General features: G+C 39.8%; 1 protein-coding gene and 1 long non-coding RNA gene across 6 annotated transcripts; one reads left to right on the forward strand and one right to left on the reverse strand.

Moving 5' to 3' along the window:
- Positions 1-6825: 6825 nt before the first annotated feature.
- LOC141737864 (uncharacterized) lies at positions 6826-13026 on the reverse strand. The gene is made up of 3 exons (XR_012585257.1): positions 12850-13026; positions 11754-11908; positions 6826-10264 (listed from the first exon to the last, which is right to left on the reverse strand). It is a non-coding gene; the product is annotated as an uncharacterized LOC141737864 (long non-coding RNA).
- Positions 13027-20733: 7707 nt separating this feature from the next.
- USP25 (ubiquitin specific peptidase 25) lies at positions 20734-117649 on the forward strand. 5 transcript variants are annotated; one of them, XM_074599739.1, is made up of 26 exons: positions 20734-21011; positions 44495-44572; positions 45662-45806; positions 55227-55350; positions 61468-61630; positions 75518-75604; positions 80328-80465; positions 81347-81423; positions 81932-82005; positions 83500-83648; positions 87512-87639; positions 88415-88510; positions 88810-88971; positions 91145-91353; positions 92087-92157; positions 95750-95978; positions 97349-97546; positions 99038-99177; positions 101909-102022; positions 103897-103992; positions 107548-107726; positions 108550-108628; positions 110468-110547; positions 115130-115253; positions 115928-116123; positions 116571-117649. In XM_074599739.1, exons 1-26 carry the CDS (start codon positions 20967-20969, stop codon positions 116741-116743), a joined length of 3354 nt encoding a protein of 1117 aa, XP_074455840.1. In that variant the 5' UTR covers positions 20734-20966; the 3' UTR covers positions 116744-117649. The 5 variants fall into 5 exon arrangements, with proteins under 5 accessions (XP_074455840.1, XP_074455850.1, XP_074455869.1 ...); XM_074599749.1 differs by lacking the exon at positions 103897-103992; XM_074599768.1 differs by lacking the exon at positions 55227-55350.
- Positions 117650-144179: the final 26530 nt, after the last annotated feature.

Genomic DNA, 144179 nt, shown 5'->3' on the forward strand with positions numbered 1-144179 from the left:
AAGTCTGGACTAGTCCTCTTTTTCATTTTAAAAAGAGAGAGAACGTGCAGGAGTTGTCACTGTGAAGATGCATTACCATTTCAAAACCTGTTGTTAAAAAATTATTTAGAAATAATAACCTGGAGTTATCAATCCGTGAACTAGCTTTAATTTAGCAATTGAGGTGTCAGAAGTGGCGATACAAGAGTTTGATATGGAGTAATTGACTCTCCACAGGTGAGCTGGTTAACATTCAGTTCCTTGCTGCCATGGATAGACTTCTAATATAAATTTCTAATACTTGACTAGTCAGCTTAAAATTAACTTGGCTATCTCTTTACAGTGCTGCACTAGCTACGTTGTCTTTGTGTGGTAACTGCTGTGACTTGCTGGCCTAAAGTGGTTTCTGAATCCTTTTTTTTTTTTTCTTTTTCCCTCATTCCAAAATAACAGTAATATGTACCCATTCATACACTAAAATGTATTTGTCTTTTAGGGGTGTAGAATTTAATTTCTGTAGTCCAAGTCGATCTTGTATAGAAGTTCAATTCCCATAAGTTACCTCCCACTTTCCTTTTAGCTGACTGGAAGAGAGATTCAGATGTTTCATATCTGAAAACAGCATATAGATTTCTAACTGTACTAGATGAAACAGAACGAGTTAAGTATGGTGCCAAGGTTGATAATCTGTTTTAAGACATTTCTTTTAAGTCAAATGACCCTTAACATTATACCCAAGTAATATTCATTCTGCAATTATCACTGTTGAGAGTATTACCATACTGCAGTATGTAGTGGTTCCTATTCCATATGCTTAGAAAATAGGTCCAAAGACAGACATTCACATGAAGAACGTCCACATTTTTATTGCTGTGCCATCTGTGCTGAATAATTCTGTAGTTTCTGGTTTACATTGACAGCATTGTGAAAACTGATGGTAAGGAGGGGGGAAGTAATAACAGATTCATTCAAAAATGCTTCCTGCAGTAGCTGAAATCTATAGATTTGACAGATAATACGTAATTAAACATTAGGCTTAAGGGAAGTTAAGATTTTGAGCAATGGTAGGTATGGAAGGGCAGGCCACAGATTTGTCTGAGAAGTGAATGGACCAATCTTAAGCGTATTATTCAGGTAGTATGATACCTGTCATCTTTTCTCAGTGCTTGCCCCTGCTGTTTTGAAATTCTTCGTACATTATTTTCCTTTTCCTTTCTATAGGAGCGAGAGGAGTGAGAGATTTCTACTGTCTTTTCAATGTGATGGGATTTGTAGTCATCCTCTCTTGCAGAAGAGGCTTCCATAGGAAGGTATCCAATTCTTGAAAGTTCTGTTTCCTGTAACAATCCTTCCTCTAGGAAGAATGCCATAATGTATTTGTAGCTTTCTCTGAATTCAAAAAAACAGTTTGCAGAAACAGAATTGCCGTTACTTACAAAGACCTAAAATAATTTTGTATGGGTTTGGGAAGGGAAGGCTAGATCTTAAATAATTTTTAGATACAATGATTACTTTTAGTTTCAGCAAAGTGGAAATAAGGAGTTGCGTAAGCCTTAATTATACCTGTTAACTATATTTCTGAAAATAAGTAACAAAATTGAATTGCTGTTTAAGAAATTCTTGTGGCAATTTGAAATGTCTGCTGTACTCTCTGACGTATTTTTTCTATAGGTGCATTACAGTAGCGGAGAAATTACTTTTAAAAAATAAAACTAACTGGGAAGTTCATATTTTATTCCTTCAACATGTTTATTGAAGTACGTAGGTTGGTATTCTGTTTGTTGAAGATGCTGGTTTAGGTCCCTGACCTGCTCCCCAGTCTTAGACCTGGCAGGTGCTGCCTGTGCTACCTATAACTCTGCAGTCGTCATCCCGGCGAGTGGCATCCATCAGCACAAGCCCTTGGAAATGTACCGCTAAGTGTCTTCCTAGAGCTGGGCGGCTTGGTGTCACCTGCAAGTACAGGACATTATGGGATCAGGGCTGTCTAACCGAGGGTGGTAGGTAGCCCAGCGCAGGGAAAAGACATTCTTGCAGAGAGGCTACTTGGTGTTGTTTAACAACCCGCAGAGTATCTTACTTGGTTGTGGGTCTTTTGCACTCAGAGGTGGGAATTTGGATTTCTAGGTTGTTAGTGATAATGCTAATTATACAAGAAGATACTTAGAATGCTAGGTTTCTTTTTTTTTGATGTTTTTTTTTTCCATAAATACTGAACAGCTATGATGTTATCTTGCTGAAAAAAACTCAGAGCATTTGGGCCATAAATTACTAATGTATTCACTGCTTTAAAGATGAACTTGAACTATCTGGGGATGGATGGCCCAGACTGAATTGTGTGAATCCAGAACCTGCTTCTTCTCTTTTTCTCCTGAAGGCGGGTACTAACTCCAGACAGTTCCAGGCACCTGATTTCAGTGTTGCAAACTAGACTAATCTCTCACAGTTCCTAGTTGTTATGGTTTAACCCCAGCCAGCAACCAAACATCATGCAGCCTCTCACTCCCTCCTCCCCACCTACCCCTGGTGTAAATGGGGAGGAGAATGGGGAAAAAAAAAAAGAAAAAAAACAGGTAAAACTCTTGGGTTGACATAAAGACAGTTTAATAGGACAGCAAAGGAAGAGAAAATAATAACAGCAATAATTAAAGAATATGAAAAATGAGTGATGTGCTTAGCGATATGGTTTAGTGATGGTTTTGTCAGAGTTAGGTTGATGGTTGGACTAGATGATCGGAAAGGTCCCTTCCAACCTAGGCAATTTTATGGTTCTATGAACAATGCAATTGCCCACCATCCGCTGACCGACGCCCAGCCCGTCCCAAGCAGCGATCCTGGATCCCTGCTCCCCGGCCAGCCCCCGTTTATATACTGAGTGTGACATCTATGGTATAGAATATGCCTTTGGCCAGCTTGGGTCAGTTGTTCTGTCTGTGCTCCCTCTCAGCTTCTATGGAAAGCTGAAAAAGTCCTTGACTGAAGGACTAGGAACAACTGAAAACATCAGTGTGCTATCAACAGTATTCTCATCCTAAAGCCCAAACTTATCACTAGTAAGAAAACACAGCTGCTAGTAAGAAATTTAACGCTATCCCTGCCAAAACCAGGACACTAGTAAAGAGCTTGGTGCTCTGGAATAAAAAAAAAAACTTGTGCTCCTGCAGAAGTCTCTCTCTTGTCACTCAGTAGCAATATCTAGCTGGGTAGGCAGCACTTCTGGAGCACAAGTGATGTGCACCCTTCTTAAGAAACCTTGACATAACTCCACAATGAAAAAAACAAGGGGAATGCATTTATAAAAATTTTCAGAACTCTTGCATTTGATGTATTATTCTACACTAAGTTGTATCTTTAAACAAAAAGTTTACAAAGGTAAATACTGTCTTTCTCAATTTTAACACCATGGTTACAGAGGAGCTTGTCAACTGATGTTCTCTGCCCTCTCTCCCTTTCTAATTTTGCAAATGCATTCATCTTGGGAGAGGGAGGGGACAGAAGAAAAAATGACAAAAGAAATATGATATATCAGCAATGTCTGACTGCTGGGAAATAAATATATGCCATTGATTTCTCTATAAGCCATATTTCAGCAAGAAAGTCATACTTTTTAAGTGATTATTTTTTTGCTGTGTAAGGTGTTAATTTAAATAGTTGTTGTTATATAGGCAGCGAAGGCCCAGCTTTGCCATTGCCCTTCGCTCACAGAGGAGTTTATACAGATGGCAGGATTAGACATGGCTAATCTCAAACCTTGTCCTGCCATGGCTCCAAGTCATAACATCACCACCAACTTCAGAGGACAGTGTGTAGGACTAGTGTCATTGGCTGACTTTGACCATGCGAAAGCTGAAAAAATTATCAGCCTGCACAGTTCTTTTCTTCCTTATTTCATCTGTATGGGCTTTATCCACGGTGTTGTGCTATAACCTTGAATCTCACCGTAGTGTTCCAGAAAGCTGTAACATATACTGTATGTTTTATATGAAAATTGTCTAGCTGCATCTAATTACAATAGCTTCTTGTTCTGCTGCCAAGAAAATAGCATCATCAGCTACTTGGATTATAAAGAATAATACAGAATAAAGACAACAACAGAAATACACTGTTATTTTTCCTTCCTTATATCCTGCCTTGTGACAGGAATCCCTCCCCCAGCTAAGTTCATTGGTTAACAATAAACAAAGCTGCTTTCAACAACTGTCTCACTATAGCCTCTGTGGAGCGTAATACAGTAGAGCCATGGCAGTATTAAAAAACTGGCTTACCGTGATAGTTTTGGGTTTTTTAGTAAACTTTATTCGACTTATAACCTCTCCTAAACAGACATGACACCCTCTTCTTGCATCTGCATAGAATGGGGCATCCACAATCCCAAAAATAGAGTAGCATAAATAATTTTCATTAAGTAAGTGTTTTATTAACATCATCAGAGAAAAATGTTCACTGCAAGAGAGACAGTGTCACCACAAAGATTCCAGAAGTGACCAGAGATTGTAGTTTACTCAGCCCAGGGATTCTGGGTTGCTAGTATCTTTCATTTCTATTAACAGAAGGTTTTGTCGCTCAACGTTTTTAAAATTATGTAAAGGTATTTGGCTGAATCTCAAATACTGATTTATCAGAAAACATTTTTTAAAACTTTAGAAATTGTCGACTTTGCCCAAGGGAAATGCCTTGAGGAAAGGATAAGGAGTTCATATTCCCTAACTTTAGGTGACTAATTTTGTTCATCAAAATTAAGACTTTAATTTCCAAGGACTCTCTCTGTAGTCAACAGAGAGAAAGAGGATCTTCCAGGGCATTCCTGACCAAAAGTCTGGTCAGCTAGTCTGTGCTACCCTTCAGAGGAGGATTGTGAGAGACATTAGAAAACTGTCTTGGATACACTTGGCAGTATGTGAGGGGTGGACTTGCATTAGTGGTCCCAATTTTCCAGTGCTGGAGGCTGCCTGCCAGGTCCGGGTCTCTCCTGACAGGGTGCTGTACACAAATGCAGAGGGAGGTACCAGTTTTTACCCGCTGTCATGCCCTGTCTCCTCCAGAACTGCTGCAGAAAAGGTGGTGAGTTAGGACCATCTTGTGTGCCCAGTACCTGACCTGCAGGCAGTCAGTTCAACCACCTATTAGGAATATCAGTCTGCCCTTTCTCTTCCCTTACAGGTTCCCTGTCTTACCTGTGTTTGTTTTTCAAGAATATTGTAGATGATGTATCTGACATCTGGGGGCAAGTTCTTACTGCTCATGCTTACACCAGGCAAATTATATGACATTAAGTTCTGACTAATGCATTGTTCCACTTGTGGTTGTCAGCTGTGGGTGATAAGGTCTGTATTCAGAAAGCACGGACAGTGCCTTTGCACTTGAAGTGTGGTCTCAGGAACATATGCAAGTACCGCAGGCCCGCTGGCCTGCCACATGCTGTCCCGACAGCTGTCTCACAGGCTGACCACGAGGAGCCCGTTAGTTGTATCTATGAGACTGGAGTCACTCAGGGGCTTGAAGTTGCGTGTGCACCATCACCCATATCTAAGATTGTCTTTCCAACTTCACAGTTTTGGATCTACCCAAAACTGGACGCCAGAGAGGTCACCAGCAGACTTCAAAGATAAATTATGCACTGACTGATTTGCTTTAGACAATCCTCTTGGTAGGCACTGACCTCCTGCATCTTTGTGCTGGACAGTCTCTGTTAAGAAGTCCTGTAACTTGCTGTCCTCTTCTGCACTCCACGGCTAGATTCTCTTATTTAGTTAGTAGTAAACGTTTACTTACACAGACTGCTTTACGTATCTGGATCTTGAAATTTGTTGCCAGATTCCTTAGTACTCATCCTTCTCATCTGATAAGATTGCTCAGCTCTCCTACAGCGATTAAGACATAAAAAACTTCCCTGAATGTGAAACTTTGGTGGGTACAAAAGTCTGAAGGCTACCGGCTTTTCTCAGTATAATGATATTTTGTTTGCGGTAATCAGCGTTTCTTTTCATTAACAGATACTGTGGGGTTTTTTCTCATTTAGCCTGGCAGCCTAATGTTTAAAGTAGGTGAGAATCCGATTTTACTTGCAGAACACTTCATTTATTTAAGGCTGTTTGAAATGACTTGTTTAATGAATGTATCACAACTTAGTTGATGACCTCATCCTCTTTCTGCGCAATTACAGTTCTGCATAACAGAGGGGGCCATATGTATCCAGGGGAAACTGAATCACTTAAGCAGAAAATAAAGTCTGTCAAAAGACACTACATAAATGCTGTACATGCACCTTATTTAACTGAGCCTGGTAGACTGAGATATTTCCAGTGTATTCTGAAAGTTTAGTCCCTGGACCAAGTCAAAAAATGATCCGCCACTCTTCAAGGTAAAATGCAAGTCACAAGACAAACACCTAGTCCTTTTGAGGAGTGAATACGTGTACATTGGTGATCATTTTAGAGCTCCTTGCTTCGACTGATCTCATTAATTTAGTTTATCAATTAAGAAATTTGCTGCCCCGAGGACTTCTCTGACACCCTCCTCACAGAGATGGAACATAAGACGCTAAAGTACAGGCGGACAGGAAAAGGGTTTGAAGTTTGCAGTGCTGATCAAGAGGTGTGCCTGATACCCAGGAGTAGCTTGTGCCGTACACTTGGCTCAGCACATGCAAAAGGCCTTCAATATTTCTATTTTGTAATGAGAGCTTTAAAATCGTCCTCTTGTTGGGAAAAGACTTGAAGGGAGGGGAAGAGACTTCTTCACTTAGTGATTCCTTTCAGTGGTTCAGTGCCCTGCAGTGTCTCTCTAAACTGCTATGGATTTTAACATTTACTCGAGCACAGCTGGGCATTATTTTTTTTTTTTTCTGGCATTTTTCATTGAGATATAAATAGGTGCTAGAGCAATATTACCAAGAATATTTTTAAAGAAATGACCATGGAAGCCATAAAAAATGTCCAGAATGACTGCCATCATTTTTATGCTCCTCTTCTGGGTGCACATGAGGCTGTCTAGGAACCGTAAACTTAGGAAAAGGAATAGAAAGGTGTATGCTAAATATAGTAAATGGGATCCTTAGTGTAGCTTGTTCAGAGATTCTTTTTGTTAATGCAGCATTATTTCTGTCAAAAATAAAATACTTAGAAAAATATGTTAAGTTGATATAAATCAGAGGAAAAGAAAAACTGATAAAGCACTAAAAAAAAAAAAAAGTCCAGGAAAGAACATTTTGACCATTTCTGGAAAACTTTAAAGTGTGATTTTTTTTATTTAAAACAATTCAAAGACATTTGAACTCTGTACGAAATGTGTTGCAACTACAGAAAAATAGAATTTATTAGGTTGAAAGGGGAAAAAAATCGTCAGCATGAAGTTTGCTGTGAAACAGAAAATCCAGATCCTGGTCAGGTCTGTTTAGTGACCATTTCCTAAATCTGTAAATACTTTTGATTGACGTTTTTAAAGAGAGAGAATGTTCTTGAATGTCAACTCACAAGTGCAAGCGGATTAAAATCTCCCTGCTTACTGTAGCGGGGATGGCTGGAACCTACTGTGGAAACCCCCATTCCACAGGTTCCTCAGAAAGGTGCCTCAGTACAGAGGCCGTTTCTGCCCTTCTGTGAAATCTGGCTGAAGATTTTTCCCATGCTGTAGATATTAATGGTTTCAGTCTAATTATGCTTTTGCAAAGCCTAAGACTCTCAATTACCTGAAGTGTAGGCTGCTGTTCGTTTGCCGGCTGCTGACAACTTGTGAGTTCAGGTTGACCTCTGTGTATTTTGAATTGGGTTTTACCATTGAAGGAAAAAGAACGTATCAGATGAGCTGTTACCACATCTCTCATGTCACCCCGGGGCGCCATGCCATAGGTGCCGCTGGGAGCTGGACAGTGACAGCGGAAAAAAGCTGGGAAACTGCATCATTTTAAAGAACATCTTTATAAGTGGAAGAAGTATTGGTGGTGACAAAGTGTCAAGGAAGCAGAGCCCATTTGTTAGCTCTTCTTTCTACGTGGGAAATTGAAACATGAAATAAAAAGGACTAGTTGCACTGTGCAACTCATTCCTGAGCAATGAGCATTGCACCGCGCTTTCAATGTAACAACCACCAAATATTAAAACCATCTAGTGGCCAGATTTCTTTTTTTCACCAGGGATTTTGATCTATTTCCTCTAGAAGCAAATTTTCTGTATCACATCCATGCATTTCCCATCACTTTGTAAGCTGAAGAAGAAATCCAGTCTGCCAAATTAATTAGCTAGAATTCTCCTACGTAGGAGACCACGTAGGAGTGTGTAGACCTTAGAGGAGTGTTTGTCACCAAATGAACGTGTCTGTGCTAGTTCAAAATGCCCTTCAAGCTATGCCTGAAATATTTCTCTGTTCAAATGAGTTACTCCTTCTCGTGGGTGGAATGAAGAATCTTGTCCTTCATCTTAATTTGTATACACTAGGCTCATGACAGAGTAACTTAGTCATAGAAAAGAATGCAGATATCACCTCCCTTCTGCACCATACAAAGCTGTTGTGAGCCGAGGAGTTGTACAGCTAACAGACGAGTAAAACCAGGCCTGTGGTGTATACCAAAACAATCAGGTTGCAAACTCTGCACAGTCAAGTTAAAAATCCTATTCGGCTATTTGTATGGGTTCTTAATCATACATGTACAAGTTCGCATTGAAGTTAGACTTAATTACATCTCTCAACTCATCCATCTAAATGAACAATGCTTTGCTGAATGTAGCTTTGTTTTAATAAATATCCTCCCATTATGTAGCAACTGCATGTTCTTATTTTACCTTGGCTTTTGTGTGTGGGAGAGACACTCTGAAAACTAAATATGTCCAGTATTAATTAAACTATGTATCTAGGAAGGACAGCAGGACAATTCTTTATAGTTTTATAATGAGATTTGTCTGTACATGAGAAAACCTCAGCCATTCAACATTTTTACTTCAATATTAGATCTATCTTTACATCTGTGAGAGCGACCAACAATTGGCTACTATATTTTACAGCCTGGTACACGTGAAAAATGAGCTTTTGTGAAGTTGAGTTTTAGAAATACTCAGAAAATGGGAAGAAACAATGCACAGGGAAAAAGGAAATGTGGAACAAAATATGGAGAAAATTATAAAGATTTTTGGCATTTGATGAAAAGCAAGAGAGAAATGCCAACAAAATATGAATCTGAACACAAAAGTCCTGCTGAATCCTAAAACTGATGTGCAGTGTGTTAGACTCTAATTTTCTGTTATGTTTCTCGCCCTATTAATGCCCCTGCATATACCACATTTGATGTGTTCTCTTTCTGCTCATCTTCCTTCCTAATACCGCGTATGTGCTAGCAAACTTATCATGGCTTCCCTTAAGCCCACGAGGCGGGGGGTGTCCACGTTTTGTGCCATGAGCAGTTCGCAGAGGGTTACCATCAGCCCAGCTACGGCAGTGTGGTACAGCCTATGGGCACTGTGCTGTCCTGAGGCCATCATGGTGCCTCCAGTTCCCAGGCCTCTCTGCCCTGTGTAAACATGCCCACCGCCTTGAACGATCTCAGCTGGTGTCTCTGACGCAGAACCACAAAACTCGGAGGCTGCCTTTTGCTCTCAGTTGTCTGCAGTAACCGTGGAAGGGTTTTTACCTCTACTTTGGATTCAGCAGAAGGCCACCAAACCTGAAGGTGTTGTGAACTAAATGCTCTGACCTCAAGGAGACAGAATTTTCCCACTGAAGTCTTCTGCTTGGAAATAGAAGTCCCACTGGAACAGGCTGCCCAGAGAGGTTGTGGAGTCTCCTTCTCTGGAGGTATCCCAAATCCGCCTGGATGTGTTCCTGTCCAGCCTGCTCTGGGTGACCCTGCTTTGGCAGGGGGGTTGGACTAGGTGATCTCTGAAGGTCCCTTCCAACCCCTGCCATTCTGTGATTCTGTGAAGTCGCCGGTTTACTTCACCCGTCACGCAGGTGCCCTGTTCTGCATAACGCTTGCGTTTATTCCTTGAACAAAGTGGTTTACCCACTTCTTCAGCCTGGGGGCGAGGACAGAGACAGCCTGGCAAATTGCGCTGAAGCACAACCCCTCCGAGTTGTCCTGTCTGTCCCGTCCCTGCTGCAGCTGGCCTGGCAGGGTGGAGCACCTGCACGTGTCTCAGCCCAAAGTCTGCTGTCTTAGCACAAACCAGCTTTCATCAGCACTTTAAAGAAAATTGCTGGACTTTGCATCTGAGGCATGTACGCACAGCCCCAGCCGGCTGCTTTTCTGCGGGGCTTTCTTCCCCTGGCAAACAAGCGGTAATGAATTGTGGAGGGCCTAGAAGCAGAAGAAAGAAATAGCGTCTTAAACCACCAGTCATTTCTGTCACGAGTGTCCAAAGACTTTTTTCCATGGTATTGCAGAAATCAATCCTTAGCCCCCTTTAAATAACTACAACAGAAGGCTGTTACAAACATTCTCAACCGAAAGAAAAAATATGTGGTATGCAAGCACCGAAGATTACAAATAAATAGTTTGCAAAACTGCCTGTAATTATGCAAAGTAAATTTTATGCAAGGAGTGGCGCCACCTAAATAGCAACATAACTTATGCATACATTCAGAAAAGAGTCCTTTCAAACAAACTATTGCCACCCTCCTGGAATATTACAATTACAAGTTAATCTCTCCTAGTAAAATGAATTCTTTAATGTTGGGAGTGGTTCTCTCATTTTTTCCTAGTAACTGTATTCTTTCTACTCTTCAGTGTTGAAACAGTAAAGTGGCAGTATAGGAAAAGGTAGAATTACTGCCAATATGAACACCTTATATGGCAACACGACATCAATTCTGATGCAGCTTTCCTCATGGCAAGGTAGGAAATCCACAGTTGGATTGCTCAGATGTTACCAAAAGTGATTTATAGCTAGAGTTTGTTAATTTCTCACTTTAAACTCAGACTCAAGTGGTAAGTTTTGTACTGGCAACAATTCTGATACTCATCATAGAATAATAGAATTGCCTAGGTTGGAAGGGACCTTTAAGATCATTGAGTCCAACCATCAACCTAACACTGCCAAAACCACCACTAAACCATGTCCCTAACACCACGTCTGCCAGTCTTTTAAATAGCTCCAGGGATGGCAATTCCACCGCTTCCCTGGACAGCCTGTTCCAGTGCTTGATCCCTTTCTGTGACGAATTTTTTCCTAATATCCAATCTAAGAATTGGTTTTCTCCCAATTACTGTCTTTTCTATGTTTCCTGATTTATGGAACTGGTTTTATGGCATCAGGCTGCAGCGCTTCACTGCATACCCAGAGGAAACAGGGCTGTTCCAGCCACAGCAGCTGGTATCTGCTGTCTGCTCCTGTGCCATGATGCATGTTCTTTACGCAGCTTCTCCAGGGAGCTCAACTGAAGTTACAGCACGGTGGTTGAAAGTGCAACTGCCTTTTAAAAGGGAAGGAGGACATGAGTTTCTAGGTTGCAAACTCGAAGCTCCCTTACCTAGCTGGTGCAATGAGCCGGCTTCTAACTGCCTGCATTTTGAAAGCTTCCAGGAAGTCCCTGAAAGGGGTATCTGATGTGTTGACGCTGCTGCAGTAATAGCTGTGGAAAAACCAGCAGGTGTTGCAACTTCCTAAGCAGTAATAATAGATAGGTTGATATCATTTACTTCCTTAGTTTGTCTTTTCCTGCTTTGTCATAAGGGTGTCTGTCTGGCAGGGCTAGAAAAGGGAAGACACTTAAGTTTTGAAAGATTTGCAATTGTAAGCATCTGGGAAGGAAATTAGTACTAACTATTGTCAGAGGCAGACTCTTACCCTGCAGGCTCCATTGTGCGCTGGAGCAGGCGGAGTGATGAGCTGTGGGTCCGAGCTCCACTACAGAGGAGAAGGAGTAGTGAGTTTGGAAGGTAAGAGTCTCAGTTGGCCTTTAGTAATTCTCCTGGTCATCTGTGAAAGTCTTGGGTATGTGCCTGTCAATAGAGCCATATCATTCATGAATCTAAGTTTAGGTGATTCTAAAAAGTACATCAGGCTTTAAGAAGAAAATTCTGATGGTCAGAATAAGCAACCTTGATTCTAAGAAAATAGATGCCTTCACGCAAGACCTTTCCAAGATGAGTCCTCAAATTCATGACCACTTGTGCCAAAATTGACTCTAGAGTCTGTACAGCCTGGTCTTTAAGTATGATCCCTAGATACAAAGTTTTTCTCCCATCGAATTTCTCTAGTGAAGATCCAAACTCTTGTCATTGCATTAGTTAATAGGTACACCCTTTGAATCACAGAACCTTACGCAAAGATGTTTGTGTATTATATTGATCCATGGGTCTTCTCCATGGAGAAGAGAGTCCCTTAAACAGAAGACAATTTGAATTCCCTTTTATCATATATATGAAAGAAAAATGAACAAACAGCAACAAAAACCCCATCACACCATATAAGACGTGTTTACCTGAATTTCTCCCCTTATTACAAATGTACATTTGGTAGGATAGGCAATTCTGTGTCTCTTGCTCTGTTTGTCTTGCTCTGTCACCGTGTGCACGGAATTCATATTTCCAGTAAAACGTCATGACTTCTCTTTGACAGGCCATGAAAGTGTGTTTGCAAAGGCTCAGAGAGTGGTGGAGACATTGTGGCGTGGCCACCTCCCACACGCATGCTACAGAACTTCCATGCCAGTCACCTAATGGGTGCAGAGTGCTGGTTGCCCTCATACTCCGGGGGTTTTTTCTCCCCACAGTCCCTCCTTGCTACTGAGTATGTCCTTCTACAGTTAACATTTTGCCGTCCCTTAGCCATACCATCTCCCAGCCTTGGTTAACAAAAATAGAGCAAGCCCTCAGAATTAATAGCTCTGTCCCCGTTTTCTAGATGGAGCACTAAACTAAACGTATGAGACTCCACCTACCTGTAATGCTGACCAGCTACTGTTAAAAATCCTTCTTAATCTGTCTCTGCCTTCGTGTTTAGATAATCAGTCCCTAGCCCATTCATGGGATGAATTATTTTATTGTCTTCATTTTGTCTATTTTTATCACAAATACTTCTCTTAGGTTTTTACCTCTGGAGTTTTTCTTGCTTCGTTGATTCTCTAGAACGTTGAGCTTGTTTTAAATTGCAAAGTTCATGCATGTGTAGCATGCCTCAATAAAACATACGTGAACTGCTGTTCAGAGCGGCTCTCGTCAATTGGTACGTGATGTTTCTGATGAAACCACTGCACCCAAGTTCCCCAAAGGCACTAATGTCATCACCTCAGTCCTGTCTCCATTTTAAGTCCTGGACTCTTCCCTCCCCTCCCCCAGGTTAACTCTTGCTTTAACTGTGCAGCAGTGAGTCCTAGCTAGTGTAGCGCTCCCCCCTTTCTGCACAAATGTTGACTTTCTGCCACCAAGGCTTGCCCCGGGAATGGCTTTCCTTGGTAACCTGGATCAAATGTCTAATAGTGTGACAAGTTGAGTAAAATTTTACTGGTGCAATACTGAAGATCATCAATGAAAGTCCCCACCAAGAAGCAAGTGACACTGGAGATCATTTGTCAAACAATGTGACTAACACAATTTATGACCCCATCTCATCACATCAGGCTCCCGTTTATCTAATGTGTCACCCTTATGTCACCCACCACACAGTCTTATGTTTCACCCCAGCTGTCCATGTTTTAACATTTAAAGACTTTGCGTCTGCTGTGCTGTAGTACTGAAGGTCAGTAAGCTGACTTTACTATTAGGTGGGTTACATTTTTATATACCAAACGTGATGAGGAAGAGTCATAGTGAAGTCTGTCGACAAGATCAGCTTTAAATGTTGCACGTATTAAATGACTTTGCTTTCAGTTGGTCTTCTCAGCACAAGTGGGACTGGAAATCTTGTTAGAATATACAAAGTGACAGATTTTGCAGTGCCAGCTGTACTCTTGGAGCCCAATATTGTCCTTCATGTGAATACACAGAGAGGATAGCCGCATATTTATTTGGAGGTTGTCCTGCAGTTGTGCCTACAGTGCCCACTGATGACAGCCACACACTAACCTCAGTGCTTCTCTGAGTGGGTTAATAGCAATAAGGAGGTCTTAAAGTGCCGTTTTATACTGATTGAAAACTTTCTTTTTCTTTCTTTCTGGTAGGTAACCTCCCCAGTATTAATTATTAAAATATTACATTTTTAGTCACCCAAATGAACAGTATGCTCAGATGAAACAAGTCAAACAAGGCATGTGAAATGGTCTGCACCTGTCAGTGTTCTTCTCTAAAATTTAAGTGAAGCAGGCTTGTTGATTAAAACAATGACAAGAAAAGAAAACATATTTTTTGTTTTCTCAGATGCCTTCTGACTTAGAAAACTGCTATTGTTGCAGTCAGTAGATGTGGTCAAATGCCATGGGTCACTGAAATAACATGGAGAATATATTATTTTCTGCCAAAAAATATTTTAGATATTTTTTCTATGAGTTATGATTTTTTTCTATGAAAACATGAATTATTTTCTTCATACAGGTAAAAAATACAGGATGGCATTAGCCTGACCATGCACATATGTCAGTAATGCTCCACATCGACTTGAATTTTTACATATAATTTCTTATGGTCAGTAATAAGATACAAAACAAACTGACACGTATTCAAGAAAATTAAGGACGCGCGGTCCCGTAACTGGATATAAGAAAACCCTTCAGACAATGTGAAATAAGCAAGTACGCAGTTCATTTTGAAGAAATTACTACACCTACTACTCAGTAGTTTTGTGTGATCCAGACTGAGAAGTACTAATTTTGAAAACCTCTGGGCTGAGGACATGAAAACTTTATGCTATAAAAGTCCTGCAAGATCCTATTAAAATCCTAAAGGTCTGTTTTGTCCTCTTTTTTTTTTTTTTCTTGGAAAAATAGCTGTAATTGAGTCCTGCCATGGAGGCCACGGTCATTTGTGAGGGACTGTCCCACCTTTCCTTAATGTTTCTAACAGCTGAATACAGCGAACCTTGTGCTAATGCCCAGCATGTTCTATCCATCTACCTGTCTACAGCTGGGTTGACTGAAAATCAAGATCTAAAAGCAAAAGACAAATGCAAAGTCCCACCTAAATTCTTAGACAAACGAATTGTCATGGGTAAAGTTTCCTAAGCAGCGGGGAAGCTCTCTTTCTGTGTGTGTGCTTCCACCCTGCCAGGGCTGAGTGCCTAGAAATGTTCCCTAAAAGGGAAGCGGTGGTATTCCCCAGTTCATCTTCCCTGAGACCACTTGATAGCTGTGCTTTGAGCACGCTGACGGGAATGAATCAACATGACGCACAGCAGCCTTGGGTGCTTACATTTAAAAATACAGCCAGCGAGGGAGGCGGTAATGATGTTTGTTACTTATTTAATCGCATCGTGTTTAGAGTACTCTCCCAGGAGATGGAAGATTTGGGTGCTGCGTCCTCCTACACTGTCAGGGCTTTGGTGTCGTCATTCCCCTCATTCCAGAGGAGAGGTCAGAAACGGAGGCTGTTGACCATGCTGTGATAAGGAAGTGGCATGGTTGGACGTGAGCAAGAATCATTAAGCTTCAGTTGTGAAACGTGAAGCCTTATCTAAAGCAGCTTCCCACCTGTTCCAAAGTAGCTTCCCAGTCCATAGTAGGGGTAGGATATTAGGTGTGTGCCTCTTTCAGCAATTTAGCGAGTTGTAGGTTGCTGGATGTTGTGGATCCCAGCTTGCAAAACGAAGCCAAACAAATGTGAATTTTGTACATCAGCTTTGCCTTGTAGTTTTATCTGTGGGTTACGGGATCCTGACGGAGAACAACCTTGTTTATCCACATAGACCATCAGATGAAAGGTCATTGGCTAACAAAGCTATTGCCTATCATTATTTAATTAAGGAAGACTGCATGCATGTACATGATTTCACATATGGGAAACTTGTCCGGGAGGTTTGATAGGCTGTCATCATGGACAAGGAGCATTTGCTGGAACAGAAAGCAAGAGATGACTGAGAAGATGAGTGGAAGACAAGAATGGGACTTTTTACTTTGCAGAATGTTCTGCCATTTAGAAAAATATATTCAAAGCAAAAATGTGGAAAAAAAAAAATTGCATTTTCAGACCATGAATATCTGAGTGTTACGCACTTGTGATGCTAAAAACTATAAATGTTTGAGCTGAAATAGTTTCACAATAAACATTGGAAATAATCATTAGGTGAAGCGTAAAACAGGGGGAGTGTTAATTATTATTTTACCTAAAAAAAAATTCAGTGGAGATAGTGATTTGTTGTGAAACATGGTCCTTTAAATGAGTTACCCTTCCAAAGACAGAAGTACTTGGGGGAAAATTTCTGAAACTTTCTGCTGCTTGATAAATGGTGGGTAATGCCTACTGGAAGGACTAGTATTCATTGCTGAGCTCTAAATTACCTTCAGCCACATAGGAAAAAACCTTATTGCCTCTCAGGAAAGCTGTGTGAAATATATGATCAATGTGCAAGTGTGGTCAAGAAAGTAAATAAAATGTGAGGATGGCTAAGGTTAAATGTAAGGCACTTGAACCAGATTCTCGGAAAATCCATAATTCTCGTGGAATTCAGCTGTAGTTACATGGGCTCAGTACTCTAAATGTCTGGATTTTTATTCTGAATGTAGCATCTGGCTTTAGAAGGTATATGAATAGGCATCTACTGTCAGGAAGCAACTGGAAGGTGAGGGACCTTCAATTTAAGATACATAAATGATGGAATGTGAAATTGTGTTTTGTACTGCAACAAAAACTACATTCCTATCATTTTAGTTTTAGATTTTCAAAAGGCTCTCAGAAAATGATTGCTCTCTTTCCTGAGTTACAGCTTTAGTTAGTTTTTGGTTTTGTTCCCTTGGGGAATAACCAACATAAGATTTTGCAAGTGCAGAAGCATGGTTTGAATGGTTACCAGCAACACAGAGAGTATTTGTCAAACTATCATTTAAAAGGTGTCGTGCTTAAAAAGCAAAGCAAAAAGGCCGAACGGAAAGTGCTCCAAAATGGCTTTTATAAATGTGAATCCAGAGAAACTCTTCTCTAGGGCTAATTACAGAAGCTCTGGGTTTGTAGCGTTTACAGCACTTTTTGAAGCAGTGCTTTCTCCTGGCCAATATAGCAGGTTACACATTTGGGAAACGACAACCAAGAAGTCCTGACTTGTACTTCCCCAGCTGTAACCAATGCAGCCACAGTATAATTAAAGCCCTAAATAAATGATGCGCTTAATTAAAGACAAAAACAAGCCTATTGAAAACGGAGGGAAATAATGAGCTATTTCTTGTTGTACACGATCTTTGTATACAATAAAACATGTGCTAAAGTGTTTTGCGGTTGGCTGGCGTTTCGTTTGCTCTTCCCAAAAATGGGAAGATTAGGAGCCGAGTGAGCGGGAGCGGGGTTTGCATCCAAGCAGGCAGGCTGCAGAGCAGAAAGGCGCCATCACTTACTGATTTAAGAAATAGGTGAAAGGAAAAGCTCAAGGGGTATCATCGCCGAGCCTGTGTCACCCTCTCGTTTGGGCCGGCACAGCTGTTCCTGCAGCCAGTCAGTGAACCATTTTGGGGAACTGATCTAGCGGAAGAAAAACAACTGGTTTAAGGGGGAGGGGAGGCTGTGGCCATGTTTCAGGTGGATGTCTTCTCCAGAACTGCTGGTGAGGAGACCCTGCACACAGGGGGAGCCTTGCCGAGGGGACCAAGCAGCCGAAGGAAAAGGTTGTGCAACGCCTTGCCAAATGTTCAATAAACAAACCCTGTAATATTGTTAAAAGGTGACAAGCAATTAAGCGGAAATATGATAAACTTCCGGGAAAAATACATATAGCTACGCCTTAGACTATTTAAGATATTAAAGGTGCATTAAGATACATTGCCCAGCTTGCAACCAACAACATAAGCAAGAGGAAGGGATAAAAAAAGAGAAAGAAATTTCAGCTCTTGCGACTCATAAGCAAATGTCACGATGCAGCCTCTGATGACTTCTCTTTCTGTGCACTGGTATCATCAGTAAGACTAGCAAGAACATGCTTGTGGCTCTGGAAGTGTGACAGCTAAATGATCACTGCAGACTAGCAACAGGAGCTCAGAAATTTAAGACTGTGGGCTCTTTGTTCAGGTAGCGTGTCTCAGAAACAATACTTTACAGGTACTGCTCTGTAGGAGATTAGACGATGTTACGTAAGTAAAAAAGCAAGTCTCCTACAGGGTTCTTTTTGTGCTGTACCAGTGCAGGTGCGGCAGCTTTTGAATCTTGAGTTAACGTCCTGAATTCCCTGCCCAAAATTCATCTGGGCTCCAGTTAAAGGGATTTGAAGACAGAAAAGGAAGGAAGGGTGAAACCAAGAAATCTGCTTTTTTTAATTTCTACTGAAATGATTGTTCCTTAATATGTTGTAGACACTGAGGAATACTAATATCATCAACTCAAGACCCCTTTCTAAATTGTGGCCCTGACAAAATCGTTAGTGTTTTCTGATGAGGTACGAATTCCACTCTTGTGCTCAATATACTTCCCATAGAGCTTGTGCTGCAAACGGAACATGAAACTCCATTCTGCCTGGTTTCCAGCAACACCATATGTACGACAGAATCCTCATTTGTATGGCTGTGGTTCAGATTATGTCAGTATTTCGATGATAAATCCCTGTCTCAGGAGTGGATTGCTCATGGTTTTTTATTTTTATTTTAAAGAAAGTGAGGAAGGGGAAGATCCCTTTAAAGTGATAATTTTGTTGCTGGGGGTGAGGGGAGGAGCAGGAGAGGAATTCAATGGAAGATTATACTTTGTCACCCTCTCCTGATTTGAGGTGAATTGGACAAAAAGTAAAATTTCCTTGCAGCACTTTCTTTTTGGACACATTCTATCTGTCAGGGAAGCTACTCGTTTGAGTTAAATGAAACAGAGAAAAGACTTGAAAAAATTACTGCAAGACAAATGTATTTAAAAAAAAAAGCAAATATTTTCAAATAATATAAACAATAGCTTTGATGAAAATTATCTGAACGCAAATAGTGCAGCATATATCAAAAACAGTGTAGAAGCTGTAAAATTGCATGAGAAAAAGCATGACTAAATATTGGAAGAGAAGGGCAGAAGAATTGATCTAGCACTCTTGCACAGCATTGTAACAGAAAACTTTTCATAAAAAAAAACCCCAAACTCCTCCTGCTATCTTTCTTACATGTAGACGTCAGTCTGAGCAGAGATAATTTCTGCTCTTATCCCCAGAAAAGTAATTTGCAAGCCATTTCTGATCTCATTATATTATCAGTGTAGTTTCTTGTCTTTTGCACAATAAATTGTCTTTTGCACAATAAATTCTTTGGGAACATTAATTTTAAAAATCGCCTTGTATATTGCAGCACAAAAGGCAAAAAACATTAAAACCGATATCATCTCTGAGCAACAAACCTTAGAAGAGCAAATATTGATCAAATTGCAACACCTCCTGCACAGAAGCTACAGTGAAATGAGGCACTGCTTGCGGGTTGTCACGAGCTGTGCAAAAATTGGTCTTTTACTTAAAGTCCAGGATCTTGCAGTGACGTTATTAGCTGATAATCCCAGTTTTAAAAAGATTCATGCTCTGCTGTGAGGAGAGGGTGGAATTGAGTTACAGAGTCGTAAATGCTGAGGCTCTGTGTGACTGATGAGCAGTAGCCACAGTTCGTGTCGCTGCATGAGGCTCCCAGCTCGTGATTTTTAGACTCTAGGGGCTAGCAGAGCCCTGCTGCCGCTCCTCAGCTTTTCCCACCGGCCGAGCTTCGCCAGCGTGACACACCTCACCGGGACGCAGCCACCGCTTAACGGTGCTGCCATCCCAAACGCGGGGTGGGCTCCTCTGCTGCCCTTCGCCGGCTGCTGATGAAACGCGTTCGGACGAGCCGGCACCCCCGGGACTTTCCAAGCCTGGCTTTCTCCTCCTTGTGCCGATGCCCAAAGCCGAGTCCTTCCCCTCCCTTTCCCTTCGCTCCCCAGAGCGGAGCGACAGAGGGACAACCTTTCCCCACACCGTTGAGCTGCGGTGCCAAAATTCCGAGACCCGACACCCTCCCCACGCCTCTTTAATCAGCAGTGAAATAGTGAAGGACGTTCCCCTTTAATTAGAACGCTGAATACCTCCACCTCACCCAGCTAAACCTAAGCGTGTGTGGGGGGGGTAGATCTGCAACTTTAGGTGCCGTTTGGTGCTAAGGTCTGTTGTCGCCAGGAGCGCTGGAAATGGGTCAGAAATCTCCCGCAAAACCCCTGGAAAGCGCCGGGCTCTCGAACCCGAAAGACGCTGGTGACTCCCGGGCGGCTGGTGACTGTCGCCCGTGGCCCCCCCGCCCCGGGAGAAGCCCCGCGGCCGGCCCACGCCCCGGCGGGACACAGGGGCCCTCGGTGCCTCCGCCAGACCGGGGCTACGCCGCCGCTTTCCCTGGGGCGGTAGCGCGGCGGGGCTGCCCCTGCCAGGGCCGGAGGGGAGGTCTCGGGGTCCCCCTGGCAGAAGGGCCCGGAGGTGGCGGGGCTCGGCCGCTCCCCCTGGGGCCAAGGCCAGCCCGCTGCTGTGCCGCGGGGGCGGGCGCCGCCGCCAAGATGGAGGCGGCGGGTGTAAAAACCGCTGGGAAGGGTAGCGGCGTCCGGCGAGCGGGACCGGGGGCAGCCGCCGCCGCCACCGCGGCGGGGGGCTCCGCCCGGGGCAGGTGCGTGGGGCGGCGCCGCTGCCGGGCCGGGCCAGGCCGGGCCGAGTAGATCCGAGGGCGGGGCCGGCGGCGTGCTGGGCGCTCCTGGCAGGCTGGGCGGGGGCGGCCGCGCTGGGAGTGACAGCGGGGCCTGAGCGGATCCGCGCTGCCCCATGGCGGCCGCCCGCCTCGGCGGCCCGCCCGCCTGGCGGTGAGTCGGGCTCCCCCTCCCGCCCCTCCTCCGCCGCTGCCGCCGCCTCCGCCTCCTGCTCCGCTCGCCCAGCCCGGGCCCGGCCCAGCCGCTGCCGCACGGCGCCGCCGCCGTCGCCCGCCGAGCCCGGGGCGCAGCCGGGAGCCGTGCGGGGGCCATGACGGTGGAGCAGAACGTGCTGCAGCCCGGCGGCGCCGCCAAGGTGAGACACCGGCACGGCATAGCTCGTCCTGGCCCGCCTGCTGCGCCAGGGCCCGGCCTGGCAGCCGGCTGCGCGCCCCTCGCCGCCTCCCTGCCCGCCGGCCTCGCCCGGGCCTGGGCCCCCCCACCCCCGCGGCTGCTCCTTCCCTGCGCGGCCCCCGCGGGCGGCCCCCGCCCCGCCGGCAACTTTTCCACCCTGCAACGGGGGCGCAGCCCCCCTCCCGCCGCCTCCCGGGCCCGTGGGAAGCTTCCCCCGGGCGAGGAAGAGGCGAGGGGGGACCCGGCCTTCCCCGCGGCGCGGCGGCCTCTCCCGGGCCCCCCGCCGCTTCAGCACCGGGCTGGGGCCGGAGCCACCGCCGAGCCGCTGGGGGGGAAGTGCGATGGGGAGTGGGGGGGCCGCCGTAACCCCGGCCCAGCTTCCCCCGGGTCGGGCCGGGTCCCCCCGCCAGCGGCTCGGGGGTGACCCGCCGCTCCCCGGGCTGGGCCGGCGCCGGGGCCCCGGGCGGGCCTGTTGCACTTTGCGGGGAGGGGGGAGCGGCGCGTCGGTGAGGTCCCGCCCGAGCCCCCGGTGCGGTCCCCGGGAAGGGGAGGGGATGCTGCAAATGCACGGCGTGAGCCTCCTCCTGCATGCCCCGGCATCCCTCCTCCTGCCCCGGCATCCCTCCTGCCTGCCGGGGGGCAGCGGCGTTTCCAGCCTGTGACACACGGCTCTCTCCCTGGAGTGCAAAAAAAAAAAAAAAGTGCTGGATTTAGGGAGCCGTATTATAACGTGCAGCGTGAAATGGGGTGAAGCAAACGGCAGCGCTTCTGAATCTTTTGCTGTGCAGCAGGAGTTGCTGGAAAATGTTTCTCTGTCAAAAAAAAAAGGAAACCTTCTAAAGCTCTTCTTTGCTTGAAGTGCACTGGCAGGAGAAAAAGAAACCTTTTTTTTTTTAATTTTTTAAAGGTAACTGTTGTTTGTTAATGCAACTGTTCTGGTTGTGACTGCCTCTTCTTCCTTTTTTTTTTTTTTTAAGGCTTGTGATGCTTTTATAAAAGAATAAAGGTATATTTGCTTTGGTATAGTCAGTGTGGAAATTAAATGGCTCCAGTCGTAAGAGTGGACAGTGGGAAGGTGGTGATTAAAGTATAATTGGTTGAAGTGGTACAACTTAGATTGAAGAAGCTCATTTGGAGGGAGAGGCATGTCTCGTCAGAGACTGCTATCATAGTTGGAAGTACTTAGCGCTGATTTTGGCCGCTTCAGCAGGAAGGCAAGGGCTGACCCGACTAATTTGGTCTGTTGGTTCCTCAGTCAGTGGTGCTTTGAACTGAGGTGTGCTAGCAAGAGTTTTGCTGCCAGGTCCCATGTGATGTGTGTGTCTCCTGTGTTTAACAACTTCATTTCTTGCTGCTGCACACCTGACAGCTTTTGTGAGCGAGGTTATCTTGTACAAAACCTGTTGTTGATGGTTTACTTAAATATTCCTTAATTATTATATCGGATACTCTGTTATGCAATACTTGGTAGGTGCTGGTCAGAGCTGCCTGTTTGCGCTTTCTGTCAGTAATTCTGAAGAAGAAATGTTAGCTTTCAGCTAAACTACTGCTTGCAGCTTGGTAGTTCAGGATTACTTTAGTTTCAAATTGAGCATAGGTTTAAAGGGTGGCTGGAGATTGATTGTGGTAGATCCATACTGCAGTAAAATGAAAAAAAATAATGAGCAATAATTCTAAAGTTGTAGTCGGCACCTACAGATGGTGATTACTTGCCTAAGTATCTAGACAAACTGTATAAAATAACAGATGTTTTTCATGGCAGGGATTTTCTTTTTTTATTTCTGTTGAATCATCTGATTATTATATTATCTGAAACTCCTTGTTACCTACTTTATCCCTAATTGCATGCTGAGGGGAGGGGGGAGGAAGTCCAGTCTTGAGAATGTTTAGCAACAAAGTATTACTTGACTCCAAAGCAAGTATCTCATTGGTTAGTGAGATTAAAGGATAGTTAAATGGATCACAAACTTTAACGTTGTTCAGCTTATTTGCATGTAAGAAGAAAAATAGTGAAGGTACAGTGGCCTGATCCACAGTTAAAAAGCGGAGAGGTTACTATACCAGGAAGTCATCGTCTTCCCTCAAAAGAAGAAAATCCCATGCTCCATGAATAACAAGAGTTTGTTCTGGAGACCTCAAAGTTTGTCATGATTGTTTTCTGTTAGTGTGAAGAAACCACATACAAGCAGAAATATATTGGATTTCCAAGAGATGCCTGAGTCATCAGCATACCTTATTCAGAATTGTGGTTCCCAACATTGTTCATCAGATGTTTTCTTACTGTCATACAGGAAGTATGTGTCAAACTTCAGCAGTACTTGGAGATGTCGGTTTGTATTAATAAATGCTCTAACTACAAACAGCCCATTTCCCACTGAAGCTATCTTTAGTTTATTGTGTACTTAAGGCATCTGGATAGGGTCAAATGAAACTCTTTCTTTCATGTTTACTGGTCATCTTGACTCCTAGTTAAAACTTGTAATTTATCTCCTGAAGCAAATAATTAGTCATGTTACTGTCATTGCTTGCAGCTCTTGTGTGCTTCTCTGTCGTCATTAGGTGTCTATAGGTTATCTGTAACATTCATATTAAGACTAAAGGATATGAATAAAGGTAAATGTCCTGGGAAGTTAAAAAAAAAAAAAAAGTAGCTTCTGGTATTGCCCTATCTGTATTTCCATCCAGTAAAATACTTTTTGTCAGGCGTTTAGCTGCTGAAGAGCTGAGGCATTTTTGTTGCAGGATTCCCAGTACTCCAGGCAGTCCTGCACTGCTGCTGTGGGGACAACTTGCACTGGTGCACATTTACGTTGATTTTTCTCCTGGAGGAACACCATCCCGGGCTTCCTCTCATGCTGCGCAGACCCTTCCCTCATCCAGTGTCCCTTAAACAGCGGGGTCACCAACAGGGGCTGGGGCGAATGGTGATTTCTCTAGTAATTGGAAGAAAAGATGTGGAGAGGTCATACGTGTTTCAGCAGTGTCTCAGCTCTAACAAATAATTCTTGTGACGGTCATCTCAGAACAGCAGATTGAAGAAGCTGGGTTTTAAAGGGTGACACTTAGCTGCCCTTTCAGCAATGTGTATTATCAAGTTCTACTGCTTCTGGAGAGAGACGGAGTGTTGGTTGATACATGGATTTAAAGTCTGTTTTATCTGTCCTTCGGTTTCCCACACCCACTGTTATTTCAGACCTGTGATTCAGCAGCATATTGGCAGTGTAATCACAGGAATAGTAGCATAAAGTTAGGTGTGTCAGCTCAGCTCTTTTGTGCTTCTTTTGAAAAAAAAAAAACAACACAACAAAACCTCCACACCTTTAAGGATATTTACCACTTGAAATAATGCATAGCTAAAAGCAAGGTCTAATACTACTTACTTCCTCTCCTTTGCTTTTGGAGTAGTAAGGAGAAAATTGTGCTAGCTCACCTGTGTGCTTCTGCTCTGCTTGTCTCGTGTATTTGATGTACTTATTGAAAGAGTTAGTTAATAATATGGTACTGACTGCTTTTCTTTCCTGAAAGCAATAGCCACTAACTTCTTAATAACGCTGTAGCTGTTCATACAGAAGATGATACAGTCATATGTCTCCAACAAACGAAATAGGGATGTTGGTGCAGTCCTGAATGGCAGGAGGTGATCACAAGGAATATCTACTGAGGAGTTGGTATGCAAGGCAGGTATTTTGGGAGTTGTGCTCATTTTTTTTTTTTATCATCTTGGTAGGTGACAACCTTCCAAGGATACAGCCTTTATAATCTTTGTGTTTTGATCAGTTGAGTTCAGGGTTTCCTGACCGACTGTTTGCCCTGGTGGATCCAAGAGGCTGCAGGCTCCTGCTGTCATCATGCAGCCAGAGCTGCTCTTGCCTGTGACCAACACGCAGGTGTGCTCCTGTATCTGTGAAATGCACCCTGGGTCGTGTAATGAGGGTGGGTGACACATCTCCCTGCGAACGGGCAGCCTGTGTTCAGACTGTGTGGCAGGCAGGCTCCTTGCGTGGTGGGCTTGAATATTGGGGGGTTATACCTGCTGCTGCTCTTATGAAAAGTGTTTATATACCTCTTTTGGCCAGAATGAGCAGAATAACCAGACTGGTTTACTGAAAGTGTTTGCACCAACTACTAAGTAATTTGCAAAAATTATTTGAAATGCTGTGAAGTTGTGCTTTTAGATATAAGCATCTTGTTATGAATTAAAAAAAGAAGTTAATAAAAGAAAAAGCGCTTGTATTGCTTGTAGTTACACCTTCTACAGAGATTCCTGTTTGTATTTTCTAAAAGCTAGAGCAAGGTGCAAAGGTCAGTGGTTCAGAGTAATTTTGAAAGCCCTTGTCAGGCTGGTATGCTGAATGCCTTCTGGTTTTGTGAATGTTCTGATGAATTTTGGTGGGAGAGGGCGTGTGTGTGTGTGTGGTTAGGGGTGTGTTGTTTTTTTTTTTTAGTAGCTATGCAATCCTGCTGAATCTTGGAATTTTTTTTATTGGTATAGTATGGTATGAACGTACACATTTCTCAAACCTTTAATAGCAGTTTAAAACCTGTTGCATTCTAGAAAACCTTTCACAAAAGTTACGTAATGATTTTGATGGTGGTAGCAGGAGTTTACAACTATAGTACTACCACTGGCATCTATCTGAAATAAGTCTTTAAATATCTTTTGGTCCACACCTTGAAAGAAAAATAGTGCTTCAGAATATGAAAATATGAGGTTTATACATTTTCCTGTTAGCCTTTTGTAATATTATTATTTTAAAATATCTTTAGTACTTCCTAAACAACAACAAAAAAAAACCCAACAAAACCCAACATATTTTTAGACTAATGCTATATCTACAGCTACTAGGAGTGGCACCTACAAAAGATGACAAAACCCATCAGCTTCTAGGAAAAGGTCATAAAGCAAATTACCCATGTCTCAAAATAGAAAAATATTTCACATTTTTGAAAGTGCTTTGTAAAGATAAGTGTGAGGATAATTGAACAGTTGCTTTTCTTGCACTCTTATGCCTGAAAAGATATGTTACAGCAGGAAGTAGCATCTCGCTAATCCTGTGAATTCAGTTGTTGTTCACAGACTTCTCTAACTGGAATGAAAAATAGAATGAAAGATACATTTATACGTTTTCTGTCCTGTTTTGGATAAATCTTCTTTTCTTCCTGGCTGAAGAGCACACCCAAGTGTTGACAGTCCCATTATTCAGTTAGCGAGAAGGTGCCTCCATAACTTTGGTGATGTGCATGGTTGGGTTGAGGGTCACCCTGGGTGCTGGGCGCTGATCCAGCAGCCGAGTTGTTAAATTGACTTGATGCCCCAGCCGACCTGAAGGTTGTTGTCTCAGGCTGGGCCGAGGTCCTTGCAGAACTATCTGGGAGGTGTCTAACCCATATGCATCACCCATGCCAGGAATTGCTGCATCAGTCAGCCCTGTACGGCCGTTGCTGGCGGTGACAGTGATGTGGGTGGGGGGGAATTATTCAGGCACCCAGGGGTGCTTCTAGGGTTCCTTTATGTTTTATTGCTCTTAGATTTCTGTAGTGAAGATGCTGACTTGCAATTCCCAGCTGGTCATCTGGCAAAAGCTAAGAGTGAAACGTGACATTCCTGGTATTCCTTAGCATAAAAAGTAAACAAAAGCGTAAAAGCATTGTCTTCACTTAACGTGTTTTCATGTAGGAATAAATTCCTTTAAAAGACCGACTTTTTGGTTTTGTTTGTTGTGGTTTGTTTTTTTTTTTTTTTAAATTATTGACTTCTTGTCTTTCTTATAAAACAGAGCTCTTAAAAATCTGAGGAGGGCATGCGTGTGTGTTGCCAGGACCTGGACCGAGGCAGGAAAGTTTTTCTGCTTTCACTGAGTAGGAAAGCTACACGTGTGGGAGCAGCTGTTCTGGGAAACGAAAGTATCCTGAGCGCTTTCACTTTCTAGTTCTCTTGTGATAACCAGTGTGATTATGAAAGGGCGGGAAGGTTGCACTGAGTCCCAATAAAGGTTTGTGTGTGTGTGTGTGTTGGGGTTCTTTGTGTTTGGTTTCGTGTTTTTGTTTTGTTTAATTTTATTTAGATGGATGTGTTAAAACTTCCCCACCAAAGCCCAGTGACTCAGTTACTGATGCGATGGTCTTTAGTCAGCAGATAGACACCTGTAGTCTGAGAGCATTCAGCTTCTCAGGAGGGGGCTGTTGGCTCCTGCCTGGGGTAGCAGCATAGCATCACGATGCAAATAACAAGCCAGAGTATTAGGTGACTAATGCAGGAGAGGCTGTTGTGACAGCATATTTCTAAATGATTTTATGAATGCAGGGTAGACTTCAGTCTTTTTTTTTTTTTTTTTCCCATTAGGAAGTAAAGACTGCTTGTATGAGCTGATGATTACATTTCATCAGTTGGGGTGCTGTTAAAGAAGTCAGCCACTGCCAAGAGTAGAAAATATTTGACTGGAGCGAATATTAGTTCGGTTTCACTAGTTCAGTGAAACTAATATAACTCGCATGTGACTTCTGCCAGAGAGCTAAGTGTGCAATAAATGGGGCGGTAACTCCTCCCATTCACTTCGGGACTGTGATATGTGCAAAGTTCTGGTTCATGAGTGGTCAAGTATAATTAATAAGGAAATTAATAAGGAAAAGCTAGTACTGTGAATCACAATAGTTAGTTGCATGTAAAACTATGCAAAATTGAAACTTGTTTTACGAATTCTTACTGTTTTTTATTATTGAAAAACAGAGAGAAAATACAGTGACAAAGTAATCTAAAGCTGTGAGGCTGAGGTAAAGATGCGGTGGTGAGCTGCTTTCCTGCTGAACAGGATAGCGGGGGCATGCCTTGCATGATGGTACAGACTCGGGCTCTGCGCCAAGTTGAAGGAAACACTTTTTCCTGTTTCCTGCATCAGGTTGGCAAAGGGCGTCTCTTGCTATTCTTTGTGAACACTTGTAACTCTTAATTTGGCAACACAGTCTTCTGAACAGCGCATGTCAGGGTTTTTTTTTTGTGTTACCTTACATTAATGCTGTGCTGAATATACATGTTGTTATAAGCTGTGGTGTGCCAACACGCCCCAGCCAAACTCACAGGTAGAATGGAGAGCAGCCAGAGTGTGTGCTGTGGCTGAGTACAATCACCATCTAAAATGTTGCTTTCTTACAATGAGAGAGTGCAAATTTTAATGCTGTATTGCAGGCTTTAGATCTATCACTAGATTTTTTCAGCACTTCAAAACTTGCAATACACTAAGGGTTCTACGGACCAGTAACTGAAAACTTTCATGACGCTTCCTTTTGAGTAATCCTGTCCATAGCACCTTTCTGCTCTGTGTTACCATCCCAGTTTTCAGAAGCAAATAAAGGCAATGTAAGTCTGTCTCTTTGCTGCAGTGGGTTCCACCTCCCTGCCTGGACATTCGGGACAAGTACGCCGGTCTGTGACCTGGAGTGGCAGAGGTGTGCTGCCTTCTGCTGATGAAACCTGCAGGGCTGGATCTTCTGATTGAGGGGTGGTTTTAACACACTGAACTATGTAGTAGCTTTCCTGAACGTGGTGCAGAATTTGTGGTTTTAGGCTTTAACAGGAATGAGATGTTAAGCAACATTTTGAGTCAATATTATTGTGATTCCGATGAAGTGCTATGAAGGAAGAACTGGGTCCTAAGATGGTGTAAAGGACAGATAACACAAAATGTTGCGAGTAGGACACTGATAACTTCAGACATCTGTGGCAGGCTTTGCGAGTTCTTGTCTATTTAGTTATGGACCGGTTTTCCATGTATTTAGTAACATCATTACTTCCAAGCATTCAAAAACAATGAAAATATTTAATCTATTTACACGTAGACTTTTGCAATTTAAGAAGGCGCTGATTTGTGGGTTGTTTTTTTTCAGTTAGGTTTCATTTTCATTCTTTTGAAAATGTCATTAGCTACATACTTTTGCGTTTCTTTGCCATAATGGATGAAATTCAGGAGCATGTTGAAAGCCATCATCGTGAGAGTTTCCCTGAAACCTGATGTTACCTGATGATGGGACTTTAACAGAAACAGCACTGTTGTGAAAAGTGACAACACTGAGTATTCAAAGTTTCAATGTAGCTCTCTGAAGTAAGGATGTTGGAGAGGTGGAATCCAAAGAACATGCGGTGTGGAACAGCTTGAAGGCCGGAGTGCAACTAGCTTAACTTTGGAAACATCGCCTGACACAGATTTGTGTATGTAAAACACTTCTTTTTTTTTTTTTTTTTTTGGTAAGGCAGCATAAATATCGTTATGCAAATTATAATAAGTGTTATTCTGACATGCACAGCTTTGACTTGAAGCTTTTGTTTATTGTAGGTTTCTGAATTATTTTAACAGGTGCATTCTTGCTGAAAAAAAATAATACCCCGCACAATATTTCTTTTAAAATGTTATCAACTAATTGGCAACAGTCAAGCTTATCAAAGTTTAGGTGTCAAGCAAATGCAGATTGTGTTTATAATATACTTGACTAAAGCTTTTTTTAGCCATCGGGTGAAAGCATATTTTTAAGGTTTAGAGTAAGTACATGTAGACAGAATAATGTATTTAATAAAAGCTTTTCAGAGAGTCATTAGTGTTTTCAAGGCATGATCTGTAGCTATTTAAATTTAATTGACCCTTGTATCTTAACTTTGGTCTAGACAGAATTCATGGAAATTAATGCATGTGATAAAATGGCATTATATGCTTCCTACCAATTGACGTGTCATTATTTCAATTGTGTTGTACTTTATAATCCAGAGGGCTCCTTTTAATTAAGACAGGATGTTCATTTGACATTAGGGTCTGAGTCTGTGATGTTAAGAGTTTTTTTTGATTGTGGATTGCGTAGCTATATTTAATGCCATCTATTGTTTTTGGTGAATAGTGAATGTTAGGCTTGAGTTTGTGAATGGCTTCTGTGATAGCTGTTCTCACAGCTGTATGAGTTAGGTTAATGGTTGGACTTGATGATCTTAAAGGTCTTTTCCAACCTAAATGATTCTATGACTTCAAGAAAAGTCAGATACCTGTGCTGAAAATTTCTATTCTTATTCTCAAACCAAAAACGACTCTTTCTGAATTTCAATAAAATTTCAATTAAAAAAAAAAATCATCTTGAGTAATTGAATTTAGCTGTGTTTTTACTGGGATTAAGCCAGGCAAAAAAAAAAAAAAAAGTGCTGGGTGGATGTTGAAAATAGTATTCATTCACATTCAGGTATATGCTTTGAGGGTGCTTTAAAGTAAGCATCTGGAAAACGCTGGGTAAGCACAGGCATGAGGCATTCTTCATTCTTTTCAGAAGAGGAGGAGATAGCAAGAACAGACTCCTACTCCGCTTTCCTTTTGTGTTCAGTTTCATTTTATTCCTCTGAAAGTTAGCTACTTTGAAAAAGAAATTTCTCCTGGGACCACAGCTGTTGGAAATGTACTTTTTTTTTTTTTTTTTTAAAACAAGTCCCAAAGTGCTCAGGTATAAATGGCCTGGTTAGAAGACTGAATACTATGTATTTCATTGTACACCAGAAATCTTATGACTGAGAAAGCATTTCTGTATTTTGCAGACTTTTAACTTCTGCTTAGTTTTGGTACAGAATCATGGGAAAATATGTGAGAGAAAGGTTTTAATCTTGTATTTTTTTTTTTAAGCTAAATAGCTTTTGAACAGCTTGCAGAATTGCATTCTGCTTCTTGGTATTACCTACGTTCCTATTTGTCAGCTTCTCTTTTTCAAATTCTGCTCGTGTCTTGCATGTAACCTCACCTGTTTGAGGACCATGCTCTTTTCATTTAGAGACTTTCCCACTATCATTTTCTTTCCTTACGTTAGAACCTTTTGATTATTTTGTGGTAGTAATCGGGAAGATTTTTTTGATCCAGGGACCTAAGTTTATAATTTTTTTTATTTTTTTTTAGTGGGGTAGTAGAGTGAAGTCTTCTGTTTCTTGCTGTATTCCTGTACTTGTTTGGAAATTAAAAAATAACCAACGTATTACTGGCAACGTTTAAAAGTTCCCTCCAGTCTTGCATCTGTTTTATGGGACTTGATGCTGAAAGCCCCAGAACATCTCTTGTGATCACCCTGGATGGACCATAATTGTCCCCTCACCTGAAGCTGTCTGGGCTGCTTTTTTGGGTACAGCCTGCTGGTCTGCTGGGTAACCTCTGGATTTATTGATGCTAAAGATGGACAGGTTTCCCCATAGCCACCAGTTCCATCTCTTGCTAACTTGACACGTTTCCTTGAAGCTTTTTCTGGGGCTGATTTAAAGAAGGCTGGTAAATGTGTGTGTGTGCAGTGTACAGACTCTGGCGTGTTGTTGTAGACAAGGGGAGGAATTTGCAGCTGCTTGCCATCTCCAGCAAAGGTGCCAAGGACTCTGTTGCTTTGTGACCTTACTGAGTAGAAAAGGGTTGAAAATCTTGCTACTGGAATTTATTATTTCTGTTGTTTGATGGTGAATGTGTTGGCATAATGCTGCTGCTAGGAAGGCAGCACAGAATTGTAACTTTTTTTATGTTTCAAATTATTTCTCAAAAATGTGAACTCTTCAGAGGAGTCTTTCATATCCCTTTTACTCAGTCAACGTATGAAGTTTCGGATAGGTATGAGGTGATGAAAGATGTCAGAAAGTCACTATTGGTGATACTGCCACCACACCACTGAGACAGGGAAGACTGACAGGGCTAAATGATAACAACTGGCGGTTATAAACCAGAGTTGTAAGGTTCTTGAGTCCATGTCCTAACATATTAGAATATAACATGTTCAGCTTCCTCTGGGAGCTGAGGCAAACGTGCATTTCAATATAAGGTTATTCAAAGCCTGTTAAAAAAGCCACCACCAAAGATCCTCAAGACTTTCTTTTTTTTTTTTCCTCCTTGAAAGAAAATGTCCTAGAAAATTTCTGTTGCCCTCTGTGGAATGCACTGTTGAATTTACTATTTCTTTAATTGTGAGGTAGTAAACTTATATGCTGATCCTCAGTACAAATCTCAGCACCTTTTAAAATACTGTAGTGCCTCTGTTGTGTTTGAGGTTCACTTTAATTCTAATGTCATCTGCGTCTGCAGAGGTGGTTACCTAAGGGAAATGAAAGCTGCTCGCTGACCTTCACAGGCCAGCAGTCCATGGTGTTGGCGGTGGCCTTTCTGCAGGGATGCAGCATGTGCCAGCGTCGTCCTGGCGCTTGACCCAGGAAAGGCTGTCTCACCGGAGAAGCTGGAACTGCTGTCAGAAACCTGTCACCTTGCAGGCAACCTGTTAAATGCTGCCCCGGATTTTAGGTGACTTAGTGTTATCTGTAGTCTCTTTCTTCTGCAGAATTTACTTATTTATTTTCCGTTCAAGCTAACTATGTGTGTCTTTTCACAGGATTTCATTTTAAATGATTAGTAGAGGGCAGGATAAGCTATTAAATAATTTTACTGAATGCGGGAAATAATGGAGAAAAGAAGGCTCTGGGGAGACCTTATAGAGGCCTTCCGGTATCTGAAAGGGGCCTACAAGAAAGCTGGAGAGGGACTTTTTACAAAGGCATGTAGTGATAGGATGAGGGGTAATGGCTTCAAACTGGAAGAGGGTAGATTTAGATTGGATATCAGGAAGAAATTCTTTACTGTGGGGGTGGTGAGGCACTGGAACAGGTTGCCCAGAGAAGCTGTGGATGCCCCATCCCTGGAGGTGTTCAAGGCCAGGCTGGATGGGGCTTTGAGCAGCCTGGTCTAGTGGGAGGTGTCCCTGCCCATGGCAGGGGGGTTGGAACTAGGTGGTCTTCAAGGTCCCTTCTGACCAAAACCATTCTATGGTGCCTGGCTTTTCTGATGGAATTTCCTCTTGTAATGCACCTTGGATTAAAAGTTGGGGTGGGGAGATCCATTGGCGCAGGATGAGCTCACCTCCGGAAGACATTCCTGCAGCAGGGCAGAGGTGCTCCCCTCCGCTCTTCTTCCCCAGCCCACTGTGTCCTCTCACCTTACTTCTCGTGGCCTGGGAGGTGGGCAGCAGCAGGCAGCGCCGTTGGGAGCTGCGTACTGGCTGGCCGAGCAGCTGGGGGCAGCCCCCGGCCCCCTGGGGGGTGCTATAAAGGGTGCAGGGGGAGTCCAGGGGTCTGGCCGAGGTGGCCTTGGGCTGCTGAGACTGCTGCTCTTGGCAGATAGGAGGGCAGGTGTGCCTGGGTACGTGCACACTCTGTGATCTCAAGGCCTGTTTCTGTAGGAAATCAGGTTAGTAATGTTTTTTTAATCAGACTAAATGGAAAAGCCTTTATTGAAAGGCTTTCTGTTTTTTTTTTTTCTTTCACTATTCAGACCAGACAGCTGAGTTCTTTGCCCACATGTGTCCCTGCTATTGAATACCGTGGACTCTTTGTAAAAGACCTGTCTTAAAAAATGCAATTTAACTTTTTATTTAGGATTTCTAAGCTGTAATACTCTGAATTTTGCGTGGAAAAATTGTTTAGTTTGTGAAATCTTCTCTGGCATCACTTACTTAGAGCAGATAGCAGAGCTGTTCTGAGATGAGGTGGTATTTTTGATACTTGTGCCATTAACAGTTGCAGTAAATGAGATCTTTCTAGATGCGAACACCTAAATGAGGGAGCGGAGAGGAGAGGATGCGGCTTCAGCCCGTGCAGGAGCGTGCCTGGGTGTGTGCCTTCACTTGCATGTTGTGCAGCTTTGACCACCCAGGCACACCGGGAGCATCAGATGCCGGCAAGTGTGGTGTTGCTGGATGAATTTTATATTCAGCTCTAGTTGGACTAAGTTTTTTGTGATAGTGCCCGAGTAGAAAGAGAACTGCAGGAGGCCTTTTTCCCCCCTCAGTTTTTCTCACTTGATAAAAATAGGATTAAAATAAAGGCAGAGAAACAATTCAATCTCATAAGGCTGCTGCTCCACAACAGTTTAATCCAGTGAAAATAGGCACAGCCTTGGTCTTGTCCTCCCCTTGCCCCAACTCTGACTCTCACTAAGTCAGCAGGAAATTAATTAAAAGCAAAGAGCGGCTCTCTGACGGTATATTGAGGGCCCGAGCTGGCTTGCAGGAGCTTCAGGCAAGTGGCAGTGTTGGCTCAAAGGGAGGAATGGCTCGTGGCCAGAGTGGGTGGCATCTGGCAACACCAGCCCAGGCTGGCCGGCACTGGCAGGAGCTACAGCCTGAAGGACAGCTGACTCGTCAGAAACAGCTTGTGGTCTGACAGCCCCTTTAAACTTTAGTGTTTGCAAGTATTGCAGAGACTGGGATCCCACAGATTTGAGGACGCTTGCAGCTTCCAGGGTTGGTTTGTTTGTTCCTAGAGTTGTTGTCCCTGTTCTTGTAATAGCAGAGCAAGAAGAATGAACGAACTAGTTTGTTGTTTTCTTGGGAGCTCTTCTGTATTGTGTGGAGCAGGGTGAGATTATTGTGATGGCTGGTTGGAGAAAAAAAAAAAAAAACAACGTAAAAAAGCTAAACACTTGAATGGACTAGCAGGACTGCCCTCTCGAGTTGAGAGGTAGGTCTTAGCCTTTCAGTGACAGATAATAAATGGGTGATGAAAGGACTTGTGAAGAGCCTCAAACGTGAGCCAGAATAGCTTGTGTTTGGTGTGATGGTTTAAACCAGATTTGGGATGTAAAGGAAAATATCTCAAAGCTGGAAGTTAAAATGTGGATCTTTGCAGCATTGTTTTAGAACTCAGAAAGACAATATTTCATGAATTGTTTAAAAGACATTCAAAAGGACACTCTTTAACAGCTGCTATAGTAAAATTATGATACCCCAGGCAATAGTCTTTCCTGTGAGGAGAAAGTCTGTGTCTTGGTGATACTACCTGGGCAGACACTGTAAAATTTAATATTCAGGCATGATGGTAAATGTCTATGAACAGAGGAAAAAAAAATTAAGACGGAAATGTTTACAACAGAAAGCAGCCAGTGGTGACTGGAAAATATGTGTGTGTATATTTATATACACGCAGACTTAGCTGTGTATCTGTCATCCTCTAGCCTTGTCTCCTTTCTATCTGTATAATGTTGCTTATCATTGAGCCCCACTGGTTTTAATTTGCTGTGGCTTGTGCATGCTGTTGGCATCTCTCTTGATACTGGGTTCGAACATGGTTGAGCTGGGACTGTGACGTGAACTGAGGCTGGAGTGTGCTGCTGGGACGTGGCACTCATGGGCTCTCGGAGGAATCCTTCTGAATTTCATATGTAGTTTACAGATAACGTGTTCTGGCGCTTCGAAAGGCCCCCTGGCTATCACTGATAACTAATCACCCGTCAGATTTGGATCAGAGCAGAGATATTTTTGCTAATTACTGTCACAGTTATTGGTGTGTTGTAAGAATCAAAAGTGATTTTTTTGTAAAGCAAACTTTGCTGTGGCCATTCCAGTGAATAGAACCTTGAAGCTTAACCTGCACCTAGTTAAAGGCTGAAGGATTTGGGTCTCTTCAGTCTGGAAAAAAGACGAGTGAGGTGGGATCTTATCAACGCTTATACTTAAAGGGTGGGTGTCAAGAGGATGGGGCCAGGCTCTTTTCAGTTGTGCCCGGTAACAGGACAAGAGGTAATGGGCACAAACTTGAACACAGGAAGTTCCACCTAAACATGAGGAGGAACTTCTTTCCTTTGAGGGTGGCAGAGCACTGGAAGAGGCTGCCCAGAGAGGTGGTGGAGTCTCCGTCTCTGGAGACATTCAAAACCCACCTGGATGCGTTCCTGTGCAGCCTGCTCTGGGTGACCCTGCTCTGGCAGGGGGGTTGGACTAGATGATCTCCAGAGGTCCCTTCCAACCCCTACCATTCTGTGATTCTGTAAATGAAACTAAAGATCTCATTGGTTTTATGGTAGTTAATTAGTTTTTAGAGCTGTTCTCCTTGCTATTGGGAAGCTCTCTGTTGTGCAGAGCAGGGTGTGAGAAATCATGATGGTGGTTTAAAACACAGACCTCAAAACTCTCAATCATTTTACATTTCTGACACCTTTTATGTCTTACAGTAAGTACTAAGGCTGTTATCCTTTCTTGATTATAAGCCTTTCACTGAAGTTTGTTCAGGAGTAGTTAACAGTAAGAGCTGGAGATGTGGAACTAAGCAATTCTTCACATGCTTCTTCACTCAAGCAACCATGTTCATAAATCAGTTCATAGACTAATTTTAAGCCAGAACTTCCGTTACATTTCTGTTGTTTGTTCCTCTTTTGGTGTGGAGGATTGGTTTTAAACCATGTTGCTTTGATGGAAATGACAAGGAAATGACAAGGTTTTTGAGTTGGTTCACACTTCTGTTGTGGTAGATCACACGATTTATTATCATGTTCTTGTAAGTTAGTTTAAATGGCTTTTGTTCCTTCCCAGTGTTTACTCTTGCTTTGACTTTATAATGACTACTCATATTGCCTTTAGCCACCGTTTTCTTCTTCTTCGTTGTTGTTGTTCTTTTTTTTTTTTTTCTTTTTCACTGAGGAAAACCAAATCTCTTGAAAATGCAAACTGAGCATGATTAGTTGTAATCTAGACAATAGATCGGCAGGGCTATCGAGTTGGAGTCCAGAGCTGAGTTTCAGTACTTCTGTGGCCTGAGAGAAAATGAGACAAAATCCACTAAACATGTTCAAGGAAGTAAGTTTCTGTTGCTTTCTGAATACTCTCCATGTTATCCTATGTATGTACTCAGTGGTGCCTTGTCCAGCTGCATTATTACTCCAATATTGTAACACCCCAGAATTTGCCAAGGAAGACCCATATAGTAATAAGGTGATGCTTCCCCCTTTCTTTTCACTTTTTCCCCCTCAGCTGTGTAAGAACCCTGGCTTTAGGGTCTCTTTCCTTCCCTATGCTGTCCGTGTGAGTGTGGAAGAAAGGGTGTGAAGATACTTCTCCTGCCTAGGGGTGGAGTAGCTTGGAAAGTCATAGACTTTCCCTCTGTGAACTGACAGAGTTTTCTGCTCATTGCAACAGTATTCCCCACGTAGGTGATGATTTTGCTTATGTTTAGTTTTTTTGGTAAATGTGTATAACTATCTGAGGTGGGTTTGCCTTATATTTAGTGTCAGTAAATACTAACCAAACTCCTCAAGCCTCTCTTTAAAATCTGATTTCGAAAAGTTTAAATATTACCTTGAATTAAAATAAGTGTAAGTGTTATATGTTGAGAGTAAATGAGACTGACTTTTTTTTTTTTTTTTGGGCCACAGATATGAGGCTCAGAATATTGAGTGTTTGCATGAGTGCGTGCGCTTGTGTTGTGTAGAATCCTTAATATCAAGTCTTGAAATTCATTGAGAAGTCACTTGTTAAAGCATTTTCAATTGAAGTAGTAGACCTTTGTTATTGTTCATGGAAACCATAGAAATGTGGCGAGAGTATTCTGAGTATTGTCTTGGTGAATATAGATTTACGTGACACTATGATGAAGTAGGATTTTTCCTTGAATTTTTCATGGAGGACTGTATGCATGTAAGTAATGCACTTAAGCCATTTCCCCATGAAACTTGTATTTGGTCCAGGCTGTGGCAGGCTGAAAGTTACTGCCGTACAGTGTGTCCTTGAAGTAAGTTTGCTCTCAGTCTGGTTGCAGGTGGGTAATTATCCACTTTGCACAAGCTGCTGCTGTAATTGGCAGGTTTTGGCAGTCTGCGCACAGCAGTCCCGCACTGAAATTCTGCAGTCTCTGTTCCTGTCCTTTGCTCCCCACAGGTGATTTTTGTCCAAGCCAAAGCTGAGAAGCATTTTGCATTTGTGTGTGTATAAAAATATATCTTTACCTACTTTCTTGGTGGATACAATGTCATGCGAGAGGTTTCTCTTTTCACGACTGAACAAAAGGAAACCCAGTTTAGCAGATACCAGGCAAGGGAACCTAATTCCGCTGTGCTTTAGGAAGGTACTGTAAGAATGAACACCTTAAAGCCTGTGCAGAGATTTAACTTGGTCTTTGCACTAGCAAAATACTGCTTTTAAAAATATATGTATACATATACTCACTTCTTCATTTACATATTTATATACATATGTTTAATCTACACACACACAAATCTTGAGGACAGAAGTGGTATAACAAAGCCTTCTGGAGTTGACTCTGTTTTCTTGTGTTTCAACTTGGTATCTTCATGGAAGGAGTTGGTTTTTATTTGCCTACTTGGAATTTGACCAAGAGCTTATTTAGAAGATGTTTAATGTGTCTGTGTTGCTGGAAGCCATAATGCTCAGCAGTGTATGTGGGTCTTCTAACTGTTCCTGGGAGATATGATTAATGTGGCAGAGAATAACATTCACAGTAGTAATTGAGGGTCTTTAGTATACTTGTCCTTTGTACATTTCCTAATTTTTGTTTGTTTGTTTGTAGTGAAACTGAAAGCCTTTTTACAGAAGATTACATTCCTCTAATCCCTCAGTATTCTTCTCATTGCAGCAACACCATAACAGGAAATGAGTTTATTAGCTACTTGTATGCAAACAGTACCATTTAGCAGGTCCTCAGCATCTCAGGTTATGTTAGAATTGTCTTTAATATTAAATATTTTGTGTAATATTGTTCAGGTTTTTGTCCAACAAATTGCTAAAAATCGGTGTTACACTGGAAAATAAAGCAAGCAGGTTCTATGTGGAGGAAGTGAGTCAAGATGCTGTTCTCGGCATTTGCATTTTCCCCCCCTCTTTTTGTCTCTAGTACAAATATTCATCCCTTGAAGGAAGGGATACCCATAGTTCATTTTCAATATGTACTATTTAAATGAACTGCGTAGTGATGCAGTAGGCCCTGTTTTCTCCTGGTAATGGTTGGGCCATCTCATTTATTACTAAGCATACAACTATTTCTCTGCTTGGAAACTGAAGAGGGTTGTTTTATCTTCAAAGTTTGAAAGCGCTTATGTTGCAAATACAAATATTTGGATATTGCCATGAAGAAAGCCAAAGCTTACATGTACTTCTTCAAAAGATACAGAGATGAGAAAATAAAACAGATCAAAAGGTGGTTAATTTTTTTCCCCAGATTTATCTGAAGTACAGTTCAGAATTAGTCAACATACGAGATGCACCCTGTCCAAAAAAGCATTGGTGCAATTTAGCTTTTTGCTCTGATTTTGATAAGTTATCAGAGTTTACAGTACTGTCGTGGAACTAATTTGGGCACAGTATCTCCCTAAGCAGATAATAGTGTAGGTCCTTTTCTGCTTCACCAGCACTGGCACAGCTACTGAATATGCTATTGTGTGAGATTATAAACCAGATAATCTTAATTGGGCATTTCCTGAGAGGAAGGGAGGGATGGCTGAAAAAGAATTGGAAATAAGAGCATGCATTCCTAATATACAAATTTGGCCTCCATCCAGGAAAATGGGAGAATTTCCTGTTAGTTAAAATCTTCCAAGAGCTGAAAGCGTAGAGATACATACCACATACCTCAGGGAGCCAGAGGAAGGGGGAAGGCTGGGAATAGCTTGTGCACGAAAGCCCTGGGGAACCGATTGCTGCGTGATGTGGTGGGACTGAGGGGTGTGAGCAGCTGGATCTCAGGGCAGCTATAGCATCAGCAGACAATCTCCTTTGCCTGGCCAGGGATTTGGGTTGCCCTGCAGCACTTGCACTGGCAGAATCTGGTGTCGTAGACCAGAGCCTTTTTAGAGTTGAGTCAAATGCAATTCAATATGTGGGTATGTGTGTTTTTATATATATATATCTGTGTGCATGTATAACACAAGACATTTGGTGGTGCATGTACACGGCAAATATACATGGTGTATTGACTCACTAAACCGGAGGATCTGTGCTATAGATAAACTACAGAATCTGTCATGTAAATTTGAGGAAAGGATGGCAAACAAAAGTAGATACAGGCAATGAGCTCTGAAAGAATTGAAGTGGGTTTCTTTGCACCAGTAGTTGCACTTGCTTCTGTTAGAATAATCTCTTTTGGATCTGCATTTGAAGAGAGAGGTTGTTTATTAAATTGAATTAAAGTGCAGTGAGTTCTAATTGAGAATTTGAACCTCTACTAATGCAAGGTTGGAAAAAATAGGGAATTAGGGAAGAGGTGTGTTGGGGGGGGGGCAAGGAGACAACTTGCTTATGTTAGGACTGCTAATTGTGTTCTGAATCTCCCTTGCTGACCTGATTTAATTAACATAGTAGTATAGATGTTTCAGGCATTAGTAAATACTTGTTGGTATTTACCAACAAGTTCAGCTTTGTGATTTAGTGTAGTGCGAGCTTTTTTTGCCTAGTTTTGGTAAACCTTTGAGTGAATTATGATCATAGTTTTTTAGAATATCTATCTACATTAGTGTTTGGGGACATTTAAAGGTCTATATGCTAGTCACTTCAGCTCAAGATAGCCCAGGCTCTAGGAAGAGTAAAGCTTCTGGGTAGATGTAATTGCGCAAAGCATTGATAGGAGGTGAGGAGGGTGGCTCGCTTTGTGTGTGGAAATCTGTCCTAAGTATTCTATTAAATATCAGTTACCATACAGAAGAGACTTAATTGTTTAGTGGTTGCATTCGAACTCAATCCCCAAACTTCAGTCATGGGAAGCAGTAAAATAAAATCCTTTTGTAAGATCATTCTAAATGCTACAATAGCATGTACTAAAGGAATATAATTCAATACAAATAAGCTTCACCCGTTTTGACTTTAATTTAGTGCATGTGCACTAGACTGATAAAGTTACATCTAGAATGAAGTAATCTCAGCTCTCTGTATGTAAGTACAGTTGTGTATCTTAAACTTCTTACGTGAGAAGTACAAAAAGAAAATTTGATCTTGCTTTCTGACTAATGAATGAGGGAAAAGTTTGGTAGTAGCTGCCTGCACTGTCATTTGTAATGAAAAGAAACAATTACCTGTACTAACACAGTTTCATGGGTGATAACATGTTGTCAACATAACAGTAAAGGAGAATAACGGCAAAGTTAAACATGCAGTTGCAAGAAAGGTCTGTGCACAATAACATGGTGTGGTTATGTCGGATTTGAGAGGATGAGGGGAGAATGGTGAATGCATGTGAGAGAAGGCCACCAGTGGAATGGTGTATTAAGGAGTTCTTAACTGCCTTACTCAGTCTCAGAATTGTTTCTGAAGACCTGTTAGGTAGTCTGTTAGCAGGTAGAATCATAGAATCACAGAATGGTTGGAGTTGGAAGGGACCTTAAAGATCATCTAGTTCCAAGCCCCCTGCCATGGGCAGGGACACCTCCCACTAGACCAGGCTGCTCAAAGCCCCATCCAGCCTGGCCTTGAACACTTCCAGGGATGGGGCATCCATAACTTCCCTGGGCAACCTGTTCCAGTGCCTCACCACCCGCACAGTAAAGAATTTCTTCCTGATATCCAATCTAAATCTACCCTCTTTCAGTTTAAAACCATTACCCCTTGTTCTGTCGTTACACTCCCTCATAAAGAGTCCCCCCCCATCTTTCCTGTAGGCCCCCTTTAGGTACTGGAAGGCTGCTATAAGGTCTCCTCGGAGCCTTCTCTTCTCCAGGCTGAACAACCCCAACTCTCTCGGCCTGTCCTCATAGGAGAGGTGCTCCAGCCCTCTGATCATCTTTGTGGCCCTCCTCTGGACCCATTCCAACAGGTCCATGTCCTTCTTGTGTTGAGGACTCCACAGCTGGACACAGTACTCCAGGTGGGGTCTCACCAGAGGAGAGTAGAGGGGCAGAATCACCTCCCTTGACCGGCTGGCCACGCTTCTTTTGATGCAGCCCAGGATACGGTTGGCTTTCTGGGTTGCAAGTGTGCATTGCCAGCTCATGTTGAGCTTCTTGTCCACCAGCACCCCCAAGTCCTTCTCCTCAGGGCTGCTCTCAAGCCATTCTCTGCCCAACCTGTATTTGTGGCTGGGATTGCCATGACCCAGGTGTAGGACCTTGCACTTGGCCTGATTGAACTTCATGAGGTTTGCACAGGCCCACCTCTCAAGCCTGTGAATAAGAGAACATTTTGATCAGGTGTAAACAAATTAAATTACACTTTTTTTAATTCTTGTAGTTTTCTTCCTTCTGGGAAGGGAAGTATTTAATCATTCTTTGACTTCTGTGTGACTTGAAATAACTCAGTTAGAGATTAATGGCAGCTTGTCCACATTTACCTGAAAAGCGAGTAATCTCTAAATCGGTGTTTGTGGCCCCAAAGCAGTTTAGGTCCGTTTGAGGTATTCGGAATCACTGTTAATTTTCCTCTTAATTTCTGTCACTTGTAACTAGGATGCTTATGGATTCTCTGTGTTGTTCACTTAATTACGAGTTAGAAATTTTGGAGCTGAATGCCTTAAACTTTTGGCCTTAAAAAAAAGTGTATTTAGGTACTTAAATCCTCTCTTGATGAGAAAGGAGCATCTCTGGGTCTGGTTCTAATCTGTTAAATGTGTATGTCCTTGGGAAGGGGGCCTGAAACCACACCTTTACACTGGAATACTGAAATCTGGATATAAACTACAGATGTCTAGGTTTATAAGTCACAGCTGTGCTCATAAATTAACAGCCAATATTTTGAACTGCTAAGAGACTGTTTGTTGGTAAACTGTGTCTCTTCTGTCTTTTCCCAATCTCTGTGAACAATGAATATCCTCCAGTTAGCCTTTCCAAGTGTTGTATATGTTGTGGAAGATACAGAAATCTGGTATAACTTGTTACAATAATATATAGCGAAACTATTTTCCATTTTATTAACCACCACATTCTTAGCAAATACAAAAAGAAATCCATTTTGCTGCTATGCACTGCCCTTGAATTGCTCCTGCCAGTTTTAATGCCATTGTAATTACTTTTCCCAAATACTCCATTTCTTTTCTTTGCTTCTTGCCAGACCCAGGGGCAGGAAAGCAACTTTATAGGGGAAACAAATCCTGCCTTTGTACAGTGCTATGAAATGCACAGAGTAAACAAATGAGGGGGTGAAGGATGAGGATAGAGTGGGAGTTTGTTTTCCTGCATCACTTCACTTTTCTTGTGCCAATAGCAGGGTTTTTAAAAAGAAAAGAAAAAAAAAAAAGGCAAATTGGATTGTTAGCAGTGTCCCTTAGGATCATAAATGAAGGGAAGATTGTGTATGTAATTCATAAACATCCTGAACTATACGCCTTCTATTTCAACTTATTAGGGCATGAAGTAGTGCCTGCCAGGTTAATTTCACACTGGGGAATTCAGCATTCATGCAGCTCTTAATTTCCTCCTCTATACAAAGCTGTGATAAAGAGAGAATAAGGGTATTTGAATATTTGATTCCAAATAATTAACTTTAAATAAAAGTATTTTAGAAGTAGCCTCAAGACAATCATAGTTGGGTTTTTTTAATTGAATTTGGAAAGTAACATAAGAATGTTTATTTGTCACTGCTAGGAAATACACTTTTTGTCTAGCAAAGAAAATCTTCTTCTTCACAAAGTCTGCTCTTTATAGATGAAATTATTGTTTTGCGTTCAGGATGTGGTGGGCAAACAATAAGAAAGAAAAACCACTTGCAAATACCACCAAGCTTTTCTCCTTTTCCCATCTGCCAAAGGAAGAATGGAATTTGTTAGTATGGAACAATGGTCAGTCCTCTGTATTTTTGTGGTTTTAATGGTTATGGTGGTTTTAACGGTTAACTGGAGTTCAGGGATTGTTCCAGTCTAGTGCCTGCTTTTTGCTTCTGTGATGTGATATCTGAGCATGAGCAGAGGGACTCATCTGTTGGCTCTGAACAGGAGTGGGACCAGATTTTTATTTAAGAAAAAAAAAAAAGCCTCAAAGCTCATATGAATTGAATATTTAACAGACATGTAACCTCTTATTCTCTTCTAACTCCAGTGTTACTTGAAACTTGGTCATGGATGCTGACTAACGTTGTGATTTGGGAGAGCTGGATTCGACTGGTCTAGGAAGGCAGTTAAGATGGATTCCTAAGGTTTTGCTTTAGTCTCGAGAAACTTGGTTTTGTGTGGATATTTTCATAGTATTTCTCTTGAAACACATAAATGATCAGTAAAGATTAATTTCTTAACTTTGAGGTTGGAATGGCTGGGAATTGTGTATATTAAGGAAATGGTTGGATTGAGAATAATTGGGAGTTGGAGAAATTGGTTTTGATGGGAGTTCAGTCAAGTATTTCCCCTACTGCCTTTGAAGACCAAGCTATGGAGTTTTATTTGTTTAGGAGGGCCAGTTGTGGCTTTATAAAGGCTCCTTAAAGCCATGTTGCATAAGCTCACCCATCACCAATTTTTTTTGGTTTAAAAAAAACCCAAAAAGGCAAAACACCAAAACCAGCCAAATAAGACCATTACATTTGGGAATTAAACATGCCCAAGTTGCAGAAATAAAGACAAACTTGAACAATGAAGGCTCTCCGCCTTTGTGGTGCATAAAGCTTATACAGAAATACTTTTAATGTTTGTAGAAAAGCATACTCTTGTAAGTAATTCGTTTTGCTGTTTGGCTCTTATCTTATTATCTTATTTTGATTATCTGTTTTTCTTTTTAGCACCAGCAAACATTTTTAAATCAGCTGAGGGAGATCACTGGTATCAATGACATCCAGGTACTACAACAGGCACTTAAGGTAAGATGAATGTATCTGACTTGTAGCTGGATGTATAAAACTTGCATGAACTGCCTGTGAAAGCCATACACCCCACCCTTTCTTACTCTCGTCTTCCCTTCCTTCCCTTCCATTCCCAGCTTGAATACTTTTTAGACTTTTTTCAGGGGAAAAAAGCTTGTTCACTTTAGAAAGAATCTTGATCTGTTTTGGTACTGACATAAAAATTAATTTGGTGTTCAAAAATGAAAAGACAGGAATGGTATAACTTCCCTTTCTCCTTTGGCTAAAATGTTTTGACGTACCTTGGTCCTAGTACAGCTGGTCAACTCCTGATGAGTTAAGTGTTGTTTTCTTGACAAGGTGTAGTTTTCTATCATGGACAAGTCCTGGTCAGTGTGCAGAATGAAGAACTCTCCTTGAACTTGCCACTTTTTGCTAATTTGCTAATGTTTCATTTTTTTTTTCCCCCAACCATTGTAATTTCTTTCACAGCACAAGAGAGTTCTTCGATGCAAGTAAAGAATGGCAGGTTTCTCTGCATTTATTTCCCATATATATATTAAAAAAATATATAAATCAGTCCCTTGTATCCCTCAAGCAGAGCTTTTCAGCCGTTTATACACGGTAAATGAGGGTTTAGTGAATCTAAATCATAAATATATATATATATATATAAAATTGTTGCTTCAGATTCAGCATAAGTCATGTACACAACTGCCCCTCAAAAGCCAGTATTTTCGGCCTTAAAAATGAAATGTTAGATTTTTCAGAAGAATTTAGTTGACTGCTGTTGAAGTCTGTGAGTGCTCTGGTTATGCTTATTGAGGGGTTGACCTACACTGTGAGACCATTACGTTTTTTTTCTGTAATAAGTGGAATTCTGCCAAAGTAAATTCTTGTAAGATGTTCTATCTTCATTTTGGCTAAAAATAGTGAAGTATGCAGAATATGTCAAGTTTGGAAACTTTCTTTTCTAATCAATATTTCACCTGAAAATACAACGTGTCATTGATCTTATAAGTTGCTTGTAATGTTGTCCTTTGCTGTTAAGAAGAATAAAAAAAAGGGTGGGGGGACTCTCACTTTCTGTTTTGTTGATGCTTAAAGGACAGCAATGGTAATCTGGAGTTGGCTGTGGCTTTCCTCACCGCAAAGAACGCCAAGGTTCCCCAGCTAGAGGAGGCAACTTACTATCAAACAGCTCTTCCTGGAAATGACAGATATATCAGCGTGGGCAGCCAGGCAGACACCAGTAGGTATTTTTTCTTTTTGTAAGTTTTGTTTAAAGGCAAGGGAAGTAAAAACTTGCCTGTGAGATGACCGTTAATCTGCTGATAACTCTGATTTAACAATTTCTAGATTATGATGTATTCTTTCTTTCCTTATTTCAGTGTATTTTTTTTATTTATTTGAGCTATCCTTAATAATGAACTTTACATGTGTGTATGGTGCTAATCAGAAGGTGAATAAGTCAGTTTTCAGTCTTCCCCTCCCCCCCCCACCATAGGCTTTATTGTGTGGTCATGCAGTAAAAAGTTAAAGGCAAAAGCTGGGTACTCTTCAGCCAAACTGAAATAAAATAAAATCGGAGAAGTATATGTGAATGTCTGTCTTAAGCATATTAAGCTTTAGCATATTAAGAGTAGCTTCTCCCTGACAGGGATGACTTTCCCAAAGGAAGAAGCACGAGGTTAGGTGTGCATTTTGTAGTAAAAGACTAGGTATTTTATATGTGAAATTAACATTAAATATACTTAATTTCAAGCAGTTTTATTTAGTTGCTACAGGAGGTCCCACAATCAGTATTTCTCTGAGCCTTGCAGATTCTATTCCTTTGCTTAAGTTCATAGTTATTTTTATGGGGAGGAGAGAGGGAAGAAACATTAAAACTACTGTACGTTTTATAAAATGTTGATGAGGAAACTATTGACAGGAAAAGTTTTGTTTTCTTGTGGTCCAGCATGTTAAAGATGATCTGCAAGTAAATATGGAAAATAACATGAAAGAAAGAGTCAAAGGAAGTTTTGTAGCAGGATTGATTTCTGCAAAATCTGAGTTTCTTGACACTGTGTTTACATTCCAACATTCTAAAGATAGATGTACAATATTTAAATTACATATTAATCCTTCAGCCATATATGTAGTATATCTATGTAGCTTTCATTGATTGAGTAAAATTATTTAGCTTCACCGATAGTAGGATGGGTTTTTTTCCCCTTCATTTTGCTAGTAGTGGGGTGGCTACAGTGGCACCATTGTAAAGTAGTTTAGATCTCCTTGTCCGTTGTACAATTGTCAGTCTTTTTGTCTCTGGCACGTTGACAGAAACATTTTTTAAAAAAAAACAAACACTTTTTTTTTTTTTAAATCAGAGATGAGTTTATCCTCAACGTCTCAGCCCTGAAAACTGTATTTTAATCCTTGGTATTATTAGGAACCCCATGTGAGATGTCCCGAGTTAGTTGTATTATCCCGCCCCTCCAAGTTGTTGGGGATGGTTTGCGGTTTTTAACTTTTGTGTTCTTTTTCTTTTTGTTTTCCCTCCTTTGCAAAGAAAACACACACAGAACCCCACATGTACTTAATTTTCAGTGTCAGAAAATTCATATTGAGGAAATGGAGACTATTTTCAACAAGCTTACCACTGTTGTCATAGTCTCCAGTACTGAAGATCTACTATGTCAGTAAGCTGAATTCTTTTGTGGCCTGTGTTTAATTAGATTTATTAGGAATCCCACTAATAGAAGTGTTTAGTTTTGCTGTTACTTAGTGTACTGTGCAACCTTATTGAAGATAAATAGAGGGGATGTCAGAGAAGGAAGAGTCAAGCCTGCAGAGTCTGTTACCCATCACTGATGGTCAAACTGAAAAGAGTAACTCTTGAGTTGCACATTCCAAGCTGAATTTCAGGCTTGTCTTCTCTTTTCTGGAGGGCTGAAGGTAGACCCAGGTTCCTTACAGTTCTATAGCACTATAAGTCAGTAATCAAGTAGCATCAACTGCTGTGAGAAAGCAGGCAAACTTTTTTCTTTTTTTTTTTTTTTTTTACATCTTTAGTGTCTGCTCAGGTCCTCATTGGCAACAAAGATGAGAGCCTTTTGCAGCCTTTGTTGTTTTAGTTGGACTGAAAACATGTTCTGAGATAAAGGCATCTTGGCCAACTTTTCTTCATGTTGCAGGATTCATGGGGCAAGAATTAAGCACCCACAGCAGAACAACAGTCTAAACCAATCTCTGATGATAGAGCCCCTGCCTCCTTCCCCTCATCTGTAGGGATCCGGTGGAAGCTTCTTGCAGAAGCCTGCAGTTGTTGTTGGGATCTGCTTGTCTGTAATTTTTTTGGTTATGAGTTTAAACAATGCAGTGCACTTAAAATGGACAAGGTTCAGGGCCCTGCATTGGTAAGTACTGTCACGTAAGGGAGTGTGGTGAAAGACAGTGGATGACTTGGGAGAATGGAAGGATGGGACAGATGGAAAACATATTCAGCAATGATAGCTCCAACCATCAATGCTCCCTTCTGCAAAGAATGCTATTAGCACTTCTCAGTAACTATGCTGAGTTGCTGACAGTATCTTGCCTTTCAAATTTGACTCCCTTTTGCTATCCCACGTAGGTATAATTACATGAAGATAATTATAACTCACCCTTACTGTTCCTTACTGCTCAGCTCCCTCTGTGCATTTGGAACTTACGATGTTATGAGTCACTGAGCTTTGCGATCCCACCAAGTTAAGTCATCCAAACTGGGGATGAGAGGGAGTTACAGTTAAATATCAGAACTGTCTTTTATGCTGCAGAAAACCTCCAGCCACTTGCAAATGCTTTTCAATGTGTGCCTTGCATAAAGGTATATCAAATGTATTCTGCAAGCTTGACAGAATACATTTCTTTGAAATGGTTGCTTAATTAAGGGGTAAAATCAAAATGTATCTTGCAGGAAGTCATACCTTAACAATCAGTGGTTGGTTTGGATTGTGCACTGGCTCTTCCAAAAGTGACAGTGGTCATTCAGCTGTTTGAGAGTTGCATCCTGTATGTTAGGAGGTATGAGGAAACTTCGTTTCTCTTATTAGCAAATGCAACATTTCAGCAGCTACAAAAATATTAATGAGTTTGTGTAAAAGTTACTCCATCTTTAAAAGCAAAGGCTGACAATCAGTGTTAATCATGTTTGTCTTTTTGCCAGTTCAAAATGGTATGTGCAAGCGCCTGCAAGAGTGATGCATGCTTAATCTGACCCCTTTGCAAAGGGTGTGTTTTTTTCCTTCCCTTCATGCAATCTGTTACTGAGCAGAAAGTGCTTAAGTATTAGGGTTGCAATGTACGATTGAACAACTTTTAATCTAAGATCACTTTCATCTTCTGCTTAGTAGCATGAAACCTAAGCACTGTGCTTAAAGCAAAACAAAAGAAGCTGTTTAGTAGTACTTTCCACTACTTTCACTTCACTGATTTCTCTAGAAGCTTTTTTTTCTTCCCATTTGAAGTAATTCAGTGTATTTTCATCTATGGCTTCACAACGGAACCATTGTGTTGCTAAGCATATATCCATTTCCTTCTTACTATTTGAGAAACCTGCAGAACCTAGGGTTAAAGGAAGCATCATAATGAAGAGAAGACATGTATTTTAGAAGCTGTGTTGTCTTAAAATGAAAGAGCTGTCAAGACAAATCCTCTCCCTCCCTTCTTTTGAAAACTCAAAATTCTTTTTCACAAAAACTGAATTATTGGTCTTTGCAATTGCACATTCCACAGCTGAAACAAAAGATTTCAAGCCTTTTTATAAGGGCATAGTACAATGTGACTATAAAATGCCACGCACTCCAACTTGAGGGTTGCAGATTTCACTGCTTCTGGGGACCTGGCTTTTTATGTCTTTCTGTTCTAGAGTTTGAGCCTTTGCATAGGTCTCTAAAGTAATTCAGTCTACTCTTTCCAATGAGGTAGACTTAACTGCACCTAAAACCTAAGTGATGTTTATATAATGTTTCTTAAAGACTCTGAAAAGTTTATGAAGTAACTTTTTTTGGTGCTTCACTGCCCTTACTCTTAGACTCCTACTGTCTTGCCTAAATCCCTCTTGCTTCAGGTTAAGTCCTTTTATTCTTTGTGCTATCCCCTGTGGAGATTATAGTACTCTTTATTCCTTTTATCTCAGGTGAAGTGTTGTATGCTTGAAGACAGTGTATCGTAATGTCCCCCCAGACTTTACGCAGATCTAAACAACCCATATTATTTACAAGTCTTTGGATGCATTTCCTATCCCTGTTGTCGTTTCTTTTTCTCTCTTCTAGATATTCTCTAATGGTTCTGCCTTTTTTGTAATCTGTGGCATGCAAAACAATAACCAAAAATTCACTGAGTTCTTAAGAAAAATGGGTGAATCTCTATAAACGTCCATGTAGTACTCTGACAATATACCTCAGTGTAACACTTCATATTTTCTTCAGTGCTGTGATGATGTGAATTGCAGGTTGAACATGAATCAGCTGTAGCTCCTAGATCCTTCTTGGCACAAGTCCTAGTCAGTCCTTATTCTATAGCTGTGCGTTTTATTGTTTCTGTGAGTAGAACTTGACACTAGTTTCTTCTGTCACCTTACCTAACTTGGATATCGCTACGTGTCTTCATGGCATTTCCTTCTGTTTCAGGGATTGTGTGTGTCATTCCATTCAGGTTCCTGGGAGTGTGTTCAGCTTGGTATGGCAGGGTCCCTGCTTCAAAATGTCACGAGTCTTGTACCTTGACATCTTCCTTTCATCTTACAGATTCACTTGTTCCTTTGTTCCATGACTACCTCTCTCCTTGTCGGTTTAAGGTGTTATCATCCTAGGACAGTGTAAGGGCAGCTGAGATGAGGAAGTTCCTGTAAGATCGTGGTGGCTAATGTTTGCTCGCTCTTTCATCAGTAGAGCTGTTTGGGTTGGCTAAGCAGCTGCTGGGATGCTGTGTATTCTTTCCCCGTCTAGTTTTAACCAAAATTGGAATATACAGCCAATCAAATTCCTTTACATCTTCACGCAGGAGCCCAAGACCATCATGATGTTTAACATCACAGAATAGACAGTAGACTATAGGATCTTGCTTAGCTCTGCTTGTAATGAACAAAACTGATGTAGTCTCAACTTCAATTTTTTTTTCCTTTTATATTGTTGGTGTGTTGAAACTGGAATCTTGCTGCCAGATTTCCATACTTGGCACCTGTCCGTTGAACCCATCAGGCCTGCCCCTTCATTCTTCTCTCCCTGTGCCAGCGGTTGCATCACTTCAGTTGTTTATTGCCTGTCCCTGGGTTCAATTGCTACTTCAGATCTGTCCCTCACGCTGAGTTTCCCAGCCTACTTAAGTTTGAAGTTCCTACTCTCTGCCTCCTCCTGGTATAAGTAACAAGTCAATAACACAGTAATTATTTTAATAACCGAGGCAGTTACCAAGAACCATTTATTTAAGTGATGATAGAAATTTCCCAAGTAAACAGATTGATAAGAAGTTGGTTTAGAAAAGGAAGATATATGGGGATAGGTAAATATAGTGTGTGCATTTACTATATATAAACTAGTGTATTTGTCACAAATGTCAATATACAATTTAAAATTTCTTTGTAGAATTACAAACTATGTCAAGCTCTCTGGATCTTATGTACCAGAAGCACACATTATTATATAATGATGTTGTAAACCAAAAATACATTTCTTAATAAAACAGTTGATTAATTCTGCATGTTAATTTTAGTTGAATAAACATCATGAATGCACTAAGCCAGACTGTTTTGATGTGCAGTTTTTTCGTTGATAAAGAATTTTCAGAAGCAGCCTTTTTTGTTTATGTAGTATTCATGACTTAGTTAAGAATCTTGGCGTTTTCTAAGGCTGTGTGATGTGCAATAAGAAGTACCATTAGGAGATGAGCCGGTGAGAACTAAAGTGTTCTGTAGCCTAAATGAAAGGAGTATTACAAAATCAGCATATGTAAATTAAAGTCAGGTAACTATAAATTTGGAACTGTGGCATTATTCTTAATCCCTTTATGAAATGCATCCTTCAGCCTATCACAGGAAACTCATGTGTGTCTGATAAATACTTTAGGTAAAAGTCAGCTTTTTTTTTTCTTCAAATCGAGACCTTGAACACAGAAATCAGTTGGTCACATAGGAAACTTTAGTAGATCAGTTTCATGAATGAATTCTACTACTCATTGCTATAAAATAAAGTCATAGGTTTGCATTACCACTATAAAATTGAAGTGAAATAAGTATTTTTAAAACTAGGTTAATGTTGAATTTATTACTGATTGTGAGGGAATGCAAAGTGATCATACTTGTAGAATAACTGCTTGAAAATTGGACATCTTTTCACAAAAAAAAAGAAATCCCATGTAAGAATTTAAAAAACATTATGATATTTTAAAACAAAACAAACCCTGCATGAATTTCACGTAGTATATGTACATTTGTATAATCTATGACCAAGTGATAGAAATGCAAACGGTGCAGACAAGCTGATATATATATTTTATTTTTTTTTAAAAGAGGAGTTTAGTCTCAGACTGTTCCTTTTCTGTTATGACATCTATTGAGATCTCCTCTTTATAATCCTATTATTTAGGATTCAAGTCATATGTGAGCTGATGCAGCTTAATGAGTTACTGTGTCAGCTGAGATGCTGAAAAAGACCTTGGACCTGCTCCAAGTACAGCAAACATGAGCTAAAATACATTAGCTTAAATCTCCAAAGCATTTTTGTTTTACATTTGCTAAAAGCTTGCATGGAGCGGGTTAGCATGAATCATCTGATATTTAGAAATGTTTTGGTTTCGGACATAAGTTATGCTAGGTAAACCCTTCGTGACTTAAATCGATTGCACCACTGACATGTGGTGGTAGTATCTGGCAGCAGGACTTCGCTGCATTGTCTTTTTTCGTGCAGATCAGGAATGATGTATACGTGAAAACAAAATTTCTAAAGTGAATCCTGCATTGTCTGCTCCAAGACCCTTGCATGGCAAAGGAAACCGTTGTGTTGATCCGCTGTCTGAAAGCAAGTGGAAGTGAAGGATTTGGGGTTTTAATATTAAAGTAATGTAATCACTGGTAATATCAATGGTAATAAACCTCAGAACACATACGGTGGTGGTAGAGATTAATAAAGATCAACGAGCTAGGGAGGTGCAAAGAAGTTGAATAATTAGATGAAAGCGTGAGTTGTAGTTGACCTTGATAGATTTATTTTTGTGTGCGTGTTTTGTTTGTGTAGAAGTGGGAGCTTTTGTTAACTGTGTAATTTTCATCTAGGTTATGAGTTCTTTTCTGAAAAATACTCCCCATATAAAAGAGCTTACTTCTTCATCTAACTTTTTTCTCTATTGCTGTATGAGAATTTCATCACTCTTACCTGACTAGAGACTAGCTAAAGGAATATTCCCTTCTGTAAATGATTGGAGTAATCCCACACTTTTCCACCAGCGTGCGTGGCTGCTGGATTGAGGCTTACTCCATCTCCAGTTGTGGCCACTATTATTACTTTCAGAAAAACAGCTTGTCTCCAGTGGAGATGAGGTGCTTGTGCGTGACTACCTGCAAATGGATAGAAAATACAACATAAGCACCACATCTTGGAGCATAATAGGTGGTGTGCGTGGTCATGGGATCCTGTTATTGCTGTTGACCTTTCTAGCCTTTCTCCTGCTCTCAGGCTGTAGAACAGAGCCGTGCTTGCCTGTGATCCAGGTTGAGGTATTACTGTACCCTGAATTACATTGTTCTCAACATGGCAGTTCGTATGTCAAAACTCCTCTGGGTGAGCCTTCTGCTGGGGGTTCTTGTAATTCCTTTAGTACTTCTGAAGGAGTACTTTCAGGCATCTGAGTTAAGTATCCATTTGATATGGTGGGAGATCTGAGCTGACTATAAAAGACAAGAATAAAATTACAAAGTGTTGCTTTTGTGGTCATAGCGTTTTTCCATACTTCCAGATAATGACAGATTGCCCAGTTTACTTTGCAGGTAAGAGTGCTTCCTTTAAAGGCTCACTAAATAAAATAGAAAATCAACCATCTTTATTTGTGGGAAGAAAGGGCTAAATTGAAGATTTACTTCAATTTTTGAAGATGCTGGTGCCAACAGAAAAGTTTCTTTTACAACTTCTCTTCGGCCTCAGGTTTCTGTGAGGATAGGGCATCCAATTTTCTGTTCATACACAGATACGGCAATGATTTTTGTAGCATAAGTTCAGCGTTTTGTTTTGATCCAATGAGGAATGTCACAGACAAGTTAGGTCAGGGAAATAGGGGTAGCTTGTCCCTACAGCCAGTCAGCCCATCCAGGAGATAAGTCAGAAGTTAGACGGACAAGCTCTTTGGGTGTGAGTAATTGAGCTGGCCTGTGGAAGGAGAAAAGCAGAGAAGCTGCTCATCTCTCTCTGAAGCGATCATCAGTTTTGAACCTGTATCTCTTTCTCCCAGAGTCTTTTAGCTTCTACTGTCCAAACTCCAGGCTGGATGGAGTCCTGTTCATAGCTCCTTGGGTAAACCTTGTCCTTGGAGGAAGGAGACTGAAATCAGCCAATGGTCCGTGTGTGTGTCTGTCTAACATGGCACGTATAAGTCTCTTTTGCACTTCCCCTCTCTTTCTGTCTGTCTAGCTTAAAAATGAGACTTTTGGCCTTTGAAATCATGATAACCAATGACCTTATTTTTTTCTGAAGGTCTTGTACAGTCGACGGACATTCTTTTTGGTCCTGGCTATTCTGAAAGTATGGCTGTGCCCTACGGGGTGGTGATTGGTGTGGCAGTGTGATGTGGGTACTGAAATCCCTCCCTACTGTGGAGAGGGAGTGCTGTTGCTACCGTCGCGAAACAGGGAGGTTTACGGGGGACATTAGTATCTGATACTTTGGATAACGGAAGCTGGAGAGGAAGGCAGAAGTAAGGTTGTTTTCATCTTTGTCACTCAGTTAGTAGCCCATCTAGCATTTCCCACGTGTCCAAGTGTGGGTCCTCACTTTGACTTCAGTATTTGTTTTCTTAATTCTCCTGTTGAGATGGGACATTTCCACTAGACAGAAATTAGGTTTAAATACATTCAGAAAAGGAATGCACAGACAGGATAGAAAAGAATTAGGTTACGTAAAGGACACTCCCACATGTTACGAAACCAAGTGAAAGTATTTGCCTTACCAGTGCACAGAAATACTTGTAGAATTTGGGGCTGTATTGGGAAAACTCTGCATACGTTCCTCCACGAGGAGGGAAAAACAACTATGCTCGGTTAAGGTATCCTTTTTAAGAGAAGGTTGTCTTCATTGTGTGTTCCCTGGAAGCAACTGATCACGGTAGCTGAAGTAATACATTTAAGCGTATTGCTTTAAGAGGGCTTTCAGAAACCATGGATTCCTAAATTTGTCCCATAGCTTTTTGAAACTTAAGATCATTAGGAGGAAGGAGGACTATTGCCCATCATATCTTAGGAAGAGCACGCTGTTGAGGCTTTTATCTGGCTTAGAGGTGGAAGGGAGCTGTTAGCAGGGTTAGTGGTTGGAAGAGCACAGGGCACAGGAGGGATGGACAGGAATGTCGCTCAGCACTCCACGTGGGCTCTCTCTCCTCTACAGTAAGACTTGCCTTTTCATTCTGTTTCACTTTTAATTTTGAGAAAGATAGTTTTGCTTTTCAGATGTGATTGATCTCACTGGAGATGATAAAGATGATCTTCAGAGGGCAATTGCCTTGAGTTTGGAGGAATCAAACAGGGCATTCAGGGAGACTGGAATAACAGATGAGGAGCAAGCCATTAGCAGGTAAACAAACAACTTATATAAAGCAGAAATTAAATTAAAGAGTTGGAGATTGGCCTGTATTGCTTTTTTTTTAACTTTTAATTTAACAAAGAATAATTTGTCTACTTTCACTTGTGCTACTGATATGCCTGGCTTCAGGATGTTGCTTTATTGTGTTTTCTACGCTGGAAAATAGTCTACTATGTGTGGGCTAGGATTTAATAGTATGTTTCATGTTGATGTATTTGTTTAAATATTGAGGAAGTGGATGGAGATAGAGAATATATGATCATATTTAAATTGGGGTCTAAAACTAAAACTTTCTCATGTGTATCAGGTAAAAAGCAATGAAAACAAAATATAATTAAGAAGCTAATAAATTTTTTTTGTCCTGTTTTTTGCGGTGTTCACTTTACGGTAACATTTTCCTCTCTGCTATGGCTGTGATTGGGGGGAGGGGTAGTAATGCTATGACAAGCATATTAAGAGCAGCTGCTGTATTTAGGCTGATAAAATATGTTATTAACCTATTTAACAAATAGGATTTATAAGCTTTGAGTGAAGTTAACTTCTTGGTTTAAAGTTTTATGAACTTAACTTTCTCAACTTGGGCATGATAAGAGTCTGTAAATTATCTTTTTATCAGATTTTACAATAAATTTTTGTACAGTGTGTATTTATATGTAAGTATAGATATAATTATGAAATACTTGTGACTTGAACTAAGCCTGAGTGTAGGATTGTGAGGGAGGGATGTTGGGGTTTTTTTTTTATCTGTGGCTGGCCTTGGGACGGATGTTGGATTCTTTTCATCTGTATCTAGTCTTGTTCTAGGGTAAAAGGGCAATGATTTGATCACAGTGTTAGAAGGTTAAGTACTGCCTCCTTGTAAAGGCTAATTTTATAAAAAATTGATTTAGATGGGGGAGATCCACCACAATAATTCTTTTCCTCAGTTCACTGTATTTGACAGTCTAAATGGCTTATCAGAAAAGTCCAACTCTGAGAATATGGAGAGTGTTACTTTCTCTGCAGTCATTTGCTTTTTCCTTTTGAAAATAATAAATGTGCTAATTGTGAGAATAAACATACCCCTCCGTTGTGATAAAAGCCATCTTGTTACATGAGTTTAAGATGACATATATTAGGAGAGAAAGGTGGGATGAGAGGGATTTATAGTCTTATTAATAATTAGAAGAAGACTTTAAGGGGTTGTTTTTTTCTAAGACCTCTCAGTATGTGCATGTATATGAGATTATGGTGAAAGTTCTGTCCGGTTCTGATTCAGAAGTTCAGCTCTTGCATGTTCTTTTTTGAAGGACAAAATTTTCATAATTGCGGAGTTGTGATTTAGGCAGACACTCAGAAAGATGGACCTATTTCTGGATATGGAAATCTTTTTCCATTTTTTTCCTTCACCAAGCTTTGACTGCTTCTGCAGTCCCACTTCTTGGGAGCCTCAAAGGTTTAGTTTTTTTCATGTAGACTTTGTTTTTCACTTCTCAGATTAAAAAGCCCTTTTTGGTTTTACCTGCTTAGCCCATAACTAAGTATTATAAATACACTCTACTTAAGTTATGGTGTATTTTTTTTTTTCTGGTTGCAGATAACAAAGTATGCCATTTTTTTTCCTCTCAAAGGCATGTAGACAATTTGTTCAGTTATATACAGAGAATATATAACTGTCTTCTGCTGAAACACAGATGTATATTTGATGGCAAAATTACACACAACAGCATGTGCCAAATTAAGAGCCTGTTGCTACCAAGGGGGTTATGGCCTGCATACTGTACCATGTCTTCTATACTTGCTGTAGTATTCTTTGGAGCATTTGTTGCATGAATTCCTCTCGCAAAGCCATACAAAAACATTCACTAAAATATCCAGAGTGTATCATGGCACAAGAAAGGGAAATGGGACTTTGCTTGTGAATGGAGGCAGAGAAGAGTGAGAATCTTGAGGGTTTTGGTAGCATTGGGGTATTAGATCAACTCAGTTACGTATCAGGATGCACCCGAAATTGATGGCAAATTATGTCAGAGTTGTACAAATACAGGAAGTTCAGAATTGTTGAATTCTTGATCTGAACTGTTTAATCAGTTTCCTTAAGGACAGGACTTCAGACTGGGTTGGTTTTTGTTTGTTTTTTTGTATTGTTGTGTTTTTTTTAAAAGAAAACCAAAAAAATCACTTTGTAGTTAACACCCCGCAGAAGAATGTTGGCATTCCAATAGAAAGCACAGTATCTGCTGAGGACTTCTCAGAACAAAAAGTAGAACACTGTGGTTGTAAACAAGTCAAGCTGCAGCCACTTACTTTTGTTTTTCTAAGTTAAATAAGAAGCTGAAATCAAATAGGAAGCCAATAATAAGCAAATTAAACTATGGAAATATTTCATTTTTAATAATGTAGGATGTGTGCATGTTGAAATAGTCTTTGGTGTGGAGGATATTTTTTTCAAAGGTATTCATAGTGGTTTGGAACCTGATTTGCACTGATTTTGTTAAGGTTTCCAAGGGAGCATTAATGGAATTTCTTGACTTGTGTAATTAATGTTGTAATGCACGTAGAATTTGTCTTCCTGAATGTAATTGCCTTGTGCTACTTAATGAGGACAGATCTGATTACTGTGTAGGTGTTGAGCAGTGCAGCTGTAATGTCCAAGTGTCCAAGCTGAACATCTTGTACATGGCACGTTTAAAATTTTTTACTATTCTCTCTAAATCTTTCAGGGAAATGCGCATGATCAGTGTATTTCCTCATACGAAAAAGTTTCTCCTGTTTACATTACTTTTCATGGATTAAAGGAGAATGAGGCTGGAGAGACAGGGCTTCAGTGGGGAAGCTAGTGAGAGATACGACTGGAAGGCGAAGTTAGCTGGTCTGCGTTGTGTAGCCATGTTAAGATGAGAGGCCATGCTATAACTGCATAAGGATGTGCACAGCCCCTAGACTCTTTTTGGGTGTGGTGCGTTTGGTTTTGGTTTTTTTTCTTCCTGTTTTTAACGTGGTCACTGAAACTGATGGGGACTCTGCACTGTGGTGAAGCGTTGCATGTGTAGCTCAAAGGGGAAACTGAGGAGGGATGTAGGGTTAGGGATATTCCTGGATGGTCCAGCTATAGGACAGTCCCAGTATAAAGACCTTTCCTTGTTCTTTTTGCTGAGCAGCCTGCCAGAGTAGGCTTTTCTGCAGCATGTTTAGTGGGCTTCCTCAAAATGGTTTGGCTGAACTTTTGTGCTGTGGACTCGCTTTGCCGGAGGCTCATTGCATTGTCTGGCTAGCCCCATGCAAGCAGCTCTGAAAGCTCTTGTCTGTGCCCAGCTTGTTACAGAGAGAAATAAAACACCGCTTTCAAGTCCCATGCCAAACCTGGCAGTAACTAACCCTCGCTCCAGAGCTTCCCTTCAAACAAGATTCCAACACTTGGAGGTGGGGCAGCCTTTGGTCCCCTGAGGTTAGAGACGTGCCATACCCTGCACATAGCTTATGGCTCTGCTGCTGGTGACTGCTGCCATGGTCTCCAAGAGTCTCAAAGAGGGTATTCTGGCTGCATAATCAGCATTGCTAAATCCTTGTACTAACTTTCTGGGAGGATGCTTGCTTTGTTGAGAGCAATGCGCGAGTGAGATTCTTTGTCAAGGTAGTCTCCCAAATCAGGACTGTATGAATATAATGTTGTGAACATTATAATATAAGACGTATACACACTATGCTGGTAAATACACATATTTATTCAGCTTTTGAGCTGATCATTAGGTTCCTGTTTACTATGCACAGTAGTTCAGTTTGCATCACTGCTATCGTTGTGGCTGAAAATGAATTTGGCACATAGGGTGTGCAGCTACTGCATGTGCTCTCTGAGGACAGATAATGTTACAAGTAAAAATAAGGAAAAAATATCACAAATCTTTGAGAATTAAATACTTTATTAAGATATGGAAACAGATTTGAGGTGAAGCTAGAGATGAGGAAATCCCTCACCTGCTAAAGAAATACAAAAACAAATACAGGAAGAAATTCTGGTTGGTAATTAAGTTGATAAATGGTAATACCTTTGGGGTCAGGGAACTGTTTCAGTTTGAGAATATATATTTTTCTGAACTTGAATCTTGAAATATCATGAAATATTCTTGAGCTTGGAGGGGGGAAAAAGTTTGACTTTTTTCCCCCCAAAACAAAACCGATATGGAATAGGTATTGTAGTCCTGTTACAATATCATTCTAAATTTATTCCAGTCTGTCAGAGTCTTCCCATCAGTTTTAAAGGTCCCTTCAATTTAGTTTAAACAATAGTTTAGGTAATTCCACCTGGATGAGAAATTATTTGAAATATGTATGACATTCCTTTTGAATTAATTTTTAATGTCCTTATCAAATAAGTCTTATTCTTAAAGCAGAGATACACTGGTCATCTAAGACTTTTGAAGGGTTGTATCGGTGAGAAGGGAAATAAATTTGACTGTTTCTTGATATCTTGGGATTTGCTTAGGAGATGTCATTGTCATTGCTAGTGTAAGAGTCTTCCCACTGAAGAATCAGGTTCCATCCCTATGCATTGTTTGAAGAGATGTCAGAGCAGAAAGTCCTAGAGGATTATACACCTGTCCTTTCAGGGTCTTTTGAAAAAAGATGTGCTGTTGACAAGGTTATATGTTAAAAACTAAATGTCAGCAATTGATTAATACTTAGGAAATTGCAAGTTTTAGGCTCTTTCTGATATGTATTGATACAAAAATGGTATTTATACCAAATGGGCTCTCAAATTCTGAATGCTGCTTTTTTTTTTTTTTTCAAAATAAGTAAAGTAGCAATAACTAATTAGTATGTGCCCCAAAGCAGTTATCTACAGCAAATTCATATAATGCTTCATAATTCTTGTATATCTTGTAAGATACCTTTTCTTACTTTGATAAAAGCATAGTTACAGTTAGGAAACTGAGGGATTACGTTGTGTGTGTTTTACAAACACCCACCTATACACCCCTTCTTTGTTTTTTCTAAGGTGTTCAAACTTTATTCTTTAGGAACTCCATCTACAGACCAACCTAAACCTGCCTTTCTTTGATGTTTAGTGAGTCTGGAATCGAAGGGGCAACCCTTCAGGCTGCACAGACTGCTTAGGTGCTTGTCATGCAGCTCCTGAAATACTGTGCTTGGCCAATGTAGTAGTTCAACAGCAGCTCAGTCTTTTGTATGATAAGTGGACGAGATAGCTGGGGATAGCGGCTGTGTCAGTAGAGCACATGCCAGGCCACTTTGCGTATTAGTTAGAGCCATTGTCATATGACCTGAATGTATCCATCTCCATCTTTCTATTTAGAATATGTGGCTACCACAAATTACCTCTAAGATGTTCTTTTGTCACCAGGCTAAGGTTGTGTGCTGATATGGAAACACTGTGCTGAGTGAAGCTTGAGTTTGGGAGCACAACACACATCAGATCTTACTGTCATGTGAAATATAGACATTCAGCGTAAATCATGTAGGAATTTTCCTGCAAAGAGTGTAGTCATTGAAGCGTACAATTAACTTGTTGGGTGGCATCTGAGAAATTGTGGGGAGAGGTTTTTCCATGGCTCAAAAGTAATCACTTGCTATGTAAAGCAATTAATACTGTTGCATAAGTTGCAAAAATGGAAACTAAAAAAGCTTCTTCCATTTTTGAAAGTTACCTAGCTAGCTTTGGCTACCTGTCAGTAAAATAGTTGTTGGTGACTTTGTGCTTTGCCTACCAATAAAAGCATTTCTAGATGAAAGCACTATACTGATAGTGCTGCTTAGAATTTCTTGCTGTCCATCCTGTTTGAGTCTGGTTCTTAAACAATTGATGATTTACAGATAATTTACTAGATAATCTGTAAGTATTTAGAGCTCTCACAGGAGATTCACTCACTCACATGAAATTACTGTAACGTATCTAAAAGTAAAATAGTGACTCAATTTTGAAAACACATTATTGAATATAAATTTAAAACCTGCAACCTGCATATAAATTTAAGTTCAGCATCAATAAATGCTTAGCAAATGGTCTAATTAAGATGTCTGTATTAGTAACTGAAGATGTTTTACTATGGTTTTTTTTATCTTTTTTTTTTTGCTTTCTCTCACATTTTCCTCTCCTTTCTGTTCCTGAAGAGTTCTAGAAGCCAGCATTGCAGAAAATAAAGCAAGTTTAAAGAGGACGCACCCAGAGGTATGGAGTGACTCTCCAAACCCTTATGATCGAAAGCGGCAAGACAACTGCCCAGTAGGATTAAAGAATGTTGGCAACACGTGCTGGTTTAGTGCTGTCATTCAGGTAAGCACCCTCTTTGATTAGCTGTGTATACGCTTTGTTGTATCTAGTGTGAGGTGAGTTACCTTATTTTCAGTGGATAACTTAAGATATCTGTTTTCCTGGGAAGTTTAGGCCACTGTATGAGACGAACATTACTTATTTATTGCATCTCTTAAGATCCTCACCCATAAGTTTGACTGAAGTCTAGAAAGTACTGTAGCATAACTAAGTGAAACTTCAAAATGTTTCTTATTAAAAAGTTGTTGAAGACAAGGACTTGAGTCTCTGAAGATCCTGTCAGCTCATGCTGACATCAGTGACAATTATGGTTGCCTAAAAACATGTGAAGATTGGATTACAGATGAGGAACAACTTTAATATTAAAAGGAATGCATGCAAATGACTGAAAGAGAGTGACTGACAATGGAGGTAGGTAGAGGAAATGAGACATCCTCAATCACGGAGTGCTTACTGGAATAGCTACAAGGAAATAGATAGCTGAGTAGGGTAAAAGAAGGAGTAACTGAAACTTGAAGGAAACTTGAGAAGGAGGAAAGTGAAGGTCTGATATGGATGCAATTGTATCTGGTTTAGGTTGTTTTGCCTAATACAGCCAATATGTGTGCTCTTACTCTGTTTTTGTGTATATGTAGCTTGATTAAAAGCTATCCTTTTTTATTGTCTTTGTTTTAAAGATAGGATTAATAGGGAAATGGGTACAGATACTGCAACTTACCTAGCGAAATCTAATGTTCTAATATGAATAATTCATTATACATAAACATTATGAATACATGTTTCAAAAGGTTTTTTTAAAATCTGTGTATGTTTCTATAAATAAACTGTACATATGTTCAAAAGCATCCAAACCCACAGAAAACTGTGTGCGAAACTGGAATACAATAGGAGGAAATTTATTTTTAGTCTACAAGAAGCAATTTCAGCATATTGTAACTTTTCATAGTCTGACATTTTGAAAGGAAGCAAATAAAATATTTAATACCTATTTTTAAAAAATTACTGTCAGGCCAAAGCACTTCAGATAAACTAATATGTTACTTTCATACTGATGGCTTTTGTACTTTGGGCTGAGTCCATTTAGATCCATGTTCTGCCTAGTAATTTCCGCAAATGGATGCTTACAGAGGAGTACAGACAGTACGCATGATACCGCTCCATTAAGACATTCCCAAGCCTCCAACCGCTCTCATCTTGGGGGATTTTCTTGATCCTTTGCAATTTTAGTTGGTAATCCCCAGTGGACCTCTCTTTTACGTACTTGTCTCCCTTGAACCTTGCAAATTTCTTGCACCCGTAGAGTCCTTTGGGTAGGAATTCCATAGCTGTGCTCTCTATTGCATGAAGAACTGCCTTGTTTTTCTTTGTTTTTAAACCTGGCTCCCACTAGCTTTGTCTGGCCTCCATCTCTTCTGGCTGACAAGACAGGTAAAAGTTGGTTGCCATTTACTGTTATGTGGACTGCTCTCATACTCTGTTTCAACAGGTTGGTGGTCTCTCTTTCCAAGCTGAGTGCTGAGTTGTTGTGGATATAGAATCTGTTCTACCCTCTGATCCTCCTTGTTGCTGTTCTCCAGGTCTTTTCTAGCTCTAGTACCGCTTTAGTTGGGGGACCGGGAAAGTTCTCAAGGTGTGAGTGGGCTTTGAACTTATGATGTGATATGATGGACAGATACAGGCTCTTCAGGAAAGATAAGTAGGGATTACAAGGACGGGTGTTCCCTTTGTTGTGAGGGACCAGCTAACATGTATGTGGTACTTGTATGGGACAAGATGACAGTTTAAGATGAGAGTTTGTGGGTCAGGATCAGAGGGGAGGCTGGTAAAGTTACTACCCTGGTTAGTCTGGTACAGACCACCCTCCTCAGGATGAGGATGTGGGCAAGGCGTTCTTTAAAGGCAACGAAGTCTCTGGATCGTGGTCTATGGTTTCCATTGGGAACTTTAATAAACATCCTGACACCTGCTGGAAGTCCAGCACAGTGGGACATAAGCAAACCAGACTTCTGGAGAGTATCAGGGGCAACTTATTGATACAGGTACTGATGGGCCAACTAGGGGAGATGCAAAGCTGGATCTGCTGTTCTCTAAAATGGAAGAACTGGTTTGAAATGTAGTAATGTGGGTACTCTTGACTGCAGTAACCGTGAAATAGTGGAGTTCAAGATCCTGATGGGAGTGAGGAAGGAGTAGCAGGGTACAAAACATAGAGTTCAGGAGAGCAGACTTTGGCTTCTTCAGGAAGTTGGTATCTGGGATCCTATAGGAGGCAGCTCTGAAGGGCAGTGTAACTCAGGAAAGCTGGCAGCATTCTCTGATTGCAAGAATAGTCCATTCTGCTGCTCAGGGAGCTCATGGCCAAACTCCAATGTAAGCAGACAGTGTGCAGGATCTGGAAGCAGAGGCTACTGAGAAGTTTGGAAATGTTGCCCAGGTATGAGAGATGGTGTTATGAAAGTAAAAGCCAACCTAGAGTTGATGCCTCAAGGGATGCCTAGGGTAGAAAGAAGTTGTTTAGATGCTACACCTAGCCATAAAAGGCTGAGCATGGAGAACACGGTTCTGTTGCTGAATAGAACAGGTGATTTAGTGACAGCAGGCTTAAATAAGGCTGAGGTACTCAGTGCCTTGCTTTGCTTCAGTCTTCACTGATGAGTTCTCCCAGACCGCTGTGCTTAGTTGGGAGAGAGGAACTCTGAGCAGTGGTTAAGGATTCGGAGATTATGTGAGGAAGCCTCACCCATTAAAGCTCACAGGACGTGTTGAGCTGCATCCAGTGGTGCTGAGAGAACGGGGAAAGCCTTAGCAAGGCCACTCTCTGTCATCTTTGAAAAGTCATGGAGGTTTTTGGTTAACTGTAGATAGGCCAGAAAGTCAACCTGGGAAGTTATGGGATTATCTGCATTAGCTAACCATTGAGAAGATGGAGCCAGGCTTTTCACAGCAGTGCACACTGGTGCACACTGGGAGGATGAGAGGCAATGGGAGTAAGTTGAGATAAGAGAGATTCAGCATGGATAGAAGAAGCATTTTTCTCCATGAGGACAGGCAGGCAGTGGAGGAGGTTGCCCAGAAAGGCTGTGCAGGCTCTGTCAAACCTTGAAGGCTTTTAAGAGAAGCTTTTTAAGAAGGCTTTGAGCAGGAGGTTAGACAAGAGCCTTTCATCAGTCCCATCTGAACTCTATTACCCTATGATACTACAGTAAAGTTTTCTACTTCATTCTGTCTTCCTGTTATTTTATTCTGCTTTTAACTGCTTCATGTGTTGAACTGATACTTTCATGGAACTATCTGTCATGAATATCTGTTTTGAATAATACTGGTTAGCTTGGAGCCCGTAATTTTCTATAGCTTTTGTGGTTCCTTTCCACCTCATTGTACACCTATCTTTGAATTTAGCTTTCTTATTGCAGTCACTCAGCCGTTTCTATCAGTTCATCTTTGCTAGCTCTTGTTTTCACTATATTGCATATCTCTGTACTGAGCAAACTTGGTCATCTTGCCACTTGCCATTTTTTCTAGAACACTTTTGAATATTGCTTTCCATCACAGACTTCATGAATTTGCAGTAACCTACCTTCAGGCTGGAACAAATGGTTTGCTTCTGCCCTCTCTCTCTCTTTGATTGCCTATTTGTCTGTGCCTGGACCCTTCTTAGCTCATTGCTGCTTAGTTAAAAGCTTTTGTTGAGTGATTTCTTCAGAAATTATTCTGAAGTCCCAGTGGACTACATAAACTGGATTGCTGTTATCCATGATCACCCCATCTTGGTGTTGGATGGTTTTTTTTTTTGTAGTAACGCTTTTTTTTTTACAAAAAATAATGGGAAGGATTTCCTTACCTGCAGTTATACTTAGGTAATGCTGTAGCTAGTGAAACGGAAAGACTTCTTGATTTGTTCTACCGCCTTCCTTCCCACCCAAAGTTTTTCAGATTTTACATTCCCTAGTAGTCCCAAATCTCAAGATGACTGATTTTATGTGTATTGCATATCTCTGTAAAAGAAATATTTACACATAGGAAACTGCAAATACTTAAATGAACGTTTTCCCAGAAACTTGAGTTTTAATTCATTAACCGCAGGGATAAGAACAGAGGCTAGGGAATGTAAAAACCTATGCTAGACCTATGATCTCATGTTATTTATACCCGATGTGCAACTTTATACCTTGAAAATGGATTATAAAGAGGGCTAGCTAGTTCCTATGGTCACCATCCATATTAGGTGAAAATCTATGGCATTTGGAATTATGATGGTTTGATCCTAAAAGATAGTTCAACTTCTGTATTAAGTCTATAGAATGTAATTCAAGTAAACCATTGAAAGATTTATAACTTCACTTGGTTGAAAATTTAGGTTATTAATATTGTCTGCCAGCCAGGAAGACTTATGTTTCAAACAACCATCCCAGGAAATTTAATGCATGTTAATTTAGAGCATTAGCTAATACCATATTTATTTGTCCACGGGACAGATTGACTCCTTGGGTTGCACTGACTGTGTGGAAGTATTTTCAAGCTTCCTTTAGGAGTCTTTTGAAACTTGACACATCACATAGGTCAACAATATCTAAATGTTAACTACTGTCAGTCACAGTGATATATTGTGTAATATAATCTACAAGTAAATTGCAAAGAAAGAAAAATCTCTTTCTTTCTACTTAAGGGGTGCTTGTTAAGGGGGAAAAAAAAAAGGTTTCGACACTTTGACAGTTTCCTTATGCAATGTATGTTGATTTTTATAGCCACCAGTTAGCTGACTTAGTCAAATACAACTATCAATGTTTTGTTATATTTGCATTAAGAGCATGAAATTCCTTAAAATATGTTGGCAGCGAATGGCAGCAAATGTTAACAAGATTCAACCATGGCTAGAAATACTGCGTTTTAATCTGTATTTACTTCTGTGTTAGAGAAATACGCACGTGTGGAAGTCATCCTCTTTTGTAGTGGAAGAGGGGAGTCTCTCTTTGGATAGCTCCAAACCATACTTTTGCTGTTAACAGTTACACTCAGCATCATTAGAATGAACAGTAATATTTTTTCCACAGTGTAACTTTTAAAAAATCTGTCCTGCTTTTGAAGACTTCTGACTCAATAATAACTTGAATTTAAAACTGAGTCCCCAAGAAAGTATATTGAAACAAAACTGCATTAAAGCGTATTTCCTTCTTTCTTACCTGCCAAGAAACGAATCAAAGTAACTCAATGATTTTCCCATCTCCTTTTGAACCTGTAATTAACCTACATTTTTGACATGAGTTCACCCATACATGCTTTTGCTACTATTTAGTTAGATTAACTTTTATAGAAGGATACCTAAATCTTGAAGTTTTAGAATATTTCTAGAAGGTTGTTTTTTTGTGGGTTTTTTTGTGTTGTGGTTTGTTTTATTTTTAATTCTCTCTATTGTAACTGTGTATGTCTGCTCTTGAAATAGAACTTAAGATATCAAGTTCTTTAAAGAAACAAAACACAAATATACTACTATGTAGTGTTACTGCTTTTTTTTTTTTTGCAGTAGATTTCAGTGGCTCCCTTGTAAAGAGGTAACTTCACAATCTTCTTTGGTTTTAAAAATTTACAGTCTACAAATGTCTTGTAATAACACATTTATTGAGCCTGTGAAGCGGCTCCTTTGTGTCACGCTAAGCATGAGTTAAGTGTTTGCAGGACATAGGGCATAGAAGGTGGGTAACTTGCAGGACACGGATGCACTGTTGGAATCGTTGTCTGTAGCCTTGCTGCCTCTACAAGTTGTCTCCCAGGTCTTTTGCTTTAAGACACTGTGCAAGACTAAGTTTATCTTTTGGGGTTCCAAGTAGGGTTTCAGTCATGTGCAAGAAGTAATGCCCTGGCAGTACTTGCCCCTTGAAACAGGTGTCGTGGGAGATACTGTGTAGTTGATCGTTTAGTGAATGTCGTCTACACAGTGTGCTAAGATAAATTCTTGATGGAAGGAAGAAAGCGTGTGGGGAATCACATGAAAACTGTACTGTGAATGCTGCTCTATTTACTCGCACACCTTCCCCCCTCCCCCCCCCCCCGTTCCCATACTTAAAGTACTAGGTGCAGCATTTTCCTGGGTCTCGTGACTTCCTGAGGGCCTGTCTGGAGTGTAGCTCCTCCCTTTACCAAATGAGTTATCCCAACAGGACAAGTGGGGTTTGGCATCTCCACACTCTTTTCAGAGTCTGATTAGTCATTCAAAAATGAGGCACTTTTTTTTTTTTTTTCCCTTCCCCAAAAGTCTATAGCTTGCAGAGCAAAGAATTGACAAGCTACCATCTTAGAAGTGTAAACCTCCATGGCCGCTCTTTAACTTTTATTTTCAGGGTCCCTAACACAACTTCTGGCATTTTACTCTGTTGCATTGTGTTTAGGAGTAGCCTTCTTTCTTTCCTGATGTAAATATGTTTGGGTTAAGATCTCATTTGATGCTTTTAGCTCTGGGAAGCAGCAAGCCAGCTTGATGGGTGAGAATCAAACACATATTTTCTTCCCGGCTGGTGGCTTGGCTATTGTTCTTACCATCTTTGAAGCAGCTGACCACAAGTATCTAACTTTCGCATTGTTTTGTTTTTCCTGTTTGTCATGTTGAATGGAAGGATGGTGTGGATGGATGATGTGGCAGTGCATTAATACCAGAAAGCCTGGTATTATATATAAAAGAGTTGCATACATGTACATTGTATGTGACTCCCTTGCTTCCCTGGGCATGCAGTGGAAGGTTGCATGCGGCAGAACGCTCAGTGCACAGTCCCTGTTTGAGTTAAAGTGGTCATTAATGGAATATTTTCTTTCCACTGTTTTCTCTGTGGAACCATCTGGGGCAGGGCTGTTTGTGAGGATATCGTACAAACTGTTCTGTAGAGTTTCACGGACAGAGGAATAATGATGTTGGAAATCTGGTTTCTTGCTTTCCGTCACTCCCTCTGTTCCCCTGTAGAGTGAAGATTGACATGTCACTTCCAAGTTGAGTCATCCTATGATATTTGCTGACAGGATACTACTTTTCCTGCTTTGTGTTCTTCTCTATGGTCTCCAGTTCCCTCGGGTTGCTTGTGTGATTTTTTTTATTTTTTTTTTTTTTTCCCCCTGAACCCTTACCTTCTATTTAGTGGTATGTAATATTGTAAAACTTCTGTGGTGAAGGGTTAGAAAGCTTTAACAGATTATGGCTTTAGCTCTGACTCATAAATAGTTATTCATTTAATTAAAGTAAAGGATACAGAATAAGTGTTGAGTTGTGGTCCTATGTGCGCTTCCTAGGTTTAGAAGGGCATAAATCCATTGCATTGTTTAAGTATGTTGTTTAAAGCTATACCACAAACTTACTTCATGTTGTTATATGTTTAGGCAAGAAGTTGAAAACTGTAACCATGTAAGGAAATGTTAGATGTTATTTTATGTCCTAACGATTTTTTTTTCTTGCCTTGAACATGTAATAGAGGACTGGTTGAATGGCATTTTTTAGTATGTGCCAAGGCACAAGTATAAAGTGAATTCTTCTGGACACATCTCATATCATACTTATCTGTCTTCTGAATTGCAGTGATGTTCTGAGTTTGTTGCTATAAACAAGTAAATGTTCTCTAAATGCAGGCTGGTAATACCATGGTGAGCTGTTAGTTTAAAATGTTGACTTAACCCAAGTCTGGTAGAGGTCTTAAGTTAGTTTGACTTTCTAGGTCAAACAGTATGAAAGCTGTTTTCCATCTTCTTCCATATTACACCTCAGCCTTTTGGAAAAGCAAAACATGACAGCTTAAAAGTTCTTTTTGTACCTTGATTTTCAGCAGTTTGGAATGCTGATTGGTTGACTGTTTATAAATAAAAACGTCCTTTTTGAGATACTTTCCAAAGCATTTGAGATATGGGATTGAATCTCTCTGTGACTTTAAAAATGCTAAATGCTTCCTGACTGCTACCACTGTGCCTGTGGAGTTGTTCTGCTGAAGTTCAGTGGTGAGATAGTGTCATACCTGTCTGTAGGAGTTTTGTTTCAGAGAGGGAGAGAGGAAATAAACCTCCTCTTCCTGTACTTCCACATCGAAGTCTGAACAGGAGAACCTGCTCAAGTCCTAGCTTTGAAGCTATTTTCCTCTCTTCCCTGGTTTTCAGGAAGACTTGGTTGTGCCAAATTCTCAGTGTATGAAAAGAAGCAGTTACCAGGAATATGTTTTGGGCAACTTCCTTACTTTCCTAAGGCTTTTTCTCTGAAAGGCAAAAAACAATATAGAGGGCTACTGTTTGCTTAGTAGAAAATACATTTAAAATTCTCTATAGTCTTGTTATGGTAATTATTTTCTATGTTGTAAATAAAGTGTGTTTAAACTTACGTGCAAATGTATATAACTGTTATCAGTCAGTTTCCTTTCAGTTTAAGTGTTACAGGAAGAATTCTTGTTGTATTATGCTTGCTGACTTTTACTGCTATGTCGTGTATGCATAGGCTCAAATATAGGCCTGATGTCCACATTTAATGCCTGTCATTAGTCTCTATTCTGAAAACAAGAATTTACCACATATAAGACATGCACAAGTGGAGTAGGAGGCAATCCCAGTGAGAGTTATAAGGAGGTGCTGGGTGGAAGGGAGCGTAGGGCAGAAGCAGAGCGGACAGTGCAGTGGCAACAAACGGCCACTTCATGGACTTTTGTTGTGAGAAAAGTAGGTTTGAGTTTATGAACCAAAAGGTAAAATAGCAAAATACAGCAATGAATAGCACAAGCGTGGAAGGCCTCAAAGAGGAGGGAGAAGTGATTCTCCTAAATGGGTGGTATAGAGTTCAAAAGACTTGAAAGTTGGAGAGAAGTGGACTTAGTGGCCAGTGAAGTTGCTTATGTTTTTACATCATGGAGCTTTGCTGGACGCTAGTAACTGAATCTGAGGCATGCAGGAGTGTTAAGTCACTAATAAGCCTAAGTGCAATATGTAGTAATACTTTTATTTTGAACCCTTAGCACTTCAAATACTGATAGCTAGTAAACCTAAAGTTCTCAATGGTATTGAAGGAACATATGATAGTGCGTGCAGATGGGAGCAGACATTCCATAGCATTCTGTGTTTTCTTTGATGCAGATTATTGGCATGAATTAAAAGTTAGCTCTAATAATGGCTGATCTACACCACTAAAACTAGCTCTGTATACAGTAAACCACCAAAATTGTTTATAAAGTGAAGCGAGAACATAAGTTTAATTTGTCATGTTGGCAGAGGCAAACTATTCCAAATAATATATTTAATGCCATAGGCAGAGGTCTATTTCTGCTTTTTATTTTTAGAACAGTAAGAACGTATTCATTCTTTAAGATTGCTCTCTGCTTGCTATACAAAATGAAGGTAGACATGGTCTCTGGTTTGCAGCTTTAAAATCTGAATAAAAGTAAAATTGGAAATGAATAAAAGGCCCCAGATGACTAAATGAGGCAAATGGGTGTTGCAATGTGTAAATGTGTATTCAAGCTTGCAACTTAAATAAGATCATGTTTTAGTAAAATGCCGGTACCTGAAGCAATTCGTTTAGGAGCTCTACAGAAATGCATAGTTTTCTTTCCTCCTGCCGAAGAGTTGCGTTTCAAGCTGTACTAATATGGTATATTTAGGTTTTGGTTACTAGTCAAATTAAGTCCTTCCTAATTTTTTTTTCCAAAATTCAAGTTAGTCTTTGTATTTTTCTCCTGTTAAATCTCAAGCCTTGTCACTAATTTGGACAAATTCCTAGCCAGTATTTGCTGCTGACAAACAGGTATCATTATGCACATCTATGCTAGTTGTGGCATCCTTGCCTGTTATTAATCCCCTTTGCTTTGGTAAAAGTGAGCCTACAAACTGGCCTGCCACAAGAATGGAAATTGCACAGCTTTTCTTGGTCTGCTCTAAGAGAAACCTGAACGATGACCGCATTTCACAATATGCCAATAGTGTTCCAGCTGTCTGCCAATAGGTATATCCTGTTTTGTTTGCTAAGCTTTGTTAGTAACTGTGATTTTCTTTATTTAATTTTTTTGTTTTCTTTTTACCTTAGGAGAAGTTTGGGTTTTCTGCAGCCATTACAGACTGGTCAAATGTGTTCATTCTGCTTAAGCATCATAGGTGACTTTCTGCCAAATGAGAACGTTTTTGACACCTTGCTGACTGGTTTAGAACTAGTAGCCTGAATTGCTTTAATATTAGTTTCACAGATCAATTTGGAAGTCTGTCCTTCCTTCCTTCTTTCCAAGCTTAATCTTTAAAAATTGAATGGGAAGATGGCTGTGTTCATAGTATGATGAAATTAGGGTTTTCGTGTAAACTTGTATAAAGGTGATCAATACTGAAAAATTCCCCAGTCCTTGTGCAAAAGTTTTTGCCTTTTTTCCTCAGGAGTGGAAACAAATACAAAACTGCTAGTCAAAGAAAACAAAAGGTTTTCATACATCCATTAGTGAAACAGCTGTTTTTAGTGTCCTGTGCTTACAGAACTTGCAAGAATCCATCAGAGAGAGCCTATCTAAAGCTCTGTGCAGTGGCTTGATAATGTTATCTTTTACCTAGATGCAGAAGTACTGTTTTTACTACTCTCCAAGTTTTGTTATGTTGGTAACTTTACTATTTTAGGACTCCGCTGGTGGCTTTTAATGATCTGTGTTGCATGCCAAGCTTTTATGGATTTAATATGCTGACTCATTTATATTCTTGCAGCGTTAACGCAGCATCACAGTTCTTGAACGTTAAGAATTAATCCTTTACTCAGGCAACCTAAATTCTGCCAAGGTCCTTATGTTTGATAATCCTAGACATTCAGGGGGGAAAAGGGATAAGCAGGGTGGTTTAGGTAAAACCAAGGCAGCTTATATTCTGTAATTGCGTTTGGGCTCTATATGGTGTGGGAAGACATTACTCAGAAAAGTGAATATTTTTCGTATCTTGTAGTCTTGAAGCTACCACTCTACCTATCTCTCTGGCACGACAGAAAATACACCTACATCATCACCCCCTATAGCCCGGGAAAGCCACAGTATGTCTGTTGTCACTCAGCCCGGTTAGTCTGAATGCCCTAAATTGACACTGGATTTTTGTTGTTGTTGTTTATTCTCATTTTCTTTTCATCTCTTGTTCAGACCCCAAACTGGTAGAACAGGAGGCAGATATTCTGAAAATATCATGATAATTTGAGTTGGTATAATTTAGCCTGGTCAAGTTTCCAGATGACAGCTTTTAAATAGGTTTAAATACACTGGAAACCCACCACCACCTTTTAGAGACTTTTTCTTGGATGCATAAATCTTCCATAATTTGTGCATTTTAAACATATTTGATCACGGCCAGTAGATATGAAGCATCCACCTTTTAGATGCAGCCTGTTTAATTGCAGTGGGACTCCTGATACCTGTCTGTGGCTGAAGCCAAGTGGGTGAGAGACGAAGTGCTGCCCCATGCGATGTGTTTGGAAAGCCGGCGCTTTGGCCTGGGTCCCGCGGGTGGCACTCGGGCCAGGGACAGTCTCTGCTGTGCCTCCCTCGGTGCCTGCAGAAGAGGAACTTCTGTTCCGTGGCATCGCCTACCCTGGGTGTAGGAAGCCTGGTCAACAGCTCAGAAAACTGGGAATTATTTTGCCTAGCCCCTTTCTGAAGCACTGGGGTGGTTGGCCATGGGAGGCCTCTGCTGCAGTGAGGGCTTGGGTGGGCTCGTTTGTATCTCCTCACCTCAGGAAGAACTGTAGGCTCCTCCTTGAGGTACTTTAGGCATAAAAATCTTAGGCACACTTACCATATTCTTGTTTACGCTTACACTCGGAAATTATCTTCTTTTTTTTTTTTTTATGTGAAGATAGAAGTTTCCTGAAGTTGCTTTAGCTCAGTATAGAAGAGCTACAATGTGACGCTATCCTACTAGTATTAGTGGTGTCGGTGGTTGATTAACTGCGAGCGTTCTGCTGCATCTCCGTACAACCGTGCACAGTGTAATAAGCGGTTTTAGAGAGAAGTTTAATAACTAAATATCTTACATAAGGAATTTTAAGTAGAACAAAGACAAAGAAGAAAAGAACATGTCAGACAATGCTTTTTAATTATACACACCAGCTTGCAGAAATAGGTTTGTTCAGCTTAGTCAAGCATGGAGTTACATGTGCACAGTTTAAAGCTCTGGATTAAAGAAATACAGTTTTTGTGAAACACTTGTGGATTGAATGCCAGGGAAAAATTCTAAACTTTCATACAGTTTTCTGTACTTAATTCGTGTGTGTATTATGAAATCGGCCAGCTCAGCTGCTTGGCGCTCTGATGGCACTTGGATTAGTCATGGAGAGAAGTCAGTCTTTGGACATTGTATTTCAGCAGCTGGTTTATTTTTTACATAAGACATTGCTATGTTTTGCTTGATGAAGAGCCCACCAGTGGAATGCTATTACATCATGAGACATAACTTCAATTAGTATCAACTTCTAGAATGACACTTGAATTAAATATTAACATTTTCTATGCTTTGAGTAAGTAAACAAAGGACTCTCTGTTCTAATCTCTCTTCTCTGCAAGGATGGATGAGAGGGGAAGCTGTATTTTTGAACAGTAAAACAGAATGGGGGGGGAAGCTTGCCTACTTAACTTTCTGTGTTGATTTAGTAAGATCAGGAAGGTCTCTTTGGGTTGGTGTTTTTGAATTTTTTTGTATTAATTTTTTTTCATTTAAAAATGTTAGGAAAGAAACCTTTAGCCTTTTCATTTTGCTGGAGAGGCTGTATACTCTGGGGTGAGGGAAGAGGTTAGACTCAGTACAGGCTCTTTTACAAGGAGAGTCAGGAATGCAGCAACTTTTCACGAACTCATCTTTTTTTTTTTCCTTCCAACATGTTGTAAATTATTAGAATAAATGCAGTGCCTCTTCACAATTTCTGTTACTTTCTTGGCACTGTGGGGTTGAAATCCGCTGTGGTCTGTGACTTAGGTCTTTACTGTGAGGGACAAGTTGTGGATCAAAGTCTATTGGTGTGGTAGGCAAGCTCTGCCTTTCCAAAATAAATAGCAATGTGATCAAGAAAAAGAAAAAGTTGTTAATTATAGAGTGTAAAAACCAAAGGGTTGAATAGGAGGGCAAATCTTTCCTGTGCTTCTCTGATGAGCATGTTTAAAATACTTCAGACCTCTTCTGCTACCCCTTCTTCATCAAAATGCTAGTCTGTGGTAATGAACGGAACTTTAACTAAAGTGCTTTCTGCGTGTACGCAGCCGTTAAGCAAGTGCTGAGGTCTTCACTTCTCAGCCACTGCTTTAGACTTTTATTTTTGCAATCTGGAGTCGTCTTGTTCTTTATAACTCTCTTGGCTCTGGGCTCTGTGTTACATTGTGGGGTTCTTAGTGAGTGTGCCTGTAGCTACCTGTTACCATGTCTTATTGTCCATAAAATGTGCATGGTACCAGTTATTTACCTGCAAAGATGCATGACCCAGTTTCCTTACTCGAATGTACAGTATTCAGATCCTGTAATAATGGGAGGAGTGGCCCGAATGCAAAAAGTATGGATAATTGAAAGTAGATTTAAGTTGCATATACAAAAATGTATTCTCTCTGCACTGAGGAGGTAGATGATGGAGGGGCTGACAGTTACACAATTCATAAAATTCTTATTGTAAAAAGTAGTTTACCTATCATCTAAAACTATTGTTCCATTTATGTGATTAACTGTAAAGAAGTTTTTATTATGCTGTTTTCCCAGCAAAAATTATTGTCTTCTCTTTAAAATATGTTTAGCAAAGTTGAGTGAAATAATACAGCTTCTGAAATGAAACTTTAGCATTTCGTATGTTTGACATTTCATTTCGTTCATTAAAGTACTTTTGGAAGAATTTTGTATTGCTTACAGATGTGCTTAAATGGTTTTTTTAATTTTTTTTTTTTCCCTTTTCAGTCATTATTTAACCTACTGGAGTTTCGAAGACTAGTTTTGAATTTCAATCCTCCTGCAAATGCTCAAGACTTGCCCCGAAACCAAAAGGTAAAATTAGAAGCTAACTTCCCCTAGTGGCTCCTAAGGGCATTTCTCCCTTGCCATTGAATTTTGCACTGTTCTCTAGCTCAAATTAGCACGGATTTTATAGGTGCCAGTTAACATTTCTCTGCGCTTTCTCTTACGGATCTTACAGAAAATACATTAGCTTCACAGTAGAGTAACAGGGAGAGCGTTGAGAGAGGCAGTTTGCTCGCCGTACTGCTGCTTAGTCCAGGTTCAGTGGCAGGGCTTTGCTGATACAGCTGTAGCAGCGCTGCTGCTTGTGGCTGAGCATTTCTAATGTGAATGGAGCTTATGTTAACAAACATATTTTATTCTAGACCCCTCGCACTGTGCAGCTATGGGCATGCTTTCTCGTTACCTGCATGGTTTTGGTTTGTGTAGCTTTACCAGCAGCGTTGTTGGTGTTGGCCTGGCTTACTTCATTGTTTTTTCAGGGTTGTTAACTTCTTGTAACTTGTGATCTGAGATTAAGCTTTTGGTTATTAACTTGTATCTTCTGGTCTGCTTCTGAGCTGATTGTCATAAATTTTCCCATGCTTATTCTAGTATTCAGATAGGATTGGGGAGGGGGTCCTTGGCTCTGGTTTCTTGTGACCTCAGACTAATGAGGGGAAATGGTCATGGACAGGGAAAAAACGGACCAATTTTTACTCCTTCACAGAGGCCTTCTGAGGAGACATAGATGGGCGTACCTTAGTTACTATGTTAAAAAATAGAAAGCAAGAAATGGGAAGAGGAAGTGGCTGTGTGAAGCGTGAAGGCGCTTTATACCCTGATTTTTAGCAATGGCTTACAGAGCAGTGAATTTTTGCGTATCCATAACGCCCCTTTCTTTTTGGTTTTAGAAAGGGTGTGTGTTCTTGGCCTGTTCTTAGTTGTTTGGCACTTCAGGCTTGACTGGTATGCTCACTAGCAAAAGAGCTGCAACTAAAAAAGCAAAAGAAAACAGACATAAAGAAGATAGCGTCCATTTTCTAAACCATTCAGTCTGAACTGTGTAATTTCTCCCCTGCCCTCCACACCCCCCACCCTTGTTCAAAGAGCAAATTGTCACTTGTTGGGGGTTGTTTTGTTTTTGTGGGTTTTTTGGTTTTGGTTTCTTTTTTTTTTTTTTTTTTAGGAAAAGACATTTGCATTAGATCATGAGATGGTGTGCAAATACAACATGGGTAATATTGGGAACATGTCGCAAGAGAGTGACAGGACAGTGTATTTTAGTAAGAAAGACAGGATAAAGTCATGTTTTACCAGAGTTGTACTAAAATGTTTATTTCTTGATTTTTAGATCGACTTTCTGCCTGATATTTCATTATTCATCTCATAATTTTTTTTTTAGTAATATCCTCCAGTACTCACAGTTCTTTACCTTAATTTTTCAGGGTGTAAAAAGCAGTTGGCATCTAAGAGGTGATAAGAAATAGATAATAACAAGCTATTGTCGTTGAAAAATGTCTTGCCAAAGCATTGACACTAAGAGCCAAATGCCTTTATCAGTTCCAAAGTGCTATTTCTTAGAAATACTGACCATGACAGACAATATTAGGGCTGTGTGAAATGGTGTGATAGCAGGCAAGTATATGGATTTGTGCAGAAGCCTTGCTTTCTGCAAGACTGCTAGTAGTCTCTGGCAGTAGTTTGTATCCTCTCCTTTGTTAGCTTAAATTCCAGAAAGAAATATCATCTGTCCTATCTATCGCTGAAAAAGGATTGTCTTAGTGTTGAAATATGTTCTGGGGAGAATTTAGGAAAAGAGATTGCTTCACTAGTTGTAACTTAGACAAATAGAAGAAATAAGCATGCATGCCCCCAAATATAGCGCTTTTATTTCTTTGTAAGGTGAAGGCAAGTAGAGGCAAGTCAATTTAAAGTTGTAATATAAGATACTAGTTGACAGAAGCCCTGGAATTTACTTCCATCTGCTTACTCTTGTTTTAAAACTATCTCAACTTAGTTTTGTTTTTTGGTTTTATAATCTAGTATTAAGTACTGTATGTGACTGACATTCCCTAGAATCGAGTTTCCTTGCTAATAAAGACCAAGTTTTAATAATCCCAGATTTTCTAGACTTTGGTTTACATCCTGTTGTTCTTCCAGTTGTTGGAAAGTAGAGTTCAATGCTAGCCTCACGACAATCTCTTCATTTAGAATTAAAGCATGTGGTTGTACTTTGGGCAGTATTACATAGTGGGGTGTTTTTGTTCTTTCCTATTTATCTATTGAATCCAAATGCTATTAATAATTTGCAATGTAAAATTCTTCATCCAGAAGTCGTTGGTATGAACTTAAAAAAAAACCCGAAATGAAAACTAAACAACAAACCCGTCCTGTTTGCCCCAGCTAATTGAACTTTGTTTTTCTGGATTTTAAAATTGGACGAACACTTAAAATCTCTAATGTGGTTTTGTTCTTTCTCATTTGAAATTTGTTGTTCTTCCTTGGTGTGTTCCTCAGCTTCCTTCTGTAGAACAAATACATTTCTCTGTGGTTACTGCAGCCTCTTCTCTCTCCCAGTTCTCTTACCTCTTGCTGTCATATGAACAGATCTTTTTTTGCTGTACGCAGTGAGGCCAGTTAAACGTTTGGCCTTGATGATATCTTCAGGAAACGTTTTATTATCAGAGGAAGTGTGCTGCTGTGCTACAGGTTAGCATGTCCTCCCCTCTGTTTCAACACTACCATTATGCCAGTATCCTGGCATACTCTGATTGAATATAATGAATGTTTGCTGTGCATTAAACATGTAGATTGCTTTAGAAGAATTTCTTAATCATAAATTGTTCCAAAATCAGTGTATTAAAAAAAACTACTTATGCAGGCAGGATAGGTCGTCAAGTAGAGAACGTTTTAGATGATGGACTTTTCATACAATTTTTATTTCAAAATTGATTTTAATCTCTTTTTGTGTTGTTGCACCTACAGTATGCTTTAAAATTGAGAGCTGTATGCTGTGTTGTGATTACTTTATTAGTTCTTCTGTTTTAAAGTGTGAGCCCTTTGTGGAACTGTATACCTTGTCTTGGGGACTGGCTCATGTCCTTTTGAAGATTTTAGGCTTTGTTTAGTCAGAATCACTGTTTGTTGTGGTAGTGCCAACATAATCTGGTCAAGGAACATGACTAATGCATTAAATAGAGCTTTCTCAAAAAAGCAACAAGGATTTTTCTAGTTTTAGGGAACTTTTTCTAGGCTTTACAAAGATATTTCTTCTGAGTAATCCTATGACATCAGTAGCCAGTTGTTTGACCTAAAGCTACGAGTATGCTTAAAACTCAGCCAAAATAGTCGTGTAAATTTGGGTAAGTGATACTCACTGCCTATGTATTTCGGATTTAACAAAAGGAAGGTGAGATCTAGAGTATTCTGTGGTTGATTATCTATATTATGCATATGAGTTATCACTGATATCGAAGCATCTTAATAAAATATATCTTTGTCTAAAACTTGAAATTCTTTTCATTTTTAATAGATCACTTTAGGAAAATAGTAAGAAGAAAAAAACATTCATAATTTGTTTCCCTGTTTTGTTGTTATAAGGTGCTTTAAATAAGTAAATGGGGGACTGATCATATTCTTAAATTATCATTTAATGCTGAATTGGGGTGGCATTTGAACATTGCTTATAATTGGCAGGTGTTTTGCAAAATGAACTATAGGAGCAAGTAAAACTTGGGAATTTATGTGACTAGAAGTATTTTTTTTAGGTATTATGCAGAACATGTTCCAATTCACCACACACAGTTTTTAAAGATGAAATAAACCAGACTTTATGTACAAAAAGCTTTATGCATACTGGATTGACTTAGGAGTGACTAGATAAGCGTGTGAAATAGTGTGTTTGAGCATGTGAAATAGTGTGTCATCAAGTAATTCAAGTTTGACCAGCATCTGACATCTGTGCTAACCTTTGAATGATACTTGGTTCTAAATACAAGTGGATATTACTAATTTCACAAGTATTTGTCAACTATTTACTCAGGAGTATGAGTGATATCCAATCTCCACAACATTTGTAACCTGTGGTTTAGTCTATGGTGCGACAGATTAGTGTTTCACTTAACTTGCTTTTCATTATACAGGCAGAAAGTATTTCTTCTGCTTCTGTCCTGGAAACCTGAAAAAGAGCTCAGTGTTCCCCATGAACTATACTTAAAAAAAAAAAATAGGTAGAAAGCAGAGCAAGATAGCTCTTTTACTTCTATAAAAAAAAAAAAAATATTTGTTTACACCTTATAAATTTACTCTTCAGTAAAAAATAAGCTTATAAAGGTACTAGGCAGTGTGTAGGCTCACAAGAAATTCTGCTAGAGTTATAGGGGAATACTAAGTTCAATAAAGTCAGTGCATATTGTTGCAGTATATTACTTCAGGCTTTGTAAGTCTCTGGAACAGTTCTGTCTTAAATGCAATTTAGCTTGTCCACTTGTCCATTCATCTCCATTTCAAGTCAAACACCCACATCTAGGTGTGGTTTCAGGGAGCTTTCAGTTTCTGAAATGTAATTTTCATCCCAGACAACTTCGTTATTTTGTAAAACTGACAAGTAAAAGGCATGCAACACTACCTTGTAGTACTACAAGTAAGCTTATAAATTATTATGTTGATTGGCTGGATGTATGCTTAGTTCATTAGGTAACACTTCTGTAAAGTAGATTTTTTTTTTGTTACCACTTCGTTAAATATTTTTTTTATTCTTCTTCAAATACAGGAACATAGGAATTTGCCTTTCATGCGTGAATTGAGGTACCTGTTTGCACTTCTAGTTGGTTCGAAGAGAAAATATGTTGACCCATCAAGAGCGGTTGAAATCCTTAAAGATGCTTTTAAATCAAATGATTCCCAACAGGTAATTTCTATGTATTTTTATTCAAGCTTAAGCATGTTTTCATATGGTCATCTGGCAATAGAAATACTTAAAATGGACAACAAAAATTTGAGATGTTCACAGAAAATAAACTTCTAATTGTCACAGTCTTTGAGGTTTTTTCTCTCGTATTATGTGATCTCTATCTGCTTTTATTAAAAAAATTAAAATAATAAAAGTAATAAAAATAATCCCAGACAGCATGTCTATACTTTCTTCCTATTATTTTAGAAACTAACTAATAGTTCAACATTCTTGCTTTTAGGGTTTAGTTTAGCTTCTAAGTCTGTGGTTTTTGAAAGAGCTTTATTCCTCTGACCTAACAGTGCATCCAGGGCTGGTACAGTCATAGTATACTATTAGTCTGTGTACATACTGATTTGGAGGGTCCTAATTTTCATATTTCAAGATTCTTGCCTAAATCATGGTATATTTTGCTTTTCTGAGAACCACTTTGTTTCTTCAGATGCTTTATTTTTCCCACATGAGGTTATGTGCCTAAGGTGTTTAATTACAACAGCATGCTGAATTTAGTGCTTGATGAAAGTAATATTAGTCACCACTCGTTAGATACCAAAGGGTTTGAACAATGGGATTCATAAGATGCCTTTGGACTAGCATGGTGTGAAAGCTGAGCCCCAGTAAAAAGGATCACAGGACAGTGTAATGGCTGAGGAACATCAGAGCCTTAGTGTGCTCTAAGAGCCACCCAAAAAAACCCCAATCATGGCATAGTCATAGACGTAGTGTGATTTTGGAGCTCTTTTGGGGGGAATACTGCTATACTGATCTTGTAAGGTGACGCTTCATTGTGTTCTGTTATATATGTGAACATATACTGATTATTTTATGTTTGTCAACAGCAAGATGTTAGTGAATTTACACACAAATTATTAGATTGGCTAGAAGATGCCTTCCAAATTAAAGCTGAAGAAGAGAGGTAAGATTATTTTTTTTGTTTCTAGCTCTGTATCCAACTTGGCTGTATCTTTTTCAACCATATAGTGAGAAGTGGATTTTTGGTTGTTTGGTTTTCTTTTGCTCATCAAAATGTTCAATATACTTCTATTCTCAGAAGTAAATACTTATTGTTTGTATAAGTGAATATCTGTAAACTGTTTTTTGAATAGATAATTGTTTCTAGAATGTTGCAGGTAATAGTTTTTACAAGGGTTTTGTACAATTTAGGCACTCACGAATTGAATCTGATTTACATAAATTTTCCTAAATGAAGCACTTCTAACGCTTAATTTTCACAATATACTTATCATTGCAAATATGTGAATCATTGCTATTGTCATTAGAGGAGAGTATAAAACTTAATGAACAGTAACTGAGTAAAATAGGCTGCATTTCCATAATGAATTCAGAATATTCTACTCATAGTTTTATAAAAAGTTCATAGCTTTGTGTTTGATTTTTTCCACTGACACGCTTTCTGTTTTCAGGGATGGAGAGAAACCAAAGAACCCAATGGTGGAGTTATTTTATGGACGATTTCTAGCAGTAGGTGTACTTGAAGGTATGCACCAGAATGTACTTAGACTTCTGTGCTCGTGTCTGTTTGGTGCTTGTCTAAGTACACAGGTGAGTTATGCAGCCGTAGCATTTTGGCTACTTCTGCGGAGCTACACTTGGAGAACACGTGTTCAATGTGTGACAAAAGGTTTGTCCTGAGAATATGAGACCGAAGGTAAACGTAGTGAGCTGCAGTGGTCCAGAAAGACTGTTTTGATAACTTTCAGGAGCTGAGTGTATGTACTTAAGCGCAGTAGAAGTTAGGGTGAGTTGCTGAGCAAAAATGGTTGCAAGAAATTATTATCAGGGCACTTTTGCCACTTACTAATGTTATACAGAAGGCAAGTTACTGTATTTTATTGAGCTAGTCTCTCTCACTCTCTCTGCTTCATTTAATACAATTTAAAATTTCAATTACTGCATTTTATTTTGCACAGTTACTGGTATGGATAACTCACCCTCTTAAAAGTACAGTTAGTTGAAAACAAGTCAGTGGAAACCTGCTCAAGGGGAGTGCTGGAGAGAGTACTAGAGAGGACGAGACTGTGCAACAAGCTTCCCTTTATCTTATCTGCATATAGTTAGTAGATCTGCAGAATTTCAGCATTCTCTACTTCCAGGAGGCCAGCAGTTGTAAAAGTATTTTTAATATTGGTGATTCTGTCCCCCATCCTGAGAGTGAATGACTCCTGAGATGCATGTGAATGAAGCAGCTATAATCTTTAAAGTGGCTTCCAGGTTGTTCCTCGGCTTGGAACAGCTTATCTAATGACTTGTTGCCAGATTTCAAAACTATTCTGCAGATTCCTTGCTATTACTAGCTCCTTTGCGTTAGGCTACTTTCATCCCTTATCTCCTCAGTTAACATGAGAACGTGTGTAAAAACCAAACTAAAGAAACGAAACCGTCAGGTGTAAGAAGACTTGTTACTGGCTTTAGGATTAAATAAATCGAAATTGTAGATTGAAATCACTTCTCACCCTTATTTCTGCTCATGTTTGAGCTTACATCTTTATACAGTGTTACCAAATTATGGTCTTGTTTTCAGGACAGCAATCATGAATGTTCTCTTTTGTGGTTTATTTTCACAAAATGTACTTATACAAAGGGCTGTTTCATACCAGTGATTCCACTGACTTTGCTGATACAATGTAGAGTTGTATTACTGAGCTGCTATTTGTAGGAGGAGGATTTTGATTTATATGTGTAAAACTTCCCATACATCTGTGGTGCCAAGTCATTTTTAGTTTTGCTTATTAGCAATAGATGCAAAAGCAATATAAAAAATGAGCTGAAGAAGAAAATACAGCAATTTTCAATATTACCTTCAAGTGACTTTTTTGGGTAACTTGTTTTCATACATACAACTGAACTGATCGATAAGAAAATGTGGGTATTGTTCAGTAGACTACGTCAGGTGACCTAGGATTGTTAGGTTTTTTTTAAAAGGTAAATGTTTGTTCCTGAAACCTTAACTTATTTAATTTCTTATGTGAAGGTAAAAAATTTGAAAACACAGAAATGTTTGGCCAGTATCCACTCCAGGTTAATGGCTTTAAAGATCTGCATGAGTGCCTAGAAGCTGCAATGATTGAAGGGGAAATTGAATCTCTCCATTCAGAAAACTCCGCAAAGTCTGGTCAGGAGGTGAGTTAAATGCACCAGTGGGCTTCTTTCAGGATGTTGTTGTAGTGCTCTTTATTTTTCATGGGGATTCATGGTTGGTTTTTATGTGACTGGCTGCTGTGCAGGTTCTGACATCTGGTGTAATTGGATTGTTAATTCAGGGGGTGTGTGTCTCTTTTGGAGTATCCAGAGTATCATAGTTTTGTATTTTTCATAAAATGTGAAGTTCATGCTTATTAAAAGCTGGCAAAATTAAGTGCTTACAGTGATTTGGCAGAGGCTGGTTCCCACCTGTTGCTGCTGTTTGATCTCCAGAGAGGTCGTGGGTGTAATGTCCTGTGGTAGCTCTGACTGACTTGCTGCCCTGTGCCATACTGTAAACAGCAACGGTGAGCTCTGTGTTTGACTATTGCTTCAGAGCATTGTTGTTGCTGTTCTTCTGTGCTTTTGGCTTGTAATTCCTCAGCATCCTAGCTTTCTTCCCCTCTCCCATTTTTACTGATGTTTTCCAGCATCCTCTTCTTTGCACTCTACAGTGGGCAATTTTCCTCCTCTTCTCTCACGGTGGTGGGCCGGGGGCTGGCAATACTTGCTCTATGGGCTGCTGTTCCTCTCAGGAGAGCTCTTGCAAGAGCAGGAGGCTGCCAAGTGCCAGAGCATGCTGGAAGCATGGGTGGAGGGATTCAGATGGAGCCCCACTAAGAAGTGGGATATGCAGCCTGTGGTGTTGGGATGAGGTGATAAATGAGATTTCTTGCGCAGAAGTCACAGGTTAAGGAAAAGAGGTAGTTGGACCGATGGTGGTTGTAGAACTAAGAGGGTATACTCTGAAATGTCCCCTTTTATTGCTGGCATGCATGTATATGCCCAGCATTTCTCTCTGGCAGATCACAGGATCACACAGATACAATGTCGGGTATTGTATAATACCTCTAATAACCCCCAGGTTATTGATGTGGAAATACGGGAATCCCCATTGCATGTAAAGACTGAGCTACTTTCTCTTTACGCTGTTGTTCGTGTTTCACCATGGTTATTTTAAAGGTGTGAAATCTTGGGAGATTTCTTCTACTTAAGTAAAAAGTTCAGGTGTAGTTTCTTCCTTGTTGCCAATCTTTTGTAGTAATGAAATTTTGCTTCCTTTAATCATATCAACATACAGACAGGATTTAGTTACTAAGCCTAGTGACGCGCACTGAAATCATCCTTCAGTCTGAAGTTGTATTTCCAATTTTGTACTATGAACAAAAGTTTTATAGCATCTCTTTTATAGTCCCTTTTTCTGGTCAGCTATTGTTGATCAAGTATTGTTTAACCAAATCAGATGTTAACAAGCATTTTCAAACATCTTTATGCGTCTTACTGGATGCGTGCTTCTTTCGTAGAATGCTTAATTTTTATTTTTTATTTCAGCGCTTGTAGAAATGTCTTCTTACAAAGAGCATGTTTCCTGAAACATAACTGGAAAAAAAATAACTTCATAAATTTCTTGATACAATCCAAAATTCAATTTCTTTATGCAAGGTGAAATCTTGTATGTACCTACTACAAGAGCACGATTGTTTATCTTATGGACTGAAGGTTGTGTTGCAGTTAAAACCTGTGTGCTTTCATGCATGAAATGTCAGTTCAGTTATAAATGCTTGACTAGAAGTGTCAGACTTTAGGATTATTTTTTTTGTTGTTTTGTTTTTGAGGTTTTTTTTAAACCTGTACTGTGAGGAAACTATGAGGAACAGAAGGATAGTCATGTACAGGTCTAAAGTGTTAAGCTTTGAGTTCTGTGAAACTGTCAGGGTTTTAATCAGCTTGGCTTCTTAACATGTGGAAATAGAAGTGAAATAGTCATATCACAGATTGACAAGAGTGGCTAAACAAGAAAGGTAATGTGTTAAGTCCTAGTGCAGAAAAACATATCTGCATTATTACCAGGGCCAAGTAAATTGGTTGCATTTCCCTAAAATTAATTAATTTACTAATAGTGGTTGCTGCTGTTAGTAGTTATGTTTAAACATAATGCCTCAAAGATGTCAACAGTGCATTGGAAGGTTTGGAAGTACTGAAGAAAGCTGAATTTCTTGTAGCTTTAATGAAGTCTGTCTCTGCTGAACAAAGACTTCAAGTGGCATTTGTCTGAGCTGGTAGATATCAAAGCTTAAAGAGAGTAATAATGTAAATGTAGTAGTCACATGTGTTGAAAGGTCCATTTTATCCTGAAAGTAACATTCTGATTTTTTTCCTTGTTCCCACCATTGCCTCTAATGGGGTATTTAGCTTGTTGTTCATTATTATTATTATCACAATACCTAAAAGCCTCAGCCATGGAGTAGGGTGTCAGCAAGCGAGCTAGTGTATGAACACAAAACAAAGAGACGTTCCCTGTCCCAAGGGACTTAAATCCCAATTCGTGAGAAGATGGAGGTCAATGCACATACTTGGAGTTAAAAGTGTGGGGAAAATGATATAACGTTCGTCAGCATCATGTTTGATGAACTTCAGCACATCAGCAGCTTAGTCATTGATAAGTGGTTTGGGGGTCTTGCAATAAAAGGGTTTTAGGGGGAAGGGTTGTGGTGTGGCTGTGCTGACTTTAGCACTGCAATTTACTGTTGTGTGAAGCTGCTGCAGGAGAGAAGTCATGTTTATCTCCTTTAAAACTGAAAAGGTGCTTAGTGGAGGCTGATGCAGGCAAGAAAACGGAAGGCAGCTCATTTTACATGTAAACAGATGAAAGGAGTGATGCTGAAGGCAGTTAACTAGGAAAATTCAGCAACATCCTGGAAATCTTGTAGTGTGACAAGGCTACGTGTGGTAAGGCCAGGCAAGGGGAGAAGGGAGGAAACGTTGCACTGAGATGTGAAGTGATGAGAATGTAGACCCGAATTTTAGCCATGAGCGCAGGAAGAAAAGGCTGTCTTGGAGGTAGTGTATGAAACGACAATTCAAGACATTTGGCTGGATAGGAGAACTTGAAGTGAGTCTTGACTCAAATGCCACATCTGGGCTATTGGCATTGACGTCAGAAATGTGTGGCAACGGTGTCTGCAACAATCAGGGAAGCTCAAGCTGATGGTTAGACATCAAAAACATATGTTGATAGACAAAATGTTGATAGACCGTGTTTTTTATGTTACAGAGTGGAGACAAAAAAGGAACTCTAATGCTGGAATTGGATCTGAATTTATCTTGTAGTTGAGAAATGAAGTATGTAAGGAAAGAAATGAGGATTAAGGATAGACCTCTACTGAATACTCACAGAAAACTGGGATAAGGTGATGATAACATGGGTTGCTCCATGGACGATTAGCAGTGATTAGAGACATGAGCAGAAACTTCAGAAGAGGTTAGCATGGAGGAGATCTCAAGGAAAAGTATCAGTTTTACAGCTCTGAGAGAGCTTGTCTGACCCAGCCCAGAGTACTCGCTGATCCTGCTTCAGAGGATGTCCTTAGAAACTTTGACTGATACCAGGTCAGAAACTTGAGTCTGAGGGAGCTAGCTGGAAGAGCACATCATACAGCATAAAAACTCTTCAGTGGTCTTCCAGAGTTACAGGAGAACAGGAGAGTTGGCAAGGCAGATAGGTTCAAGCATAGGCCCTTTTAGTACGAGCGAGACACATGAAAGCAAGGAGCCTTCCTGCCTGTTCCACTTTATTGCAGGTAGCGATAGATGAGTTGAAAAGCTCTGATGCGGCATGGGTGACAAGTGGTCTGTGTTTACAGTGAAGGTGAAAGATGTGAACTTTAGAAAGCTTATGCCGATCCACTCTCTAAAACCAGTTTCTCCCATAGCTGTCAGTCTGCAGGTATTGTAACGTTATTACTAAAGTTCTGCCATTGGAAGGCATTCATTGTGGGGTTTTCTGTTTTTCTTTTGTTCAGCACTGGTTCACTGAGCTTCCTCCTGTCTTAACTTTTGAGCTATCAAGATTTGAGTTTAATCAGGCTTTGGGGAGACCAGAGAAGATACACAACAAATTAGAATTTCCTCCAATTTTGTATCTGGACAGGTACAGTATAATATTATCCATGAAGTCCTATGAATATGAATCAAATCTCATGAGTTGGGTAGAGTTGCTGGTGCATCTTGTACTCGCTTAAATCACAGTAAGTTTCTGTTCTAGCTGGACAAGTTAATTTTCATGGGTTTCATCCGTTTCAGAAAATACACATAGATAACAATTTAAGACCTGCTGCTACTTTGTTCCAAAACCTGCTTACACTTCAGTCTTTAATTTATTACTAGGTAGGCAAAATACTCTGAAAAATCACAATGTTTATGAGCCCGTTCGGGAAAGAGGGTGAGTAGTCAGGTATTTCATGGTATTCCAGATAGACTGCATGGATTGAAGAGGACTCTCAGCAGCATGCCCATACAGTGCATGCTGTTCATATGTACAGGTGAAATACTTGGCTTTCAGTTAACGCTGAATGTTATTTGTAAGCCTAAGCAACGAAACAGGAGTATTATTACGCGGTTGCTTCTTAAACCACTTTATTTAGAAGCTTTCTAGTATGTGTTTGTACACTTTTATATGAGAACAGAGCTTTTGACACTAGGGATAAAGTATCTTCTGAAAGCTGTGAAAGGGGAGACTTAATAGGGTTACTGTTTTCTTCTCAGTTCTGATTTACTGCTTAACGTGTTGTAGGTAAAACAAGGTTCTAAAGAGGGTTATTTATTTATTTAGCCATGCTAAACGGCATGGCTGATGGGTACAGACCTCGGTTTCAGGGTTGGAATACTATGGTCTGACATCCTTCTCTAACTTTCATGTTTTACAGGTATATGCACAAAAACAGAGAAATAACAAGAATTAAACGGGATGAAATCAAGAGACTCAAAGAGTACCTCACGGTTTTACAGCAGAGATTAGAACGGTACTATAGATAACTGTTCCCAGTGTAAATGCAAATAATATTATGGGCTACATAGAATAAGTCCTTTCAGCTACGCACTTTGTGTGTAGTTATTTGCTCTAAATTTCCCTGCAGTATCTCTTCTCTTTTACCATTTTGCGTGGAAACTGTGTATAAGCACAGTAGTTCTGATGCATGAAACGTGCTAGGAAAGGCTTGCTTTATTTAATTGCAGTCAACCAGAAAAAAAAAAATCCTTTTTTTTTTTTTCTTTTTTTGTATATGTGAGTCATGGCATTAATACGTTTTGTGGTTAACAGATATTTAAGCTATGGTTCTGGTCCTAAACGATTCCCCTTGGTAGATGTCCTGCAGTACGCCTTGGAGTTCGCCTCCAGCAAGCCGGTGTGCACGTCTCCTGTCGATGACCTGGGTGCTAGTGCCCCTGCCAGTGGCACGCTGCCGGCCCAGACCTCACCCAGGTAAGGGCTGCCTCCCGCTCTCCCAGGGGGAGAGCCCAGTCTGGTACCTTACTGTGTTGTGTGCCCAATCCTGAAAAGAGATTACCCTGCCCCAGACAGCTTGCTGTTTATTGAGGATAACCGGCCAGTTTGTGTAACCAACATTAGGAAAACCAAGGGAGAATAAGGGATGCATCAGTAACGTGAACAAACCAGGTAAAACTACTATAACCATGTACTGCCCATACATTTAAGAGACAGTGTCATCACAGGAGTAATCTTGAGGGATTTGAAAGAACCAAAGGTAGTAGAGTCAAGAACCTCGTTTGAAGAAGATGATATAACTTTGCATATGAAAAAAAGTATAAAGTATTAACCAGTAGTGGCAGCTTGTTTTGCTGTATGTCTTTGGCCTTGGACTGTAACAACATAACCATCCCCTCAGTGCAAACCCAGCCCCTGAGAGACAGTGGAGGAAATTTAACTGCTTCGTTCACCAGATGAATACAACTGGGCATCTCCTAAGGGGTATAGCGTAAAGTTTCTGAGCTCTTCCTAGAAGTATTTTTCAGCACGACAGACTTAAATAAATAAACCAAAACGTTAATAATCCGGGTTTGTCTCATGTGCTTACAAAAATGTCTTTAGGTGGGAAATTACCATTCTCAAACAAAGCACAATTCCAAATAGACACAATATCTGGTGAGGTCACCGCTTCCCAAGCGTGTTGTTTAAGAATCTGAATTTGGGCAGCATGTATGTGCTGCAGAGCTTCATGGTTTCTGGTGTACAATTTATCTGTTAATTTTTTCCTGGGAATTAAGCTCCTTTTCTGCTTTGCAGCTTACACTTCTTAGCAAGTTTGTCAGGAACCTAAAAGTCTGAGTTTTAAAATACAGAATAGCTAAAGTATCAGGGAGTTAAAGGTTCAGTAGTGTTGGTTTTTCTCATTAGAAGCTAGTAACTATTATTAACGCTTAACAGAGTATAACTTAGGGTAGGATTTGGCTAGGTGGACACCAACAGTTTACAACAGCTTTTTTATATTGCATTCAGAGAGTAGGGTTCTAAGTTCTGGTCCCGTCAAGATGGGACTTCAAAGGAGTAAAGTAAATGAATCTAAAAAGCCTTTAAAATATTTCAGATGTCTTACTGATATAATGCTAGTAGAAATTGTGGTGATTGATATGAGAAGACAGACTTCTAAAAGCTACCATTGCTTGCATGAAATACAATATCAAAAGTAATATACTTTGTTCAAACTCCTACATAGGAAGTTTGTTCTGTCAAAATGTAAGTGTTATGACTTTTTTTGTCAGTCTGTAGAAACACAGCAGCATGTTGTGTGGAGTGACATGGTCAGCTCTTACTGTTCTTGGAACTTTCTAAACTACTGAAGAATCCCAGTTCCCCGGGCTGTATCATGATGTCGTGCACAAAGTGAAAAGTCAGTGGCTTGCTAGAAAGGTCTTCAGATTCCTGTTATGCATACGAATACATATAGATAGTTTTGTTGATGGGAAGAGAAAAATCTGTAATAGGTTCTCATTTTTATTATTCTGCTGCTCTTGTAGAATTCTCCTGAGCTGGTCGCTTAGTTGTTTGAGTTACAAGACTTGTTTGGAACAAGTTTAGATGGTTTGGTGCTAAATTTAGAGTGTGCCATAAATACCAGAGATCCCTTTATCGTTGCTGTTCAGTTAACATAAGTTGTAGATAGGCAATCAGAAAAAGAAAGTCTGCTAGGCATAAGACACGTGAAGAACTTATTAAACAGTGAACTTGTATTTATTGGATTTTATGGTCAATGGTCCATAAGACAAGCTGCTGTGATTTTTCATTCTGCAGTTTGGCATAAATGTTTCAAAGTGATTACTTGTATCATCTTATTTGAAAGTGTTGAATAGCATTTTGAGTAAAGCAAACTGTGGCTTGACCTATCCAATTCCGATTCCTTTATCTTTGGTAATGGCAGCCAGAGTTGTTATTGTGCGAACTTGTAGTACACCACAAAGTTTTCAGGATTTAGATACTAATTCCATATTGATATTGTAAGTATCTTTCCTGGATTGCACTGTAGGAAGTTATCTTTAAAATTTCTGTTTTCAGACTAAAAGCTTATTTTTATGGTATAGCTTTTAGTTTGTATATGTGGTGATTCAATTTTTGTATTTCATGTTTTGAATGAATGCAGCACAATAGAGCAGCAGGGACCTTCATCTTCAGATGTTCCAAGCACATCTCCTGTACAAAGATCAGTAATACATAAACCATTCACACAATCACGAATTCCTCCTGATCTGCCAATGCATCCGGCGCCAAGGCACATCACTGAGGAAGAGCTGTCTGTCCTAGAAGGCTGTTTACATCGCTGGAGGACTGAAGTAGAGAACGACACTAGAGGTAATGCCACGAGCTGGAGAACGCATTTGCCCTTGGAAAGGGTTTCTGGAAGTGGGGGAAATGGCCGTAATGACCACGTGTTTGCTGAGGTGCTTGTTTCATGTTTCCAAACTTACCTCTAGCACATAGGAAGAGAATTCAGTTAGAGATTGTATTAGACTGGAGGTATACAAACTGAAGATGCAAATTGGGCATTGAGTGTAGCATACACGGGTGTTTCAATCCAGGTTTCCATGTGCGTGATGTTGGGGGGAGTAGAGTGGGGAGTAGAGTGAAGTAGAGGTAGGATCCACGCCGAAGAAGGTCTCTGCAGATGTGTTTGAGCTGTCAGCGTGATAGTGGCTGGGCCCATGCTGTGACTTGGCGCTCTGTGGGGGAGTTTGGGTGGAGTGGCCCCTTCTTGGAGGGAAAATTCAGCAAATTTCTGAGCAAAGGCTTTTTGGAGTGGGTAGAGCTCACGGTCTGCTCTGTTGCTCCGAGGGAAACAAGGGAAGCAGTTGTTCCAGCAAGGGTGGGCTTGGTTGAATTCTAGGAAATGAGCAGTGGCATGTCACAAATCACTCTGCTTTATCATCTGAGAAGGGTTAGTGTTTGGCATGTAGGCAGATAAACAGATGCACCAAATGTGAAACTTATCCTTGTTTGAGCCTTTAATGGGAAAAAATAAAGATGTAGCCATGTGCAATTATGCAGCCTCATGTAAGAGAGCTTCTTTTTTTAATTTTTCTTTTAGACTTACAAGAGAGTATATCTAGAATACATCGGACAATTGAATTGATGTACTCTGACAAAACAATGGTCCAAGTAAGTACAATTTCTGCATGAGATAATTCAAAATAGATTCTTTTTGTCACTTCTCTTAAAGTTCTTAGATGCTTGAAAATAGAGCAAGTATACAACAGTTACATATAATGGTTTGAGAAATTTCATTGGAAAGTCATAGTGGGTTTTGCAAACCTTTTAATTATGCCCAGTCAGGTGTTAGAATATTTTACAGGTGACATAAGACAGGTATAACATATGACACACTTAAGTTTAAGCAACTTGGTAATGAAAGGCTGAAATATGTTCTCTCTCTGCTCCATTTTTTTGACTTGAATGCAGAACTTCAGTTTTTGTATAACACAATAACATTTTTCTCACCCCGATTTGACCATATTGCTAGGTAGTGTGATGACTTTAAGATGGCAAAGCAATAGACACAAGAAACTATTATTTTTATACTTCAATGCTTATTGCCATTGTGTATTGCAACTTCTGTATGAATGCTAAAGAATCAAAGGCTCCTGATTCTAATTAGTAGTTAATAATGCCAGTGGGGTTTGGTTTTTTTTTGTTGCTTTGCTTTTTGTTGGATTTTTTAAAACTCTGTCTAGATTTAGTATCAGTCACAACCTTGGCTATTAGTATAAGCTGCCTTTTAGGGCGATTCTCATGCTCTGTAATCTGAACAGCATTTTTAGAATGCTTTGCTATGGACTCGTGGCTTCTCTGGTATTTGTTATGTTCACATACTCATGTTCGCTTACTTTGACAGGTTTTAAGGTTAAGGATTACTTCCCCTGTTACTTTCTGTTAGTAAAAAGAACTATTTTCCTTCCAAGTAAGATCTGTTCAGCTTATAGTTTTCCTTGATGTATGTTTTCATTTCGTACATGGCTTGTAATAGTTCCTGGCAGCTGAACTCTGATGTTGAGGATTTCAGGCAGACTTGCCTAGATGGCTTTCTTTAAGCTTGTACTGGCAGGCAATTTTTTTCCTTAATACTTGTGTTATTACCGGAAGGCTATAGGCTACATATCATCTAACAGTAAAATGAAGTAATTTGGTGATCTCACATCCAAATAGCCTACCTTTGTTGGCTTATGTGTTATAGGAGGAAATACCTCTGGATGGCAAAGACATTAGTCAGCAATCATTACAATGGAAAAAGATGACTCAGTAAAGCACTTTGTCCTAGTACAGATTTGCATAAGGTAGACTAGATTTTTTTGTTTGGTTTTGTTTTGAAACAGAATTCCAGAAATGGAGGAGGGGGAAGATGGTATATAGATTTGTAGAGGGGGTTCCTGTGCCATGCCTGAAAATAGCGGGGTGTGTGTTAAGTGATTGTTAGGAAACAAGTACTGAACCCAGCTGAGATCACAGGCTGGAAGCGAAGGCTGCCCTTCCGCAGCTCAGCTGGTTTTGTCCCTATGGGTATTTTGGCACAATAGGAAGGAGGCAGGTGCATATAGCTGCCTACTTTCCCCCCACCTACCTCCGCATCTGGGCGATTGGATAGCTTAGTATTGCCCCATTCTCTGGGAGCAGTTTCACAGTATTGATCTTTTCCTCTGAAGGATACAATTGTAGGACTGAAAGCTTTTCTCTTGTGAGTTGATAAGGTCTGAGCACATAAAACTTTTTAAGGAAAATGTTTTATATTTGCAGGATGCTTCCTAGTGTTTGGACTATTTAAGAGGCTCTTAATCTTCTTCTCGTGTCCCCTTTGATTCCAAGGAAACTACAGTTGTCCATAAAACCCTTGTCAAATTGTCATACGAAATACATTCCTGAATTTCTTATTTTGTCTCGTCCTCCTGAATGGATTTCATCAGCTGCTTATTTGAGTATTTCCCTCCCTCTGTGAACTTGCTGTGGGAATTCATCTTTGATATATCAGCTTTGATATATCTGTTCTGTAGCCACATGTGATGAGGGTGGTGAAGCTCCATTTCTGTTTCATTAGTAAGTGTAAGCTAAGAAGCTTAATGCCAACTATTTACTTGTTGTGTTGGCCTGTACTATTAATTGCTGTTGATATAGTGGCTTATTGCAAGAGATGCCTCTTCACAGTGAACTTGCCTGTCCTTCAGTCGCAGATCTCTGTGGGGAACCTTCCTGGAAGCTCAGCGTGGATGACTGACGGACGGTCCTCCAGAGCTGGAGCCAAAGGGTAGAGGCCTTCAAGCTGACCCAGTTAGCATGGTTTTAAGTAAAATGATTGAAATTCACCTGAGATCTTAATGCCCTGTGTTAGGGTGAGGAAATTTTATTGTCAAGAGACTTTTTTTTTTTTTAATCAGGATCTACATATATTTATGTGCATTTGCATGTACTTGCAATCATTTTAAGAAGGCTTTCACACTGGTTTGATAACAGACGTTAAGCCCAGAGCATTCAGATTTAAGGACTTGCTAGGATTTCTCCTGTGTCTATTTCTTGTGTTTGGGAGACTTACAGCACAGTTTGTCTCCAGAATGACAGTCTGTTTGATTCCAGCTGCTGTACAGCCAGTCAGCTTTACAGTTCAAGGGGGGTTGCAAAATCTCCACCACTTGCATATAACCTGGAAGAGAATGATCAGGTTAAAAATAATTTCAAGGAGTTTCTCAAGTCATAGTTACGTATTTATGGTTACTAATTATTGTGGTGCTCAAATGATATTTGCAACAAATGTTTAGTACCCCTTATGTTAAATAGACCATTTAATCTACAGTCCAGACTCTGACACCAATAAAAGAAGGTTTCAGGTTTTTTCATCCTAGCTAAGCTGCTGTCATTCAGGCATACTGTGCATAGCGGGGAAGATCAGTTTTCCCTTTTATGTTGCATGTGCTGTTTCAGCAGGTTAAAATGAGCCAATCACTAAGATGCTTTTAAAAGACTTGTAAGTAAGGAACGTAGAAACTAAGTTTCCCATTCTTCTTACTTGTTGGTGAACACATGTAGCCTGGGATACTTCTTACATTGATCACAGAAACTGATATCTTCCTTCTCTGCCTTAGGAGGAGAGGACCTCTTCATGTCAACCTTCTCTTAGCAATGTTTTTACTGGTACTTTTAAAATACTGGAAAACAGTTGTGTTCCTATTCTACTCTAAGAATTTTAAAATATTTTTTTTAAGGAAGTATTCGACTGCCAGATATTCCTTCAAATAAACTCTTTTACTGGCACATAGAAAGCACAGAGTTTATTACCTTGAATTTGCACGTACCTTTCCAGACTTCAGGACAAGTTTACCAGGTCAGAACTGGAGCAAATCATAGATGTTCAAGGCTGATGTATTTGAGGGTATTTTTTGTAGATACAAGCAAAGTAGGAATATTAAGGAATGAAGAAAAGAGGATGCCTGGCAGTAAAGACAGCAGAGTAGACATTTGTGCTATAGACTTAGTAATGTTTTTAGGATCTCTTGGAACTAGTAGTGGTAAGTAAAATAGTTTAAAGTCCTTTTGCTTAGTGGGTTGCTAGTTTTACCTTTTTGTTTTTCCTCTATGTTATGTTTTGATCGTGTTTATATTTGTTAGTTTTATTTAATGTAGCTGTTATTGCTGGCAGGTAGTAGAAACTAAATGCTGGCAAGGAGAGTTTGACATTTTGGGTTTTTTGTGTCTTTTTTTTTTTTTTAAGGTTCCTTATAGGTTGCATGCTGTGCTAGTTCATGAAGGTCAAGCTAATGCAGGACACTACTGGGCATATATTTATGACCATAACCAGAACAGATGGATGAAATACAATGATATTTCTGTGACAAAGTCAACTTGGGAAGAGTTGGAACGGGACTCTTTTGGTGGTTACAGGAATGCCAGTGCATATTGTTTAATGTATATCAATGACAAGGAACAATACTTGATACAAGGTAATGTTATGGATATATTTTCTGCATGATATAGAATAGACAGATAACATTGATAAAAAGAGCTTCTTTCAGATGGATTTCCAGATTTTTTTAAATGGTTTTAATAATTATTGGAAGTTCTATTTATGCTCATAACCGCTAGTCAGATTGTTTATGTGGGTGGAACAATTGCTCAACTTTTAGATAAATAAAGAATACCATTGTTTCAGTATTATTAAGAGAGCAAAATAAACTAAGTTTGCTAATCTGTAAACACTTCAGCCAGGTGATCACACATTCAGAATTTTGGAGGTGTTATCTGACTGAAGATTAGAACAGAAATAGGAAATAAAGAAATTACCCTCTTGACATTAAAATCTTTGTGTAGCTTTTTTTTTATGAACTTTAAAGGAGCATGGAAACTTGAAGCTTTATGCAGTATATTGAAACGTAAATAACTTAGCTCTACCAACCACACATTAACCCAAAGTAATACATGGATTTGGAATTTTTTTTTCAGGTCATGTAGTAGTATTTAATGATAAGGCTTGGAGAGAGGGCAAAGATCCCTTAGGATGAGTTCTGTAGGGCCTTATAACTGTGACTAGGGAGCTGACTGTGAAAATGGCTGGACAATCAATAACAAGTGGTGAAAAACTTTAATGTTGCTGTTTTTTCATAGGGCAGAAAGCTAGAGTGTGCATTTGTTTGTTTTTTAAATAAGAACTGGTATTAACCTTGACATTTCTAGATTGCCAGATTAGTAGTGGACTTGCAGCCATAGGGTTTATGGGCCCTGTAGGGTGGCTGTGCCACTCTAATTAAGTCTGAGGCCTGCTTGCTGGGGAACAATTACAGCTGATTGATTCCCCAGGATCTAGGATGCTCTTGCAGAGACCATTCTCAAAGCAAAAAGGAAGGTTACTACATGTAGCTCGTGTTCTTATCAGTTAACGTTCCAAATCGCTGTAGGCCTGCTCTCCTTCCCCTTTTCTGCTGGGAAGTTGAGTTGCGTCCAGCTCCATGTGGCAGTTAATGCAATCAAGCTATGGTGGATTTTTTTGTGACTTTTTTCCTTGAATGTTTACAATCATAGTCCTCATAGCCCAAAAGGCTCATCTTTCAAAATGGCAATGATCTGAAGGTGCTGAAGAACATATAATCCAAAGATTGCAAGAGCAGTAGATATAGGTCTCAGTAGCAGAGGAGTGCCTACTGAGTGTACTCAGCTACTGAGGAGTGCTACTGATAATAAAACCACTTAAAAGTAATATAGTTTTTGAGTTTGCTGCTGACATGTATGTTTCCAGTAATTTTCTTCAAGAAATCTGTTAAACATACTTTTTCCCTATTCTTTCTTTTTCTGAAATTTATATTTCATGTTACCGCAGAAGAGTTTAACAAAGAAACAGGACAGATCCTTGTTGGAATGGACACGCTACCTTCTGATCTAAGGGATTACGTCAAGGAAGACAATAAACGTTTTGAAAAAGAACTCGAAGAATGGGATGCAGAACTCGCTCAGAAAGCACAGCAGGAGAAGTTGTTATCTCAGATACCCAGGGCACCAGCACCCTCACCTGCTCCAGGTTAGCTTCTTCTACTTGTTTGTGAAAGGAGTAGACCTTTCACTGGGTTTTGTATATGTTGTTTTGCAGTTTAAGAAAGGAATAAAAAGTCCATTTGTGTAATCTCGAATTAAAACTAGTTACTTGGCCAAGGTAACTACACTTAAAGTTTTGTCTGATAGGTTTTTTTGCATTTTATTTTTTACTTGAAGAAAAAAAAAATGTTTTTGGTTCTTCTGCCTTTTCCCTCCCAGTTGTGCCTAACTTATACTAAATTAATTAGGTTTTTTTCTGTAGAAACTTTGGCTTTTTAAGATAAGTAATTAACAGGTCTTACTAGTCTGTTTTGAGAATTTATTAGTCCATAAGTGATGTATATTTTTCTGTTCAGAGTGACTGAGTAGAAGACCTACCTTTTAATTTTGAATTAAGACAGAATTTAGATCTGAAGAGTAATTTATTTGGTGTGATGCACTGAATAGAGTTAGCAATAGTAGGGCCCACTTAAGAAATTATTATTTAAAACAAGGGTGTTGAAACTGTGGAAAAGGTTCTGAACAGCAACAGTGAGGCCAATGCTGTTAGGAGCCTCGCTAATAAAGACCACTGGCAATCTGACTATAAAACATACGCCTGTGTTGACACAGGAAAACCTGTCAGGTTTTAGGTTATATCCACCTTTTGCTCCATTGCAGAATGCTGTGTGTACATAATATGAAAGATGACAAGATGGATTTGTGTAGTGAGACTGCTGTCCAGATGTTCTTGATGTTGCCTTTGAGTCATTAAGACTGCGCATATATTTCTCATAACTATCTGCGACTAGAAACTGAATGTAAAAAGAGCAGTGATTTAATGACATTTCTCTTTTTGCAAACTCTATGGAGCGTGACTTCATCTTCTATACATTTTGATTTCACAGACACTTTGAGAATGGTTTTAGTTCTCTTGTTAGTAATGGAAAGTACTAAATGAATATTTTATTTGTTTGCCAAAACTTGCTTTCATCGTGTAAGGAATGTAAGACGCTATTGATTAGCAATTTTATTATCCTCAAGTGGGGAGACTTTCAGATTTCCCTTAAATCAAAAGATATAATGTGTTGATTATTTTGCAAAGTAAAAATACATCAGGTCCTTAATTGGCTGTAGGTCGTTCTGTAGATCGGGTCTGTATCCCACAGAAAGTCCAAGTAGAATCACATCTTTGTTCTCAGTTATCAACTATATGATTGATGAAAACTCGTCATTCAAGAGCCTTAATGAGCCTATAGATAGGACAGATCTGTTGTTCCTAGTATAAAATCATGGGTCCATTTATATGAAAGTGTTCAAAATGACCCTAAGACGCAGACTCGTGTAAAGTTATATTTGTGAATGGTGTGACCTACCCTGTACTTCCTGTGTGGGTTACCTTATCTATGAGTGAGACAGTCATCCAAATAGAACCAATTGATTTAAAATTCATGCTTATGTTAACACAAAAAATTGTTATTTTATTTCTGTCACTAAGTTCAAGCAGGAGAACCAGAATATTTAGAGCAGCCATCAAGAACTGATCTTTCAAAGCACTTAAAAGAAGATTCTGTACAAGCAATCAATAAAGCTTTAGCTGAACAAGAAGATAGAGGCCCAGAAGCTATAATGGATACGGTGAGAATATTTTGAAGCTTGCAATACTTCTTTTGCTTTTATTTTGCAAGTTGAAATGATATAATAGCTGATAAAAGGGTGCATGTGTGTAAACTGAACTGAAAATTGCTATTTCCTCAGGGACTGTCCAACACTAAAGTCCATCCAAAAAGTGTGTGTAACAGTCATGGGTATAGTAGCAAATACTAAGATAAATGCCCTCTATGTGATTAAAGTACTTGTCAAGAGTACAGCTTATATTGTTCAAATGACAGTCATGTGTTTGTGTCCACCATCTTATCAGAATGTTAGATGGTTCCATTTATTTTTTGAGAAGTAAACATTGACATCCCATGTAAAAGACTTGAGAAATATTGCTTTAAACATTCAGGTTTTTATCTGAGAAAGATAAGATTATAATTAAGTTCCCTCAAAAGACCTAGGGAAGTTCAAGTAGCTTTCAAAAATAAGGTTTTTTTTTTAAAAGTATTCTGTAGCTTCAATGCAACTTCATAACTTGATGAAAATTATTGTCTGTGATTCATCAGATGCAAATATTAACTTAAAATGGTTATAACAGCTAGTGTTGGATGATTTTATTTTCACTTCATACAACAAATACTAAGAGGAATTGGAAATTAACTACTTCATGAGTTATTAATGAAACTAATATTTAACAGGTTTTTTTCTTTCAGCAAATATTTTTTTGTTTCCCTATAAGTATATAGATAAAAAACCCAATGTATTTGCCACAGAATCAAGTGCCTTTAAAGCAATACATGCATCAGTCTTGGAACTGTATCCATAAGGATAAAACATACAAAATGTACAGTATAGCTTCCTTAGGCATCTCTAGTAACCACTAGAGGTATGGACAATTTAGATCTGTGCAAAATTTGAAGCATGCTTCCTAAGTTCAGGTATGAATACTCCATAAACAAAAGCAGTCTAGCGCTAGATATCTTCAGGGACTACAGGGAAGTCCTTTTAGAGCCTTTGAAAATGACCTGACTTCTTGACTCTTACACTTGATGTGTTTTCCATCCCTCTCTCCTGTGGTGTCAGGAGAGCAGAGAAGCATGCTTTCTCTGCTAAACTGAAATCAAAGCCAACACAGGGAAATTAATCTAACCCTGGACAAAAAGATGTTCTACCACTAATGCATTAGGCTACTGCATATCTGACTTTGAGTTCCCAGAACACAGAACAGCTTAGGGGGAGCCTGTTAATATGAGTTACCTCCAGCTGAAGGGGTAGCTATGAAGATATCAAACCCGTGATAAAACGTCTTGCGTGATGCTGTCCTCTTTCTAGGGTCTGGGGGCATCCCTCCTGGTGGGATGTGGAAGTGTCTTACAGACTTGATTCCATGGATTAAGTGTTTTACTTTGTACGGTGATCAGCACTAGGACTTTACAAGACTGGTTGAGGACCCACAGGGGGAACATCACGATAGCTTAATGAGGGAGATACAGGTCATCTTATTCCAATATTTTCACTGCGCATTGTTCTGCAACAAGGTGGATGGCTCTTTAAAAATAAACACAAAACCTCAAACCATGCAAACTCTTCTACTTAGAAACAAATGTATTTCAGCTGTTAGAATCTAAAGCCAATTTCTAGCTAATCTGAAGGTACTCTGTTAATGTTTAAAAGTTACTCTCTGCATACCCAAATTTAACTTAAGCAGAATTGTGCCTCTTTCTCAGTGTATCAGCATGCTTTTTAATTATTCTACTTCCATACGCATTCTGACATGCAGGCATATATGCCTTTCCTCCGTTTTTTGTTTGGCATTTTAAAAGAAGGAAAGCCACATCAGGACATGTAACAAACGGGACTGTAGGTTAGTCACCACATTATCATTTGTGTCCATTTTTTGCCCTTTTTGTATTTTTTTCTACCATCTGCACAGTCTTCCTTTGTATTTATACAGGGCTGGGTATAAACAGATACTATGTCTGTTTCTGGAATCTTGGTTAAAAGTGAGACTATCGTAATAGTTGCAGAACAAGTGGCATGGCACTCTGTGATTGCTTAGATTAGAGTCAAGGTCTGAGTTCTGCAAATGTTGTAAACTGGCTGTTAAACAATGATAGACCATAGGAGCTGAGGTTTGTCTCCGTTTAAAACTTACTCTTGCATATCAAGAATTTCAGTGACTAACATAATCTTTCCCTGATTTTCTGTCTTAATTACTTCTCTAAAAAGAAGAAACACGTTGAATGTAGTGCACCTTTAAATATTCTTTTAAATATCTTAATTGCTAGAGGCTTTTTTGTTTTGTTTTGTTTTTCCCAGAGCATCAGGAAATATTAGCCTTTGGCTTGTTGCCGTCCCTTAGTATGAATTCATCAGATAGTTATATTTAGTAATTTTTTTCAGGAATATATGTAAAGAGGTGGTTCAGAGACTCATCCTTAAACAACTGCCTTAAATTTGTAATGGATGTTAGAGTTGCAATACTGGCATACTAACATGTAAAGATGTAAACAGCGAATAAAGGACAAACGAAATCCTGTTAATAACAATGTCTTAATTTTAAAATGTGCTACTTAAAATTAAGGAACTGTACGCAATTAGAGAATATGTGATATTTATAAGTATTTTCAGAACTTCAGCAGTGCGCAGAGTTTTACTTCATCAGCCTGTCAGTTTGCGTGTCTCTGTAATTTTATCTTTTTTTATTCTGACTATTTTTTTTATCCCTCCCTTCCCCCCCATACGTACTGATAATGGTTTTCTTCTGCAGAGCTCTGATAATGCCCCAGCTCAACCAGCTCCTAACCAGCGAGTTGTAGAGGTGGCGATTCCTGATGTAGGGACTTTTGTGATTGAGTCAGAGGAGGGGGGTTATGACGATGAGGTACATTTGATTGCAATTGTGTGCACCGCTCCTCCTTGGTGCTTTCTCGTGCTGCCTGATGAGAATTTTTGGCATGTTTGCACATTGTGACACCTAACAGATTTCTGCAAAACTAAATGCTTAGCCATTTGTAACCTTAACAATGTCTTACTTTGTAATGAAATATGAAAGGAAAGCACTAGCTACTCTAATTGGGCACGCTTTGCATGTACCATTTACACTGGAGATATATTTGTCTTCTTAGCTGTGGAAGTTGAGTGTTTGTGTTAGGCCAGAAAGCCTTTGAAATGCTGGTGACAGACTGCGGTCTACTACATTAATGAAAAAGTGACAGGACAGTGGGTGATTTTCTTAATGTCTGTGCTTTCTTGTCAGTCCGATAAAGCTGATGTTCAAGTCCGATCCCTTATTTTGCAAGGTTAAGCTCTTCAGACTTCAGGGATTAAATTATCCATGGAAATAACCCGAAACTGATATAGCTGGTGGAGCTGACTCTTCCAAAGCTTAATAAAAAAATAATTAATTTTTTCCCCCTTCAGACCCAGTGTGGCGTGTGTTCCTGGTACTACTTGAGGAACAGACGAGAGGCTCATTTTATCCTAAGAGGCATTATTTTCTGCTGCCCTGTTTTAGCAGCAGAAAGCAATACTGCCAGGTCATCAAACTGCCCTGCTTACTCCATCTTTGGTTTGGTTTGGGTTCGCGTTGGTGCAGCCCCATAATCTCAGGTGTCTGAGCACGTGTTCTTGGTGGGCTATGGGGAGCTTTTGCTTCCCCAGGCAAGTAGATATTTGAGATATGTAATTGTGATCAGTTTTAACTAGGAGTAGGGGGTAGAGAATAAAGTGATTTAGTTGCCATTGTCACACTGAGTTTGGCTTCTCACACATGTGTAGTTTCCTTTTAGAGACGTGAGGATTTAACCTCACCTAATGACCTGCTTTTGGGTTGTTTTTTCCCCCCCACTTTTTCACTGTTGTACTCATGCCATTGTCTTTTTACAGGATGATAACTTTCTTCCCTATTTCCCTGTATTTGCTTTCTTTTTAATATTGTTCTTATGTGTGGGGAAACTCCTCCAGAGATTTCAGGGTTCTTCACCTTCTGTCCTTAAGGGCCCGCTGTTGTTGCTGTGCCAGTTGCTGAGCCAGCTCTACCTTGGGCAGGGAAAGAGGGAGTGTTTTTCTTTGCTCACAGATAACAAAGGGCAAAGGCCTTTCCGAGTAACCTACATGTATCAAATTGGTGGTATATAACTGCTGTGAATAGCTCTGAGATGTGTGTCTTACGTTCAGCTTTGTGTTTGTTAAATGTTTTGGGTTTGATTTTTAAGCATTTGTCTGCAAATGCTTCAGGGACCAATTGCATTTGCAGCAACAGGTCCCTTGTTTTGATGTTGAAATACATATAAAAGGCAGTGTAGTTTACTATGTTTTCAGTATAGTATGTATAAAGTGTGATTGGGTGATTTTTCTATTTGAAACATCTTTTTTTTTTTTTTTTTTTTAATCCTTTGGTGTCCATGGGGTAGCACTCATTCAGTATGCAGTTTCTGATGGATACTAATGCTGAACGATGCATGTTCCTTTCCTGGGAAGTTTGGACCATGTAATTTTTAAATTGTATTTGACACAGTTCTTCAATTTTCTTTTTTTTTGTAAGCTTCCTTTAATCGTATGTCGTTAAAGTAAAAATATACACACATGCCATGACTGATTTGCAGAATATGCACACCAGATCTGTATTGAAATGTGCCGTTTCAATGTATGCATGCATTAAGTTGTTTTTTATCTTGCATGAGACTAAAAGCATATTGAATTTGGTCATTAAAATATTAATCATTCAAAACTTTTACCTTAAATCCCTTGTGGCAGGTCATGCTGACCCCGAACATGCAAGGTATTATCATGGCTATAGGTAAAGCCAGGAATGTTTATGACAGGTGTGGGCCAGAAGCAGGGTTCTTTAAGGTACAACTAACATTTTCAACTTTTTCTCCTCTGACTTTTCTTGTTAGATATGCCTTCTCCCTCCACCCTTTGATGCATATTGAGACTGTTGAAGCGCTCATACGTAGTCCTCTGTGATAGCAGTCCTCCATTTAGATATTTCTCACTTGAAAAACAGACAGCTGTTTTCCTGTGGATTCATCAGTACACTGCCTTGATATCCGTAGCTTATATACCTTTCTGTATTTTAGCTTTGTAATAGTAGTAGCAAGTAACATGAAACCTATATGTGTAATCAATAAGAATATGCATTTCCCCCCCCCCCCCCTTAACAAAAAACAAGTCTTCACTAGACTGTTTGGGACATCAGTTTTTTCACCCAGGGACATGAATGTTCAGTCTTTTCCTGTTTATTTCAAAGAGATGTTCTTGTTTTGTACTCCTTAAAAGATTTTTAGTAAATCTAAATTACTTTCTTTTGTGTAACCGCATGGATGTTAATACTATTTATTTACGCAGTGTTTTACTACTGGGAATTAGACATTAAGCTTTTTGTGGTTATTAGTCTTCACAACGATACCACATTTAAAAATGTGTTGTTCTTCTTAAATACACAAACTTGTGAGCATTTTTAGCTCATGATCTTTTGAATTTTCAGGGTATTAGAAAGGGAGTTACTTTGGCGTGATGTAAAATCCTCTCAAATGTGATTTGGAAGGAGGAAAGAAGTTTCTTGCTTGTCATTGAGTAGCAGTCTGTTTTCTTTTTAATCAGTGTGGTGTAGTTGCACTAGAAGAAATTGTCAAAACCAAAAGAAACACCACCACCCCACCCCCCCAACCAAACAACAAACAACCAACCAACCCCCCACCAACACTGCCACCTCCAAAACATTCTGTAGCCCCATGGTAAGGAAATTGAAATCTTATGGGTGTGTGTGTTTGTCTGTTTTTGTGGGTTTTTGTAATGGATACCTAGAGAAGTGTTACGAGCACAGCACTTGTTGGCAGGGCTGTCTCTCTAAGCCCTGCCTGCCCTCGGGGAATGCCGAGACACCTGCTGTAGCCTCTGTCTAGTGAAACAGGTTTTGTTTAGGACTCAGTGCTGGACTGGTTATATTTTCTTTTTTTGTTTTGTTTCTGGTTTTGTGGGGGTGGTTTTTGGTGTTGGTTTTTTTTTTTTCCCAAATTTATTACTTAATGGAAAGATGTCAATCTCTTTTATTTTTTTTTAAGTTGAAAAAAATGCTCATTTGATCAAGTCAAACTCTTTACCAGAAAATTTATTTTTTTGAATATGAAGGGTGTTTTGGTAATTTTAAAACAGAAATGCAGTTAAAAATAAAATTATATTTAGTGCTTTGGTGTTATCAAAGCAATGCTCAGTTGAAATGTTTTTAGGTCTTTAATTTTGAATGCTTAAACATTTTCACTTCACGGGGAACAGAATTTGTCTTTGAGTGAGAAAATGTTCTGACACTAAATTGTTGGAGAGTAGAAAGCTTCCCAACTCATTTTCTGCTGAGTCGTGTTTGCAATAACTTAGAAAAGACGTGGAACATGCTTCATTTTTTGAGGAATACATTAATATGAATGTAGATGAAGCGGTCCTACTTAGTAACAAAATTTGTATTTTGAAACATATCAGATGAAATCTCATGTCACTCCATGAACTTACTGTAAAACCTTCTATGATATTTTTTAATATTGTTATACACTTATGTGTTTGTTTTTTATAAAATGAGTGTTTGCAGAAAGCTGGGGTTTTTTTCTATCATGTCTTTGTTTTTAGTATCACCCAGGTAAAACCCATTTAACGAGGGTCACTGTTACTGCCAGGGTTCCACTCCTCTCTTAGATCTCAGGCCTGAGACATGACTGATACAAACCCATTAAGATATTTATTGATCAATGACCGCTGCCAATCATTCTTCTTTAAATTTAATAGACAGTCCCTTGCAGAATGTTTGCCTTAAGAACTTTATGTAACATTCTTAGTGAGAAAATGAAAGCATGTAATATTTCTTATACCGTCCCTTTTTCTTGTATTCTGTGTAGAGAAATAGTGGGTTTTTTCACTGTACATAGCATTTCTGAGTCTGAGGTATACCATTTTATTTTTTAAAAATATGCATATAAAAATACACATTTTGTGTTGCATTTTTGCTACGCGGTTACGTGAAAAATTAGATGTCTAATAGCAATTGCTTTTTGTTTCTGGGCTACCCCAATAAACAGGGTTTAATTGCATAGTCATTCACTTCAGTTTTCTAATTGTAGAACTTCTTCTGATGAAAGATAATACAAACTCTGTGGCTGTTGATATTTATAATCGGTTCTCTCAAACTTCCTTTTTAGTGATAATGCAAATGATTAGTATTTAAAAATATTGATGCAGAACGTTCTCTTAAGCTTTAAAGTTCTTCACACGCTCGGTGTTTAAGCCTGTATGAACAGTTTCCTACTCATGTGTTTAGTCCTGAAATAAAATGTGTATTAGTAGAGGATGGGAGCCAAAATTTTTGATAGTTAAGCATCAAGAAGTTACCTGCTACTGCCAGGTGTTTCAAGGTAAAGGAATTTGAAATATTGAACAGGGTATTTTCCTGCCTGCTTTGGAGCTTTTTGTGGATATGTTGTATTGAAACTTTGCTAACGTGTGAAGCTACTGTGTTAAGTCATTTGTTTCAAGTCAACCTTTAGTCTTAGCGCACAATCTGATCACCTCCCTATTCTGAGAGATAAATTGTGGGGAGTATTAACATTCGTCACCATTTTTCTAATTATTTTTCCTGTTATTGCTCTTGTTCATTCTGTATAGTTTCAGTGAATAAAATCTAATGAACATAACAGATGATGTTCATTAAAATCTAATGTTCTGGCAAAGCTGGAAAAGAAAACACTTCTGATGACCTCTAACGTTGATCTAAAATATTCAGTAAGGACTCTGTCCTGCCCTGTAGGAGACTAATACTATTCTTATTGAAGTATTTTTATTTTTTTTTAATCCTACAATTTTTTTTAAAGGCATTTTCCATTCTCACTTAGTGTTTCCAAAATCATACATGCTCATTAAACTTTCTGTAGAATTGTTTTACTCATGTATTTGCATGTTAACCGTACATTAGAGGTACATTTTTTTAACTTATGAGAATTCAGAGGATTCCTTTAAGTAGTGTGTCTGACGTTTTATACTGCTTTTGGACTGTAAGTGGTTAAAGAAGCCTCTCTAGGGATTGGATGAACCTTCTCTTAGGGAGATGCAGTACAGGATTGGGGCTGCTTTTGAAATAAAGGTCTACCTGGGATTTTGGCAGGCTTAGTTAGGGAGAGACAAGAACAACTTTACCATTTGTCTGGTACCATTGTCTGGTGGTTGGTAGTTTTGTTGTGTGTTTTTTTGGGTTTTTGGGTTTTTTTAAACATAGTTCAGACTTGTTAGAAGGGTGGAGTGTGGAATCGTTAAAAAATTATTTTGTAGGCAAAAGGCCATGGGACATGAATTATCCTGTTAGTGTCTCTGATGTTTAAGAGTTAAAAGCCAGAAAGAATAATGTATATTTTTAAAATTATTTAGGCAATTAAATTGGAATACACGCGTCTGCTAAAATTAGCCCAGGAAGATCCACCACCTGAATGTGATTACCGTTTGCGTCACGCAATTGTTTACTTCATCCAAAATCAGGCACCAAAGAAGATAATTGAGAGAACATTACTGGAACAGTTTGGAGATCACAATCTTAGCTTTGATGAAAGGTAATAAGATCTGCATGTCTCATGTCCTGTGCTCATGAATGCTCTTTTATGGGTGGAGAAGCCCCTTTGTTTCAGATAGTGCACGTAACAGAGGAAAGGCTGGTTTGTTATTTTGGCTTTATCTTCTAGTTAATACCTTGCAAGCATATTTTGTTAAAAAAAAAAAAATATATATATCTGTATAATCTATATAAAAATCTCTTTAAAAAGAATAAACAAGCAGTTGGGTTTCTGTCGTTATGAAATAAGGAGAAATACTCAGTGTTGCTCATGTTTTTGCACATAGATTTCTGTGCCTTCTTTCAAAACCCTGTGTAAGGCTGCGTAGTTTGCATTCTTCAGCCAGCAGTAGACAGTAAAGCCTTACAAGCTAGATGGGTAACTTGAATGCAAGACAATGTCTCTTTTCCACTCGAAATTCCACATATTTACTTATTTAAAGAAATAAATAAGTTGAAAGGTAGAGAACATTAGTCTGATTTCTACATAATGAATAATCCTCTAATGTTACTTTTGCAAAGTAAATACCGTGGAGTTTAAAGCCATCTGAAGTTTATATTAAAAATAATGACTAAGCAATGTGGCAATTTAGCAAAATAAACCAAGAAGTAATTCTTAAATAGCACAGGCCTCCATCATGGGTACTTCTAAAGTATGCCCTCTCCTGCTGATTATACCATACATAATAAAAAGCACATTTTCCACAGTGTTTTCATAGTGTTTTGCATAAGGCTGTAGCTTATACTGTTTGAGGTTGCTGTCTTTGGACAATATCCTTTGCAAACTTCCAGTGATACCATGATTTCTTGTTGCTTTTTGCAAGGTGCCGTAACATAATGAAGGTTGCTCAAGCTAAACTTGAAATGATAAAGCCAGATGAAGTAAACATGGAGGAATATGAGGTCAGTATTTTTTATGCTTTAAATTAAATTGTAATGTGAAATAGTTATCGGTAAGCTGAATTTTATCTTCACAAGTTTCTTCTAGTCTTACACCGAGGAGTTAAAACTGGTTATTGAAAGACCATTTATTTGTAGGAAGGCTGCTCTCATCAGTTGATCTAAAGCTGTTATTTTCCTGCATCTGTAATTCCAATGAGTTTTGAGCCATAAATAAATGTCAACTTTGAGTCTGTCCTTACTACTTAACATGTCTCAATGTCACTAACAGTATTTTGTAGTTTATCGCCATATGAGCCAACTGGCTTTCTCTAGTCAGAAACAGCTAGCAGTGAAGGGCTGGTCTAAGCCCAGCCTTACGCATCTTGAGAACTGGGTCACAGGCACAGTCACACTTGTGATTTTCCTCCAGCTGTCTCTGCAGCCATTCCCGTTTTCTTATGAGATCCAGATTCTCTTGTTTGCGGAGACCATACATAACCAGTTTATGCATTTAATTTGTCCTTCCGTGCTATTTAGAAAAACTTGGAAAGAAGAAAAGAGCAAGTCTCAGACATTAAATAATTGTGACTAATATTTGCCAAAATAACTCATCTCATATCTAAAGCTAAGTCTGTAGCTGGTTTTACAGCATCAGTTTGAACTCTGCATAATACTGTTCATTAAGGCCTCTTAACAGTGGATATTTGTCCTAGGCAGATTCCAGTGTACCATTTAAACCTTATTGTGGTGCTATTACATCCAAATGGCTTGTTCAGGAGGACTAATCTTTCCCTCAACAAACCAAATAAAAAATATTTACTTGTCACTTCTCATTATCGGGTTCAGGACCTACAGTAGATGCTACTGCATTACAGTGTGCCCTCCCTGGGTTATGAAGGGAAAGGGCTCTTACAGTGGGATTTCTGTTGCATTTTTTAGGCTGTGCAAGGCTTAATATTTTATCATGTTCTGACTGGCATTGCACAGGTAGAATAAACAATTCTGGACTCAGCTTTGAGAGTGAGGGAGTGGGGTGTCTTCTGTTCCCCTGCAGATACCTGCTGCTTTTTTAGCTCTCGAGGCAGATAGTTGGTGGTTTCTCCGAAGATTGTATCGGTATTTGCCCTGTAGAGTGAGTTGGCATTTCATGAACCCTTTCTCATGCTCTCTGTGTTGAATCTGCAAGTGGCTATGTATTATGGTATGCTGTCCCCTATTTTATCTTGAATGAGCCATTGAAAGTTGGCTACTAACCAACTGCAGTAAAAGCACCTTTCTCACTTAGAGCATGTACCTGTAAAGCCAGCAGTCACTGTGTAAATGGTGATGCAGTAAGGTAAATGTTTTGCTCCAATACAAACATCTCCACAGTCTGAACTGCGTTTGGTTTTTTGTCACTTCCCATGTAAAACGTTCAGGCTTTTTCTATGTTATTCTTATATTGAAAGTTAAGCTTAATATTTAGTGTATGAAAAAGCTTTCTAACACTTTCTGAGTAAATAACTGAGTGTAATGTAGGAAGGAGAAAAAGGCTATTAGCTTCTCAACTCTTTTTGAGAAGGAAAAGGGGATCTCATATAATTCTGACTGTGGCTCTCCAAAGATGCTTTGTGTTACTTTCAAACGGTAATACATTCTGTAAAAATAATCTCATATAGAAAAATTTTAGATATTTAATAATTTTTTTTTTTATTGAGGGAGGGGGGAATTCAGATGGACTTTTCACGTGTGCAAGCATACTAGGGGTCCTTAGTGCTTACTGTGAGTATTCATCACTAAGTCAAGTGTGTGGTTAAAAAAAATAAAAAATTGTATTTCATGTTTGTGGATGAAATTCTATATACCCTTTCTTATATGCAGAAATGGCATCAAGACTATAGAAATTTCAGGGAAACAACCATGTTTCTCATGGTAGGATTGGAGTTTTTCCAAAAAAAGAGGTAAGTGGTAGTATAGAACTCAAATGTAGTAGAACAATTTCAAGGTGAAATGTAATATTGATAAGTAAAGTTATTTTTTTGAATTAGGACTTGTTTAATGTGTTCTTCATTTTAGTTAAGCATTTATTCAGTCCATTAATGTCTTCAGTCTTGCATCTACCTCAAAGTTTCCTGCAACTTCCTATTCCTAATGTCCATTTCCAATCTTTTACCAAGCCATGGACTCTTTTCAGAGCACCCTCCACATGCTCCCTTTTTCCTCCTCCTCGCCTACTGTTAGGTCCTTGGAGTATCTCTCAGACATAAAAACCTTTCCTCTTGGGCACCACATGTGCACATACATTTATCTGCTTTCATCAGCAATCATAATTAGTCAAGTCCCCATTTTATCCGTCTTTTTATTGGGTCTTCCCACAGAAGCAAAGTTTTGCCTTCTCCATTTGTCTGAGCCAAAATTCCCCCTGTGATGGGCTTTTTAAAGGTCAGGAAAAAAAAGAACATATTTGAGGAGAGCTATCACGCATAACTATCATAGCTGTAGCTGATTCTTCTTAGCTCCATGAAGCAATGGTGATTCATTACTGTCTCTTTTTGAACCAAGTCAGGAAATGTCTGTATAAAATTGGTGACATTTATGTACTTAATGCACTATAGCTAAAACTTAATGTCTGATGTACTACATGCAACAAGGATGGTGACTGCAGTATAAATATATATGCCTCAAAGCATTCTGCAGAAGAGTCTTTGAAACAGGATTGTTCAGGGTACGTCCTCCTCCCATGCCCAGCCGAAGGAACAAAATGATTAGCTGCAAATTATCTAGTGGCTGACATCTGTGATGTCAAAATTGAGCTATCATATGATGTAGATTTTTGATTGTGAAAACAATTCTGTAGTCAATCACTGATTTACTTTCTTTTTTTCATGTATTACACAGTAGGTAGGGGAACTATGGTGGGAATCAAACTTCATTTCTTTTCTTTGTGCTGTGTAGTAAATTGCTTCATATTTCTCTTTCTTGTCTTGTATGCCCGCAAAAAAGGCAGGCCCCAAACAAAATGGGAAAAAAGATTGGAAAAGACACTGTGCCTTGTCTTTGTGACAAGCTATGGCTTTGTATAGCGGCTAACACAATGAGCCTATAGTCTTGGGTTGTCTTCTGGTTGTTAGCATGTAATAAATAGTACATTCATTAACAATCTAAATTGCAATATGCTACTTTGTCAGGCTTAAATAGCTTATGTACAAAGGTTGGTCAGAAGATTGCCCGGCTTATTTGAAAAATAAACACTCTGGTATTGCTTGATCCCTTAAGGAGGCAAAAATGTCACAGGCATTGGTGTGGTCCATAGGAACCCTCCTTGTTACCCCCAGACTTCATGCAGGCAGGAATGGAAGATCTTCACATCCCTTGGCACTGGGACTCCAGGATGGTACCTCCATCTGTAAAATATTAGTGTTTTCACTAATCCTCCTCTTACCATAGTGTATTCTGATTATGCCAGGGAGAAGGAGGCAAGCACATGTTTCTTCTCTGTGCTGAACAGTATTTTTAGTATAGTTTTCCATTATTTACAATAATTTGCAGAATTAGAGTAAGATGTTTGCTACCAAACATCTTCGTAATTTAGAAAACAAGCCTATAATGACCAGTCTTAGACTCCGATGTTGGTCAGAAATAAAAAATTCAGTATTATCAGACTCATCTAACATCCAAAGAAGCATAGCATTTGTTCCCATTGGCAAGAAATGCAATTTCATAAATGCTTCAGGAGGTATGTAATACAAAGACAGTAGGACTAGAGTTAAGCATGCTTAGAGGATGGGTGAGGATCTGGGTATCCATTGACCTGCTCTAAAAGCATGTATTGGAATTATTCACCCACGTTTCAGCTACAGATTCCCAAAGGACGGAGATATTTACTGAGGTTCACATCTTGTACACTCCAGAGGGCAGTATTACCATCCTTATTCTGCAAATGAGACTAAATTGATGAACTCTTACAATTCTTTTATTAACACTGAAATCATAAAAATGTAACTTTAAAAATATTTATGAAAACATAGACTTTCATAATTGAAATGCGACCTTTATTAGCAGGGCTGTTTTGAGGCTTTTTTCAGAAACCCATCCCCCTCAGTAAACCAGCTTTTCTTATTTTTAGTAATGCTAATTGAATACCTAGCAGCACTCAGTCTCCAGATGGAACCAGAAATAAGCCTTTATCCAGGTGGTCTCTGATTTCCTTAAACAATTGTACTGTGTTGAACGAATGCAAAATCAACATTAAAGAAGTAGTTTGGTGTATCTTTGTCATGCCTACTTTCAGTGTTCACTCATGATCCCTTATGGTGGCTGACAAGGCCCCCTTTTCACTGCAGGTGGAGAATTAAAGGGTCTTTCAGGCATATCTTCTCTGACTGTACTATAGAGTAGGAACCTCTTGTGGGCGAGATGAACACAGCCAGCTGGTGAATCTTGGCAGGAGTTTTACCTGCAGCTCACTCTTGTGGTTGCAACTGAAAAGTGAACAAACTGTAGACCTTAGCGGTTGCCTTTTAAGTTTTCTTGGAAAGCCAATAGTTTTGCAGTTTTGATGGAAATACCTTTTTCAAAGCAGTGCTAAAATTTAGCCAGCCTGTACTGTCTGCATCTTTTCCAAAGCCTGGGCCCAGTGAGCTCCATAATTCTGTGAGCAGCTTCAGTGATTTCAGGCTTAGGCTTCGTAGGCTGGAGCTCATATGCACTTCAGGTGTGAAAAGGCAGAATCTGTTTTTTTACACTGTAGTCTTATTCCTCAGACTGTCAAGATACATAAGGACTCCCAGCTTGGATGTATAATAATGGTGATATTTTAAAATAGCTTATCTTGCTCTTAGATGGCAGTATGGTTGTTTCAGGGAAAGGTCACACAACTGGGGGAAGGGGCAGGAAGAGGGACAGGAATAAGGCCACTCACTCCCAGCAGCAAGTTTTTAACTTGGATCAACTGAGGTTTTGAGACTGTAATTTCAACCTGCAGTTTCACAAATAACTGAACTAAGAATGGAAAGGGAGAGAACGTTCTGCCCCGCTGGTCTTATGTCTAGCGATTCCAGTTCCTTGCCATCATCTTCTCTCCTTTCCTTATACATTAAGTTTTCTGCCGTCTGGTCAGTTGTGTTGGTGATCAGTGGTGTGAAGGGTTTTCATGGGCAGGAGAAATGGACTGGAGAGGATAACAGGACTTCTCTTAATGAAAGCATAGCTTTGTATTTTGAGTACAAAAAGGCAGAGAACAGTGACTGCACTTGCAATGTAATATATTAACTACTTAAGCAATAAACATTTAGAATTGCAAGGAACTACAAGCAGATCTCATGGTGGAAGAAACAACTTCACAGTAGATTCTGAAATTACTGTGTTGGGTTTCATCTTGTTCTTCTAAACAAGGTTATTAGAAGGCAAAACTTTTAGGAACCATTGCTATTTCAAGTAGCCCTTTCCCTTCTTTTTATGTTGTCTCGTTGGGAGGCATTACTCTAACTCTTGGGTTTGTCTACTTCGGAAAATTCTGACATGTGTTTTTCAGGTATGCCCTCTGTGTACTCACACTTACTTTTCAGCCATTTTTAGTAGTTTGGTGGTTTGGTTTTGGTAGTTTAAACCTTAATCATGACCTCCTGTTCTCACTAGAAGTGAGTGAGTGCACAATGTACTGTTCCTCTAACACTCGGTCAGGAAATTCCTCTTCATAGTTTTGTTTGGTTTTTTTTAGTTTGAATAAAAATGAGATTTCTAACTGCTTGTTTTTAGGGTAACTGCTTGAAGTTACTATCTGTTACTATCAGTGTCTATCTGTCATAACTGGGTTTCTGTAAGTCAGAGAATTAACAATTTAAGTTGTTTGCTGGAAATAGTACACAGTAGTGTAAAGGGGGATTGTTATCTATGTGTGAAGGGATCGCACACATATTATTGACTATTAACTGCTAGGTTCTTAGGTTCTGTGTTACTCATCCTTTACCAATTAGGCTTGTATTTATTTTCTGCATATCAATAAATGAACATCATTAAATGCTTTTGTGGCTGCTTCTGTCACTTTAGATTTCAATAGTTTGGAATTACTTACGGTTATCGAGACTAAAAAATCAGAGTTTATTTTTTAGAAATAAGGTGACAGCTTTAAGTCTTATTTGCTGAGGTGTAGAATGCTATCGAGATATATATGGCAACAGAAGAGAAAACTTAATGTAGCATAAATGCACATAGGAAAAAATTAAGTTTTCATGTATACTTAAGGCTAATCCGAAGCTATTTTTTGAAGTGAGTGCAATGATATCCCTTAGTTTTAGCGATCTTTGGATCAGAATTCATGTGCGAGTGATCTAAGCTGATAATAAAATAAATTGTTCTAATGTGCATAAAAGACAAAATTGTGCGGTAATAAAAAAAATGTTATGAAGGTTGGTGGGGAGGGATGTACTTGCAGTCAAACAAGCAAGTGAAGTTACCTATCTTGCGAAGAGCACAGTAGTTAGCTTGAAACAGGTGGTACCTGGGTGTTGCATCTAATGTTTTTGTTTCTTTACTTTACTTCAGCTATATGGAAGCCTTGCTCTACCTTATCTATGCTTACCAGAATAACAAAGAACTCTTGTCCAAAGGCCCATACAGAGGGCATGATGAAGAGCTGATATCTCACTACAGACGAGAATGTTTGCTAGTAAGTGAAGGGTGAAGTATGTTTCAAAAAGTTGAACTTGCTGCATAGCTTTAACAAAATTTTAGTAGAAAAGCGTTGCCATCATTTATAACAAAACCAACAAAAAACACCTTTCATTAACAAGTTAATGCTTAGACTTATGTAAGGAAAAAAAGGCAAAAGTAAGAAGGAAAACATTATTCCCTTTTTTTTATTATTATTATTAATCACCATCCTTTATGATTGTAAATAGTGTGCTTACTGTCATCATGTCTGGGCTAGGTGGGAACAGTTGACAGTGTTGGTGAGCAGACTTACCCTGTTGGCACAGTTTGACAGGGAGACAAGTATCGGAAAAGGCATCAGCAGGAAACAAGTTTGTTTGTTTTTTTTCCTTGATTATGTCACTTTTAGCAATGGTGAGAAAACAAAAGCAGGTGATAGGACCTCAGTCGTTAAAAAGAACAGCTGCAAAGGTTGAGTTGTCAGTGGCTTTGAGGAATAGCATGAGATCAAGTGGTTTAATAGAGTATATGCATCCTTGCTGTAAACATTGAAACACAAATGTGATTATTACAAATTCCCAGGTAGCTTTGTAGGAAGACTCTGCTTTAAAACAAAAAGAAACTGATGCATGGTAGAATGTGAAATGCTGTATACTTAAAGGCTTTCCTTTTTTGTGGTGGTTTATGAAGAAACTAAATGAACATGCTGCAGCACTGTTTGAATCAGGAGATGATCAGGAAGTAAATAATGGCCTGATCATTATGAATGAGCTTATTGTCCCGTGTTTGCCATTACTACTGGTGGATGAAATGGAAGAAAAAGATATTGTCGCTGTGGAAGATATGAGAAACCGTTGGTGTTCCTATCTTGGACAAGAAATGGAACGTAAGTCATTTATTCATTAAGGTAAAAGGCCGTTGTGCACCTTTTTTAATAAATGTGATGTTTTCAATGTCTTGAAGTGAGCCTATATCTTCTGTGCCTTGGTAACGTATTTTGAGCTACCATAACTTTTGAATAATCCTGCATGCATTTAATAAACAGTTTTTCCATATATTAGACTGGGGCATTAGGCCTTAAAGGAAACACTCTTTTTGAATGGAAAAACATTTGTGGGTGTAGACCATCTGAAGGGGTGTTTATAGTAACATTTTACTAGGAATTGGTATGTCCTAGTTATTGCTGGCAGACCTGAAGTGGATTATTCCAAGCGATACTCCTCCTCTTACCACCCTCTAATAAAAGAAAAAGTCAGTGTTGGGCAGAAAAAGGAGAATTCCACATGCGGATGTAAATGCTTACGGGTTTGTTTTTTTATTGTTTTATTTGCAGCTAACTTGCAAGAAAAGCTGACAGATTTCCTGCCAAAACTGCTAGATTGTTCTACAGAGATTAAAGGTTTCAATGACCCGCCAAAGTTACCCTCCTACTCCACACACGAACTGTGTGAAAGATACGCCCGAATCATGTTGTCACTCAGTCGAACTCCAGCCGACGGAAGATAAATTCTGCAACCTTCCTAAGCACATTGTATAAACTTTTTTAGTTCTTAAACCTTGCCTTCCTGTCACAGGGTTTGCTTGTTGCTGCTATAGTTTTTAACTTTTTTATTTTAATAACTGCAAAAGAGAAATGACTGTACAAACTTTAGCCAGACTGCAAACAATTAAAGCTGAGAATCGCATGGCGCTCAGTCGTTTCAACCACAATTGATGCAACATGCAAGTCTGATCATTATGGCAAAACTGCTTTTTTGCCACTTATCTGTTACAGTATTACTTTGCTTTTATCTTAAGATCCTTTACTTTATCAACAGCTGTCTGGATCATTTTGTGACTGCAACTACTTTAAGTGTCCAGTGCTGTGTAAATACATGGTACCTGGTAGCTTGTAAATGAAATGAAAGAATAAAGTTTTATTTATGGCTACTTCTGTGTTTGCAAGCAGATACCTTGTATATTACTGTAAAATACGGGTATTTTTAGAAGAGATACGGTATATTGATGGGTTACTCAATTTTATAGACAAGGTTCTTCAGGATTTATGGCCAGTTTAGTTACAGGTAGTCAGAGATTACTGAATGTGAATATATCGGAAAAACTGTCACAGTATTATACACTAAGGGTTTTTTTGTATATTCTTTACTGATCTGTATGATAGTGCACCTGAACACCTCCGTGTGTGTGGCCATGCCAAGTCTATTCTGATAGTAGGGACTGGCTTCTGAAGCAAAACAATAATGGCACCTTCTTTCTATTCTTAGGAAAAAAATGAGGAAAAAAAGTATTATTAGCAGAAATATAATACACCCTCTGAACAAAATTTCTAGAAATTGATTTAAGTAGAGGAAATAGAGGTTTTAAAAAGTGGAATTTGTGAAGCTTAAGAATAAATTCTTTTTTTTTAATTGGTATTTTAGTCATGTAAGTGACCAGGATTAAAACCTTAATTTCGTACTTGAAATGGGTTGCTATTGTTGCCACAAAATATCTCGCAAATCTTTTATCAGTCCTAATTAAATTTCTATTAGAAGTAAAAGAAAAGATCTATAGGGCTTGTTTTGTAGACCTGAAATACTCTCTGGTTTTAATGAAGAAACTTAATTATTTTGTGGAAAAAGAAATTTAATGCGTCCTTAGGTAATTCTGTTACCTGACACTATTTTGATTCCTACTCTTTATAGAGAACGTTTTGTGTTAGAACAGTAAAATATATGAATATTTGTTTGTATGTTTTTATTGGAGCGGCACTCGACTTTTCATTACAGGCTTTCAAGTGGTGTTTATTCGAATATCTACTAATAAAAGAACACAGAGGGAGGGAAGGAGTAATTAAGTTCAGACCACTTAGAAAAGTAGTGGGCATCAATGTAGGCATCTCATATGCAAGAAAAGGCAGAGTTCAGTCTTGGTACATACCAGTCTTGAAAGCTGTTCACTCTTGAGAGATACGGGATGACAATACGCAGTGAATAGTGTGTGAACTTCCATTCAAAATCGTTTTAGGGATGTTTCCCTCTTCTGTTTTCAATATTGGAGTGCTTCGTCCTTTTGTCAAATTATCCATGTATTTTATTATTATTATTTTTTTAAAATACTGAACTCTTAAAAGTGCAGTACTACTCAGAAGCCTTTTTTAGGTCTGAAACTACTGAACTGTGCGTGAAATATCACCTTTCAAGGAGAAGGATTTGCATATTATGAGAAGGTGAAGATGCATTTTAAAAGTTTTCACATTTTGCATCTGTTGCACTTTGATTTGATACTCAAGAATATGCCTGCTCCACATTGTGCATTCTTAAATAAGGTTTTGAACAGATCAAAGGTTTTGCCTTTTTCAGTAGGGGTAAAAACAATTGAAAGTGGAAGAGCAATTTTATTTCTTTATTGCTAACAGGTTTTGAATTTGAATGTTTGTGAAAACTTTTAAGGGAGGCTCCCCTCTAACCCTGCAGGAGGCAGTCACCTTCATCACCTGTGTAATCTTCCCTGACAGGGGAAAAGGCACTCTTTCTAAGGTAAAAAGAGGAAGAAAGTATTTCACTTGGGAAGAACTTCTAAGGTATTTAAATTAAAAGGAAGCAATCAAGGATGAGATTACTTGTTCTTTTTTTGTTTCAGGTTTTTTCAGTATGGAAATAATCCATTGTAGTTCGTAGTACTGAAGATAAATATGTATTCATTTGCAATGACTTGAACTTTTGAGTTGAATTGAGAAGGTCTGTCTAGTAGAGTGGAAATAAATATATATGTATTTTACTATCTTTCCAATATCTTGTATGATATACGTATTCAATATCTTTAAACCTCCAGCTAAAGGTACTATTTTTGTCTTAAAACCTTGCTTTTTTCACTGCAATAAGATAGCTGATAGCTTGAATTCACGATGCCTAGCACAAAACCTATATAAGTAACTGTGTAAGGTAGTAAAGCAATACAGTTCATTTGTCTACCTAATAATCTGTGACTGAATTATGGAAGTAGCTATTTCTCTTCAGTATGGGAATCGTGAGGTTCTTATGAGGCTGCTTTTTTCACTTTATAGAACACAGAGATTAAGGGAATTGAACCCAAATTCATTTACTAAATCACCTGCACCATCAGTTAAATGCAAGGTTGGGTTTTTTTGTTTTTTTTTTTTTTTTTCCCCAGATGTTGCTTCATACCGTGGAGGACCCATAGGGCACTGCGGGCTTTCAGTTATGTGCCTTTTTTGTTTCCTCCGCCCATGTGTCTTTGTTTTAGCTGACCTGTCGTGTTGCCACACTTTAACTGGTAGTATCAAATATCCTGTTGTTTCTAGTTAAAGCTGCCGTAGCAGATCTGTTTAGTTCCAGCCTAGCAGAAGACCATGAGCAGCAGCAGCAGAATTAATCTGAACAAATGAAGAGGACTGATGAAGTCAATTTGTACTTCTTAGATGTGTTGATGTTGAAAGAACACCAGAAGGAAGGGGGTAGTTTTAGACCCCCGTTACAGAGTCTTTGTTGCTTTGTGGACAATCTGTGCTTTAACTGCAGTGAATGACTGATGTAATTAACAGATTTGCTCATGAAAACGTGAGGTATGAGCATAGTCAAGAGCATATGCTTCATGTTCAGGCATTAAAAAAAAAAAAACAAACCACAAACAAAAAACAAACCACCTTGATAATGTCTGTATTAAATATCTTTCAGATTATTTTTAGGCTACTCCAGTATGCATGAGAAGACAGCAGCTCCAGAGAGGTACCCGACGTAAACAGTAGCGCACAGGAAACAGTCTGATACTGTCCAACAAATGTAAAGGTCCATAAAGAGAGACGATGGTGGTTGTTTATAGTCTTCATTTTGTGCTGTTTCCTTTTCTCAAAACCCAGTGAGTCCAACTGTCTGTGGGAGGCCTTATGTAAACCCACGTTAAGAACGCTGACGAAAAAATGCACCACTCTATATAATAAATCACCTCGTCTATGCAGCATTTCCCAACATAAATACATACACTGATTTTTTTTTTTTTAAATATATTCTGGTATTGTGTCTAGAAGGATGCAAGAAAAATGGGTATCAGTCATGGCATTGAGAGAAAGTGGTAGAATATTTCCATTATTTGCTTCTGGACAGGATATTAATAGAGATATAAAAAGCTCTTATACAAAGAGGTCTTTTAGCAAAATGCAGTAGGTAGAGTTCAAACGGGGAACGATTCTTTCAAGTGAAACAGAATTATTTTTCATGGGATTGATACCCGGTTTTCCTTTACATATTGTGTCCTTGAAGATCTTTTGAAATGCTGGGCTTGATGGATAAGCTGACAACACTCTTAATTCCCAAGGAGCATCTTTCTTTGTAGGCGAACTAACAGTATCAGTATTCCCCTCGTTGAGTTTCCATCAGCAGAACGTTTCTGCTTGGTTCAGCTCTTCTATTTCAGTTTTTGATCCTTACAGGAGCGAAACCACAAAACTTCTGCAGACACCTATATTTCTTACAGCTCCAGCCATCGCTACCGTGCACGTGTGCTCCAACTTTATTGTCGTGCCCTTAAAATCCTGGACTTGGCTACAAACTTTTCTTCACCGTGAATTTCAGATCTTCACTGTAAGTAGCAGGAAGAGACTCAAACTTCTCAGAAACAGCTTCTAGAGGCAGTACTTCTAAAGAACAGCTTGACTTGCTTTCTGGTGATGAAGATAAACTCAAATCCTCTTCTCACAGGCTGGGAAATGTATAGTGAGAAAGGCTTATTTTCGCAATGGTGTTCACTGGATGGATTCATCATGAATGTTAGGGATATGGCCATCTGTCTCTTCATGTCTTAATTGCAGTACGTCTCAAATAAATGTTTGGGCCCCATGGTTCTTTTATTCACTCTTTCTATTTTTTTTATTTTATGCCTGCCCTGTTGTTCCCCATTTAAGTCACTTCAGTATCCACTTTCCAGGCTTTCTAGTTTGTTCAGTTTCTGCTTCACCATCAGCTGGTCTAACCGCCGTGCCTTTACTAACAGGTAGAGATAGTGATACGGAACCAGGAGTCTTCTGCTTCCATCCGATTAGCGTGGGCTTCAGTTTTCACCTCTACAGAGGCTCCTGAGCGCTTTTCTTGGAACCGCTCTGGTGTGTGTGCCTGTGCAGGATCTGTGGGTCAAATAACACTGTCCACACACGTGCTGTCTGGCAACTCAGCGTTTAAGAGCCTGAAATAGGAAAGTTATGGATGGTTCAAGCTGCAGACTTTTTCTGCATAGTCTCTTGGCACATTAGGGAAAAAAGAAATAAGGTAAATAATTTGTTGGAGACTGACTTAACCGAGCACTCTCTGAACTGGGCACTTGAGAAGCGTGAGGCGTGTCTTGCACACTGTGTCTCAGCGCTGTCTGTCCAGGTTGATGAAGGCTGTAGAAGCTATTCCTGATGTTGAATAATCTTCACTTCATTTTACCCTGATCCTCCTTCTTTATGTTGAATTATTAAAACTGCAGTCAAACCTAAATTTTGGCAAAAGGCAGCTATGTCTTGTGCTGGTTTAAGTTGGTGTCTGCGGTCCCTACTCACAACTGTGTTCTGAATGTAGGTATTTCCTATCGCTTTGTGGGACTGGATCTTCTTTGTTTTCTGTGTTACAAGTTCTCTGAACCCATTTGTATTTAACAGACACGCAGGCAACAGGGAGAGAGCAATAATTCCTGTAGATTTTTCTCTTCAAGAAACAAAACTTGTATTTTGTTTGTGACCCTAATCTGCAAAAGTGAAACTTTTAATTGAACTGTGGACTAAGTGCTTGGAAAACCCATGAGAGTTTGGGGAGGAGTTGCTTTTTTAATTATAGATAATACGGAATTGTAAATTGAAGGGAATTGCTACATAAGCAGTAAACTTTTACATGGATTAAGAAAAAAAAAATTTTTTCCAAGTGAGAAGTTTTAAGCAAAAAAGTCAATGTTAAGTAGCGCAATTTGAAGACGACCTCCTGCTTTCTTAGGGAAGAGGTTGGAGTGCTCTGCTTTTGAGAGAAACCTTGATCTATGGAACTGAAAATCTTGTAACTTTTAGTAGCTCAAGGTAATACATTTTTGGTAATCTGCATATGAAGCTCTCTTGTTTGGGAAGATTCAAGTTTTGCATCTTATGAAGCAGATTCTTTAAAAAAAAAAAAAAAAAAACAAACAAAAAAACAAAAAAAACCACCAACAACAAAAAAACCCAAAACCTAAAAACAACCAAAGGAAAAAAAAAAACCTGCGTTCCTTGAGGGAGATAATATTCTGAGAAGTCCAAGTTTGAGGTTGGATGCTCAAAAGACTTTCTTACCTCCTCCCTTCCATGCTCACAGCCTATTTTGAATAAGTACACTCTGTTTTGGAATACATAAAATTTCCCTGTTGGATTTCTGAAGGAAAAAATCCGTATCTCCAATGCCTTTTAACGTGAGATTAAGGCCTGTCATTGTATTTGGCACAGATGTTTTCTCTTTTCAGCTGATGGTGATTTTAGTTTATGTGGTTGTTGCAAGGTGCTTGAACAGATGGTTTTTTCGCTTCAGTATCCATTTGTAGGATGGATATCCTCAGTATACTTTGCAGACAAAGATTTATACTGCTGTGTTTTAAGAATTGACTCCATTTCCCCTTGGTCCAGTTTAATGCAGTTATTCAAATGTCTTGCACTGGGCAAGTAAAACAGTTCTGACTTTGTTTGCTGTTGATCTTGTATTTTCCACTGAAGACAGTGACATCTCTGTTATCTGGACTTTTTAAGAGATTTTGTAGTGCTTTTGTACTCTGTGAAGTTGTTTGATGGAAATAGAAAGCAATGGAGTTAATTACCTGCTGGTTGAGTTGACAGAGAACCGTAATATTTCCGGAGATGGCACATCTATCACCATTATGAAAACATCATAATGATGTTTTCTGATTAGTAACAAAGTAAAATTAAATAATTGACACTTGACACAGTGCTCCATAAAACTTGGAAAGCTGAGTATCTTTTCTAGGAAAATAGAAGACACCAAGTAAAATCTGGCAAGTGTTAAAACTGGCCATAATCCCCATAGGGGAGGGCACCTGCATGGATAACGTGCTTGTTCTCCCGTCTTTGTTCCTGGAGTAGGCACACAGCTAAAATATGGCTGAAAAATATTTATGATGAATTTTTATCTGCTCTGTAGTAATCTTATGGGTGCTTTGCTTTATACATGTTTGCTTTAAAAAGGCTTGTTTTTTTAAATGCATAATGTCAGTTCTTGGTGATAAGCATGAAAGTATGGTGAGTTCAGATGGCTATTTTCTATCAGAAGTTCAGTGAAGTTGTGAAACTTTGGATTTATCCTCAGTTATCTCTGCCCTATTAGCTGGCTAAATTCCCCCCTTCGCTCCCTGTCAAAACGCTTTTGAAACTAAGTAGTGAACTCAGGGCTGACTATAATGGTCCTCTTTTTTTAGGGAGAAATCAGTTGTTTGGCAAAGAGGGTTACAAGAGGTAAGCTCTGGCTAAGGGATGCCTGCAATATACCCAGTTTTAAACTAACCTGTTTTATGCATTGTTTCTGCTATTAAGACTGAATAATTTGGTTTTAAGTGGTGTGCAGGTCATTATAAATGTTGTTTACAAGCCCCTCTATAAAAGGGTGCTGTACAAAGAATGTCTAAAGGGAAGTGCTGGACTATGAGTAAATGTTGAAGGCTTTTAAGTACTGTAATCTAACACCTCTTTCCAGAGTGAAAGTGTTGTGGGGTTTGATCCCAGGAGAGATCAGAAAAGAAACGAGAGGTGTTATGAACTACAGAAATGGTCAGAGGTGTGGATGGATGGAGGTATTCCTTTAGGATTTCTGCAGAGAGGGAGAGTGAAGGCTGCTGCGTTCCCTCCCCTTGCCTTTGATCAACCCCAGGCTCTTTGCCCAGAGGAGATTCGGTGCTTCTCAGCAACGTAGGCACAGCTGGATTTGTCCGTGAGAGGCGGAGTGCAGGGCTCCCTTCTGCTGTAGAAGAGGAAGAGGAAACAGCCGCATTTTGGACAGGAGCCCTAGGGGAGCCAGGCATGCCGTTTCTGGAAGTGGGAAGGATGACAACAGCTGGGAGAAGCCCCCTCTTTTCCATAGGAGTCACTGTCCACACACCGGCCCTTCCCCTTCTTCTCCTTGTCTTGGGCAGAACTGCGACTCCAGGCTCGTGCATCCATGGAGCAGGTGTGGAGCTGACAAGTCTGTCCACCAGCAGCCTGCTTCGTTGGCCGAGTGCCTCCTTTGTTACTCTCCTGTTTAGTGTCACACCTGCAAGCTCATATTTACTTCATTTTCTTAAGTCCCTTCTGAGCCTCTCCTTTTTTGGGTACCAGCCCTGTTGGATAAGTGAAGTGATGTTCCTGTGTCCTAAATAAAGAAGCAGAGGATCCTATATTAAACCTGACTCGACTCAGTCCAGCTCACTGAGTAGTCTCAGCTAGACCAATGGACTGACTCGTGGCAATGTACATCCTTCCTTCAAATTTTACAGCATTTTCAGATTTCATCAGTTATTGCTTATATCTCAGCTCACTGATGAAGAGGTCTGTGCAGGACCTGCCTCCTTCCCCTCCCTTCACCTGTAATGCTTCCCCTGGAAAGTAGTTCCCAGTAACAAGAAACCTGTATGTCATGACTCCACAAAAGCTTCCTTGGAATAAAACATCGACTTTAGGCCTTAACAGCCATCTCAGGCAGCATTAAGAGCCAGGAGCCAGGAGATGGCTCCTCTGGTGGTCTGTGGTCTTTCTCCGTAGGTAACGATGGAGCTCCCTGTACCCTTTGGTGCAGTTAGACTTGGCGATAGGCTTTGACATCAGCACCGCGTGCTGTCATGAAATAATTTTCATGGTTCTCCAGGGTAATAGCAAATATTGTGACAGCATGTGCAGAAGGGACGTGTAAGAGATGATCGGGTTGTGTATGGGAAACTACTTCTACATGTGAAGTCCCCGAGTTACAGATTTCAGCATTAGTGGTCGGCCTCCTACACCAGAGGAAGATAAACACTCAGGTTAAAATGACATCAGACAGACTGCGAATGAACACAGACCTCCTGAAACAGAAACCTTTGCTTTCTGAAAAATGTTACACACCAACAGCCTAATGATGAAGAATACAGTTATCGTACTTGAAGTTTCCTATTCAATTTCAACCCAGTTCTTATCTATTGTATTACAATATTTTAAAAGCTTCTATTTCTTAAGTGGCCCATCTCCCTAAACTAGGAATCTGGAAGTCTGCACTGGAGTGCTCAGTGCCAGTCTGTACATAATTATTTTATTTTTTTAAACTTTCCTGTTGAGCTTTTCAGCTGACCTACATAGGAAATAATTTTAAAAGAAAGCAGTAATTTGGACAGCCTTTCTTCTTTAGATGTATAAAATGTATCTACTATGGACAATGCTTTTATACGGCAGATTTCCAGTGCCTGTGGGTTTGTCTGGACTGGGTTTGGTTTGGTTTTATGCCCGTCACGCTTATTATGTTTTCTAGAGACCTAATGGTGTAAGTGATCGCTTTGGAGACTCTGAGGACGGGTTGTCTCAGGGAATAGAGTCTGCTGGGGCCTGAAGCGTATCAACGCCGCGCTCCGTGAACAACGCGAGTGCTTCCCTCAGCGATGGAGACAGCTACTTATCTGGGAAGGCTGGGGTGGGTGTTAATCTTCAAGAGAAAAGGATTCTGAAGTATTTTAAAACTTTTTTTTCTGCCTATGTAGATTTGCCGAAAGTACCCAAGTCTGGCTTTGGGCGCAGAGAAGCTGCGGAACAACAGCTGGCGGAGGCTGCTCGCTCTCGGGGCGGCCTCGGGGCGCTCTCTGCCCTCAGGCAAAAGGCTGCCAGTCGCGGGTGGGCGGGAGATCCCACTTCCTACGCTGGGAGCCAAATTTCCCAGGAGCTCGGCCCTTCGGCAGCCCGCCGGACGCCGCCTTCAGGACACGGTGACCAACTCCCTCACGCCGCGGGAAGCCGCCGGCTGCCCCTGAGCCCCTGCGCCCGGGCTCGGCTGCCGTTCCCGGCGCCGGGGAGCGGCCAGGTTCGGCTGCGGGGCGGGGAAGTAACGAGCCGGGACGGGCCGGGCCCCCGGCGCCGCTCGGCGGCACCGACACCCCTCCAGCCCCGGCCGGGGAGGGGACGGGGGCGGCCCCGGCGCCTTCCGCGGGGCTGGGGGGACCCCTGCCGGCCACCGGCCCCGCCGCCGGCGGGGAAAGCGCAGAAGTTCCTTTTTGCTTTTGTTTTCCGCTTTTCTGCGAGTCTCGGCAGGGCAGAGGGGTGCGGGGGGGCGGCTGCTCGCCTCCTCTGAGGGGGGTGCCCGGGGGAGCGGGGTGCAGACCCTCTCGGTGCTGCGCTCGTGGGTGAGCCCCGAAGTCATTCGCGTCGTTAAAAAACTGGGTGTCTTCTAAAATATATATGATTTTTTCAGCAGTTAATGCTCTGCTTGGGCAGAAAGGCATATTAAAGGCCTCATGGACGTTTTTCTTCTCATGACACTTCATACCCGCATCTGGCTGCGGCAAGGGAACATAATTTCACACTATTTGCCGATGTCTTCGTGTGAACCGAACAATTTCGTTCTTTCCTTGGACTGGAAACATGGTGTAGATTTTACCACCAAAAGCCTGAAGCCATGAGGTATTTTGTTAGGTGTAGGCAGCTTCTTTCAATAGTTTGTTCTAATGGATGTAGTTTGTGTTGCCATTCATGCTAAACAACTGTCTTGATTCTTAAATGGCCAGTGATTGGTAGTGCAATGTTTTTAGCGTCTGGAACTTTTGCTCTGAAATTTCCTTTTTGATTGGTACCAATCACCTGGTTTTGGCAGGACGTGCCAGCTCCCAGGAAGTGTTCCTACGAAACTGGTGGGGCTTTCTGAGACCCTGGGGTGCCTGCGAACAAGAGAATCAAAGGTGGCAGTTTATTAGAAAATGTTTAAAAATAATCATCTGATGTATTGTGAATGTCATCTTTCTACCTTGAGGCTGCGTACTGATGACAGATTCAGGATAGCCATACACTGGAAGTTTTCAAGGAACTTTTCTTGGAGTCTTCTTTACGTTTCTAGGAAAATAGTTATTTCTGTTTGTTTGTTTTTGTTTTTTGTTTTTTTTTTTTTTTTATGGCTGCTATTGATGCCTAGCAGGGAAGAGAAAGAATAGTCTATGAAACGTGATGGAAGGTATTTCAGCTGATGCTTAGCACCAGTTACTTACTTACTAGTTAGTGGGTCAGTAACTACCTAACTTTCCTGTCTGGAAATGCGTACATGTGAAGAAGCAATAGTGAAAATAGGATGATCTGTCACAAAGGAAAAAGTCCGCAGAAGTACTTGAGTGAAGAAATAAAATTGTCTATAATTTTGGGCACTGTATTTTTAACTGTTACCGTTCCTAGCAAATCAGATCATTTTGACCCAGTGTGCCACACTAGGTGCTCCAAGAATGGCAATATTGTCTCTATTCTGGCATGTGTGGCAGTGTCCCGTATCCACTTGTCAGGGACTGAAGTGTCAGCATCATGATACTTCAATCATGATGCTGGCACACAAGGTCCATGGCTTGAGCTTTTCTGCTGTATTGGAACTTGCTCTGAAGAAGGCGTCATTGCAGTGCCTCCCTGAACACAGAGGTGATCGGTGGTCTCCAGCATCCTATTTGGTGCCTGAGAAAAAAGGAAGAAGAGATTAATCTTCATTGCATTCACCTGGTTTGAGATTTAGTAGGCAGACCAAAGATTACTTTAGTTAATTAGACTCTCTAATTGGATTTTAAAAGTTATTAACCTTTTAAATAGGCTCTCCAGGGTGGTATGTCAGCATGTACTGAGCTAATTTTCAGCCAGGTATTGGTTCCACTTGCAGGGCTGAGAAGCGGAGGGCAGGTGAAGGTGGGGTTGCTCCTTGGTGACGGGAGGGCAGGGAAAACGTCTGTGGCTCTGCTGTGCCATGACCAGAGGTGCAGGGGAGGAGGGTGGTGCTCTGGCAGCTTAAGCGCCAAGTGCCAGGTTCTCAGCGTGTAATGCTGGGCCGGGTGACTGCCCAAATAACTTTCTGCCTTACTTCTGCATCAGTTTCCTCTGTTGAAACGAGCTGAGATTTCACCAGGAGTCTGAATGAAGAAAGGAAACTCTCTCCAAAGAGAGTTTTTATCTCCTTTGACCCAGTCTTGCCTTAGTGTTTGTCTTTCCTGTGGCATATATTACAACATTTCTTCATCCCACAGACAGCAAGTTCCTCCTACACAAAACCCTGAGATGCACATTACAGTGCATGACTGGCCAAGGGTGTCGTGGGGACAAAAGCTACAAAGCAGCAGAATATTGTTTGCTGGATATATTGGAAGGTACAATTAGCCTTTTACAATTTTTGGACCAGGACTGTTGGCGACTTTTTAATTCCTGATGAATTTAAATGGTGCTCAATGTTTGCATCTCTGTGCCACTCAGTTCCACATATACAAGGCCAAAATAGCACTGTATGAAAACGTCAGAGATAACCTGAGATGTTTAGATATGCTCATGATCAAAATGATCATGACGGATGGAATTTGGGTCTGCTGTGGTGTATCTCAAAGTGGTTTCCTGCAAGTATTTCTCCTCACCCAATGTGCTTTAGGACTTCTGAAATTTTTTTCCTCCCCTTAACAACCTTGCTTTAGTATAAAGTATATGGGCAGGAAGGAAGATACACGGTTTTCATCTATCAACAAGAAGTTTAAAACCCCGAACTCTTATGACCTGTTGTACTTTTCTTTCTTGCTGTAATACTTTTCCCCTGCTTGTAGGTTATAGCACTCTGCGAGAGCTGGAAAACTGAGGCCAGCACTAGGCCTGTTGTGGTGTCCATGCTAAAGAGCTGCTCTTTGATGGATTTCACTAATTCCCCAGCTGCTCTGTGCTTGCTGCTTTCCTTTCTGCTTTCTTGACCAAAGATGATGCTCTACCTGCTGCGCGGAGCTCAGCCTTGGTGTCCCAGCCGTGTCACGCTGCGGACTGCTGGCAGCAGGTCGGACGGCTGGCAGCCTGGTGACGATGGGACTTCTGTCACTTTGCAAATGGACAGCTCGAGGGCTGGCAGCAGTCTGCAGCTGCCAGCCTGCTCTATCAAAATCCTGGCACCGAATAGGAGGAAACGTGTCATACTCTGGTACTGAGCTTTTTCCGTAGTTCCACTTCCGAATGCTTAGCTGAAAAGTAGCAGTAACTTTCTGCAGTTGCGTATCCTGCTCACTACAAAATATTCAGAGAATGTTTGCCAGGAGTCAAGGACGGAGTTAGTGCGTGCATTAATAACATTCAGTTCTTTTATCACATGGATCTTTGTTCATTTTGTGCAAATTTGCTGGGTTCAGCCTGGACCGAGCAACCTGTAGCTGTGGAATGCCAGACTGAGGTACTGGATTTTTCTTAATGGACTACCTACAGCGGTGGCAGAAGTAAAATAAAGCCAGCAATTTTGTTTTTATAAACTCCAAAAAACCCAGTATTTTACCTGCCCTTACACTATTACCAGCCCTATGTGCACCTTGTTGCAGAATGAAAGTGCAGTAAATTGTTTTTTGTCATTATAGCCTTTGTTTTTGCTGGTTTTAAGCTCTTTCTAGACTATACTGGGAGATTTCTGAACTGATTCACTGTGTTGTGTGTTACAACTACCATAGTGCAGCAGTGTCCCCTCTTCACGTATCAAGGCTTGTAAGTCCTCTGTGTGGTTCACTCAGCAAAGCTTATGTTGTAATGGAAACGTTCGGTGGGAATACGTAGTTGTAACCTGTACAGTCTGAAATGGCACATACTTGGAAAAATCTTAATGTGATATGTTGTAATGAGGGGCTGTAAAAATATGAAAAATAGATTCCTGCCCTATGCCCCCTCTGCAAGATTGATTGTACGCTTCTTGGAAACATGCTTTCAATTTTGGAGAGCTGCATATTGTTGTCTGTCGTGGTTTATGAGCAGGTATCTCTGAGCAAATACAGCCCTGCAGGAGGTTGACCTGACACTCGCTTGGGGCAGGGAGGAACACGAAACTTGGGAGATGTGTAGTCTCATCACCACCTTCTGGTTAGCGTTGGCGTACATGCTTGAAACCCCAGCTGAGAGGGAAACTCTGCTGTTACTGTACTAAAATCACTAATGGCAAGGGTGAATAACTATCCTGAACATCCTTTAATTTTAAAAGACAGAGTGGAGAAAGATACGTCCTCCCCTGTGTATGGAAAGGAAGCTGAGCAGAAATAAAAGAAAAATAAGGCTAGGCCATGTGTTTAAGGCCTACGTTTCTGATCTGGGTATCGAGTCTTACTTCTAGAAGCGTGGAGCTTCTAGAGAGGCTGGTTGAATGCTCCCTCTTTCCCAGTCAGAAAACCCTAAAATACGTTTAAAAACAAGTCTTGATTATGTGTCATCAAGCCAGTCTTCATCTCTTCCTCCTATGGATTAGACAGAACAGTTGCTGGCTGTAGTCTGTGACTGGCACAAATGTGTACTTATATGCATGTGTTTGTGTGTATATTCTGAAAATTAAATACACTGTACGTTCAGAAAAAGAAAAAAAACCTTCAGACTCACATTTTAACAACTTCTGGATGGCTGTAGCTTTCCAGGCGAGTAGATTTGCTTGTAAGGGCTCAATGGTTCCGTCCTGAAAGCTGATAATCAATGTTTTTGTTCAAAGCTACTCAGACCCCTGCAAATACGCAGCCTTAAAAAATGATTTAAAGATTTTTTTGTTTTGTTTTGAATTTTGAAAAATTACTAATTTTTAATCACTTTCAAAAGTAATGAAGCATATAAAAAGCGTAAAAGAAACTGTGAAAAATTTATGTAGATAATAGGTGAAATACAAGTGTACAAGTTTGGAAGTGCTGGGTGGAGCAAACGCACTTTTCAGAATGTGTTTCACAATCTAAGTCTAATCTGTGATTTATCTCTTGACTAACATTGCCACTTCATAGGTAATATGAAAGAAAATGTTATTAAAACATAGTTGAAAGCCGAATAAAACTGCTTTTAGAATAACTCTAATGTCAAAGTCAATTAAAATTCAGTTTTTATTATGTCAATATCAAAACTATTGGAGCGCGCGTGCCATAGGGAATTATTCAGCTATTAGCTGTTTCTGTGCTAAATGGAATTTCAGCCAAGCTACTTTTTGGGGTAAATACTAAAGATAAAAATGGGACTTAAACTGTCATTTTCAACATCTAGTTTTGTACCTTTTACCTCTGTTAAAGCCTTCGTGTCCCAAGCGAACTGTGGGATTCCAGAGTTCAGCCGTGTTTGGCGCGAGGCTTTTTACATGGCTACCATGGATCACTGTTTGCATAAACAGCGGCGGCAACTTGGATACCGATGCAAAACAACCTTGCTGAAATGACCATTTAGTGACAACTGGTCCTAGGATCCAGCTTTTAGTCCTTATTTAGCTGTACTTCTCCCCTCCTGAAGCCGGGGGGGTGGGGTGGGGGGGAAGGTTTGCTGTCATCGCTCGTGTCAGAATTAGCTGCTTTCCTGTCCTCTCGGTCGTAGTAGATCAAACGGCTGCGAAAACTCCTCTTGGGAGTAAGTAGCATAAATGCACTGAGAGAACTCCTGAACTTCTCGGGGATCGTGGAGGAGAAGAAAGAGGTGCGAGTCGAGAGTGACTGCTACCCTACTGATGGTGCTGCAGCGACCAGACAGACTCACGGGAGTCGTTTGCACGCAGTTGACGCTTCCTTGCAAAAATCTTTGGCACTGGGCTGCAACATTGCTAGAGAGCAGCCCAGCGCCTGTTGCCTTACCAGGACTCCTGTGGTGGCACCCGCATAGAGGGAAGACGAGTTTTAGCCATCTTTAGTCCTGTTGGTTTCTGGCGCTAAGCCCTCTTGGTGCTCTTGTAAAAATTATAATAAAAGTAGTAATAATAACAACCTCTGTGTCAATATTTGGCTTTACAAACTGTTGCTGAATGTACTGCTGTGAATTCCTCCTCCAGTTCTCCGAGGCGAGTGCCCTTCTTGATTTTGAAGTGAAGGAAAACTTCAGTTTCCAATCCCAGTTTTGGAAATCCTGTTATCCTATAATCATGGAAGGCAAGAGTGCAATGCGAGGCATACGTAAAACATGATTTTAACTTCCTTTTTCTACTGTAGTCCTAGCTGCTTTTTCCAAAATCCTAGTCAGCAATTTGAGGAAAAGTTTTAAAGGCCGGACCAATTCAAGTGCAAGTTAAAAAAGTGTTTATAAAACAAGTGCCCAAACTAGGAAAACGTGTGACAGCAGCAACATGAAGTTTTGAAAATACTTCTGCTGTGTTTTCCATAACTGGTATTCTGATATTGGTTGCATGTTGTATCAGCAATAGTATAATTTATGTTAAGAAGATAGCATTAGAAAAGAATTAGTATTATTCTGACAGCAGAAATGAATGAAGCAGTGAGGTCTTTAAATCTCATTGCTGCAAAAGAATCTGAAGTGCCCAAGTCATGCTCGGGTTTTTTGGGGTTTTGTTTTGTTTTTTCTTTAAACCTCATTGTCTCCTATGAAGTTCTACATGATCAGGGTGCTTCTGTTTGGCATAGATATTTAAGTACTGTGGAAAAAAAATATGGGGAAGCATGGTGCAAGAGAGAATACTAATGGTTAATACATCTATGGCTATGCCTCTTACAATTTCTTTTTAATTTAGGGTGAGCTTTCGAGAGAGACACCACTACAGTAAACACCTTAGTATCATTGGCATTAGGGGACAACACTTAATTTCCTTAAACCTTCATTGAAAATCCAAATACTTGCTAGAAGATGAAGAAACGTTTAAGCAGTAGGATATACGAAAGCTACCTCTTCTTTCCTTCAAAATCAAGAATGTGCACTACAAATGCTTTCACAAATGTGCTCCTCTTCTGTAGGTCTGCAAGTTTTGATGATACCTAAGCAATATGTGTGTACTGCTTTGCAATAGTCATGTGAATGTACTCATCTTTCTAGCAATAACGAAGTGAAGAAGAGCGGTAGCTGTACTGTTTTAAATATTGATTTTATTTATTTTTTTAAATGATCACTTGGGCATCTGAAAGTCAGACTTGACGTGTATTATTAAATATTGACTTTTCAGAGCCTCAGTCAATCTTTTCAGACACTGAGGAATTTTATCCTATAGGCTTGGGAAGAAGCACTGTACCCTTAACATGACTACAATACCGCGTTTTACTATTCATTCAAGAATCTGATAGTCCTATTCCTTAAAAAATGGTTATCTTTTCATTTCTTCTTGTATTTTCAGAGGATTGAGGCGACACTCTAGGAAGAATGGAACTGCTCTAATGGAGGATAACTTGCAAAAGTATTTTCTTACTCATCTCATATGAAATGAGTGTTTGTTAACAGCATAAGCAGCCAACTTTTGTTCTCATGTGCTTCAGGTAAGATATCTTACGGAATTTTTTTGCTAATGGGAGATGGAACTGGACATTCTTTTCTTGCTGCCAAGTAACACAAAGTTTGCCTTTTCAGCAAATGAGACCTTAGAAGAATAGTTATATCCTTGCATGTTTTCTGGGAAGGTAAAACTACTCTGGAGCGTTTGCAGTGAATCAGTGAACCTGATCAGGGTATTAAAATGAACAATTTAGTGCAGTTTGTACTGTAAACAATCCTTTAATAATGTTTTTATTAAATTATCTTAAGAATTAAGATTGTATATCATGTAGCAACATATCGTTTAATTGTTGGTCCCCCACCGTTTCATAGTGAGTCACATACTTTGGGACAGTTTCTAGAGAAAGACTCTTCGTCATTAAATTGTGTTGTGTGGTTCTGAGATTATCTGATCGATTTTCTTCAGTTTTTCCCTCCAGCTGAAGTCTTTGCCCTATGAGGGACTCCTCTCTTGTTGAGGTGGAGCTAAATGAGTCCTGTAAATCCGGAAGGGCTTTAGCATGGGTGAGCAGTGAGCCCCTGTGTTGCTGGTAGCATTGGAAAGAAACACCTGCTGGTTCTGTGAGCCCCAAGGCTGCAGGGTGTCAGAAGCTGGGAGCGTATAGATAGAGGAAAAGTCAAAATCACGATGTGCTTGCCTGAGTATTTCCCCTAGGATTCATTACTGGATAGCATCGGGGGCAGGATGTGGGGCTGGAAGAGCTTTTGGACCTGGCCAGTACAGCCTTTTTCATGTTTTTGTTACCTGATGCATCTGAGCTTTCCTGCCTGCCTCATCCTGCGACACGGGCTTTGGTGGCAGGTCTTCTGCCGCACCTCGGGATCCATCCAGAAGGGCTGGGATGGGAAGCCACCCCGCACCTTCTGTGGCCATTTTCTGCTCGTTTCTGCAAGAGCAGATGCAGCTGTGTTCAGTCTTCTGTGCTATTTGCTGACCTTCTATCAGCAAGTGAAGAACATTCCCTGTAAGGTGCTCGGGTAGGGGAAGAATAGAAAGTAGTTAAATTGAGAAAGTTCTTTGGCCAGCTGTGCTTTGCAGTGCCTCTCAGTAGAAGGCGTTTGTTGTCTGTCTCCCGTCTAAACCAAGGCTGAAATTTAATTTGAATGTCCTCTAGACATGCAATACCCCTGGGAATGAATCCTATAAACCAGCCTGTATCAGGCCTGTACAAATTGTAGACCTGCTTAGTCTGAATGAGCTTTAACTTCATTATGTTAGTACAGAATAATTAGTAGAAAACTGAAATGCAGTTTTGTCTAAAGAATGGCAGTTCTGGGGCTTTACCTCACCTATAGCCTTGCAAGGCTTTTAGTGTCCTGACAAGCAATCTGTCAGAGCAGGAATGTTGAGTGCATTCATTTTTTACTTCAGTTCTTTTCTTACAGGAGCTCAAGTGACTCCACTGAAACTCTGGCATTTATCACAGACAAAATTAGGTCAGAAGAGAGCACAGAGGTACGGAACTGAAAAGAGATAAATTCATCCTTAGGAAAAAAAAAAAAAGTCTCAAGCTGCAAACTTGGGCTTAATTTGTCTCCTCCACATGAGGTAAGTCTATTCCTAAGGGATTTTCCAGCCAAGCTAAGAGTATCTTTGATATAAATGTACTATCAAGTTCTATAGGAAAAATATTAAGTGGTTTTTGTTGAGCTATGTAACTTCAAGTAACTAAAGAACTTCCTCCCCCTGCCCGCCCCCCCCCCCCCCAACGTAAACAAAAGCAGCCTAGGGAAGAATCTGTGCTGGTTTGGTCCTATGGTTAGTGTCTGTTGTACGAGCTGCTGAGCATGTTTAGGTAGCAGCGAGAGCAGCGGGATTTATTTGTCATCGTTATTTTGCAGAACCCCAGTACTTGCATTCTGGTTGCTACCAGTCTGATGAGAAAACTGATACGTAAAACCTGACTGTACGTATGACTGACTACTGGTGTGACATTTTCCAATGTGAAAAATTATAACTTTCTAATTGATATTTAAGGAAAAAAATATTAGCATCTTTGCTATAAAGCGTATTCCTTAACTACATACACTGTTATAGTTCAGGTAAGGTTTTGAATTTTTCACTGGGCCCAACTGAATATGTACATACAGAAATAGCACGCTCTTAGGAAACAGCCTCGTGAAGAAGATGCCTCTGGTTTTACCTAAATATCTTTCACAACACGTTGGTGTATTTGCCACTTGCTCTTCACCTCATGTAAATCTGATATTACTCAGACCCTTTCTGCAGGGATTCTTCTCTTTTAAGAGCTTTTGTAAACAATTAGTTCTCCTGTTGAATTCACTCCTAAAGCCCTACCGCTATTGTCTTTAACAATAAACTGGATAACACTGAGTAACTACTCCAGATCTATCAATTATTTTTCATACAAAGAAAAAGAATAATTATTGAAAATTTTCTTACAAACAACCTACAACTTTCTGCCAGAGGGGAATCATCTGGTTCGCGCCAAATAGCACTACATCTAACATTTAATAGTCCCAGTGAATCAAAGTCTTATTCTGCAGAGAGGATGTGGGGGAGAGTACTGGAAAGGGCAGGCAGGATACAAGAGATGTTTTGTGATGATTTTTTCTAATGGTAATAATGTGTTATATCACGTACTATGTGCCGGGCCTATTATTTACCTATAGGATGTGATTAAATTGCTCGAGGCTACTCCACAGTGCAATGCTGAGCACATGTGTGTGTGCTTGCAGGCTTTGGTGCCTTAGTGCGTGGGTTGTGTGATCCCCACACAGTCTTCTAAGTAAGAACGAATGGGTACCTTGGCGCATGCTTCTGCAGGCGGAAAGATAAGGCAGGAGCTGCTCAGCTGTTTCCTGATCAGGAGGAAGAACTTGACAGAGCTCTGGCCACCAGGCTGCGACTCTTGACAGTGAACAGCCGAGGTGATCAGTGACCCCTAAAATATTTAAATACAGCATGAAGCAAGTCAGCAAAACACATGTGGTTCCAGATGTTCTGTGGTTTGTGTCAAGGTTATGAAGAGAGTCCGCATGGTCCAAGTGTAAAATATCTGAATAGAAACACCTCCAAAATTTGACATCTGCACCCTAATACTGAATCCTCATAGTTGAGGCTAAGTTTAGCAGTGTTCAGGAAAAAAAAAAACCTTGTCCTATTTTGAATGCAAAATACATACTAGTTAAAAAAAAACAACAAGTGTAGCTGAATGAAGATTTTGTTTTCCCTCATCTCTTAACAAAACTCTGTGTGGGAGTGTCCTGCAGCTACGCAAAGTGCACTTGACAAAACTAGTAGGTGTTTGCTTAAGAGCATCTCTTATTACCAAGTCATTTCTAATAACAGCTTAACTTTCGATACTTCTGGTATTACAAATTATCTTTGTAAATATTTTTTAACAAATTGTCAAACGTTTATGTAAAAGCATTTACTGTATTTACAGCTGTATCTTGGGATGTCAAACACTGACTTTTTAAAGGTAATTTATTTTAAGAATTATTATTCTTATTTAGCGTATCTCATAGTAAAATCAGACTCTGAAGGGTGAGGACAGACTTTTTATAAGGTTGGTAAATCAAAGTTATTCTGTTAAGGTCCTACTGTTATTGCTAGGACATATAATTAACCAGCTTCTAAAGAATTACCACATCTGTGTATGGGAAGAATAAATCACTGAGGTAGAAAGAACAAGACCTTCTTGATGTCCTTGTAAATAACATGGAAAATCTGAAGATTTGCCTGGGAGACGATGTAAAAAAAAAATCTAGTTTAATGTGCTGACCTGATTCTGTTCCTCTTGGTAACTTTGCTCTATAAGGTTTTAAATCAGATGGAGCATATTTGAAAAACCTAATAGAAAGCAGTACAGATAATGAAGTGTTTTAAATGAAATGCAGAAAAACATTAGTAACTCTGGGTTTGGGGCTGGTGCGTTTTTTGTTGGCTTTATTTTCTTTCAAATATGGCAAATGATTTTAGAGCATAAGTATATATACACCAAAGTGTGTTTGTTTTGACATGCTGTCACTTAAATTTAAAAAAAAAAAACAAACCAAAAACCCAAAAAAAACCTGTGTCTGTTTGTATTTGCATACGTGTGTGTGTGTACACACACATTATATTTCATTGAGGTGAACGATAATGATTGTTTTCTTATGAATAACAGACTACATTTTAACACAAGCTTTAAGAACTCGATGATGTTTTTCAGCTATTACTACCCCAAATGGCTGCAGCTATTGCTTTCTTCAGGTTTGATGAAAAGAAATATATCGAAACACCTTTTCTGCATCTGAAGTATGAGCCACGTTAGGTACCACTGCTTAAAATCAAGAGTGAGAAAATTAAGCTGTATGTCTCACTAAGCAGTAGGACGTTTGCTAAGAAGATGATAATGGGAATTACAGTAGCTCAGCCTAACTGCTTTCTCTGATACCAAATGAACACGGTGCTAGAGCATTTCTCTTTGAAATGCTCCCAAAGCTGCAGTTGCTCAAGGGCTATAAGGGGCAATCATTTGAGACAAGAACAAGTCAAATGTCTCTTTTTGAAGTGCCAAATTGTATTTTTTTTCTAGCAGTTCTCTCAAAATGGAAGAGAAAGTTCAGAGTCTTTTGCAAGAGAGCTTCAGTGCAATCTGCACTTTGGAGAAAAGTCACTGGGGTTTTAGTGTGAGTGATAAGGACTTTTGCTTTACTAAATGAAAGTGCAGGACTTCAAAGTTCAGTGTTTGCCTTGCAATAATTGGCAGCTTCTGATATCCAGACCCAAAGCGAGGATGATCTTTGCTCTCAAAATTGCTAATTTTGACTCAGAGGTTGAAATTGCCGGGGAGAAACCAGACCTCCCTAAAGCTGAATTCTGGTTTTCATTTTGGCGGACTGCTTCTAGGTAGGGATCATCAGGATGCCTGCACAGCTTTTTGGTTGTCCTGGCTCTGCCTTGCCCAAATGGAGCTGATTGGGAATTTTCTAGTTAAAGAAATCTGACCTAATTCTGATTCATACATAATCTTCCTGACCAGACTTTGGTTGGGTGGAAGAGAAGAGGAGAGAAAGAGAAAGGTTCTGCTGTCGAATAGCAAGTGACACCATGATGGAAGTTCCTACCAGGAAGCTGAGGATTCAGGCTGAGATTTCTGTCTCTCCTGCATGACCGGAGGGTGTCCCCCAGCCACGGGCTGTCCAGGCAGGCTCTCTTGCTCTGTTTATACAAAGTGGAAGAGCTCCTGCAGAGCTGGAGGTACTTTCTCCAAAATAGCTGGTGATCAAGTGACAGCTTTGGCATCTTGGAGACCAAGGTTCAAACCCCCTTCCTGAATTGCCAAGAAGAATTCACTTTTGGAACAACTTGAACACAAAGGTTTCTCTGCTGTATAAAATCCCACGTCGAGCAAATCAGACATGTGAGCCTGTATCTCAGATGGCTTGGAGGTGTGTCCTGAGAGCTAGGGTATTCTGAACTGAATCTGAGTCCACAGTTGGGAATAAATGACAAACTTTGAAAGTCTTCTGTGTTCAGTCTGTATATACAAGTGAGGGAGATGGAGAATTATTTTGCCCTTTGCCTGCCTTATGAATGTTTTACTGAAGAAAGTTTATACTATTTTTTAGTTAAGTTCTGAAAACAAGGGGAGAGTCCCATGGTAAGGAGTGAATCGATAGGGGAATCGAGTAGTGATATTTAAAATAACATTAAGCAATGTCCTGGATGTTGTGAACAGTGTATCTTATTCCCATTGTAGGTCTAGTCGTTAAAGGTAAGCAAGTTCTTTTAAATGTTGTGGCCTTGTCATTCATTTTATAGGTGAATTATTTAAGCATTACTGGGACATCTAATCCATTATATAAGTCTATAATATGAAAGTAAGGATGGCTAGTTATTTCTCTTTTACATAATTTTGTTGTCGGCACTGATATACATCTCTGGAGAATATTTTCAGGTAGTGTGAATGGCTGTTCCATGTGAAACTTCCTCGTGTTCTGTCTCTCAGAAACATGTGGCAAATATGTATCTATTTTCAGTTCATTACTGTTCAAACTTTTACATAAAAATATTTGACATAGAACTATTTTTTTGTTCTTGTTATTGCAGAGATGCATTAAAAAGCAATAAGCAAAGATTAAGCTTGTTTTGGAGAGCAGGTAATAGAAAATACATGTAACTTAATTGCTAATGCAAATCTTTCCATGTATTACAGTACATGATCACTTTTGATATCCAATGTTAGACCCCGGTTCTGCAAATTCAACATCATGACATAAGAAGATTCTGGGGATCTGGTTCCTTTGGCCCTGAATATCCCCTGGAATTGCAGCCTCGGAAAGCCTGTTCAGCAGATCTTTTCTAGAGATGTCTGGAGATCTCTCCAACTTAGCTTATCTAGAGTCTGGATCTTCTGTAGCAGGAAGGAGTCTTGTTTCAGGCCTCAACATGGTTACTATTTTTACATTAGTCTGTTGAAGTAATATTGGAGTTGAAATGAGGAACCATCTGATCTTTCCCTCCAGCATGGGAATGGCAAAATACCAGGTCCTCAAGTTCCCACCTGCCAGCACTCCTTCTAGATCCATCGGGTTTCATCTCCTGATCGTGCAGTAGTGCGGGATGCAAAGTGCTCCTGGTGTGCAAAGTGTTCACCTGGACTCTGAGAGGAATGGTGTGGGTCTAGAACCCAGATTTTTCAATGCTTGAGAAAATGGTCTAAACATTATACCCCTTCCACAAAAGAAAGATGCTGTCAGCTTCTACTTCTCCGAGTCGCACAGGCAGAGCTTCAGGTGTCTGTGCAGACGTGTTCGGTTAAGCTGCTTCCTGGGTCAGCCTTTTCAACTTGTGTGCCTAAATTCTAATTCCTGAATTCTTCCCACTTTAGGTACCTAAATTGTCAGTAGATCTGGACTCCAGTCTGCTATGATAAATTTAGTTCATAGACATAATAACGAAGTCCCTCTCCTCTCAGACTTCAGCATCATCGTGTGGACTAGTGTAGATGCGTCTGATTTATTTTTAATTCACATGACTGATTTCCTTATTGCAAGGACCTTTTGTGGCTATTTTGTTTGTGGGTATTCAGTTTGTGTCAAGGAAAAAACTTGACTGATGCACGAAAACTGTAACACTTACAGACTAGTGAGGTGATTTGGATGGTCTGAGGCTGTAGCATTCGCGTTGCCACGGTTATTTGCCAATCAACTATCTTCTCTAATTGGAGTATAACAACCCTGGCCATTTATCATTAAGCATTGTAACATCAGTCTCTGGCCTTTTCCTGAACTCTTAGGAATTGTGACTTCTCTTTGAACTCTCAGCTTTTAGTTCCACTGACCCTATTGCCCATTTATAACTGGTGTGCCATTTATCACTCTCGGGCTTAGAAAAATGGCTGGGAGAAGAGACCCAAGTGCAATCCCTCACACCTATGGTCTCTTTGTATTTGGACTTCACAGTTTCTGTGTAGTGTAACTGATAGGGAGAGATTAGTTACAAAACTGTAATTCCATTGAAGGATTGTGATGATACCGTACCATAAACCGTATATGATGCTCAAGAGGTTTGACATCATCAGGATTCTGAGATTAAGTTACAGCATCTACTATTAGTCTCTGGCAGCATCTGTTTTAGACGAGGATTTTTATGTAACCTCAGCGTAAGACATAAGATATTTTGTGAGTTAGGAAACTTGCTGCTGCATTAATCCTCTCAGCGCCATATTAATAGTTAAGCCACAGCATGACATAAACCAGATTTGTTACAAAAAGACATAAATATTTCTGTTTATGTGCTACAGAGAAGTTCTCTGTACTGACTACTGACAAGGTCTTGGCATATCAGACTGAAATGGGGCCACTTTGGCATTTTAACAGTTTTGCCTTCTAAAATAAAAAAAAAAAAAAGCAGCATGTAAACCTATCAGAAGGAGTTACTGGTGAGCCTAGAGTATCAGCCCAAGAAAAAATCAATGTGTAATTTAAAAGCAAAACAAGCATACTCCTTTCTCCCTTGCATTCCCTTTTCCTTGTTATGGTTTCTGCTATTTACACACACACACACTTCTCTTGTGCCCCTAGGAAACTACAGCTTTCCCTTCTTTAGCTGTTCTTCACACCTTTCTTTTATCTGATTTTTTCGTCATCTCACTCTCTCCTGCCTTTTCTTGTAAAATTTTCCATCACTTAAATGAGAGAGTAGAGTATGTTGTGCTTTAATGTGGTTTTGGTCAAGGAATGCTTATTTTTAAAGTGATTTGCCCTTGTGTAGAAGAAATAAGGAAAAAAAAAAAAACAAACCCACCTCCATCAAAGCATGAAGTTGCTGTTAATATGGGGAAGAGATCTTTACACAATTCATATGAGACAGACTAGATAAGGACTTTGGAAAGCTGAATAGCTCCATTTAAGACCTTGGAAAGAACTTTCTTCTCTGAGAATAACTCTCTTGTTATGAGAAGGATAGATCAAAGCTCAGGATTTCAATCCATGGAAATAAAAAATGTTTTCTTTGAAATCGGAAAGATTTTTTTATTAATTTTTTTTTGTGTTCACTGCAATATGTACCACTCAAGAAAACAGTGATTAGAATAGTTATTTCTCTTGACATTCTCTAATCAAATGCACCAATTTTTATAGAAGATCTAACAAGCAAAGTGGCTTATTTTGTCCAAGTTCAACAATTAATGACATTTGACTTATTTGCCATTCTTTAAGCTTCTTTTTGCCTTCTGTGGCCAGGCTGTGTCCTGGTTGGACTCGGTTTCCCATGCCGTACCTCCAGGATCACAGCATTCCCATGCTGTGTTATGATGTAGGAAAGAAGGCTGTAGAGGTGCCTTTTCCTAATGGCTGCCTTTAGTGAGCTTTTTTTGGGATAGAGAAATACTAAGTTCCTTTGAAGCATTCAATTTATGCCTAATAAGTAAGGAAATATTGAGTTATATGCCAAATTTCACAGTAAATCTCTGCCAAAGCGTCTGACAACTTCCCTTGCATTTCCAGAACCACGTTTCTCTTTACCGTGAAACACAGCCCACCCTCTGGTGTTCCTTGTTGTTATTTTACGAAATTTTACAAAACTCATAAGAAGGAAAAGAGCACACGGTAAGAGACTAGCTATCTTAAGCACCAAATAGTCAAAGTCTCAGGCCGCAGGAAAAAGCGTGGATGTAATTTTTTTTTTTTTTTTCAAGCTTTGGATTCCTAGTGCATATAGGCCCTTTCTTGAAATTCTGATTAAAATGTCTAATGTCCAAGTGAGACATAAGACTGGAGAGCTGGGTTTCTTTTTCCCTGTCATTCTCAGTATTTCCTGTTACCTAGCTCTAAGTGGTTACATGCCAATATTCAAACTTCGTCTCCTCGGTATGGTGGTTGTCTTGAATCTTACACTGGAGTGCCCAACTCTGGTGAGAAAGCCTCTCACAGAGAGCTCTGAATTTCACGTATTGGTAGTAGATCTAGCCTTACGTTATGCTTTGCAGTAATTACCGTTTAGAATAAAGAAACGTTGTGATATCCCAGCACAGCTATTAGTTTGGGTGCAATACCACTCATGTTTAATTAGTAGATAATTAGTCATTAGTAATTGTAAATGTTGTATATACCACAAGCCTTTGCGACCACCATTGTTGTGAAAGGGTCTTAGTTCTCATTCATTCAGGGTAAGGTGCTTAAGCCACTTTGTTTCTGTATTCAAAGTTGGTACTCAAATGAAGCCCTGTAAATCTTTGTTCCCCTCAGAGGAGAAAATGTAAATGACATGAACCAGTCGCCATTAGATCTTTTAATGCTGGCCTGTTCAAGATGATGTAGTTTAAACAGTGTTTCATAAATCAGGTGTGTTTTACTGTCATTTAAAATGCTCCGTTTGGCTTTAAAACTAGGGCTGTAACTGAAGCAGAGACATGTAAGGAACGGAAGGTTATTCTGGTTTAAATGTAGGCAAACTGGTTAATTGTTTGATTCTTGCATCGTTTACTAGAAGCTTCTCTGGCTTTTCCTTGCTCCCTAAAGTATTGCTCAGCAGGTTTTAGTTCATACTATTTTAAATGACTGTTTCACAAAGATTAGGACAAGTATTTTGGTGCAAGCTTCAGTAGATTTATTTTGGAGCTTTTGTATTATGAATAAAACAGGACAGTTAGTATTACTTCTCTTTTCCACAGAAAAAGACACTGTGGCCTATTGTGAAAACAAAGGTGCTACTTCTAGAGAATGAAGAAAGGATCTTAGTTTCTTTTTGTGGACTATCGACCGAGGATTTGCATTAGTTACGTAAAAGGTGGCTCCCCACAAGAGAGCTGATTTCGTAACTCTGCCTCTGTAACAACAAATTATCCCCTGTCTAAAAAGTATGTGCACCTATTTTGGAGCTACCTGGATGAAGTGAGTTTTATTTTTCCCTTAAAAATTCAGAGAGCATTGCGAAGCAGTCTGTATCTTGTAGGAAGATAACGTCATACTCTTCAGATATCTTCCACACGTGCTCTTCTGTGTGGGGGTAGCATTAGCTTTTTGTTCCTGAGACAGTAAACCCCAGGGAATTTCTCTCCTGAGTCTGCAGAAGGAAAAATTGGGACA

Source organism: Larus michahellis, chromosome 1, assembly GCF_964199755.1.
Source record: "Larus michahellis chromosome 1, bLarMic1.1, whole genome shotgun sequence".
NCBI lineage: Eukaryota > Metazoa > Chordata > Aves > Charadriiformes > Laridae > Larus > Larus michahellis.

Bases quoted from the DNA above. Each gene is read 5' to 3' on its own strand.
- USP25 (XM_074599739.1), top strand. From the start codon at position 20,967: ATGACGGTGGAGCAGAACGTGCTGCAGCCCGGCGGCGCCGCCAAG. The intron at 95,979-97,348 runs GTAATGTTATGG...ATGTTACCGCAG, and splicing joins GGAACAATACTTGATACAAG to AAGAGTTTAACAAAGAAACA. The intron at 110,548-115,129 runs GTAAGTGGTAGT...ACTTTACTTCAG, and splicing joins GAGTTTTTCCAAAAAAAGAG to CTATATGGAAGCCTTGCTCT.